Raw genomic sequence first — 144,179 nt, 5'->3', positions numbered from 1 at the left:
TCTGGTCGGCCTTTGGACGGCCAGACTCGGTCCCCATCCAGTTCTCAGTGATCCCAACACTGCTGGCAAAGTCAGCAGCCATGTACAACCCCATCATTTACCAGGTCATTGATTGCAAGTTTGCCTGCTGCCGGCCGGGAGGGCTGAAGGCCAAGAGCTCTTTGAAGAAATCAAGGTAATTTCTTCTTTGGCGAGTGGGGTAGCTTTGAGAACACCACGTTCCAAAAAGTATCAAAATAAGATCCTAGAAGAATCACAGATCATTGAATCTTACTTCTTGTGTTTGACCATGACCATTTTGATTTGGGATTTTTCTTGCCATGAGAATTTGTAAAGTGACTGTAGGTGTATAAGGAGAAGAAAGAAGATAGTCCTTACTTTTAGATCCAGCTGCAACTCCATTGATATAGTTTGGAAAAAAAGTCCTATTGGTTTAATGGGTTTTGGATCAATCCTCTCTTCCTAATCCTTTTCTTTCACACCATCATATGAGTTTCCTCCAGAAGGTGTTAATGACCTCTATTGCCAGTGAAGCAAATGGAAGAGAATTGTGTTAATTCCTTCCACAATTAACCTGTTAATACTATAAATTTCAGCCACAGAATCAATAGGGAGAGACAGTAGTTCTTCAGAGACCCTCCAGGTACCATTCATACCAAAAAAACCCACTGCAAACCAGACAAATCAAAGTGTACTTATCTCATAAGAAAGTCTCAATTTTTTTAACTTACAACCCTCAGGCAAAGTTTGTGCTGCACACCTGTGGAATTCCTGAAAACACTAATTATGCACTTAGGGGAAAAGTATAGTTCTGTATTATGCCAGACAAGTGCCTTACTTTTGTGGTTGAACAAGGAGATAACAATGGATGTTAATCTGACAGTGTAGACTATCACAAACATCATAGCACACATAAGTGACTGTGAAACAATAGAATTCCAGTAATTTACTCCAAAGGTCTAAAACACATGTGCCTTGATAGAAACATGAAGGACAATTTTATCATTCATATTATTCCCCAACAATTCTAGCATTTTTGGTGCATTGCACAGTAAGCTCAGTCAGTCTTGAGCTTCCACAGCTTCTTGTGGAGATCATTCCATAATCTTGCACTGAGATTTATTTCATCTGCAGAACATACAGAGTTTATATATGTTGTAAATGTCTGAGGTGTTGAATTTATAGTTTGCCAAAATCCCTTCTGCAGTGTTAGTCAAATGGGACACATATTCAAAGAGCCTTCTGTGGATTTTTGGTAGCTGGATTTGTGTTTAATACCTGAAGGTCTTACCCAATCTCTCAAGCTGAATGCAAGCTGGCTTCTTTGCAGTGAAAAAATGATCTGGAGGAATCAGTTCCCAGAAGTAAGAACTTAATTTCCACCTCGGTGTGACAAAATGACCATTGTACCCTCTCTGTCCACAGGACTTACACAATATCTGCACACAGGGACTCCACAGCCATGAATGAAACCCAGCTGGAAGCTTGAGGGCTCATCTCACCTACAGCAAATGAAAACCTGGTGACAAACAACCCTACTGGCTCAAGTTCCTCTTTCTGTAAATGAATTAAAACATGGTGACAGGTTTATTTTACTCCCTATTCCTATGTACAATGTACAGTTCTTTTCATGCTGACCAAAATAGTGCATTAGAGTTGAGCAAATATTCTAAGTACTGAAAGGAAGAAGAAACAGAGAAAATTTGTGTTTATTAAAAATTTTCCTTCACTTGAGATGCTTTAAAATGCCCTTTTTTGTTCTTAGCACTAACAGAAATGATAGTCTGGGCAATATTTTCCCTGAGGGGAAGGAAACTATTCAAAAAGACCAGTTTCAGTTTACCAAAGCTAATCTCCCTCAATTCCTGCTGCAGTCACTGGAGACCTGGAGCATGAGAGAAAGGATTCCTTAGAGGAAAAATCTGACTCAGAGCTTCATTTCTCAGGGCTCTGAATTACACAGTGGGGAAACATTAGCTGACTGGATTTCCCTGGTGAGCATCTTCCCAAATCATGAGGCTACAAGCTGTGTTAAACCCACTTTGACTTCAGTCCTTCAGTATTCAGAAATATTTTGATTCTAGTTGTGGCAAAGTCAGAGGTGCCACATTCATACATAGGATCGCTTGATGAGAAACAGAATAACAAATCCTTACTCAATTGTAAATGAGAGGAGAAAGGTGTCTTGCTCAAATTGTAGATTCATTTAGGAGTTATGAATAATTTGTAATAAAAAAGCAGAACTGAAATGAAGTCAGCCCAAGCTAAACTGAGCAAACCAATATTTCACACATTTTTATAATTCTCTGGCCAAAATTACAATGAAATATGATGGCAATAAGCAGAAACATTTCTCACTGTGTATTTTACTCATCACAATTCTTTATCAGATCAGCTACTGAGATATAAAATGGCAAAATGTTCCTCAATCCCAACCATGAAACCAGATTCAAAACTGGTGTGTTTGTGAGAAGTTGTTACAGTACTGGGAACAGAGGAGTCTTTCCAAAGTGCAGCTGCAGATTAATTTTTAAACACTCAGTCCTGGAAGAATGAGGATTAGTGACTACTTGAGAGAACAAAGTTCTGCAAGTTCCTAATGCATTCAACAGAAAACCAATGTGTCTTGAGATGACCTGCAAAGTAAGGCAGCTGAAACAGTTGTGTTGGATAGGAGACATAATTATTCCTCGTGTCTCCTTTTTCTCCATTGGATTTATCTTAAGGTGAAGGTATCACTGTGGATCAAAAATTAGCATTTCAGTAAAAGCAGATTTTTAATGGTTAAAATGATGATTTTGATGTTTATGTGTAATTTCTTCAAGAATGATATAATTCTATGAAAAGTAAATTAATTGCAAATCAAAGAGTCTCCCACAGATTTATGCTGACTGTTAAAAAAACCCAAAGTTACAAGGGCAAAGATTTCTTCTGAGTTGTTCCTTTAAGGAAAGAAAACATTTGAAAGAGTTTCAATTACTTTTCCTGTTTAATATTTTCTGTTTAACATTAATTTATTCTACTGTTATTTCAGAATTGTGTTTAACATGCATTTCCTGCCACCCTGAGCTGAACTCCTTTTGTAGCTGATCTATGGTGATGTTAATATTGCTTTATACAATAATATCATAAAGGTTTAATCTGATGTTTGTTGGCATATCCCAGCACTCCCATTCTGCAGTTGCTGTTTTACCAAATGATATTCAGACCACGTAGCAGAAGTAGAATTCTGTTGGATTTTCCTAAAGTATTGCTTCGTCTTCTGCAATGCTTTAGCAAAAGAAGTTTGAATAAAAACAAAGAGAACTTGCAGAAGTACAAAGAGTTGCCATGTTACCTATCCATGGTTTTGTGTTAATTTTTCCCCAGAAGTTGAGTTCTTTCCTTTCTACAGATCTTTCAGCAAAAAGACCAACCCATTCCTTAACTATGGTTGCAAATTGAGTCCACAAATTGTTCCAGGGCAGAAGGCATCTTTTACAATATCTGCAGACTTGGTTATGAAGATTTTAACAACCTTGCCTGCATTATCCTGCAGCTTTTATTATTTTCTTCATCCAGACAAGATTTTGTTTGTATCTATAGGTGTTTATCATAACTGAAGTGTAAATCACACTTACAGTGGCCCTATAAATGAGATTAGCTGGAGCAGCACTGTTGGTAAAATTGTAGGAATTGCTCAATACTCTGGACAGATTTAGGGGTAGATCAGCTCACAGTTTGTGCATGAGCCCTTCCTCTAATTTAAATTGGGCGGGCTTTTTTCTTTATTTGTTAAAATTATATACTTACCTCAGAATTGCTGCTGGGTCATCCCAAAAGTGGATCCAAACTTGTGGCAGGGCTGAATTTTAAATTTTTAAAGAGTGTAAGATATTTTTGGATTCCACTATAGCAAATGGACTAGATACATGTGCTACCTAAAGAATTCAGAAGTTTAATAAATCTAAATATGAACTTCCAGAATAATGACAAACATTTCATATGACTTAAAGCTATTTATTTTCATATTATTTAATTTTTAAAATTTTATTTAATGCTGTAACTATTCTTGTCTGAAAACTCAGTTTTGCCATGACTGAACAGTATCTTGCTCCAGGAGAGACTTCAGGAGTCCAGCTTGTGCAGGAGTTAGAGATAAGTTTATGCTGAGCTTGTGTTCAAGTGGAAGATGTTCCCCTGAATCAAGCAGGACATGCACATTTCAGCATCCAGTGCTTAATTTAAATGCAGAATCTGAACCTAAGAGCAAATGGATCTCATTGGATTCAATGACAAAAGGGAACTGGAGCACTCTCTTTGTTCACCTGTATATAAAGCAGCTCACACAATTTCTGCTCTGTTTGGGATCACAGTGGTAGAGGAATGAGGGCTCTTATTATGGATTCAAATTTTCAAGGTCAGCTTTGAATTGATTTGAAGGTTGCAGCCAGATGGTTCTAAAGATAATACTTTGCCACAGATGCTCAGGACAGAGTTTCTTCCTCTTCCTGTGTTGAGGCTGATAATTGATTATTATATAAAACTGAGATATGTAAGCTCAGTCTGAGGTCATCAAAAGACAATGAATCTCTCACTCTCCTGTTCTAGAAAACTTCTAAATGTTTTACAAATTTCAAACTTATGCCATTTTGTGATCTGGGCTTTGTCAAAGCACTAACATTATCAAACCTACACAGTATGATGAATGAGTAAGGAATAAGACTCTGAAGGAAGATTTCTTTATTGCATTTTCAATATTTCATCCTCCTAGTTATATTACGAATTTTCCTCTTTTTATGTATAAACATTAAGCTAAATGTTTTTCAATGAAAATAGTGCCATCAAGGATAATAGCTATAAATGAGGATCTTTTATTATGTAATCTCAGTGGGCATTCAGGCCAAGCTGCCAAGAGGCAAAATTCTATTTGAATTCACTGTCCATGACTTGAAGGAAGCAATTGACACAGGCTAAGACTCCACTTAGATAATGAGGTGACCTGGACAGCAAGATTGAGTGTAAGAGAGTAATGAGAGCAATACTGTATTTTGAAGGGAGAGTGAAATTATGCAGAGCATGTGGATATGGAAATTTTTTATTTTTCATTTTCAGTCATAGATGACGAATGACAGTAAACCTTCTTCTGAAGACTTGGAAGTCTGTTGACAATGAAAAAACATCAAGATTTAAAATGCCTGAAGAGACTCTTGAAATAGGAGATTTAAACAAAGTTTTATGATGGAAGTTGAAAAAAATTAAGTATTAAAAATGTAAGTTATGGTTGTGGGACTTTGGAAGAGAGTAGGGACCATTTGTCCATGCAGGTGAATGCAGCTGTAGCAAATTTTATTTCTAGACCTGTAATAAAAATGAAAAGACTCTAACCCAACAAGGGATTTGTTAAAAATATTTATCACCCACAGCACAACACTGCTGATAGCAGAAGATTTTTGGCTTTGTGGCATCGAAAGCAAAAGAGAAAATTGATGTGTTCTCATACAAAGAGAGTATGATTAATGAATGACAGGCACAATGATAGTGAATTGAATTCCTTGGTGGAACTTTTCTCTTGGCTGACAATGTCTTTTAGAGCTTGTCCCACCTCCCCTGTACAGGGTGTTCATGGTCATGAGAATCAACCTGAATAGCTGCTAAATGACCAGGCACTTATTTCCCCTGTAGTTCTACATAATTCATGTTATGTTTGTGTTTCTACCTCTTCTTCCCACCAGGGAACTTTCAGACACATCAAGCTGTATCCCTCAGGAAAGCAGCTTTGGCATCTTTTTAGTCACATTTTCCAGCTCAGGATGTCCCCACATGAGTCTCCCCCTGGGTAAGAAGCTCTTGACAAATGATGTTCACCATAACACCAATTTCTCTTCTTCCCTCCTCTCAAGGAAGGTTTGGTTGGTTCCCTCCACATCTGTATTTCCCCAAGTTTCACAGGCCTTTGCAGGTCTCTGGGCCCAAGGAAGAACATTTAGAACATTCATTTATCTTGAACTAGATTCTCTGGAGAGCTGCTGATGAGCACCACCATTACTATCACCATGTGTACATGTGTTCTGGAGCTCTTGTGCATCCCATAATGACATTTTTCTTATCTACATGCTTTACTTTTCAGGATGGTTCATATTCTTCTTCACTTGGAACATGGTGCACAGGGTGAGGGCTGTTTTTGCAACTGTCTGGAATGATTTTGACTTCCCCAGTTACCCCTGTTTCAATTTGCAGCTGGGGCAAAGAGTCTTGGACATGTAAACCAGAGCAAAACCTTTCAAAATACAAAGTGATGAAGGTTTCCATGAGTCAGTGAGGTGGTCATTGGTCTGTATTTTGAAGACAGCACTTGAAGAGACTTTTGGGAGTAGATCTCCTAATCTTTGTGGAATAGAGCTAATAAATTTGTGAAATAACAAGTGAACATTGCACTGACCAAAACCTGACATTGCAAAGAACTATTTCAGGTATAGATGGTGGATACATGTGTGGTATGCAACATTTAAAATTATAAATGATGTTTACATTGCATCAAGCATAATCTTACATTAGTGAAAATATGAAACATTTAGAAAATAGGTATGTGTAGAAAATAGGTACATCTAAAAAATAGAGATGGGAAGACATTTTTGGTTTCTAAAAGGGGCTAAAGGGGCTACATAGAGGTTCAGCATCCTAAAATCAGAGGCTGGTGTGAAAGTCTTGCTCTTTCTGCACAAATTTTGCAAAATGTGTCAAGGAAGGGATCTTTCCTGAGAGCTTTGCATTCATGGAGGCAGTCTGCCACACCAAAAAGTGTTTCCCTGGAGCACCTGAAGATCCTCATTCCTGAATTATAAACCATTATCTGGGATTTATCACTGGATGGAGAACCTGCCTGTCTGTCTGTAGTTCTGGTCCCCAATGCTAAGGGAAGCTTAGAAAAAGTGTAACAGGGAGGAGAGAAAATTGGTAATGTGTAAGCAACAGAAACTGAGGTGAGGGAGTGACAGGGTTAAGCAAAGTAGTCTAAAAGAGGAAAAGTCAGAGAAAATTATATCAGTCTATAAATAACTTCTAGGAAATAATAATGTAAATGAAAGAAGGGTGTTATATACAGTCTCAGAAGATGATATAAAGAGAAATCAAAGCTGGAAGCTAAGGCAGGCAAAGCTGGAATGGGACTTTCTGAGCTACAGAAACATTCAGGCTTTGGAAGAGTTCTGAAGGGGAGAAGTTGGGACATGATTAACTAGACACTCAAGAATAGATTATTTAATCTACTAACAAAAACTTTTAACAATTGGCAATATTTCTGAACAGTAATTTTTTGTCCTGATATCTGAATTTCTGAGCATTTTCCTAATTTAAACACTAGTAGGAGCTCACCTTAGGAGCTGTCTGTGCTGCTGCAGCAATGAGTTGCTGACCTTGCTGTACAGACAGCTGGATGGTTTACACTGGATCTGGCTTCAAAAGATCCCTCACAACGTGAAACTTCACTTCTGATGAAGTGATTTCAAAATCCAAAGTTGGTGCAATGCAGTGTCATGTGCAGATGCAGAGTTAAACTTTATTATGAAAGAAGAAGCTTTGCTTTCACAGTTATTAGATGAGCTTCTCAGAGGGGTATCATTCTGCAACACTTGCAGTTCAAGCTGAAATAAAGTGCTGTAATTACTGCCATGGACAATTTGTTGGAATAAAATATTTTCAGCTGTGCTATTTAGCTTTTGAGCACATGATAATAAATCTGGAATCCCAGAGTCATTAAATTAAAATACACCAAACAACCACAGGGAAATTACATGAGAAAATTACCTTCAGCAAAACATATATTAGTGGTTTGTGATCTACATTTTCATTCTTAGGAATTATATTTCTAATAGAGTTAAATTTACAAAGATACCAAGAGACTTTTAGTGATACTGACCCAAAAATAACTACAATATGATTGTTATCTCAAAGCTTAGGTGTATTAATTGTATAGAAATATATTTCTGCTATTGAAATATTGAAATGTCCAATTAAGAAATAATTTGAAGTGTAATTTTTGTGTAAGTGTGCTGTATTTATTGTTTCAGTTTGTGGGCAGTAGGATTGTATTCACATTTAATGTCCTGATACTGGTCTATGCTTAATATTGTAGAGCAAGAAATCACAGACATATATTAGATTTCTGTTATGTTTAGGAGATCAGACTCCTTCCTGCTGAAAATACAGGCACACCTGCTTGGAAGTCCATGGTCTGCATCTCTTTCCAGTTTTTAATGTAAAAAATAAAAGATTTTGTGTTTCCTTTGCCTTGCTCATCTCCCACCCCAGCAGCCTCAGCAGCCTTTTTGGAGTTGCACCTGGTTAACAAAACCCACAACAGGGAGTCTGATCCATAGGGAAAAGACAAAGTAGGGAAAATGTGTGCTTCTTTCTCAGTTAAAGATGAGATAAAGCAGGTGCAACTCACCAAAATCAGGGTACTTCTCTGAAATTGTGATAGAAATTAAAGGAGAAAATATATTTTCAGTTTTATGGGGCCCAAGCAATGCTAGACGTACTGACCACTCTCTGGAGCTGGTTCTGCAGCTCTGTTGCAAACAACTAGACCTTGAGCTGAGATGGTCCTTTTTGCTATGAAGACCAGTAGGTCTGCACTAAAAATTTAACTTGGCTGGTAGCACAAAGGTGAGGAAGGCTGAAGGCCACTTTGCACCTGGCTTTGAGTGATTTTGGCTTCCTTCATGCTCTGCTTCATTATAATCCTTAAGAGAGGCACTCGACCTTCCCAATGACCCACTGGAGAACACAGCTGAAGTGTCAGTCATAGCATGCTGGTGTTGTAAGCAACATTCAAAGCTGTATCAAACTAATATAAAACTTCCTAGAATATTTATTATTGAATTTTTTCAGCACACTGGAACTCAAAGTGTAATGGAGGATGTGAGTATGGTAATTAATGAACCTCAGAGGTCAGAGCAGTGGGAGAGTTCATTAGCTACTGTGATTTTGTAACTCATGGTATAAAATTCAATTGTTTGTGTCCATCAATGTTTCCAACACATTGTGTGTCAGTGCAATGTCCTGGAACTGCAATCATCAATGTAAGAGAAAATTTATGGAGCGAGCCTGTAAATAACTGTGTAAGTTCTCAAGTGGTGTTGCTGAGTTAATATGTTATTAATATATAACACTGTGTTATGAAGCAGTAAATAACCTCACTTACTGGCTGCACTTAACATCAGGGGACACTTTACTGTCACTGTGTTGGTATAACAGTGGTGATTTTAATTTTTCTCTGCCTTTTTTATTCCCCTAAACACACAACCAGATGGATGACATCATGGGCAGGCTTTATTTTCTGCACTTTGTTATCTGAATGTGCTTTCAAATAAAGCAAGAGAATGGATCAATGCTGTTACCTGTGGTTTTGTCTTGGGTTTTGATCACAAAATTGTATGTTTTTACATCACGGCTGCTTTTGGTGTCATTTAACTGCAATCCTTAACCTGCACTTGTCTGTAGTAAAATTTTTTGCTCTCACTGTGTGTAGGTTTAGATCAGAGAATAGGAAAAAATCCTTCCCTCTGAGGGTGGTGAGGCCTTGGCACAGGGTGCCCAGAGAAGCTGTGGCTGCCCCATCCCTGGAAGTGTTGAAGGCCAGGTTGGATGGAGCTTGGAGCAACCTGGGATAGTGGAAGGTGTCCCTGCCCAGGGCAGAGGACTTAGAACTGGATGATCTCTAAGATCCCTTCCAACCCAAGCCATTCTATGATTCTATGTCTTGAGTGGCTGCAAAATGTGTGTGAGGACTATTTCAGTCTAATGAGAAACAAGCAAAACATCCACTTGAGAAGCTATTTGCAGATACTCTTATTAAAATGATTATCTAAATTAAGGAAAAAATACTGTCTCCACCTATTTTCTCCCCAACCCCAAAAGACAGTTGGCATCTCTGGCAAAGGGATCCTACAAATCAAAGTTTGGCAGTTGCCATGGTTTGGGCATCCTAACCCAGTGGAGTGCTGCTACCTGGACAGGCTTTTAACACACTCTTGCCTGAGAGGACATCAAGGTGAGATGTTCTCCTTACTGGTAGCTTTGTCCTTTATTCTCTGAGACACCTGAGGAGAGTTGGAAACTGGGGAGAAGGATTCATCATCCTCTTTTCTCTGTTCATCTGACAACAGGTGCACAGTGAACCCTGCCAGGCAGTGCTGGCAGCACGTGCAGAGACACAGGCAGGTGGAGGCTTTTCCTCCAGACTCATCCTGCCTCCCTCAGCAGTGACCTGTCCGTAAATGTGACCAGCCAAGGCTCAGAGACTGCAGATTCCATCAGTGCAAACCTGAGTGCTGGGTGGTATTGACTGGGCTTGGGAGGGTTTCAATCCTATTTTACTCTGCCCACACAGCGAGCTCAGCTAAAGTAAAAAACTTGGTAGGAGGAACTGGGATTGAGCTAGGAAAGAGTGCCAGGAGTCCTGGCACACCACACCTGCACCAGTCATGCACAGCTCCAGCACACTGTCCCAGGAAATAGCAGAAGAGAGAAAGAACTGCTTATGGGCAGCAAAACCAAGTAAAAATCATGGAACAGCTTCTGTACAATGGCAGGTTAAATGGACTCACCTTGAAAGAGGGGGAATCTGATGGGACAAAGTAGGGCCCACAATTAGCATGGAGGAGATGAAAGGATCATATTTACAGATTTTTTTTTTCATGAAGCAGGAGTTGGAAGGCACCAAATAAAACATCCCAGTGTAAAACATCAGGCACGAGGCAAAGGGAAGGATGTGCTTTGTCCTGGCAGCACATCATTAAGAGGTGAGGGAGCATTCATCCAGCAGTGGGATTTGGGCTGCTGGCTGACTGTGCAGAGGCACTTTGTGACCACACAAAGGCACAAAGTGACTTTTCTGCAGGAGCCACAGGAGTTCTGCCTGGCAGGGCCTTGTCCCACAGAGGTGACATAAAGAGTGTTACCTGAAAAAGCAGTCAAGACTGGTTTTAATGACCCCAGGGAGGGATGGTCCTGCCCACATCCTATGGGTCCAGCAAAACACAGCACTTTGATTTCATTGAGGCAGGTTTAGATCCAATGACAGGCACTGAAGAAGGAATTTTGTCTTTCTTTAAAGGTCGTGCTTATAAATGGCTTTAAAATAGCTCTCTGAGTGAATCAGGTGTTATTTCTATTAGCTTTCTTCAAAGCCAGAATAAAAGAACAGATTTTTTCCATTTCTTTAATAGACATTACTCTGATATCCTGAAAAAGAAACTGGTTTTTTAAAATAAATTATGAGCAAATATTTATTTTTAGATCAGTAGGAAAACTATAAGATCAGAGGGAGCACCATAACAGATGCACTCTCCATGGAGATTTGGAGATTAACAAGGAGCTTTCTGCTTGTGGTAAGCTTTTTCTGCAGTTGAAGCTGAAAAGAAAAGAATTAAATGAGGATTAAAAAAAAAGAAGTGGTTCTGGTGCATCTAACACCTACATGTGGATGTTAAGAGTCAAGGTTTGCAGTCAGAAATGAAACAGGGGTTTGAATCTTAATATGAACTACTGGTTTCACTGTTGTATTAAACTAAGACTTGTTCTTTATCTGATTTTGATTTTCAGGTACAAAATACTGTGAATCATGAGTACTTCTATAATGTGATGCTGGAGCAGCCCTCACAGGGTCAGTGGTTTGGCTACCCCTGAGATTTTATGAGCCCAGCCTGGCTATAGCTGCACTCCCTGATGGTGCAGGGCTGTGGTTTGTGGGAATCTGGCTGGGCCAGAAATAGGCTCATAAAATTGCTGTGTAACAAGAAAACAGGTTTGTGTGAACCCATCTTTAGTTTTACTGCTATTTTTCCAGGTGTTCAGCATGTAGAAAGGATGGTGGTGTGGTAATGCAAGTTTTCTCCTAGGGACCTAATATTTAAAGTAGATGGATATTCACCTTGTGGAAGGTAATTCCCTTTTAGGATGTTTCAGGGTGACCAACAACAATTAAGTTTTGTGTTAGTTTTTTTTCCCCTCAATTCTTTCTCTTTAGTTTTAACAGTCAAAAAGAACAAAAACGAAACAAGAAAGTGGAATGACTCAATTGGACAAAGTTTGAAGTTGGTTAGTCACTGATCTGGATTATTATATTTCATATTTTGACTTTTCTAACTTTGATTTTGTGCTGATGGATAGGGACAACTTTTGATTCCAGCAATACTGGTTAAAAATAACTTTTCAGAATTTTTTCCTTCTTAAAATACGACAGCCAGAAGGAAAGCTGTGATGGACTTCAAGGCTGCACACATCCAGTGGGAGTCAAATGTCAGACTTTAGTCTAAATACCTCACCTAAACACCAAGTTTATTAGTGATGTTTCCCCCATTTTCTATTATGACTTTTGAAAGCTTCACTCAGGATCCAGAGTGCTGAGCAGTGTAGGGTGCACACAGAGGAAGGGGATGATGGAGCTCCAAGTGTCTGTTTCCTCCTGTTGGGAAAAGGGATTTTAATCAGGATTTACTGTATTTCAAAGACTCTTGGTCACATGCCTGTGCCATCAGTTTCTCTATTTTTCTCTGGCCCAGTTGCTATTTAACTGCTTGGACAAACTGAGTTGCCTACCTGAAGAGGCTGAGAAGGAGAAATTGAGATGCATATCCATGCCTTTACAATAACTATTCTTTTGCAAGGAGGGTTCTTGTCCAAGGAACTAGATTTGAAATCACTACCCCAAAACCACAGGCAAACTTTTTTCATATAGTTGTGAGGCTCAATTTCTACTTCTCTGAATGCTGTTTTTGCCAAATTCACTTTAATGGTTGGTATCTTGAACTATGAGATGGGTCTTTGCTGGAATTATTTCTAGAGAGTTCTTCCTTATCATGGTGAAAGAAAAGCCTTTTAGCAAGGGATTAATTCATTTAAATAGAGATGAATCTTGCAATACTTAGAATTTCTCCTGGAATAACTGTGTGGGTTTTGAAATCCCCTAGTGGAGTGCCTGGAAAGGTGTTTAGGGCTTTGTATAAATCAATAGCCACAGGATGTAGTTTTGTGTCTATCTCAGGAACCCACATGAAACCACCTACTATATAAAGAAGAAAATCAGCAGAAAAAAAAAAATTAAGAGGAAAAAAAAAAGATGAAAATGACACTCTACTTACAAGCAGTTTGCTGCTCTGTCCACATATCAGCAAGGTAGATTTGGGGATAACAGGAAAAAAATTTAAAGTCTTGATGATTATTGGAAGGAAGTGGAATAAAGGCTAAAGGCACCATGAATGACAGAGATAAAATCACCAGCTTTAAATAAAAGAGTTTGAAGTTTGTAGCTTTGAAGTTTTCTATTCCTGTTCCATTCTCATCCAATTCATAATCTTCCAGAGGTGTGAAATATGCACTGGATTTTAGTCATGTGGAGTTTTGCATAGAAATTGGTAGGCATTAGTGCTCTAATGAATCTCAGTCATCTCTGAGCAGACTGTGAGCCCAGTCTCATGGGAAAAAAGAGTGAGAAAATGATGATGTCCAATCCAATGGTGAGTTGAACTGGACTTGAGGCTTAAAAGAGCAAAATAAAATTCCTTATCTACTGGTCTATCTTTCATGGTCTACCAGTGGGGCATGGGTGCATGTGCAGGAGCTGCACACTCACCACCCCCCTCTTTTCCCTGATGCCCCACTACTGGAGCACTGCACAGAGAAACCTGGATATGCTGTGGCTGAACTCTGATGAGCAGAAATAGAAGCACACCAAGCTGGTTTAGCATCTGTTTATTCTTGCCCTGTGCATAGAAGGGTGGGACAGCTTCCTGCCATTGCAAACTCTCCCAAGGTCACAGTGACTCTCAAAGACAGGCAAGCAAAAATATCTGCAGCACACCAATATTCCAGCTGTACTCCAACACCCCCATTTTTCTTATTGGCTGCCATTTTCTCCATCTCCTCAGGGATCTGCCTTCATTCCAAAGGTTCCTCTCAGTTTCAGTGTCAATTTGACTTGTGTGTACAACTAGACTGGGAGCAGTCCATTGGCTATGTTGTTAGTTAACCGTGCAGATTCCTATCTCTCATTTCTCTTCCATCCATACAAAGAGATTGGGTTAAGATAAACAACTCTCCAGGGATGCTGCTGGGATTGATGCCAGAGAGGGCTTCATGGCACCAAGGTGGGGCATAGCATAATAAAAGTCATGTTGAGTATCAGAAACTTTACCCACTTTTGGTGCCAGAGCCTGCTGCTTCCAGAGATTTTGCTTAAGGACTTGAATGAACAGAATGAAGAAATCAGCCTGTGGTGCAATTTACAGAAAATTTCACTAAGGAATGACAAGAGGAGGGTTTGCACCTGAATGGCTGAATAGAAAGAGACATCATCAAGCAACAGATTTGTTTCCACACAGGTGGGCATATAGGGACCTATATTAAGCACTGTCACTGCTGGGAATATATCCTCATCTGCCACATTTATTGCTGCTAACATCAATGTCAGGGACACTTTCAGGGATGTATTAAGCTCTGCTGTTTGAAACGTGGGTGCAACATTCTGTGGAAATACAGTGGACATGTAACTGTGGTTAAGCCCTTTGAAGTAAAAGGGTTTAGTGGGCAGCTGGCAAATCATTCAGGTTTGTTATGGGGAGTGCTTTCACAGAGGGTGCACTGAGATGAGAAGAGAAGCCATAAATTCTTGCAGTCAAACATGGCCTTTTCAGAAGATTTTGCCTTGCTTTTCTCTAGCTCCATTTTTATTTTTCCCTTCTCTGGAAAATTCTCCCAGTTCTCATTTGTGGCAATATTTCATTCATTTTCCTATTCCCTGATCAGACACAAGCCAGGATAATGTTTTTATTACATTATAGTCTCATTTTTGAAATGTTGCTGTCAACCTGGTTTTTGTAAATAGCTTATATGCTTTACTTAAATATTGCAAGCCTGTTAATGTCAGTAAGTAGCATTTTTCTGGCTTGGATAAATGCTGAAAGATATACCAATGGGGAAAAAATGTTCCAGACAAATAAAAAGTGACAGGAGATATCTTATGAGGAGCTGTTTATTAGAATTTCAGTCTTGAAGACTTACAGGAAGAAAAAATAAAAAGAAGGCACAGTTAATCTTCAAAGATATTGGTTTATTATATTTGTTTGCCTTCATGTGAAGTTCCTTTGCTTATTAAAGGATGGCAACCGGATGAAAAGGAAGTTGTGGGGCAACTAGGGAAGGACAGGGTGTTGTTCTGTCTCCAAATACCCAAATGAGCCTTGTGTTCCTGCAAGGTCAGGTTCAGCTCAAGGTAGGAATGGTGTGACGCCTCTGATAGATTTGAATTATTAAAAGCAAGATACGTGGCAAAACAGTCTTTCTGCAAAGGAAAAATCTATACTTCCAAGCCTATGGAAGTGCTTAAGAATGGAAAGCCATTGTCCAGAGAAAAACCGCTTTGCTAGTCACAGCTAAATTTCCTTTCTCCTCTGCCATTAATGGGGTGCATGTGTATGCCAGCAGCAAAGGAAGCACCAATAAACTTCGAGGAATACCACAGGGAACACTGTGTTCATTCAAGCATTGAAGTTAAAATCCTGCCAACTAGATGGGATCAAAGCTGAGCTTTGATCAGCTGAACTTTGATCATTCCCAAAGATGGGAATACCCATATTTAATGTGCATGTGATTACCAACAGTAGCCCCTTTAGGATTCTAGCTAAAAATTTGGACTAATACCAGATTAAAGTGACACCAGACCCCAGAAGATGTTCTCAAGTCTCCATGAAAATGCTATTTCTGCTTTTGGAGGTTTTGCTGCAATCCTGCTCCTTCCAGGACTGGATCCACCCCTGATAGAGGAGGCCGTGGGCATGTCCTGGGCACACCAACCCTCAGCCAGTCTGAGCTCTGGCCTGGGGAGACACCAGCACACACCAGCAGGTTAAGCAGTGGCAGCTGGCTCCTAACTTTGTACAGGGTGGCAACAACACCTTTTCCAGGAGCAGCTGGGTGTGAGCATTTTTCCTCCACCCCAGAACAGAAAGTCACTGTGTCCAGTTATGGAGTCTGGCAGATGTTTCAGAGGAGACTGAGTTTGCAGATACAAATAGAGAGCATAAATAATAACTATAATAAATAATAAAAAATGGGATAGTCACTGCTTTAGTCACTTGACTATGAGTTGAAACAAATTAGGGTGGGAAGGGGTGGATTCCCCATTCCTTGAGGACCTTAGTTCAAACCTGGAATTTTTATATGGGGAAAGCCACTTTTTGCTATAGAGCATCGAGAAGGGAAATAATGACTTTTAAATCTTTTTGTTAGAAGTAGTAATGAGAAAGCCTCAAGGTTTCAGAGACTGGGGATTATGATTAGGAATAGAGGAGTTCAGTTCAGAGTTAACTGAAAATCAGTTAGATAGGAAAAGCTTCTTAGAAAAAGCAACAATAAAACTAATGATACAAGTAGAACGATGTAATTATCTGGAAAATAGAAATGCATATGGATCAGGCCAACTGAACAGAATATAGCCCAGCATGAAGTAGGAATGAGATAAAGACATTCCCAAGGCCGTGCACATTATTTTAGAAAGACAGAGAAGCAGGGAATTTACCACAAAGCTTAAGAAAAGACAAGGGAACAGCATTTTTCAAGGACTGAATGTGAAGTTGCTTCTGCCTGTAGCAAATGCAACAAAACAAAAATGAAAAATAAACAAGGGCAAGATCTTGGATGCCATTTTCTCTGATGTGAAATACCTGGTTCCTTAAATAGAAGTATTGACAGTGGGAGACCCTTCAAAATGTTGGGGTATTTTTTTTCCAGTTGTTTTCTGCCACAGAATTTAATAAATAATCAGTGTTCATCACTGTTTATTTTGTGCAAAATTCTTGAAATTAACCTGTTGGTGTGACTATTCAACAACCACTGTATCCATACTCCCTTCAGCTCCATGTTTAAGGATGCAGCAGTGACAAATGTGCAGTTTGTATAAAATGTTAAATTGCTGAAAATGCTTATTTTTAGAACATTCTCAAATGTTCTAAGTTTTCTGTCTTAAGCTGAATCCTGGAAAGCAACAACTGATCATGGAGCCCAAGCCTGCAGATGTGATGTTGTAGCTGGCACAGATGTTGGACTGCCTTGCGTGACAAGGTAGACAGGGTAATTTGGGAAAGAGGTTTGGCAGGTCTGAGATAAAAATAGATAATAACTGAGATATGGCAATACTGGCTTGGATGGACTGAAAATTAAGGTTTGAATAAAAAAAGCTCTTTGGTTTTGGTCTATTTTTCAAAAACAATTCTTACAATCTTTTCTAAAATCTGCCCAAGTTCTATTGCCAGGCACTAATTGCATTGTCCAAGGAAGGTGAATGGTTTTCATGATAAACCCCAAATTCTAGACAACATGTGCTTGTCAACCATAATATAATGCTGTATTTAGCATTAAAAAGGAAGACGGCCTCTGACTGAATTATGCTTTTAGTAAGAACTTGGAAAGGCCAACTGAAAAGAAAAAGGAAAGAAAAGAAAAGAATTCTTTCAAGTTGCTGGACATTACTTTGTTTCCTTTCCCTTTGTGTCAGGAGTATTCCCTTCAGAAATTTCCAATGGGCATGTGATTTGAAGATACACTCTGCCTCTTGGCTGCAAGTTAATACATGGGATACACCCAGACTGACCCAGCAATGGGAAAAAAGGAAATTTTCTATTCCATTACCCTTTATCCTGGCTCTTGAAAAGGGAGCACTGTTGACAATGTGCCAGGTGTAGCACATAATGGACCTTATGAATCACAGTCATTGTTCCTAGGGCATAGAGGCACAGCACAGGTTATTGTATATATTAACTACCTCAGGTCTTAATCAGGCAGGAAAAGACTTAAATGGTCACTTGGATGTGTGTCTTTTCATATGAGAGAGTTTACAGATTCTTCAAGCAATGAAGCTGTTGTACACATGGTAGATGATGCAGCTGTGGTAGATCCAGCTGTGGTAGATCCAGCTCCCCCTGGCAAAGCCAATGAGAATTTAACATTGATCTCAATAAGAGCAAAGAGGAAAACAAAAAGGGAGTCAGGACAAGCACTTTACCATGGCCATCTGTACTCAGAACTGAGGAGGCAGCACCTCGAGTACTGTGGCCAGTGCTCGGCCTCTCACTTCAAGAAAAACACTGGGGGGCTGGAGTGGGTCCAGGTAGGGGCAATGGAGCTGGGGAAGGGTCTGAAGTACAAGTGGTCAGGTAGTGTTGCCTTTATGTTGTGGCTGCAGCTCTTTTCACAGACACAACCTTCCCAGGATTTCTCCTGGGGAAGGCAGTGAGAAATCTCAGAGAAAGAAGAGAAAACAATTATTTTCTCTATTTGCTGCTCCTGTTGTTTGGCACACGTGGAATGTGTTATGGAGATTGTTTACCAAAAGTGATTTGTTAATTGGACTCTGGTGATGGTTGTTTTGATTGATTGACCAATTAGGTCAAAGCTGTGTAGTGACTGTCTCTAAGGGGTCATGGGTTTTTCTTTAGTTTGGCATAGTATAGTATAGTATGCAGTGTAACATAGTATAGCTTAATAAAGCAATTGAACAGCCTTCTGAAATCATTGCAGTCACTGCCTGTTATTCCCTGGCTGGGAGCCATCCTACATCAATATTATGTTTTAATACTTTGTTTTAATATCATAGATCTGTTCAGATTGTGCCAGCTGACTTCTGCAGTAGAAAATGGTTCCTAACACTATTTAATCCTTGATGGAGATTTTCTGCTCAAAAAATTAGGCAATGGGTGCCAGAAGACTATTTTTTCCTTCCATGTCTTCTGTGACTTCACAATGCCTTTTAGATGGAACTATATAAATTATAAATCTACATCAACAAGCCTTTGTGTGGGACAGGAAGGGATTTTTACATTATTAGGCAAGGCTCTTTCTATTTTTATTTCCTGCTGAAAACTTTTGGTCACGATTAAAAGGTAAAAGAAAAAACCACAAAGGCTTTCATAAGTGCTGCTTTCTATTTTAGGAAAATTAAAAAGAATGAAAAAACAGAGTCTCACGCTATCATGTTCTTGAATATTCAATGTATGTGACCAACTCTTCATTTAGAAAACATAATGAAAACTCTACCATGTTTCTGCCATTCCAGTTTTAATTGAATCAAGGTCAGCTAATTGGTGTCAATAAATTATGGTCTATCCAACAAATAATATCTCAATGATAATAAACATAGAATCATTCCAAGTTATAACAGAGCTTTCCTATATTCTGTTTCCGTGTTGTACCCAAAGTGCTTTTTGGGACTTGAGTGCTCTGAGATCTCTTGCAGAGCATCCATTGCCTTGCAGGAAAGGTGGTAAAGGAAAGAGAGCTCCAAATCGCTCCCAGAGATGCTCTCTCCCTCACAGCACAAGAGCTGAGGAGAGAAATCCAATAATGTGTCAGTGTAGGTTAATGCACAGCATCTATGTGTGTAGCTATTTATTTTCAACTGAGTCATCTTTGGAGACCACAGATTCACACAGAATCACAGAGTCTTTTAAATCAGAAAAGACCTTCAAGGTCATGTCTGATCACCATCTGTCAACTTAGTGCCACACCCAGTCAGTCATTTCTTGAACACCTCCAGGGTGGTGACTCTGCCACTTCCTTAGGCAGTCTATTTCAATGCTAGACCACCCTTGACATGAAGAAATTCCTCCTGATGTCCATCCTGACACTCGCCTGGCACAGCTTGAGGCCATGTCCTCTCATTCTGTCACTTGTTGCTTTGGAGAGGAGACCAGCCCCAGCTGGCCACACAATCCTTCCAGGGAGCTGTGGAGAGCAGTAAGGTGGAAGTCAGGTAATCCAAACCTCAGATAGGGTTGTCTTCAAGGCCTGTGGGGTTTCACTGGGCAGTTCCATGTCCAGTTGAGCTTGAGTGTTTCCAGAGGTGGTAATTCCATGACTTCCCCGAGCAACCTGATTCTGTATTTAACTATCCTTATGGTGAAACCATTTTTACCTTGTGTCTCATCAATGTTTCCTTTGTAGTGTTTTCTGCCCAGTGTCACTTGTGCTCTCATTTTACTTCTCTGGAAATTCAGACTTTATCTAAATTCCTTAACCCAAATTAGGCTTTGGAAGTCTCCTGTGACACCTGCCATGTAGTTTTCTTTATAATAATCTCAATAAACCCCACTCCCTCAGTTTATCTCTCTATGTCAAATGTATCCCTGGTCCCCTGAACATCTCAGTGACATTCAGCTGGAATCTCCCCAGTTTGGCAATGACCTTATTTTACTAGAATATGATTCTGTGTTACACAATAAAATTTAGACCAAATGCATCACATTTTTATCACTTACTGTGCTGGAAGCCTGAGCCCGCCTTATACCCATTGCTGTGTGCAGCCAGAAAACTCTCGTGGTGCAAATGGTTCAGGCAATGGGCTCTGCTAATACAAAGAGAAAAATATGAAAATATTTTCAGTCAGAGTTTGGGCCAGTGAAGAATGTCAGCTAGTTTAATCCCAGACTATGAAAAGTATACATGATTTTTTCATGGGAACAGAAGAATTGAGAAATTTATCTTGGGGGTGATTTTTTATGAAAAAGAAATAGGTAAATAAATTAATCAATAGGTAAAAAAAAAGTTACAAAAATAAAACAATGGGTAAATAGGTAAAAATTTCTCTGGTTTATCAACTGTGTAGCTCTATATATTGGGGCAGAAGGAAAGGAATGTGTTAGTGAAAAAAAAAAGTCAACAATCTGGAAAGAAGGTTCATCTTCAGAGGTAAAAATATGGAACAAAAAGGAAAATTTGGCAGCTAGATAAACAATAGAAGCAAAGAAATGGTGATGGTAAGATAATTCCTTCTTCTTCTTAAAGTGGAGCTATTTTCAAGGTAGAGTAAAGGATAGTATACTCTCAGGGAGTAGTGGTGTTTTCCATCTTAAATTATTCTTTTTGTAAACACTTAAGATAAAATATTGTTGGTTGATTTATCAGTCACCTTCACACTTCACTACTTGAGAAGGTTTTGTTTGTGCTTCACAAAGGCAAAGAGCACTCTGCTGTTTGGGCTGCCTGCTTTAAATGTAAACATGAAGACACGTGTTTGCTTTTGGTTTTGACCTTCCTTGGTGGCTTCTGCAGCTGATGAATCTGAAATTACAAGAGGCTCTCTTCCCAGCTGATATTTCTGCTAAAACTTTGCCTAATTGTAAAACATGAAGGAAAAGAGAGGAGCTGGCTATAAAATGCTGTTCTCAATAACCTCAGTATGGGCCATTGACGTCAAAATAGGATGATCAATTCCTGGAACAAAGATTTAAAGACCCACTAGAGAAGAATCTCATTTTTTAAGAGAGCAGAAAGTTATTTCTTACTAACTCAGGACTATTCTACATATACCAGGAGGAGAGTGCATATCTTGATTAGAAATTCATATTTATACATTATGCATAGCAGAAAAATGTGGGTTTTAGGGTCCTTTGGAGATCCTAGAGAATTTAGTCATCACACCAAAGCTGTGCTGAGCAGTCTCATTGAACCAGTTTTTCATTTGCAGCCCTTATTACTGGGGCAGTGTGATTTGGTGCGCTGAAAACAAATTCTCTGTATCAATTTTCCCTACATTTACTAATGCTGACACTAATAAATACAGACAGCAGAGAAGAGAATCCCATTTTTGAAGAACATACATTTCCATCTGTGTCTCAGCTGGCAGGGGAGTCTGGGCAGTGGCTGTGTCCCTCTGCTTGTCCCCTTGGCCTCGTGTCCAACGCAGATTACAGATGCAGGGTTGCAACCACTGCAAAATCCTTCCTCACTTACCATGGTGCAAAGTGACTGAGCTAAAAAACCTCAGATGATTCAGATATGACTCTATTTGGGTACTTTCCCCCATCGTTACACAGATGGGAACCAATTCCCTTGATTTAGAGACCATCTTTGGGAATTTGTCACACCAAATTTGTGTGGGGAAAATCATCTCCTTTCAGACACCTGCCTGGGTGTTTATGGAGCTGTGCTGCTTTTACAGAGATAAGAGATAGCAGGTGTTCCAAAGTGGGGTAAATGGACATTTGTGTCTGCAAAGATATGCCTTACACGTGAGGCTGATCCTGTGTGTTTCAAAGATGAAGTAAACAAGAGCAGAGAGATGTAGGAAAAGTGAAACAAAAAATAGAAAATAGGATTAACCTTTCTCTGAAAGGCCAGAAGTGCCAATGTGTCCAGGAGTCTCAAAATAAACAGGTCCTTCTGAAAATTATATTTCTGTCTCAGGAGCCACAGGAGTGAATTTTCTGTCCTTGTGAAAGGAAAGAAAAGAATAGGAGTTTGAGGGGTTTTTTTTGATTAACATGATCCCATTGGAAGGCTGAGTTTCTGACATGGGTTGTCAGTGACTGATTTCGGGGTAGCAAAAGAGAAATCTACAGCACAAGGACAACAAGATTGTCATTGAAATCAAGCAGTGAGAAGTTTCACACCCTGGAATAAGATTTTTTTTTCAGATGATTTATGGTCTGTGGAATTCCTGCTCTCAGCAGTACTATATGGACCACAGTGACCTTCAAAGAGGGAGTGAGTTATTGCAAGGATAACAAGAATGGCAAGAGAAATTCTAATAAATAAGAACAAAACATGCCTTGCCTTTGTCAAGGGTTTTTAACCTTGTCTTCCAGACATTTAATTTGTACCTTCTGGGAATTCACTCTTTTTTGATGGCATTTACAAGTCCTTCCCACAGGAAAAATTTTATGTGGCACGTCTGTTTTCAGTAGGACTTGATAAGGAATTTCACCTCACTCATGGAAATCCTGAACTTGGACTCATCCCATCTCTTATAGAGCAAAATTTGAAGCACAAACCTCATCTCTGGTTTCTCTGGGCAGTTGGTGGAGGGAGATAAGGATGGTATAATCTGCCATGCACCAGTGTAACAGTGGCATAATCCCCTGGCACAGCTCTGCTGCTTTCAGAGCATCAGGCACATGCATCAAAAAATGGGTAGGCTAAATTTGAAATTAATGCCAGGTTAATCATTTGGAGAGGTGGCCCTTTTCTACGTTTTATCCACATGCACTGACCACCAGTTCAGGGCAGTGGGAATGGATGTGCACAGAGCAAGGAAATACATTGTCACAGCACTTTGCAAATGCAACTCGATTTCATTTCGCATGACTTTCCCCCAAAGTCAAAAAATACATGCACACTTATTTCCTTTATTTGACAAATCTTTAATTAGAAAATCAGTCTTTTCTTTATTATAAAATTTCACAGGCTGATAAATCTTGGTAGGTTATAGAGAGAATATTTTTTCACGAACCTAATATAAAAGTTAAAATAAATAACAGCATTCATCAGATTATCTCTCCCCCCTCCCACTATGTTCCCAATTACAAAAAAACTTATAGTCATCAATTTTTATTTAAAAACCATAGATGTATATTGCAGCCTTTTATGACTTGAAGGGATGATATTAATATTTGATGATTTATTAATCGTTTCCTGTGACTAAATGGCAGGAGTGGAAACACAGCAGGCTTGGATCTTAACCCATACATGGAATTTTAATGTTCTAAACTCAGCAAAACAACAACCTGCAGGGGAGCACAAGGCAAACTCGATGATTGCAACATTGTCTTTTTAAAAAGAAAACTCCGAGCGCTAATTAGCATGAAAACATTGAATCAATCACAGAGTCGAGCTTGCAGTTTTATATTACAGATTTGGCACCTGATTTGGGTGCTTCTTATGTGGTGCTGGTGTGCTGGGCTGCCCAGGAGCTGTGGGCATGCCTATGGATCAGGATGCTCCAGGTGAATTCACAAGGGACTGACACAAAGAGACTTTGACTAAAGGTGCAGGACTGTGACCTGGACATTTTTATAGAGCTGCATCAAATGATGTGACCACTGCTGAGCTCACCCATGCACTGACATGCAAGGGCACTTGGAAATGGCCCAAAGTTTCTTTACAGCATGTTTACAAAGCAGCTGCTACCCTGGAAAGAGGAATCCGAGCGGTGGAATGAAATCTCATATGAAAAATGAATATACAGTATCTACATCACCTTATGTTCCTCATTAAAATGATGAACAGTTTATCATTCATATCTAATTAATAGAACAGAGTCTAAATTCTGGGATTTTGTATCTATTTTGCATAGTCCATTTAATACCCGGTATTTTCTCACTTGCATGGTTAGAGTCTAAGAGAAACAGTTAAATAAATACACAGTCATTTACATAATGTCACAGTTTATTTAAAGCATTTTGAAGCTGAAATGATGAAAAGAGGACTGGGTAAATTACTTGGCAAACTGCACATAATTTATTACTACACTGAGCAAGTATATTGCACTGTCTGAAATAGTCACTGCTAAATTACCAACTTTTAGACACTGTCTAGATAATTTTCCATTTTTTTACCCCCCTCCCCCCAGGCTACAAATACACATACAGTTTTAAGTCTGGGTTGTAATGGAAGCCCCACTGAAAATAATTATTTGTTGTCATCCCAAGGTTGGGATCAGCAATGAACGTACCAATAATGCAGCTTTTCTTGGCAGACACCTCATTGCTGATTTCCCTGTATCCAGACCTCTTCTGAGATGCATTTGTCAACATGTTCTCAGACTGTTCTCTCAGCAGGCTTGTTGTAAAGCCCACCAATGGTCATAAAAATACTCTTGTTTCTAGGCTTCAGGCAGGTCTCAGGATGTGCCTTACTTGGTGTTTGTAGTTTTCCTGTTATTCCCTGGAATTAGTTTGCTGATATTTGGCTGTACCTGTTGTTCCCACTGGTGGCTGCCATCAGAGGAGGTTTACTCCAAAAGAAATCCTTTCAGAATTGCACTCACTTCACCTCCCCTCTACATCTGTGCATAACATCTGATTATTCATCTGTGCATGAACTAGTGCTCCCAAGCTTTCTTCCTCTTCAGCAGAAAGAAACAGGCACTTTCAGGGCACAATTCATTTCTCCTGGCTTTTTTTCACCTTTGTCATGACACAATGGATTGTGCCCAGGAAATGCCTGCTTCTGTCTTTGGGCCAAATATGGACTCTAGAAATGTCCCTGTTTTGGCCAGGAAAATCCCGGCTCTCATGTTGGAGTCTTGGCTCATGCTTGTATGCTTGTCTTGGAAGTTTTAAAAGCAGTCCTTATTTACTTGTCAGCACTGATCAAGGTCAGACAAAGTTTAACTGCAGAAGCCATGAGGTTGTTTATCTCAACCATACCGAAAAGTCTGATTTTGACAACTTTACAGGAAACTGACACCTTGAAATTGCACAGAGGTTCCTAACCATGTGTTTTGCTGGAGGATGAATTTGTCTTAGTTAAGAAAACACAGCTGGATCAGAGCTTCTATCAAAAAAATAAAATGGAATTGAGTTATCTTTATTTTTTGTCACAAATCATCATCAAAAGAAACATCATTATGATGTGCAGGTGGTTTGGCTGAACACATGGATGCATTTCAAGCTCTTCCACATGTTTCAAAATGCTGAAGGTTTCATAACTGCAAGTACTGTATACTAAAAAAAAATCTAAAAAAAAATTACATATTCAAACTTCTGGTGTTAATGAGACTGAAGTTTGGACTTCATTGATCTGGTGCTCAATTTCAAACATGAAATTAAGTTCAGAAGGTAACTTTGTGTAACAAGGGCAACACAGTCTCCCTTCCTAATTTATGTCCTGAAATTCAAAAACAACAAGGAAAGGTCAAAATGAAACAGTTTGGAAAGCATGGCATTATCTCCTCTTTGTCCTGAAAATATCATTAATAACTGAATGGATCCTGGGAAAGATTTGGACTAAAAATATAAGATTGATGTTATCCTGGGTGTTATTTTAGCATCTGCTCTTGTATTACTGCCCAGTCCATCTACCTCTCTATAAAAGGCTGCATTCTCTTATGTTTCAGTCAAGTTATACCAACAATTTTGGACACAGCCTTCTCTTGTCACCCTACAAACTGATGCAAAACCCTGCAGAAGACAAAGTGAGCATTGCCAACGGCTCCAGGAGGCTGTGGAACAATCCTCAGTGCAATGAAGTGAAATACAGGATGAGCCCAAGTGGGAACCTCTATCCAAAAGAGTCTCCAAAAGCCTCTATCTCCTTTTTGAGACTCAAGTCTCAAAAGCTGCCAGGGAACAAATCCTTTCTTAAGCTTTTGCAGGACTCAAAACATTTGGTGCTCATCCACTCAGGTGAAGGCCATGGCACACAGCTTGCAAAGAGAGTCTCAAACAGCTCTTCAGCAAACACCAGACACACTGCCCCTAGGAGAGCATAATCTAAATTATTTCACTAAAATTCTGGACAATTTAATGTTCAGTGGTAACTAATATTGGGAAATGCTGGGGCACAGGAACAGAAAATGAGGAATTTTCTGTTTGAAATGTACACAAGACATCACCCTTTGCAATGCATGTGCTGAGAAAGCAGAACCTTTTGCTGATTCATACTGCAAATTTTCATCCTCACAGACCATGAACTAAACTCTGGGTCATGAGCTAGTAAAATTTATCATTTGATTACAACAACTTAAAACAATATGCATATATACACACATATAAATTAATCATTTATTTACATTTGGCAATAAAACATGAGGTTGCTCATCCATTATTTATCCCTGCAGTGGAAAACAAGAGTGGGGATGCAAAATTTCACTGAAACTTTTCTTGCTTGTAGTGTACAGCATTTCGTTCTGAACTAAAATCCCTTGAGTCCCTTCTCCCTTAAATTTGGATCCCGAGCAATAAGCAAAACTTCTGCACAGATGGGGAAACACATGGTACTCCTTGCCCAGGCTTTCAAGCAGAGAAGAAATGGCATCTTGCTCCTTTATTTTTGCTATCTTTTTTGGGTGTTCTTTTTTTTATTTTTGTTGAGAATAATTTAATTTAACCTGTCACAAGAGAAAATCTAAGATAATTCTGAAAGTAATTGGAAGATGTGAGGGCTGAATCCCTGTTTATTTTTGGCACAATAAATCCATTGCTCTTAAATCCAAAACTGATAAATTTTACCAATAGTGGAGCAATATTACATAAGATAGTGTAGGAATTTTCATAGGCAGCTATTATCAGGACTTTCTCATTGGTTTTTGGACCTGCATTTGTGTGTCTCTTCCCACCTCCCCCCCCCCAGCTTTGTCTGCCTTGGTGCAATCTTTGAGTATTTTTTGCTTCAAGAGATCCTAGATATCAGAGCCCTGTGAGTTCTGCCCTGTCCTTGTCCTTGGAAAGTGCTGTTTTATCAACACTTGCTTTTCTTACAAATGGCATGAACAGTTTGGTTTTACTATTGGTTTTGACTATTTAGTAATTATTATCATTTATTATTAATTTTATTCCTAAATCCTGAAAGAGATGGATTTATAAATTATTCATTTTCATGTGTTTGAAATGGAATCAAGTATTTCAATATTTTTCCTGAAAATATTATGTTTTGTTTGTTGAACTAAAATTCCTTCAGTCCTTGTCCTTGGGACATAAAACTATATTTCCCTGTCATTGCTTCACTATCTCCTCTTAAGCATTAGAGTTTCAGCATCCTGGATGGCTCAAAGCTGGGCTACCTCTCTTTCAATGCCAACACAATTCCCATGGGATTCAATGCTCCCACAGCCCCTTTCTTAGGGAGATTTATAGATTCTCCCACCTTGGCAGCCCGCGGGAGGACCTATTTGGCTGTAGAGCCTGACCAACACATGGTGGAGAGATTGAACTTAGTACAACAGCTCCTCAGGGTATTGGAAGTCATCAGCAGCTGGGGTTTAATGAGCTGATGCTGAAGAGTCAGTTTATGGCAGGTAGTTTAGGAAATCCTCCCAGCTCATGGTCAACAGCCTCAAGGAGGCCAGAAACTCCACTGCTGCCTTGAGAACTTGACAACATCTCAACCAAGTTTTCCCAGCTTTGGCGACTCAGTTGCTTGAAATTTTTTTCAAAATTTACATAGAGAAAACTTGATAGGTTTTGTTGCTGAGTGCAATGGGATCCTAGAATAGCTTGGGTTGGAAGGGACATGATAATAAACTTATCATACACAAAAACCTTAGCTCTCAGCACCTCTTTACACAAAGAATTGACTTTGACCATGTGCAAACATACACACACAAAACATTTACATGCCCCTCTCAGGACATGAGATGTCCACACTGCCAGCAGGTAAATAATTGCATCTTTCTGTGCAGGAAAAGAATTTTCAATGGGTGCCAAAGCAAACCTTCTTTGTCCAGGAGAAGCTTGTTTCAGAGTTAGGCAGAGTATTCATGTACTTACAGCCGTGCAAAAGCTTTCGCACAAAGGTAACACCGTGGGCAAGGTGTAAGAGCAGGGGGATGTGCACTCTGAGGAGCACATGAATATCTTTCAGAGACATAATCTCTGACAGGACAAAATATTTTCATGTGCTTTAGCACAATGCCTTACAATGCCTTCAAGAAGCTGCTCATGCAGATTAATGCTTAACAATGACCTCTTATTCTGTTCTTATCTACTGTATCTCCCTTCACCCCCTCAATACACTCTCCACAGTGTTATCTTGCATTTCACACTTTATCTCTCTCTTGTCAAGGAATTATGTTTCTAGGAATATCAGTCTGTCAGCTACTAAGAATAAAAAGAAATTTCTGATATGCTGTTGTCTAAAGCCTCAGATCTGGCTCCTCACACACTCTAGAAATTTTGAAATCTTTTGCTCCTATTGATCTTAGAGAAATTAATGGCATCTGGACATAATATTCCAAGAGTAATACACCACATAGCAAGTTTTCTCCTGCCATTCCTGATGACACCAGGGATGTATTTATTGTGGCATCAAGTTTCTCTGTTCCATGTGGTCTGCACAGACCCTTCATTTTTCAAAGGCTTTCATTTAGGATGTTAATTATACCAGACACACCGGTAAAAACATCTTCTTGACAGTGGCCCTTGCTGTAAAAATATATTGTTTCTTCTGCCTGCTTTATCTAATTAAAAAGTTCCCATTTTGCTTTGCTCTACTTAAAGTTTATTGAGTTTTGGGTCACAGTGAAAAACTTGCTCCATTTCTTGGCTTACTCAGCTAAAAAGAACTCAGTGACTTGACAATCTTTGTTCTGCTCCTATTTATGTGGTTTTTCAGCTCCTGATTAAAAGCGGTCAGGTACAGCTGTTCCCAAACCTCCAAACAGAAGGCAGAAGTACAAACCATATCAGGGCATGGTTTTATATCAAATTCCAAATGCTGTAGGGAGTGAAACCAAATTCCCAGGTCCAGATTGTGTCCACTGGGGAATGACCTAAAATGGCAGTATGTGTACAAATAATTTCTCAGATAAGGAACTCTGTCACTTCAAGGTGTAATCCAAAGATTGTGGCTCATGCTGAATGCTCTCAAGTCAGCAGTGAGATCTCTGGAACAATTCCAGATTACCTGAGACACATCAGGACAGTGCTGGCCACCTGCAGAACAGAAGGGAGGAGGGCAATATGCTGCCTCAATGTTAAAAACCTCATCTGTAAAGGTTCTCTGCTTCATTTAGAGCTGTGCATTGTCCTGCCTCTGCTCCACCTACATTCAATTTCCACAGAAGTGTCCAGCACTTTTCCCAAAGTGTTTTCTTTTTGAGCACTTTAACTGTGACATAATCAGGATTTAATTTTTGCTTGGATTTATCTCCCAGAACACACTTATTGTTTTTGAGGAGCTGATGATGCAAGTAGGTCAGCTTGAGGAGGGCTCTATGCAATGTGACTGATTTCACTGAGTCTCTGTCTGGATCTAGGGAGCAGAATTGAGCTTTTCCTTCCTGTTGATGAAAGTTGAGGGTTGAGACATCAAAGGGATTCTGTCAGGATTTTAGCAAAAGCTGCTTTAAGTTGACTTTACCTGCATGAATAATGGAACCTATACCTTACATTATTAAAAATGAATGACTTTTTAAAAGATTAATACATTTTTAACTGGCTTTGGTTCCCATTTCCTTCTGCAATACACTCTTCAAAAGCAGTGAAATTTATTTGCTCTATTTCAGTTTTATTTCTAGGCAATTTCACATTTTTTGGGTTCTCCCATTAACATTAGGATGGCCAGGATATTTGATCACATCTAAGGATTTTTGAGTCCTTGATTAGATAGCCCTTACTGGGTACGAAAGTGATGAAAGTACAAGCTCAGAAAAATGGGCTTCTGAAAATTCTTCATCTGGGGAGCTCCACTAACAAGGCAACCTCAAAGCTGCTGTACAGCCAGGCTTTTCAAAGCCTTTGCAATGATAAAAGTACATTTCTACCAGATTTTAAAAAACTCCTAAGCACTGAGCCTCAATGGGAGCCAGGCACCAGCTTTAGGAATCTCTTAAAAATTCTACCTTGTTTCCTGACTTTTGTAGACATTGGCCACCGTGGGTCATTAATGCTTTGTGGAGGCTGCTTGTACTTTTGGCAGTGTTTCAAGGGGGTTTCTGTTACATTGGAACTTTTATTTTGGTTCAGCCACATCTATTTTTAGCAAGTCAGCACATGAATCACATTTTCCAGGAACCAGCTGTCAAGGGACTTCTTGTTAGATTTTATGAGCAGGAGATCCCTTACAGTTCTGTGGTCTTAAAAGAGCTATTCCTCTGGGAATTCCTCTGAAGAATTAAAAATAGAAAGTTGTCTGATTGAGAACATAAGTGCAAATTTATGCTGAGGAGCTATTTATAACAGGATGGCCAAAATGATGTGGTAAAACTATTTAGAGAACTTGCTCTATAACGTCACAACGAAGTCTTAGGGAAAAACTCCATTGTTTGAATGTCAGGGATTGAATTAAATACTTGAAAAATGAGAGAATAATAACATACAGAAATACACAAAATTTATATGCTGCCAAGCTGTCAGTTGCTACCAACTACATTTCTTTAAACTTAGGCTTTTCCATTATAGGGATGTCAAAAAAAAGTGATGATGAGATAACCTGATTTGTATTCCATCCAAGTACTAATTCATTTGGGGAAAAGTTTTAATGCTACAGTGCAGAAATGGATACATTTCTATTTAGAAAGGTGTCTGTCATCTCTGTGGCTGAATTTGGATAGGTAATTTGTTCCAGTGTAGCTGCATTTTTATGATCACAGTTATAATTTTAATTTACAGCAAAGACCAGACCATTGCTGATAGCAGGAAAAATTATTTCAGTGAATGACTAATTGTTTTGCTCAGTGAATGTAGCACAATACTTGAACTGCCTGCAAATCCAAAAACGTGAATTTAGCTTCATTTGGAGCTCTCAGAGGTCAAACCCTGCTGTCCATTGATTTAGAAGTCCAGGGCAGTGTGGCATGAGCACCACTGGTGACAGCATTAGAGCTGCTGTCTACCATTAGACATTAGTGACCCCCATATTTCAGAACTGTCATTAGGAAGAAATTCTTGGCAGGGAGGGTGGTGAGGCCCTGGCACAGAGTGCCCAGAGAAGCTGTGGCTGCCCCATCCCTGGAATATTCAAGGCTGGGTTGGATGGGGCTTGGAGCAACCTGGGATGGTGGAAGGTGTCCCTGCCCATGGCAGGGGGCTAGAACTGGATGATCTTTAAGGTCCCTTTCAACCCAAACCATTCTGTGACTCCAGGAGAGTCTTGCCTTGGAGAAAGGGAAAAAGAAGGCTAAGAGAGATAAATGGAATATGCAGCTCACCCCTGGAGGCAGGAGCTTCACCTCTCCATCCATCACAAGCCTGTGATGTTACCCAGAGGGTCTGTGTGGGAATGGGTGACTCAACAAGTTTGGGGTGCTTGAACCTCTGAATCAGAAGAACCCATAAGAAGGCTGTAAAAGACACCAGGAAAGTGGAGATATAAAAATCCACACTACAGCCAGAGTGGGAATTTAGTTCTGAAAACTCCTGTGGGAGACTTTTAGTTTGAATCTGGGAAGAAGAGGGGACTTTGAGCCAGAGAAGCTGCTCCCTCCTGCCTGGAGGCTGTGCCTTTCACATGCTTTGTAGGTGAAAGAGGAGGATACTGAAGAAATAGCTGAATTCTTTATTGATTTCTCCTGCCAACAGAAATGACTGCAACCTCCAAAATATGGATATTTGCCAGGAAGGGAAAGAAAAAAAAATTAAGCTCTAAAAATAGATCTATTCCTATCTCAATTTCTATTAACTTTTTTTTCTTTTTGACTGGTGTTAGACATTATAAATGTAGTAGGGGAGTGAATTTTCCCTTGCCTTCTGCTGCTGCAGATTTACTTATACTCCAAGGGCTGTGGACTCCTTCAGAGATGTTCTCTTTTAAGATGTACTCTGAGAAAATTATTAGGACTGTGAACTTCCAACCATTTGTTAAGAAATATATGCAAGCATCTTTGAACGAAAATTCTGTATATCTCTGAAACTATTCTGATGACACAGAAGCCTGAAGAGGTTTTCTAGAATAGAATTCTGTATTGCCACAGGTGCACAGTTTATTGGGCAGTCCTAAAAAAACAGATGTTTAGCAGTATTTTTCAGGGCTGTGTTTCAAAGCTGTTTCTGCTTACCTCTGCTGACACCATTACCTTTCCAAAATCTCATGGTGCTTTGACCAAGAACTGAAGAAATCAGGTAAAATTTGAAGTGGTCTACACACACTCAAGGGACTATATTTTGTTGCCTACTTAGAAGAGACTGTGATCTGCACAGCACAACAGAATAGAGAGATATGAGGCATATTTACTTTATCTGAAGTCTATATAATCAGTCAAAAATCACAAGCTTCAAATTTGCAGTCATCATGACTCATTAATTATATCTTACATTATTTCTTCAGCAAAAAAACCACCATAAATTCAAGTTTTCAAGTCTATTTGAAATTCTGGTAAAACAGGCTACAGCATCACGTGGCTGAAACGATGGCACTTTAACAAACAGAAACATTTAGTCTTCTAACAAGAAGCCAACAAGAAGCAACAGCATGGTTATGCTATGGCAGCTTCTCTGCACCACCAAATTTAATTTTTAGTTTTGTAGCTTCTTTTCCTCAACCAAGAACAAGAAAATCCCATTTGAACTTGTCTTTATTCCTGCCTTAGAAGGAATTAAACACCCAGCTACTTACAGTTCAATAAAGTCTTCAAATCCTGTGTGAACAAAATGAACAAAGCCCATAAGCACATGTTCTCTCCCACAGGCACCAGTGGGATGGGAGCATGTGCTTGGAAGTTTTGGGTGAAAATGGGAATATCTGTGCTTGTAAAACTACTCCAGGCTATGGATAGCAGGGTTAGCTGTAGAGGACCTGAGCAAGGGTACTGGTGTGATTTTGACAATGGTGTGGTTGTGCTGGTGTGTGTTACTCACAGGACAGCCTTGTTTCAACACAGGAGGGATGAGCTCCAGCCTGAGGCTGTGCTGACACAGCTCTGCCTCTGCTTGCAAACTGCTCTGTCTCCTCACCAGCACCACTCAGCGTAGAAAATCCCTCTGCAAGGCTGTAGGTTGGCACAGATTTGCAATTCAGTAAGTAAATTCCCTTGCACACTATAGGATGAATCCAAGTAAACTATGCTTATGTCAATCAGGAATTTTCTTCTACTTTATGACCTGATTTTTCTATTTACAGCATTTTCAAACTTGAACCAAAAGCCAAGGGACTGCAGCTAGAGTGATAAGGAGCAAAGCCATGGCCATGAAGCAAAGAGGATGTTTTGGGACTTTGCTGTCAAGCCTTGAACTGTTCAGAGTTACTCCAGGGAAGTGTCAGTTCTGGAAAACCCCTGAGAACATCTGCATTAGAGCTTCTGTCCTTCACCTGAGCCTTCACCATCACAAAGTGGTGGGGAAAAGCTGCTGTGGGCTGTGATACAGCACTGCCTACAAGCAGCAATGACTGCTTGATGAGACTGAGCTTTTCTCCTTGCTCCTACAGCTCAAGGGAACCTTGAAAATCTCAAGGGAAGACATCAGTGATTATGCTCTTAAAATGCCATGGATTTGCACAGAGAGGAGCAATGATGTGGTGCCTTGGCTTCTTCCTTCCTGTGCCTCAGTTCTTGCACATCCAGTTCACCCAAATCACACAGAGCAAGGGCATCTATAGGATGAAAGCAAACAGATTTGTGCCCTGGATCCTGAACTCAGTATTTTTGTATTCCTTTGGAATCAGCTGGATGCTGAATGCCTTCAGTTGAAGAGTAGAAGAGATTGCAGTGGTTCTGAATGAAAATGGCCAATGTCAGCACAGTATCACACAGTGGATAACTTCCAGAATAGAGATGACCTCCTTGTCTATCATAGAGCAAGAAGAATTATGGGATTCCAATTTAATGTGATAAAATGTCATCACAAACATGAAATTTTAAAGCCGTCACTCAATAATTATAATTAGCCTATGGCAAACTGCTCTGAATACTAAAGCAACTATAAAAGGTGAAAATTATCTTAATTAGCAAAGTTGCAGAAAATGTGTGAGACTGACTCACGTCAGGGAAGGCTCCAATTAACCTGGCCCAGACTGAGATAATTAAGAGGGCAGCTCCAATTGTGTAAAGAATGAAAAACTTCTGGTGTGGTATGAGGTCTTGTATTTTTCCATCCCTGGGCCTGTTCTTCAGTGATACCTTCAGGCACATCATCTGTTTACATAAAATTGTTTCTTGAGCTGGCTGCTGAAAACCAGACCTACATCCAGCAAGCCCTGAGGATACTCTGCAAACCCTTTTGGTTATTAACTCTTTCAGGGAGTATTATCTGCTCAGCAAGCTTTCTGCCTGGATGCTACACACACCCATTCAAGCTCTTGTTCAATACTATTTTGGGGAAGTCTAGACCAGAAGGATTGGTAAAATTACTACCCCAGACTACTAAAAGGCAAGAAATCATTTCTTTCTATATAGGGGAATCTTGTGGACACACCACCTCACAGTGGGACTCTGCTCATTGTAGCTGAAAAACTGCTCAGCCTGGACTGATCCTACACCTAAAGAATTCTGTGACTGCTTCTCATTGGAAAATTGAATGGTCTTTAAACTGTCAATGGTGTTTAAACTCTCAGTTGTCAAGGGGAGATCATGCAAACTCCTTCAGGTCCAGAACAGAATTTTGTTCTGACCTGTCCTGCTGACCACTGTGTGAACCCAGGGTGCTGCAAAGGGGGCGGGAGCCAAAGGTTCATTTAGTTTTAAGAGCAATAGAAAAGTTACCACTGATAATGAGAGCAACAGGGGTTTCTACACAAGCCATTCACTCAGGCACTTACTCAGCTTCTCATAAATATTTTGTGTGCGTCCCATACTCTAAAACTCAGAAATGTCTGTGTGAGCTGCAGCCATATATCTGAGAAAAAGCACTAAGTAAAGGAGGAACAGAAAAAGCAACCAGCACCACTGCATCATTCCCAAGAGAAATGTAAATTTCAGCTAGAAATCCAAAAGTGGTCATGAATGAAACAGCAGAGTAAAATACGCTCAAACTTTTCCACTCTCTCATATTTCTACAGGTACTGCAATCAGCCAAAATACAGGTCAGTTCTTGGCAGGTGATGGGTTCTTACAGCACCAATAATACCTCTGGAACACTCAGTTTGCTGTGAGAAGCTGTGCCAATCCTTTGAGCTGAGGAACATATAAATCTCTTTTGTTGCACCATGAGCTCACAGAAACTTCAATGCTACCAATGCTTTGTCTGTCTGTGTGCTGCCAGGAAGGTGCCACCTGACTTTCCCACTATTCATGGATTTCAGAGGTGCATGGGAGAGAACCAGGAGCTCAAAACAGAGTTAATTTAAGATCCATCCATCAAAACACCACCAAAATTCAGCACTGAAAGTACTGTTTGCATAATAACAGCAATGAACATGGATTTTTTTTTTCAGAACTAAAACTAAAATGTCAATCTGAATAAAAAATTCTTTAATTGAAACTCTTATTAACTGTGATACTTTAGTAGGTCCAAAGTTATGTATTTGTGTGTTTTTTTCATATTTAAATCCATGCTATTTATTTTATTTCTCATGTTAAATTGATCTAAATTTTCTTTTGGTTTAAAAAATGCTACAAATAAAATTAACTGGAACTACACTATAATTACTTTTAGACAAGAACTTGCTAAAATTCTGGAATGAGAACTGCAGTTTCCAGTGCAAATTGAGCAGACCAGAAATAAAATGCTACAGAAGTCTAGAATACAGGTTGGAACAACTGTCTTTATCACTGGAGGGCAGCATAAGTACCAATATAAGCTAAAATAACAAAACCCCAGTATTTTCAGCTGTTACTTTATATGCCAGAACAGCAATTGCTGCTTCTTTATAGTGGCCAGCTGCAAACAAGAGATGCTGCAGCCAGCAGGTCTGACTTGCCTCTGAAAGACAGATTTGTTGTCATTAATTTTACTTTATTGTTGTAATTTCCCAGACCAAACCCAGGTTGGAGAGGAAGAGAAATGTATTTGCAAAATTTATATTAAAGTTTTCCCCTCACCCCTAATTTTAATAGCAAATGTATTTGCCAAAGCTCTCATCATATTCTGGCTACTACCAAACCTGCATGCAGTCTCAACCCTTTGGGATCTCTCTCTTACAGCCAGACATAAATAACCCTGTTTCTAGGAGCTCAGCAGGTTTAGGGCCTTGCTGGTTGAAATGAGTTTCTAATTGTTTTATTTGCAACATGCACAGAAAACTTGGTCAATGTTTTCTATGTCCTTGGCAATGAAGAGGAAAAATTCATGCCACAGTTCTAAGCTACCTTTTCTTATTCATAACAATTTAGGTTTAGGGAGTTTTTGAACTATTCCTTGGAATACAGTGAAAAACTCTTTTTGTTCTCTCAGGTACTTTTGTAACTTTGGGTCAAATCTGCATCCTCCCTCATGAAAATGAAACTAGCACAGAATCAACACAAACAGAAACAGCAGGACCTAACACAGGTGAGGAGAAATAGAATTATTGAATCATGGAATGGTTTGGGTGGGAGAGATCTTAAAAATCACCTAGTTCCACCCTCCCTGCCATGGGCAGGAACACCTTTCACTAGACCAGGTTGCTTCAAGCCCCATCCAACCTGGCCTTGAGGCATCACTGGCTCTCTGCTTCATTCACCTTGGCAGGTGTCAACACCTTCTCCCAAATAAAGCTGTGTTAGTAGCTATGATGTAATAGAGGAAATTCTTTTTTCCCCTTGAAATCAATCTATTAGAAGAAAAATAGAGATTTTCTACTTTTTACCCACCTAGTTAAATGAAACAGAAGTGGTTCAGGTTGGAAAGGACAACTGGAGGGTATCTAGTCCAACCCCCCTCAATCAGGGTCCCTGAAAGTGCATTACTCACGATTGTGTTCAGATGATTTTGGAGTATCTCCAGACAAAGATATTCCAAAATCTCTCTTGGCAATCTGTTCCAGTGCCCAATCACCCTTACAGCTAATAAGTTCTTCCTCACATTCAGGTGAAAATTGCTGTGCTGTGTTTTCTGCCTGTTTTCATTTGAAAGGAAACCAGGCACATAATCTGAGTCCAGTATGTTGCCTCTAGACAGGGTGCCACAGACCAGGATTTCAGGATGCAGACAGAGACTTGAAGGAAAAGTGCAAATATTCCCATTTGCACTGGATGGGGGAATGTGAATGCGTGAATGATTTCATGTGTCCTTAGAAGCTCGCTGTAAACTGCAGGGTGTGAGGGATGCTCATGCTGGTATCTGCACTACTGCGAGCAAGAGAAGAGGTGACACAGAGGCAGAGACAGATCTCTGAGCCATGGGGCAGCACTGGGTGCAATGTGGGCAGATCTCCTTGCTCTTCCCAGAGATGGTCAAGAAGTCCTGGGAAAGATTACCCCATGCCTTTGACTTGGAAGGGCTTGAAGTGTGGGAAGAGGAGCTGAGAGTTGCTGCGGCTGTGAGAAGAAGGGAGAAGGCTGAATGAGAAACCAGGAGGAAACCTGGGGAGAAACGATCCACAGGCAGGAGTGTTTGGTGAGGAATGGAACTGGCTTGAGTTCTGTGGAGGCCATTGTGTAGCCAGCTCTGTCTGGGAAATTGAAACATTTGGTTGCATTTCACACAGCTTCGGGGCACCTGTAAATTGCCTATCTGCAGATAATCAGTGAGGGACCATATGCCAGCTCAGGGCTGCCAATTCCCTGGCTGTGACCCACTCTTCCCAAGTCCTGAAATGCCCTGTACCTCTTGTGAGGACGGAGGTGCCAGCTCCTGCTGCTGCCCAGCATCTTAGCTCCACGTTTGCTCTTGAAAAAAAGCCTGTTCATTTCCTCTAAATCTAAATGTAAGGCAACAGGCAGCTGACAAAATGGTACTGTAATATGGATTAATACTGAATATCTTTCTATCGAAGAAAGGGGAAATTCTAATATTTACGAGTAACATATTTTATTGAAGATTTCAGTCTTTAAAAGACATAAGTATTTGGTATAGAGTTTCAAGCTCAGTAAAAGGCTTTTATACAAATATGGTCATGGTTGAATCTTGAAAAATGTTAACAGTTTTCGGCAACAAGGGAGCTTTACAAGGGAGCTTTACAAGGGAGGAAAATCAATATTTACTTATGCTATTTATCCATAGCATAGTAAAGTTGCCTACACCTGAGAAATCTCAGTAATTAAAAATCTAATCTACATTCATATAAAAAAAAAAAAGAGTTAAGCAAATTCTGCAACTTAAAGGGAGGTAGAAAATCTGACCATTATGAGCTTAAAAAAAAAAAACCCTAAAAACAAGCATTATGTTGAAAGAAGGGGCAAATGGAAATAAACAATGGAAAAAGTTACCTGTATTTTCCTTACAGAACCTGCTTAATTCAGGCCCTGTTTTAGTAACTCTTGGCTGCTCACAGCTGCCTTGTTTGTGCTGCTCCAGTCACTGAGCTGCCCTCATGGAGCCCTAATGGGGCTGCCCTAACCCCCACCAACCAAAGAGAACAGGCACACTGGTCACTGCTCACCACCCCAGAGCCACTGCTCAGAGTTTTCATTGCAGTTACACTGAACAGAGATGCCCCAGAGGCATCAGCCTGACCCCATTTTATGCATGTGCTCTCAGGTTTATGAACTGCTTATCCCAGACTATTCCCAGCTCTGGCAGCTGCTGCCAGACTTGTGCAAGGGCCCTCATCCTAAAGGATCCATCTGAGCTCAGGAATTGCAGTGCATGTTTCTCTCCTTTGAGTGTAGCCTGGGAGGGGACACCTCTAATATTTTGCTCGGCCCTTTCCACCCATGCTTCCACAAACTATTGTCTCCAGGCATCCCAGGGGAGGAGTTACTCCATGGTTTTCATTACACTCTTAAATGCATATGGAGCCTGTGTACCTACTGAGTTTATGCTTTTAGGCAAAGTTTTTCAAAAAGCTTTGCTCTTGGAAGAGACAGAGATTAGATATGCTGAACCTTTCTGAGGGTTTTGAGGAAATGTCAGGCTTAAGAAATTCTGTTTCCTTTTCAGATTAGAATATCAGTTTACCCCAGTCCTCAGACTGACAAAGACTTATGTGCATATCTTCATATGCATCCTGATGGCTCCACTGAAGCCAATTGGATTATTCACCATGTTTATGGCTTGGCAGTTGCATTTGTTTTTACACAAGTGGGGACTTGATTTCTCTTCTCAGTCTATATATGTTCCTTACTAGATGCAGCCCCAGGACATGTGATTCTCCACTTCTGTCCTATTTATGCCACCATTCATATTTAATTTAATTAAAAAGCAATAGATGATGACATGAAAAATTTTACACTAGGCACAAAGCCTTTAAAAATTTATTTTATTTTATTTTTTTAATGTGGGGTGTTGTTATAGTTTTATTGGCAAAGCTGAATTTAACTTTGAGCAATTCCTGTCTTATTCATAATAAAGACATATCCAGAACTTCTCTAGTGAGTCACTTTAAAGAAATAATGAATTAAATTAAATGAAAAGTTTCATTTTTTCTTTTAGAAATGAGCTTTAATATCACAAGATACAGTATTCTCATTCTGAGTCAAATATCTTGCTATTTTTTCCCCAGAAAAAGTGCTCAGCAAGGCTTTGTTCTTGCCTGAGTGTTGTATGACTGTAACAAATCACTAAAATGTCCCTGAGATGTCTTACATCAGGGAAATTGAAACCCTGAAAAATATATGTGCTTGGCACAGTTTTTCTACATATTGTGAAATTGCTACTATAATTGTAGAATTTAGTATGTTATGGGAATAAAGGCCTTTTTTTTTAAGACTTCTATTTCTGCAAAATTTCTATTTAACTCGAAGCACAGAGATAAGTGCATCTTTATTTAGCTCAGTATTTAAATACATGCTTAAATTTAAAGATGTTCCAGTCCATGAGACTTTAGAATTTGATTAAACTAAATCATTTACTTGAGTATTTTGCCAGATGAAGATCTTCAGATGTAAAACATCACTATGAACATAGGCTGCATTGCTTTCTAAAGTTATCACTTTGAGAATAAATCAAGCAATGTCAGGATTTCTCTGCAGGCCTGAAGGAGGCTGATGTGGTCTGTCAGTGTCCATACTGTAGAACAGCCCTGTAGTCTAAAAATGGGGTGACTGTAACTAAATTGTCTGGTGGGAATTGTCCCTGGACCATGTCAGCACCCAGACTGTGCCAGGGTTGCTGGGGAGAGAGCTGATTTTCTGGAGCAAAGCTGTGCTAGGGACTTCTCTAGATATTTAATGGCTTTGAGGATTAAATTCCAGTACCTGTGTCATTACAAAACCTGGTGTTAAGAAGTTACACCCTAAGTTCTGTACTTAACTTTATCGTACCTAGGACTTAGGACAGGCTCCATGATGCTGTTCAGGAGCAGTGGGGCTCTCTGAGGTAGAGAGCAAAGAACAAATTATTGTTCATGACCTGATGCTGTCCCTGTTTAAGCTTTCACAGCTGGATGAGTCCTCTCTGAAATTCTCACACAGGTACAGTAATAGCAAGGCTGACTCCTTGACCACTCTTTGCTTTTCCACCTATGGTGAATTCAGAACTAGATTTTGCAATGACCCCTTCTTTTTCTGTAGAGGCAAAATCACCCATCCTACTAATCCTACATATTTAGTGTTTGGGTCTGCATGTTGGGAATGAGGGCTTATGCCTGGGGAGGTACATACTAACCACTGCTGTCCAAATCCTGCAAAATCTCCCTTGACATGGAGCTGAAACCAATGGGATTTCCTCCAAGAGAATGTCTGCTTCTGGCAAACAGGATGTTTTTGTAGGTCAGGGATTATCTTCAATGTGGTAAGTGCGAAAAAAGTTCAGTCCTTATTGATGAAAGAAAATAAGATCAGAGAAGTATCAAGTCAGAATTGCAAGATGTTGTGGACTCAGATTTCTCTTTTCATGGGGACTTTTACTCTATTTGATTGACATCCCTTTCAAATTCCCATGTAAAAAATGTCTATCCATGACTAAATCTTAAATATTTCACATCCTATTCTCAAATGGCTTATGGAAAGAAAAGTGATGCTTGTCCTTCAGAGAGCAGCTCAGTGCAAAATCCAACACACAGACGGGAAAGTGAGAAGCACTCTTAGAGTAGAGGGCTGCCACTCTGCCTTACTCTGGGATATTTCCCTTCTCCAGCAAAAGTTAAGCTTATCTGTTCATGATTTTGCTGTGTAAGCAGGGCAGACTCTGATGTGCTGATGTTGTCCACATGGTGAAGGAGATGATTATCAGCCCATGTAAGGAATACTGCCTGGAGTATCCAGCAGGCTGATGCTGAGGGGTTGGAATTAAGCAGGACACTACTGAAGTACCAGTCATTTTTCTGTAGTTAAGGCTGTATCAGCATTTCCACTAGAATACTTATTTCCAGTGATTTGTACAATTAATGTGCTGGAAAATGTGCTCTGGACAGAAATTTGATGAAAAAATTGTTCCATGCGGGGGCAATAATTTCTTTTCGAGGTCATGAAGGAATGTCCACTTATTTTTCTTGCTGAGACAGAAAAGCAGAGAAAAACTAGGCATTTCTATGATAAAAGTGTACTGAAAAATAAATGCCTACAGTAAACTAATCAAAAGTAGAAGTTTATGAGATAAAAACCTCATAAAAATGGAAATTTAGGCTTAATTTTTCCCGAGTTTTCTTACAGACACTTTTCTGTCTGAAGAAAGTATTTTGCTACTTGGGCTTTGTTATAAATTAGTTAGGTCTGTACCACAGGCTGCACTTTGAAGCATAGAAACATCTTCTATTTATTTCAACAGAGTTATGCTCTCAGAATTTTCAAAAATAAATAGGGAAATTTTGAAGAGGTTGAGAGCACCCAGAGAAGAATAAAGTGTGAAATAAGTTGAGCTGCAAAAAGAAGATAGCCTCAGGGAGCAAGAAAAAGAAACTCTGTTTTAATGAGGAAGCAGGAGAAAAGTGAGAATAGTTTTGTGTACACACTGGTATGTCAGAGAGGAAACAAAGAGAGCTAGAAAAGATGAACTACTTCACATTTACTTGTTTTCAGTAGGGTTTTGACTGCCAGTGTGGCAAGAAATCCTGATCCCTGTGTTTGACCTGAACATCCATAACCCACCTCAAATTTGTAGATAATGATGTTTTGTGATGGGTAGGACAAGCATCCAAATTTCACATTGGGACCTTTGCTTTTAAACAATGAAGGAAGTAGAAAGAGATGAAGAAATTGTTGAGGGAAAAAAAATTGAAAAGATTGCATTTGGGAAAAGCCTCTAGGATCAAAAATAAAAGCTTCCAGAAAATTCTTTTACTTGACTGCCATATCAGAAGAAGGATTTACACCACTCCAGTGTTGGGCAGGTGAGGTGTTGTGTGGGGCTCTGTAGTGACAAGTGGAATCTCTCAAAGAACATCTCTAAAAAAAGCCCTTAAACTCTTCTTGGACAGAGGTGAATCAGCTTGTGTCAGCCTGTGAGCTGCTGTGGTCACAAATTCCAAGTTCTGCCTGGGGAAGTTATGAATTCCTGCACTCAGCTTGGGATTGGTACCAAGGGTTGAGGGTATTGCTGCTCTTGAGGAGGCAGAGAGGGAGCAAGTGGGGCATGAAATAACCTGTACTTGCATCTCTCAGTTCTCATCCACACACAGTTCTGTCAGGCAAGGAAGCAGTTCTCAATCTCGTCCCTGGGGGTTTGTGAAAGCAAACATGGAATCCCTTCCTTTGTTTCCATGGAAAACAGGCCACGGGGAGGCCCATGCTGAGGTGGAACAACCAGTACTAACCTGGTGTGTGAGATTGTTTATGCAAGACTACAGTGAAAAGAATCATTTTAGGTGATGGATGAGGGGCTTTCCATATCCAGTTTCCTATCCTTTCCAAATGCCTTTTGCCTGTGTAAGAAGTTATGAAAGAAGAATCAAAGCTTTATCTGTCTATAATAATTTGGTTACACTCCAAACAATGTTTCACTTGGTTTCCACTTCACCTTAATTTTCTCAGATATCCTGAGTATCACTGTTTGTTTGAAGCCTGTTGGAGGAGACGCTGCCTCTTTGTGAAGAATCCAATTTCCCCAACACTACAACACGTCTCTTGCTCACTGACTGCCTAACTTTGCTTCTACACAGTGTTTCCTAGGAGATCAAATGGGAGCTTGAAGTACTCAAAAACCTAGTGTGGCAATGAAAAATAACTTATTAAAGTTTATAATTACTGAAAAATTAATCAGAGACTTAGCATGGTACTTGCATAAAGACAATAAGCCAAGCTCTTGTCATAGTGAAATATGGAATAACTACGTTGAAATAAATCTTAATTATGCTAGAGTTGCTACTCAGTGTGACTTAATTAGGAGTAGAGCAGTGAAAGCCTTTGGGGAAAAAAAGAACGCTGATTACACAACCACTTAACTGCATATTCTTCCTTCCCCCTGGTTCTTTTCCTTCCCATCAGAGAAAATTTCAAAACTAGAGTTGTTCAAGGAACTTGAATAGACATTAACTTGTGGCAGGTTACATCTCAATAGGAATTGTTTGAAGTAAAAAGTTGAGGGTGATAACCCTGAAGATAATCTCTTTAAATTATGCATGCAAGGTGTCATGCATCCATATCTACCTTGACCTTAAATAGTGCTTTGCTTTGTTAGGCAATAAATTTATGAAACATAGAATGGTTTAAGTTGGAAGGGACCTTAAATACCATCTAGTTCCAACCACCTGCAATGGGCAGCACACTTTGCACTGCTCCAAGACCTGTCCATCTTGGCCTGGGACGCAGCCAGGAGTGGGGCAGCCACAGATTCTCTGGGCAAACTGTGCCAGGGCCTCCCTACCCTCACAGTAATGAATTTCTTCCTAAAATCTAATTTAAACCTACATCAAGTACTGGACTACAAAGATGAAGACTTAACTCTAATTAAAAAGAGGGAAAAAAAAGACAGAATATTAGATTTAGATTAAAATAGCCCACAGAACAAAGTGTAAAAAAATAAATCTTCACTGCAGCCCCCCAAGTGCAGCATGCAACTATGGCTATAGAGTATAGACAGATATATTGTTTAACAAGCACACCAACAATGTAAGAGGCTCATTTGTCATGGTATCACTTCTTACCAGGTAGAAGACATGCAAAGTCAAATATATCATGGCAATAAATCTGTTGACTTCAACAGAGTTATCTCAACAATAAATTCAAAGCAATATACTTTGAGGGAATGAAACCAAACCAAGCAGGAGATGCACACAAGGTTCTTGGGAGATTATCTAGACCATATATAAAATCAGACATTAAAGGAATATGCACAGTATTGCAGGGGATTTATGGTAACTGGGGAAAAATGTGTGTAATGAAGATCCAGTATGCAGCATGTTATCAGAGTGTCAAATTGCTTGGCATGAGCTATGTGCTTTCTTCACAGGTGCTCTGCAGCTCCAGTTAGGCTGAAAAGATGCTGTAGAAAAAGATATAGAGTACTGAAAAAAAAAATTCAAGAAAAGTAAACAAAAACAAGTAGAAAGAATTAAAAAAATATGGACTCTGCGTCCCAAAATTATTCCAGTTTTCCTTGTTCCACAGAAACTGATCTATTTGCAGAAGTAAAGGCTGCACTGGTTCTTTTTTGGTGGATGTGGAAATTGGTTGAAAAAAATAACAAAATTACATCCATGAAAGATGTGATTTGTTTTCTGCTTTACTCCTGCATCAACAGAGAAATAAAAACCTTCTAGTCCCAGTGTGTGATCTGTATATTTGGTACCTGTTATACAAGTGCTACTGCACATGCATGACACTGAGAGGAGTTGGTTTGACACCTCATCAAATTCTTGCTCATTTGTGTGAGCCCACCTTTAATATTGACATTTTCCGGTGTCTTGGCTTACTATACTCTGCTATGGGAATTCCACTTTTTTAAACAATTTGTTGTGCATAATACTTCATAAGCAAAACATAACATTTGGGCTGAGTTCTTCCTGGAATTTATGCCTAAAATTGAATCTTGGGAGGCATGTTTATAATCTTTTCTCTTCCTCTTGATATTTTGTTATTTTAAGTAGGGTTAATCTTCCCAAGACTGGATGAGTCAGCATTCCTGATGTCTGTGCTTGAACCAGTTGCTGAGCTTCCTTGATCACTGGTGGACAGAAATCTGAATTTTAAAAAATGTGATTCATTTACTCCTAATATACAGCTGTAAAATGGATCAGAAATGTCTGTCACTCTCTTATGGCCATAAAGGAAGTTCAGATATAAATATCTACATTGCTAATATCTGAAGTTAGATGAGATGAATCCTGGCTTTGATGGCTTTGGAAAGTGCTATTTCCCTCAACACAATGCATGACAGACATCCCCGGGATACATCTGGGCAGTGCAAGAGAAGACCAGGAACTTCCCAGGTCACACCTCCAGAAGTGATAACCAAGGGTCACAGTGCTGCAACAATCCAGGTTTTGTGTGGGCAGTGGAGGAAATCTAAAAAGATTGGGAAGCTTGACATTCACAATGGATTGTTCAAAATAGGATGGATATTGCACAATGTCATCAAGATACAAATCAAGGTCAATAAAAACTTCCCAACTAGAGGCACATCTGACCCATAACCCAACACTAAAATGTCCACTGCTTCTAAACCTTACCTATTTATATCTCAGTTCCATGTCTGGCCCTTGAATATTTTGGGTCAAACCAGTAACCTTGATCTAGCTACCCCTGAATTTTCGATCTAGAGTCAAACTTTGGAAGCTTTGCCTGTCTAGAAAGTTTCTCTCTCTCTAAGACATGTTGCACTCAAAAGTTTTCTCCAACAATCAAGAGCTTTGACCACTCCTACAACACAGAGGTCATTTTTGGCAAATGATAATGGCAAAGTACAGAAAATATAGAGAAGAGGTGAAATTTCATTCCTTGGAAGCAGAAGCAGCTCATGAACATTAGAACTGGCATTCAAATGGCTTTTTTTTTTTTTTTTTTTGTACTGCAGGTGATTTTTTTCTGTCTCTTCCTAACCATAAAACAGTAGGAAGAGGTGAGACATGTCACATAGCTAAGAATTAACATCTTGCAGAGAGCTTTTTAGTAAGACATATGTACACTTCCTCGTCAGCAAACTCTGCAGGTTTGAGACTGAGTTATCAGCCACAAATAGACATGTATACACATTTTGGAAGGCAAACAGCTTCCAGATTATCTTTTAAAGGTACCCACAAGTAATACAAAGTAGACATAGACACTTCATATAGTGATATCTTTACATAGTGTCCTCATGGATACTATAGGTTCAGGAAGACATTGCTCATGGAGGAGATGCTATACCATATTCCAGAAAGTAGAAAGCAAGCCCTTTTAAAATACTGAAAGGAGAGATTGACATGGCAAGCTCCAGTGCAAAACTGGGCCAAGAGCAAACTGAAATGGCTAGGTCTGTTTTCATCCCTTCCCTTGGGCTACCAAGCTGAATAGTTTACAAAGCAGAGAAAGTCTTTCATAGTCCTTTACAGTACAATTTCTAGTGCCACATAGTAACTGAGGATTTACTGCACTCTTCTGTGAAATTTTAACTGCCATAACAAAGCTTTATGTTGCAGATGATCAACACTCAAATATTTAGGAATAATAATAACAACAGTAAAAAAGACATTTTACCCTCCCCTCCCCTTCCCACAGGGGACCAGTCTGTCTTCTTACAACTAGGGGTTGATCTGACCCCATGCAAACATTTACAAGATGTTTTTTTTTTTTTAAATGTGTGGCAAGTTTTTTGTATAATATTTTGCTTAAAGAAGGGGAAAATCCCACTTCCTGCAGCATATTGCAGGGACCAGCAAACATATCCCTTCATCCCTTGGACCAAATATATGATGCTAAGACTGTGCAGGTGTTCCAGAGCTGACTCAGCTGCTACACGGTCACATTGTGCCTGTGAAATGCAATCCATCATTGCGTTTGTAGCTCCTGCTTGATTAATATTCAGTATTTAATGTCAACACCAACAAATTAGGATTCAGAAGTGTTACACTGCAGGAACTGCAAACAGTGCTGCAGTAATGATGGCCTGGATTAGTTTTGTGAGATCTGTTAATTCAAGGGGAAATTCATAATTACCAGAATAGGTGTATGGTATCAACTACCAGCTATGACCTCTTCGGATAACAGTGATATTTAAAGGAACTACATGTTAGATTTCCAAATGGCTATGATTGTTTCTTCTCCTGTATAAATAGTACTTCTGTCCTTTTGCCATCCATATTTGCAATAATGCTCTAATTGTGGTGTTACAGATATACCAGGTATACTGGATTTGGGAAGTACTTTGGCTTAGATAGTTTTAAACATTTACTTCCCAAGTGCATAGGTTTCATCTTAACTAACTTGCTCAAGAAAATAAAAAATTACCATGGCATTTTCAATCTCTCTTGGTCTTGTAACATTTTCTTATTTGAAATATTGTTTAATTCTCTTCCATGGACAATTTTTTCAAGCAAATCTGCCTTTTCCCCTAGTGTTTACTTAATGGCAACTCTTTTTTTCACCTTAGCTTTAGTCCTACATATGACATATTAAGCAATTCCCATTAGAGCTACAGTTTGAGACTCAGGAACACTTAATGGCCAACAGACTCTTCCCTGGTGGAGAATGAGGATTCAAAGGAAACATTTGAGATTATTTCGCTTTCATTATTTTTGTTAAAAAAAGTTTGCACCTTGAGGTGTCATGAATACCCCTTCTTGATCTTCCTTTGCCTTGTCAGACCTGGCCAGCACAAGCAGCTGAGATCTTTGCTCTATTTTCCCTGCATCTCTGTGCAACGCTTTTTTAAAAAGAGAATATACTATTATATTTTTCTAAGCCTTTCAGACTGCTGTAACATGATCAGGATTCTCCTGAATCTCTATGCATTCGATCTCTTCTCGTTCCTTCCTTTTGGCCCGTTTCTTTTTCTTGTGGTGCTTTTTGGAAGGTGGGAAAAAGGTTAGAAAGACGGGCAAAATAACAAAACAGTGCAGAAGTGTGCAACTGCCGGCAAGCAGCAAGCATTTGAACAGTGTGAAGGTCAAGTTTGAAGGCACAAAGAGAAGGGGGACCAACCCGATAAGAAAGGAAGAAACGTTCTGCAAAATGGCTGTCCCATGCTCTTGGAGGGAGTTCTTTATACACTGAGTTCGGGTGTGCTCAGTAGCTAATACAAATGTATAAAGCAGGGGTGCACAGTGATCTATGGCAAAATTCAAAGTGTAGATAAGGCACAGTATAGAAATGCAATCCATGTCTACATTCCATAAGGTCATCAAGCCAAGGACACCCAGCTCTATTGAGGTGACGCTGAGAATTAACCAGAAATTTCCCAGAGGGTGGATAACCAGGAAAAAGGTCAGTATTAACACCAGCAGGATGCCAAAACCAGAAATCAGGACAGGCATAGTTACTGATAAACCATAGTGGTCCATGAAAACAAAAGTAGGGTTGAACACAATGAACTTGATGCTCTGTATAAGAGAAAGTGGCCTCAGCTTCTCCAGCAGTTCCACCGCTTCCCTCTGTGTGTTTTCACTAGTCCTGGCCACAAGGTACAGACGAGAAGCAATTATATTGTTCTCATCTCCAGCTTTGGAGAAAATGATGTCATTTTTGAAGTGCTGGAATTCTGGCTTTTTTAAAAAGGAGCTCTGGAGGATGCTGATAAAGTCACTTTTGTTGGTTGCGCTGATGTTACCCACTCGAAGGTATTGGTAATACTGTTCAATCCAGGACACGGTGTTGAACCCCTGGCTGAGAGTTTTTAGGTCTTCTTGCACAGTACCATTCCAGTACTCCAGAGGTTCATAGATGTAGAAGCCTATCACGGGGCTGTAGTTGCTGAAATACTTTTGCTGTATGAGGGCATAGGAGACGCTCGGGGACTCACTGGCAAGAAGGTTGATGATGTTGGCTCCATCATTAATCTGTAAGCACCCCATAAAGGAGAAAGAGGCATAGATGAGATACAGTATCACCACAAATGGCTTGACGTAGATGTTGGTAATCCACTCGTTGTAGTGCTCTCGGAGGAAATGCTGGATAAAGTGGTGCTGGTACGGGTTGGTCTCGTGGTGGGAAGTGTGCTGATGGCCGTCATTCATCATGGTCTGGAACCACACCGGTTTCCGGTCCAGGTATTCTGCCGAGGGGATTTTACAGCAGAAGATGCTGTGGTACCGGTTCTGCTCCAGCTGGCCAGCAAAGACCAGGCAGGAGCCAAAGAAAGAGAAGATGTAGAAGTAGTTCAACAGGATGGAGACACACATGTTCTGGCAGAAGACTTTTACAGCTTCGATGTTGGTGAAGGGGCTTGCCCCCATGCCAAAGGCTATGAAGTACAAGGAGCTGGTCATGGTGTAGGAGACCATGACATCTGAGTAGGCGTCTGCTACTCGGTCCTTGAAGGGCAGATTCTCCCTGGTCCGACGCCATCCTGAAAGAAGTTCAAACACTCCTTTGGTTCCGTGACCTGAAATGAGAAAACAAAGTTTGAATTCTTGCATAAATATAGAGGGTCCAATCATCCCCCAGGTGTTTCATCCTCCAGCAGTAAAAAAAATTTGTTAGCTAAATTTTGTTATGTTTTTGTCACCGGTTAAACAAATGGAAAAAACTCTCAAGTGTCTGTCTAAAGCTAAATACCACGTTCACCTGCAGGTGCTTAAATTAACAGCCCTGACATTCTAAGACTCTCCATGCTCAGAAAAAAAATGAAGATATTAATTGATTTTAGTGGACATTTAATTACTTCCCAAATGGACTGCAAATACAGGAGAATGTGAAGTTTGGTTTTAAGTCTGGGGTTCATTCTAAAAATTCCTTTTTTCATCCTATTACATTTTTCAAGGTTTAAGGGATTCAACTTGAAAAACTTAAAATACAAGTAACATTTTCTTCCAAAGAGTATAAATTAAAGGGATTATTTGAGAAAGGAGTGGTTGTGACCAAGAATGGGACACCTTGTTTCTTTGTAAATGATAAAGGAAAAATTATGCTGTAAATACAATAACCAGAGTAATTTGTATCATGATTCTCTGCCTACTGAGTGAAATTGGAACTCTCAATGATAGCACACAGTTTGTACACTATGAAAATTGGCATGCTGGTGGTGATGATGGAGAGTAGTGTACTGGCTAAGCCATTGGTCCACATTCTTTGTCTAGAAAATGTATGGGTTTATTTTCTGCGATTATATCTGTGTCTCTTTCTGCTATCCAGAGCTCCTCCTGGTGGTGAGGAGTTCTCTTAGCTCATGTGAGAGGACATTCAGAAAAGTCAGATGTGGTCAGTATTCCATGACAGGTTCTGACTTTGTATTCCATTCCTAAGTGTTTTAGGGGTATGATATTTTAATAAATTAAAATTTAATACAGACTTACTTTAATTTTACTTGTCACAGTCACAGTCTAGGAAGTCTACAGCTAATATATTTTGTGACAGAATGATAAAGCTGAAGCTGATCTTACTGGAAAAGTTTAACAAATAAGTTATGTATCATGTATACATTTTCATATAATGTGTATGTTGAAAAGAATGTATACACACATACACATTCTTTTTTTTTAACCATTAGAGAATTTCAACTTGAGGGAAAATAGAAAAGTCAACATTCAAAAAACCCATTCAAAATGGTTTGGCTTTCAAATAACAATTAAATTTGGCTTTCAAATAATAATTAAAACAATTTAAAATTTTAAACAATTAAAACCAGAAATTTTAATTTCGATTAGAAAGTGAAAAGTTCTCTTCACTTTGGATCTAGCCCCGAGAAAATTCTGGCCAATGTAAGGAGACACACTATGAGCAGAAAAAGGAGTAGATTGCAGAGGTTTCTGCCTCTGTTTGTGGGCCTTCACTCACTGTAGTAGAAGAATTGCATGAAACAAAGCAGGCACAAAGCAAATTTTCTCAGATCAAACCCAGAAATATGACAACAGGAGATTTGCAAATAGCCAAGTGTGTGCAATGAAAGGTCTGTTGAGTTTGTCTTTAGATTTAAATTGTTTGGATTCATACAGCTGCTTATGTTGCCCAAAGCAGACTCCTGACAGCCATTCTAGGCAGGGAAAATAACAGCATAAACTGTCAGGTTCTGTGAATGTTACCTGCTCTACTGCAGATCAGTATCCCCAGTGAAAGATAAACATGCATTGGTACAGAAGTCTTGCAGCTAGCAAAAAGCCTGTGTGGAAATGCTGCTCTCTTAAGAGCCAGCATCTCAGCTCAGGAGGGACCTTGAATTCCCTGGTAAGTTTAGGGTGAGTTGTTTAAATTCTCAAGGCACAGCTGCCTTGCACACTGTCATTTTTGGGCCATCAAGCAGAAAGGATTGTCTCCTTCAGCGGAATAAATCTGCAGAATCAAGTGACTTGAATGCAATGTTTATATGACTGTAGCAAGTGTTTAAGTCTCCTGCAGGTTGTGGACCAGGCTGGTCACCACTTCAAGGGCCCATGTCCTGGCATGGCTTAATTTAATGGTACAGAAACCACAGACCCATTTAGGTTGGAAGTGACCTTTAAAGATCATCGAGTCCAACCATTAACCCAGCACTGCCAAGCCCTGCACTAAACCATGGCCCTCAGTGACACCTCTGCACATCTTCTAAATGCCTTCAGCGACCGTGATTCCACCACTTCCCTGGGCAGTCTGTTCCAATGCTTGACAACACTTTCAGTGAAGAAAATTTTCCCAATATTGAACCTAAACCTCCCCTGGAGCAATTCCAGGCCATTTCCCCTGGTTCTATTGCTTATCACCTGAGAGAAGAGACAAACCCCCCACCTGGTTGTCCCCTCCTGTCAGGGAGCTGTGCAGAGCCAGAAGGTTCCCCCTGAGCCTCCTTTTCTTCAGGCTGAGCACCTTTCCCAGTTCCTTCAGCTCCTCCTCCTCAGACCTGTGCTCCAGACCCTTCCCCAGCTCCGTTCCCTTCCCTGGATGAACTCCAGCACTGGAATGGGTGAAGCAATGTTCTACCGGCTCTATCAGCAATTAATAAAACTCCTGCAAGTTTGTGTTCACAGTTGCATTTTTCCCATGTTTTTATTGTTATCAATTTATAAGTGTTAACATATCACACTCTCAGTGATGAGTACCTGGGTGCATTTAACCTTGGGGTAACTACACAATAAATAATAGAGAGGGGCTTTATTGTCAAACATATGTGTGAAGAGCTATGCAAGAGTATGCACTAATGTGTGTACTCAAACTTGTGATAATGTTTAAAATTAAAACACTCTAATTAAACTCTAGGGGTTTTTTGCAAGTAGAAGAAATATTATCTTAAGGGAAAAAAGTATTGATATTTGTAGCTTTTTTGAGTATCAAAATTGGCAATGATTTTCTTATGATTCTTATTATACAGAAGTTAAATTTCCATTTATTCCTCTTTTACAAGTATCTTCATTTCTATCACACAAACACAGGTATTGGGGAATACAGAACAGTAATTCCCTTGCTGACCCAAAAGGAAATCTTTGCCTGACTGGTTTGCCCATGTCATTAGTCTGATACCAAGTTTTCCAGTCAGCCTCTGTTGGTCTCCCCAGATAAGCAGGTCTATTCCCTTCTCCCAACAAGGATACAAATCCATTTTTCCTGAATGTCTTCTGACAGTTCTCAAGATTCAGACAACATAGTCACTCTATAAAATTCTGTTCCTTCAGCCTCATTCCTAATGCCGCAACAACACTGACAGTGGAGTTGAGTTCACTGAGCAGTTCTAGGAAGGTTCAGAGGGTCTTTGGCTCTGGGTCAAAACTGCCGAGTTTTTCTGGTACTAACATGACATGAATGAAGTACAGCAATTTTTTATTTGCTGGACAGGCAATGGCCTATGACTCCTTTAAAGGAAAGGAGACAAGAAATTTTTAGTCCATTATTTGTGAGGGTAGGAGAACAAGAAAGGGAAGCCACAGAGAAGACAAAAATAAATAATGCATTTTTCTGCCTCAATTTAAGAGCAAAATATTAATTATGAGCAGATAAGTTGGACAAGAATAGGGACAGAAACAAAAAGAGTGAAATGAGAGATTAAAGACAACTTGGTTGAGTTAAATTCAATCAACCTGGAGAAATGAATCAATAAAAGTTAAGCCAAAGCAATCTCTGAACAATTAGAAATTATTTCAGGGGATAAATGTAAATGGGATGGTCCAAGAAGAATGGAAAGAAGAAGCAAAGTATCCATCTTCAAAAAGGAGGACTGGAGCACTGTTTTGAAATGGGGCATGATTTTTTTTTACTGAATCATAGAAAGATTTGTTTTGGAAAGGACCTTTAAAATCACCTAGCTCTAGATCTCTGTTGTGGATGACATTTAAAAAAAGTGGTGCAAAATAGGCTGAATGTCCTGGAGAATAAAACCAGCAAACAATACCCTGTTATTCGTACATGAAAATCAAAGAGAAACTGATTGAGTTGGATTTTTTTCCCCTCATAGACTGGAATGCCAGTGAGGACTCAACAACATTCAACATAAAAAAAAAGTATAATATGGACAACAATCAAATCTTTCTCATTTCTACTTGAGAAGGAGAAGAAGTGATTGGTTTCATTTGGAAAAAAGTCCCCCAAAACCATTAAATTAGATATCAGAGAAAACAAAGCTTTCTTGTTTCCTTTAAGCTTCATTAAACTCTGGAACACACGATCTAGGAGGTGATAAAGTCTTCTTCACTGCAAGTCTAAAGGTCAGATTAATAAATGTTAATGTAGGTGCTGGGTACATCCTGTCTGTGCTGGGAGGCAGATTCTGTTCACATTCCTGAGGTCTCTTTCTTTAGTACCATCATACCTATCTCTGCTTAGAATGCTTAGGATTTTTTAAGCATGAAAAACAATCTGTCTTCAGTGTGTTCTTAACCAAATAATGCCCATTCAGCATTTAGCTGTTGCTTCTGCCACAATCAGTCAGCTTCTTTGGACAGGAGTTTGATCTGCATTTATCACTCCTCATGACAGCCACTGGTGCCCCAGTCTGAGGCCATGAGGCTCTGCTGGAAGGAGAGCTGCTGGCTGCTGCCAGCTTTTGTAAACTTTCTAGGAAGGGAGATCAGGATGACTCTGCACTTTTTTTTGAATCAAGGCATAAAGAAGATTATTTGCTGCAATAGGTGACAGCAGTCAATGTGGTGATAACCTTGGCCTGTACATTATATTTCAAACAAACAAAAAAAGTCTTAGAAGTCCCATAGCACAGATTACTCAGCATTTCTCCATTGAGAAATCCAAGTATTATATTCAGTTTTCATTAACAGCGACACATGTAACTTGTAATGTATACAAATGATGAGGAGGCAGCTTTCTTTTAAATCATAGTAGTGGGCAGGAAATATATTTTTACATTATAATTCTTTGCTGTGATCCAATGGAAATAAACTTTACATTATTTTACCTAGGGGGAAAACACCTTTTTTTTTTTCTTTCTTTTCCACCGGGGATAGGCAATTAATGTCCTAGAAAAACTCTTCTAGTTTTATCTAATCAATGCCCCATAATAGCAGGGGCCATGATCATTAGGAGCATATTGAAGTGCAGAAGAATTGAATCTTTAAATGGCTTGGGTTGAAAAGGACATTAAAGACCATTTAATTCCAACTCTATGCCATGGACAGGGACACCTCCTACTAGACCAGGCTGCTGGCTCTTTGGACTCTTATCCAGGTTTATTGATTAGAAAATACACCCCATTTTAGAGAGTTTAGGTTCACATCATCACTTTTTTTATGGAGGAACAACTTTGCATCTCAACACACTGCAGTGTAGGATGCATTTGTTGTTCTGCTAAATCACTAATAGTGTATCATTAATATTGGTATCCCCACTTACATTTAAAAACTGAAGCACAGAGATTAAAAAAATTAATCACAGTCACCAAGGACTCTCTGGATCTCAGGGAGGGAAGAAGCAATAGAAAAAAAATTATTAAACCACTTCTTTATGAAGAGTCAGTAAATCCTTAGGGATTTTGATGTAGAAGGCAGAGAAAATTTGAAGCTTGGTCATACTTTAGGTAGCAGTAGGAAATGTGTATCTTAATGTAGATCCCATTCCATAAAGGTAAATCTCAGAACAATGCATCCATCTAAGAAGTAGACCCTAACCACAACACTGAGTAAATTCCCAGCTTGATTAAAGAGAAGGAAAAGATAGAGAATATGTTTTCAAACTAATCTAAAATATAGGTAGGAAAAAATGGTTTTAATCTTACATCTCTCTAGGTACTTGTAAAGTGATGGTAATTGAGTTATTCACACACTTGGATTGTTGACAATTTCTTCTTTACTTAGTTTTGCCTTGGCTGTTGTGGTGCTTTAGTGGTAACTGGGAGGGTCTGATGAGGCAGCTGAGGAATTAACCACGCTCATGGTGATTACTGGTTTACCCTTTCTCCAGAATCTCCCACTAGAGGCGAAGTCAGACCTCATCCTGCCAGTAAACCTGAACCTGGAATGGTTCAGACTTTGTGGATAGAGGGTCTAACTGTGGCAGTGATGCACTGATGAGTAGCATTGTCCAAAGGGAGGAGTCTCCTTGAACGATAGGAATTTTCAGTATTTACATCTTCTGAATATCACAGAGCTTACAGCAACTGCAGCAAAAAATGAAGTCCAGTCAAGATCTCCTGCTGAAGCTCCTGCAGAAATTTTGTTTTCACTAAACCTATACTTCTTTATTTCATTTGGTATGTGGCATTTCATGATATTTAAAAACATTAAACAGAGAAATTAAATGCTTTCTAGGTCCATTCTCCTGTGAGGTCACTACATGCACGATTTCTTCTCTAACCAGATTGTGTAGAAATGCTGACAGAGGGGTTTTACACCCTGCTGTGCCTTTCTGTCTTGAAAAGTATTCTGGGTAGAATTCTTCTTTTAAGTAGCAGATGTCTATCATAATAAATTGTCTAATTTTAAAGCTGGTTTTATAGAAAGAATATTTAACCAAGTGCAATAAAACCTCAGCCAGCTGAGCCCTCATCTTTAGTGACAGGGACCTCAGGGAAATCTCCAGTGCTGCACAAGAGATTTCATTATTGCTAGATTTTAGCACTTCTGATAAACACAGAAAATACACTTAAATCCACCACAAATATCAGCAGCAAAGTCAGTTTTATATAATAGATACTTTGATTTTCTTAAAAATATTTCTGCCAGACTATGGCCACTTTGCCATACACCTGAACTTGTCAATTCTTCCAGCTTCCAAACTTTGATGTATCCCCATTACAGTATGAACCTCATTTAAAAAGTAGGAGTGCATCATGGGACACTCCTGTTAAATATACAGACTATTCCTTCATGTGTACTCTGAGTAATTGTATTTATTTCTGCTTGCATGAGCACTTCTGAAAGCCTTTTAAATAATTCTGAGACTTTCCAATGAGACCAAAACATAAAAGCTTTGGTCTCTTGACAGGTATTTTGGGGAAGCCTGGCAGACAGCAGCCCCATGATTGTTTGAGGCTGAGGAGCAGTGAGGAGAGAGGCAAACATTTGATTCTGTCTGCAGTTTGTCGCAGACATCTTTTCATTAAAAATCTTTTCTTAAGATTTTTTTCTTCCTGAGAATCTGAGAGGCTTCAGGAACAAAATGTAAACAATGGTTATCTGCTGCTGTGGAATGCAACAGGTCCGTCTGTGATTGGACTCATCTGCTTGTTTGTAATTAATGGCCAATCACAGCAGAGCTGACTCAGACAGAGAGTCTGATTGTCAGCTGCCTTTGTTATCATTCTTTTCTATTCTATTCTTAGCTTAGCTAGCCTTCTGAGATGAAACTTTTCCTTCTATTCTTTTTAGTATAGTTTTAATGTAATGTATATATCATAAAATAATAAATCAAGCCATCTGAACATGGAGTCAACATTCTCATCGCTTCCCTCAACTGAAGACCCCTGTGAACAGCATCACAGATGGTGACCCCCAAGTGGAGAAGATTCCTCACTTGATGAGACCCCCAGAGGAGCACTGCTACACTGGGTAAATCCTGAGTGTGTGGCATTGATGGTCACCTCACAAGTGACCACAGAAGTGGATTCTAGCCAGGAGCTGAAGAACTGAACATCCTGATTTGGACAGAGTTCACAGCCAAGGCTGACCACACAGAGAACCTTTTGAAAAGCCTCTAGAGAAGATGTCCGGAAAGCTCAGCAGCATCAAGAAGCCGGCCAGATAGTGGTGGACACTGTCACAAGGTACTGTTATCTTTTCCCTTCCTGACGATGCTGCCCTTCGCAGATTGTGGCTGCACATGTGGAGGAGGCATGGCCCGACAGCTGAGTGCGGGCACAGCCCGGCTGCCTACTTTTAAACTCAGCGTTCTTGGTGGGTTGGGGGGTGTTTGGTTGGTGGTTCCCCCTTGGGGGCTGCAATCCCTGCCATCCCTCACATGCCCCAGCAGCAAGGGGGAGGTGGCTCCCGGGGGTTCTGCCTCCATTCCCTGGCCTAGAGAGGGTTGGCGTGGTGCCGTGGGGCAGGAGGCAGGAACATCTTTTGCATTTGCATGGCAGAGGCAGAGGAAACAGCGGAAGGTGACCATTGCTCGCTTGCTGTGGGGACGAACCATCCCCAGATCCGAGATGACGATTCTCAGGAAAGCTTCTCTTCCCCAGGCGCTGGTCTGTACTGGGAGCAGGGGAGGAGGAAGCGTTTGGTCACACGTGCTGCCATTGCACTGGCAGCAGGGTGCTGGTTCATGGCAACACAGGGCCCGCCTCGTGGGCTGGGCCTGGGCTGTTTGGCTCGGATCCCTGGGCCAGGGCCACCTCCCGGCTGCCTGGGGTTGGGCTTGGGGGCTTCGCTTTCCCCTTCAGGTCCTGGGCCACCGTTTTGTGGGCCAGGTCTGGGGTTCCTGATCCTTCCAAGAGGGACAGGGCCTCCCAGGGTCTCTCAGGCTGTCTGCTGCTGCTCTTCCCAAAAAAAAAAATAAAGAAAAAAAAATTAAATAAAAAGGGTTGAAAGAGTTGGCAGCAGCTTGAAAGCATTGAAGAGCAAAACTTAGCCTCAGCCCAAGTGGTCCACTATGGGGCTGTGGCCAAGATATTTCAGAAATGTTCTCAAAATTGTTTGATGACGGTCAATGGATTTTTGATAACTATTGATGGATTTTTCTTTAGCAATTTGTTGTTTCAGGATTCTGTAAGCGTGTTTCAGGAGGAAAAGGGACTTTCAGAGATGTCAAAGAGGAACATCTTCGGTCCATGGACTTTTCCTGAAACTCAGCTGTTTGGACTTGAAATTTCTTTGCATTGTTTTTGCATTTTCTTATATTGTAAGATTGTTTTAGTGATATGATAGAATTATATCTTCAACAGGTGAGGAATTTCCCTGTTCATTCCACATCAGCACTTGATTGAGGATTTGATTGGCAACAGATAACCTGTCAAGTGTTTGTTCTTTCCTCTGCATGGGTACAGCAGATGAAATTACAAACAGTTTTCTTTTTAATTTAACTAAATAAGAAAAGGTGACATGTCGCAGACATCTTTTCATTAAAAATCTTTCCTTAAGATTTTTTCTTCCTGAGAAGCTGAGAGGCTGTTGGCTGTATAATTGCATTTCAGAAACGATCAGCATCAGCCTAACACTGCTCCCATGAAATTCTGCCAACTTCTCAACCACAGCCCAGCTGTAGACACCTGTACAGGAAGGAAAAGGTGTAAGGATGTAGCAGTCACAGCTGTAGTTCCTCCCTTGCCTTCCAACCTCCTAAGAAACACCAAGATATAAATTAGATTAACACCATTCTGTTGGAAACACAGATTACAAGTGGTAGTTCATGCTCTTTTAGTCTCCTTTCTGATACGTTCCCTCTTCAGGTAATTCATTCCACAGACCTTGACAGCCCCCTCATTCTACCCTTTCCAATCCAACTTAAAATAAATGTCCTGGACTACACACAGAAGCTCAAACATAAGTAAGCAACTATGGGAACTGAGCTAAATCACATGGAGATCATTTACTTACACATCACATCCCTCTGGCACATCCTTGATCTTTCATCAGTTTCTGTCTCTCATTTTGGAGGCAAACACTGTTATTCTTGTTTACACAGAGACCACCATAGAGGGACCTTGATCTTGATTTAAATTAAGAATAATTAATGCTAACAAGAATTTGGCATCTCTGATTTTGAATCTTATCCAGTTTTGGATCTTTCTTATTCAAAAGACATTTCCAGAGCTTCTCCCTAAGCATCCCTGGGTAGAAGCCCAGGATGAGCCCTGGAGATAAGCCAAAGAGCTGCTAGTCCAGACACAAAGATGTTTCTAACTAAACTGTAATGACACTTCTTTGTATTCAAGGTTGCTACAGTTCATTTTAAGGTAGAATTTTACAATTTTTCATGCCTAGACTCTTCTTCTTTTTTGAAGGAACAGAAATATTAAATAACACCCCCCTGCACTGAAATAGAGCTGAACATGGGGAATGTTTCAATGGATGTGATTAATAGTTGGTGTGCACACCTCATTAAGGGAGATTTACGTTTGAGCTAATGTATATGGCTTGCAAATTGTACATAAAGTTGGAATCCTGCTTAGTTTTCTGCTGTGCTTAGCAATGAATTAAAATGCTTTTGCTGTTTCTCATTTAAGCCTTTTAATGAACACTGTAAGCAAGAACTGCGCATATGGAAACTGCTATTTATTGATGAGCGTTTAAGTGACATGTAGAAGACAAGGTAATGAATTTAGATCAATCTTAAATGAATTTATTGTACACTTATTTAGGCTAAAAGCATAGGATGAATTTGTGGCACTGATCAGAATATTTTATCACCTGGATTTGATAATCCAGTAACATCCAAAAGAATAAAGTATCAGTGAGACTCAAGAAAGGAAAATGTTTCAATCAAGCGTAGATTCTGGAATCCAGAATCCAGAATCCAGAAAATAATCTGTACTTGAATTATTATAGAAACAATGTTTGGCCATTTTCTGCTTTCTGGCAAAGATGGAGGAATAATAGCTTCTTCAAAGAAAGATGGTAAAATAACTGGAGAAGTAAATAGATGTGAAAAAAGATATGTCCAAAAAATAACCTGTGCCTTTGTAAGTTTGAGCAAATGAAGAGAGTGAAGCACTGCTTGAAGGAGTGGGACAAATTCCTGGAGTTTTATCCATGAGGCAAGTGTATAATGTTATTAGTCGTGGGACCCAGTTGTGAAGGGAGGAAACTTTTACCTTTCAGAGACAAGATCCATTTGTCTGCACAATCTGAAGTCTCTGAATTGCAAGATTCCTGACATAACAAGCAATGAGCAGAAAAAGTTCATTCTTCAACTCTCCCCAGTGAAATTATTCATTGTAACAACCAACATCCCCTTCCTGAAACAGATGGAAAATCACCTGGGAAAAGCTTTGTAGAGATTTATCTCCCTTTGAAAGGGATATAGTCACTCTGATCATGAATATTTTCCATACATCCTCAAAATCTAATGGGGCACCATCTTTTCACTGAGTGTGGAGCTGGTGCTGAGGTTAACTTGGTTTGAAACTCACTAAAGAGGGTGAGTGCTGCATCTTGGCTGAAGTAGCTCGTTTTCAGTTGCTACCCCAGGGACAAGTTCCAGCTGAGTAAAGCAGGGCTAGCCTCTACCTTGATAGTTACCAGGTCAAATCCTGTCAAATTCCTACACTAATGATTCCTACTTGGAAATTACTCCAGCTGGTGACACTGTGGCACAGAGCACATCTCTGTTCCTCCCCTGGACACTGAGATTTCCACCTAGACTGCTTATCTTGATGTAACAGCACACCTTTACTGCAATGAAGAGAGCTTCAGACAAAGGGAATGAACCTGTCTGCTGACAGGGTGATATTTTTAACAGTGTTGTTAGTGCAGGATTTGCTGACATTTGTTTACTTCAGAAAAGGGATGGGAAGGCAGAGGGGGAGGTGACATAGGCCTTTTGCTTCTGTTTGCTGGGAGTGAAGGAAATACAGGGACTGACTCAGCAACTTGAAAAATAGGTATTAAATGTCTCTTTCCCTTCCCAAAAAGCCCCATTCCTACACTGCACAGGAGCATGGGAAAAGGTTGCTCCACTGCTCTTGCCAAGCCTGGGACAGCATTGGGATCACTGCAGCACCAGGGCTCTGGCTCAGGCTCTCCCACCAGTGGGACTGCTCAGGCTGGGAAGCATCCTCACATCCTCACATCCCCACATCCTCACATCATCACATCCTCACATCTGGCTGCTCCAGATCACAGGCAGCTGCCAAGCAGCTGATGCAGCACCGTGGCTGCTGCCCTGCTCTGTGAAACACAAACTGAGCTGCTCACACAGCAATGCTCTGGGGGAGCAGCAGCCCTCTCCCACATTCCCAGTGTGTCCCTATAAATTCAGCCAGGTTGCCAATACAGGATGTGTAAGTTACATATATACTATTTATCAGACAGCAGTGACAGGCAATGCTGTAGATGCAGGAATTCATTCAGACAAGCTACCAAATGGTTATAAAGGTGCTCAGCATTCCTCTTCACAGCCAAAAGCCTTTCCTTGGACCTAAGGATTTCCTCTCATTAGACAAGAGGTTAAAAGCAAAGTGAACCAAAGAGAGAAGAAATGACTTATCTGATGACTGGAATAAAATAATTCTCCTTAAATTTCTTTATGCAGTTTTATTGAAAAATGAAAACTGCAGCACACATTGATGCTCTGCCTGCTGCTCCACAGCTTGCAGCTACTCTTGTATCAAATTGGTTCAAACCCCTGTAACACTAATATGGACCATTCAGCAAGTTAAAAGAACTTGCACACATTCATGGAGGAAAATTGCCCAGAAAGGGTCATTAAAGTCAGAGATAACTTATTTGGACACACAAGTCAATGAGCCAAGAAGCAGCAGGAGCCTTGGGGAGTGTTTTGGGAGAGTGACTTGACGCTTGATCTGTTGAAATCCCCATTTTTAAAGCACTTCCCATTGGTTGCTATCAGAAATAGGATGCTGAGCTAGATAAACCCTTTGGCCCGAGTCAGTCTGAATGATTTTATGTTCTTTTGTATTCATGGGGCTGACTGCATTAAAATCCAAATGCATGAGAAGCATGACTTAAAGTTGTACAGCTCATCAGGCCCTTAGATCTGGTGTTTAAGTTGTTTACTTTACTAATTTTAGTATTGTAGCAATACCATTTAGAAACCTAGCTTTGAATTGATACAAATACCTGCCTCTTTCAATGCCTGGTCTCAAGTCCCATTTACCCTTGCCACCTGTGCACAGCAGTGATTAAAAATTGATTATTTTGCTGTAGGATGATATAGCAGTGCATGCATTGATTCTCTCATGCACTATATATATGAATGAATACCATGACCTCTGTGAGATTGTTGTGGGTATTACACCAATTTTATGGCAGGGAACTTGAGGCAAAAGGAAATCTGGTTTTAATCTATCTAACTTTAAACTGTCTAGTTTTGAACCATTAGAAGGATCCAACAGCAAGCCCACGGCATTGCTTAGCCTTACTGTTCTCATGTAGCACAGGATTTTTATTGCTATTTATATGCTTAAAACCTGATATCTATCAATCAATCAATCAATCAATCAACCAATCAATACATGTATATATCTTACTTTGGAAATTCATACCTTGGGTATTGGACCAAGACAGAGAAGAAGTAAACCATGCAAACTCATAGACATTTATTAAAATATGTTGCTTTCCCAATTTTTAAGATAGCACATGACTGCTGCTTTTCCTGTGAGCCCTTGACTCCTTCCCATGTTGTTTTTTAGCCTTTCCAAGAGTCAGGGCTGTCACCAGTGAAGGACTCCTACTCTACATGGCTCTGATTCATTCCCCAAATCACTGACTAGAGGACTCCATGACGAGATGGAATTAGACCAAAAAGCTCTTTCTCAGTTTTGTAGGGCATGGCCTCACCTTCAAGCCGCTTCTCATAAACTCTGCTGAAATGGTTGTAAATAAAGCACAAGAGGAGCTTTCATTTCATGGCAAAACTCCCATAGCCATCTGATATGCTCAGTGTTGCCATCAAAAACATGAGTGGGTTGGCTAGTGCAGGACTTAAAAAAAAGCCTCTTCCAGTTAGCAGCATTTAGCAGCTCATTAATGTATCTGAAACCTGACCTTTAGCAGTCCATCCCAGCGGGATGATCATTAAGCTTTTCACTTAATTATTATTCTGGCTAAACTCTGAGAATTTAATGCTAAACTTTAGTCCTGGAACAATATATGAGACACCTTTCAGTTTTGGGGAGAGTTTTTGCTTGGAATACTAGAAGCAGTGAGTCAGCTGGCTGCCCTCCCTTTTCCCATTATTATTTTGAATATCCATATTTTCAGATGAGAAAAAATTTGAACATGAGAATAGTTTGAACATGTGTTTCCCTAGCACATCAAGGAGTCTGAAGAAGTAGTGCTTTCATTGATGAATCTTTTGTTGCACTTACATCCCTATGGAGGTCATTGGAGATTCCTAATCTGCATCCATTCTAATGAATTAATTATTTCTAGGGTTAATTTTTGGTCACAGAGGCCAGCTGGTGCAATCTAAGAATGTAAACTATGGTATGTTACTCCTTTAGCCTTTAGAACAGAGTGGCCATGCACAAACCTTAATTTGCACCTGGGAATTATTTGGGAAAGTGCCATGGACAGAGTAAAAGCATGCCAGGGAGCATGCAAAAAATTTAATATTGTATAGAAAGTCCCAGCCCTGGCTCTGTTCTGTTTTCTAGTAAAGGCTGTGGCCAAAAGGTGATGCTGTTCTGCCACTACAAGTGCAAAAAATCACATTGATGTTGAATTTCTGAGTTCTGGTGAGGTACCATGTTTATATCTATAAACTTGGGGAGGGGTCTATAAACTTAAATTTTAGGTTTAACATTGTTATTTCATATGAAATGGTAATGATAAGTATATTTTCATTTTAAATGGGAAGATGAAAGTTTCACATAGCCATGGACATTGCAGAAACACAGTGTGGTAATTCAGTTTATCAGATTTTTACAGCAATGGCTTCAGTGGTTGAAAGCACCCTCAGCTGGTGGTAGGGCCAGGGGCTGCTTTACTTTATAGGGTGACTGACACAACAGGGTGTCCCTACTGCTTTAGGACCAAACCCTCTGCTGTTTTGAGCCCATCACTCCCACTTGCCTTTACTGTGTGCATTCATTAATTTCTCAGACCATTAAAAGTATCATAGCAACAGGAACTGGGGAGATGATCTCTGCCTCTCTTTCCATCTGATACACTGCTCCAGTTGTCCTTCCTCTCTAAAAAGTCTGATTACCCCTTAAAGGAAGCTCAACACTGTGAAAGACAGAGGGGGAATGAGGAAACTGCTGGATCAAACTACTTCAAACCATTACTTTTTAGTGCTTTTGATACATTTTAAAACATTGTATTGTCAGTCATTGCAATGGGAGTAAGGCAGAGAAACCCCAAACCCAGACCACAAATCCCATTTAATAGTTTGGTACATGTAACTGAGAGATGTAAAAAATCTGGAAAGAAGCAGCCTCATAAGTCTGCTACCAAAAGAAGGTTTTGCTTGCAAAGCTCAGAAGAAAGAAAATTATAATCTATGCCAGGAGCAAGGTGCTGGCTGTTCCCAATAAATCACTGATCTTATGGAATGCTTAGTTTTATTAATTTTATGTCAGCAAAGCGTTGTGAGAAGCACTTCACTATGTGCTCTCACTACCCTGAATTTACTCAGAAAGGCAAATAACAATAAATATAAAATGAACTATATTTGTAAATCACTGCAATTTAAGTGAGGGACAGAATGGAAAGTTATGCTTTGTTTTAGAAAGAGATTTTAAGATTGCTTGCCTCCTACAGGAACCTATATATCAGTTTATTTTAGTTGATTGCTTCTGAGAATGTTGCCCATTTATCGCAGCGATGACATAGCAAATTGTTCTTTCCCTTCAGTTTTAAAGAACTAAAAATGATTTTAGATATTGTCATGAGTTATCATTATAAGACTGAGCCAGAAATTTGTACCGTTTCAGTCTATATCTCTCAAGCTGATAAATGGTTCTTATAATGGTGTTTTCATTCATAAGGCTCCAACTGCACAGTACAGGCTTAAAAGATTGCTAAATACAAACCAGAATACTCTGGCAAAATACTAAAATGTTTCAGTAAGGAATATTAAAATTATTTTTCTTAAAACAGTTTTAGCTGTGGTCTGTAAAATATCCCCTGTGTGGAAAGTGGAAGGTGCCCCTGGCCATGGCAGGGGGTTGGAACTAGCTGATCTTTAAGGTCCCTTCCAACCCAAACCATTCTCTGTTTCTATGATTTTGAAATGTATTTTTTCAAGAAAAGCAGTAATGAAAACAGAAAATGTTCCCAGAAAATGTTCCCACTGAAAAAATTGCTGCACAATCTGCATGTTTGCAACATCATTTTAGATTTAAAGTTGTTATTTCATGTGAAATGCTAATGATAAGTATCTTTTCATTTTAAATAGGAAGATGAAAGCTTCACATAGCCATGGACATGGAGTTCTGCTGTTCTAGCACCAGATCACTGCAGTCCTGTGCTGTTTTCTCAGGCAGAAATGCTGCTGAGTTCCTCAGCCTTCTCCTGGCCTGGTGTTACCAGTTTGCCAGCATTTTTTGCCAAGGGATTATGCCTTATTTGACCTTTTTCTGGCCAACATGTCTGTGGAAGCCCTTCCTGTTAGTCTTTGTGTCACTAGCCAAGTTCAGCTCCAGGTGTCCCTTGGTCTTCCTTCCCCCAGCCTTACACAACTGAGTGTGTCCTGTAATCTTTCCAGGAAACCTGGCTCAGCTCCCACTGTCCCACTGCCCATACATTTTCTTCTTGCCTTTAGTTTGACCCCACTCAGCTATGCTGGTCTCTTGCCTTCCTTTCCTAATTTCTTGCTCCTGGGAATTGCCCGGTCTTGTGCTCTGTGGAAGAAATCCTTAAAATCCTCTAGCTCTGTTCTGCTCCCTAAGGACAGTTTCCTGTGGGGTTGTATGGACAAGCTTCTTGAAGAGATGGAAGTTTATTTGCTTAAACTTCAGGGGCTTATCTTGTATCTTCCATGTTTGCTTCCTCCCCTGTGTCTTCTGAACTGCCTTTAGCCACTGATAGCCATGCTCTGGTCATGGGATTCATCCCACCAAGTTTCAGGAATGGCTCCTAGGTCACAGCTTTCTGAGATCATGATGGCTTCCAATTTCTCCATTTTGTTACTCTTGCTGAATGTAAAGGCATTCATGTAGAGGCACTTCAGCTGGGCTTCCTAAAGGAACACCTCTTAATACCTTAGAGATATTTCCCTGATATTTTCCATTTTGCTTCTGTTACCTCAGGAGACTCTGGCTTGTTTCTGTATAATTTCAGATTTTCTGTAAGTGTTCTCCAGTGTACCCAGCTTTTCTCAGAGCAACAAGCTGAGGGTCCTGGATAGCACTGAATCCCTCTAATCCTGGTGTACCATCCCACAGCTTGTCATGTGGAGGGCACATATTATTCCTCTTGCCCTTTAAATCTAGGACAACCTTGGATAGCTTGTCTATCTGGAAATCTACAGGTGTCTGTCTCCTTCCATTGACCCAGAGGAATCTCAAGGAGATGGAGCTTCAGATGTTGACAAGTCATTTATGCCAAGTGGGATCAATCCAGGTGCATGTAAATAAAGTCCACAATTATCTCTGAGGAACTGGCTCCTTTGGTGAGGTAGGGATTTGTACTGGATCCAAGAAAATGGTTGGCAAAGCTGAATTTCCACATCATGAAGTGATCAAGCAGATGGTCACATTTTGGCTGTGGTGTGTTGGGGTTGTCTCCATGGAGTGTTCTGAGACAATATGTGCCCATATAGACAGAAAGATGTTGTGGAATTATTGCTGTTACGAGGTCTGCCTTCTGCATGCCAACAACAGCTACAAGAGATGCCCTTGCACAGTAAAGAGAGCAATATCTGATTAGCAGGGAATAAAACTGTGGCATCAGCAGATCATACAAATGTTATGGTTGCAAACTGCCAAGAAGCCTGCTGTCAATTAATTTTCTCACAAACATTTCTGCAGAAAATTCTCCTTTGCCTTTATCACTAACAGAACAACGATGATGGCAGATTTTATTACTTCTGGAACAGCAAACTGGGAGGTGATGTGTCCAGGCAGACTTGTCAGCAGCCCAGATGTAGGCAGGATGGGTTCATATATCTCCTCTGTCTGTTTCTGAGCTCTCAGGTATGAACTAAGTAGAACAAGACCCAAAATGCTCATTCTCCTATATTGACTTTTTTTCTCTTTTTTTTTTTTTTCTTTTAGCATAGTTGGTTGACAGACCTTTCTCAATTTCTTTTTGCAGATTTGTTTGTTCAGGTGTAATTTTCTTCTTCTCCAGGGTCCAATCCATAGTTGAAGGGTATGCCCTAGCACTTGGTGACTTCCCCTGGTTCTTGCAGCTTGTTAGGAAACTTAATCCAGCCTTGCTGTGAATGACCTCACTTCTGTCACCCCTATTTGTCTCCAAGAGCAAAATAATTAATGCTGATCAGTTAGCCCAGAGCTTGCCTTAAACAGAAGGCAAACTTCTGATGGAAATCACAAGTTTTCATTCAAAGAAAGCAGCACTTTTAAGTTCTTGGAACACAAGAATGAAGAATCTAAACTAAAAAATGAGGGTATAGAAGATACTTAAGCCAAGGTAGCCTATTCTCTCAGGTTACTTAGCCAGGGTCCTTGCTTACACTTTCACACCACAAACGCTATCTCTTGGAAATGGACTTTGGAGAGACTCTAACCTGCACAGATACAATTTGACTTGAATATTGACTAGAAAGAACAGATAATCAAAATTATATAACTGCAAACCTTTTTATTGTAGCTATATGCATCAATTTGTATTGCTGATCTTCATGTCTCCTTCCCACCTACCTCTCTTTTGTATTAAAATTAAAGAATTTCTTTAGCCTTGTTGGTAATTATTCAGCATTAAAAAGAGTGTCTTAGTCTTATTTGAGAGTTGATATAGAACAATGAAAAATCTTGGTGGGATTTTCTTTTATCTTTGTTCTTTCAGGACTGATTTTTTGCCTTTATATCTGACTCTGGAATAACAGAATTGTTGGGGTAGGGAAAGACTTTGCAGATTGTCCAACCATTAAATAAGCACTGCAATGTCTACCATTAAACCATGTCTCTAACACTGTATCCACACATTTCTGTACACTTCTGGGGAACATGACCCCATCATTTCCCTTGGCAGCCTGTTCCGATGCCTGACCATCCTTTCAGTGAAGAAATTTTTCTTAATATCCAATCTAAAATTCCCCTGGTGAAACTTGAAGCTGTTTTCTCTTGTCTTATTGCCAACTCCCACCTGGCTCTACCCTCTTGTCTGGGAGTTGTAGAGGGTGAGAAGGTCCCCCCTGAGCCTCCTTTTCCCCAGGCTGAGCCCCTTTCCCAGCTCCCTCAGCTGCTCCTGCTCAGACCTGTGCTCCAGAGCCTTCCCCAGCTCTGTTCCCTTCCCTGGATGCACTCCAGCCCCTCAGTGTCTTTCTTGTCATGAGAAGCCCAAAACTGAACACAGGATTTGAGGTGTGGCCTCACCAGTGCCCAGCACAGGAGACAGTCACTGCCCTGGTCATGCTGGCCATGCCATTGCTAGTACAAGTTACTGTATTGCTCCATAAAGTTTGGTTTGCAGTAAATTTACAGAGTCCAAATATTTTTTTGTAGAAACACATAACTCTTCCCTTTCATGTTCTTAGGAGTTGGCTTTAAAAGTGCCTTTAAATGTTTAAATCAAGGCAGATGAGACAAGGTAAGAGAGCAGAGAATGTCTCATTTGAGGACTATGTCACTCATCTGGAACTAAATCCAGTGACATCTCAAATCAATCACTGATTTAAGGAATATTTCCAGGACAGAATAAAAGTGCCTGGATAGGCACAGCCTCTCCCAGAATGCTTCTGCTGCTTGGTGATGAAGAGACTGTGCTGGACTGTGAACCAAGTGGGCACTAATTCTCTCAGATAGACAGAGAATTAATGCTGGAACTGGATCTAAGCAAGTGTAGGTGCTCCTTCCATTGATCTACTGACAGGAAGGAGATACTTTTCATCATTTGTTATTGTAGAGCTTTCTTTCATTTCCTTTGCTGTTTTTTCCCCAAGACTCTAAGAAAGGGATTCAGGCCAAATTGAACATTTTATGTCAAAGAAATTCTTTTTTTTTTTTCTTGTCTTTTTCTGGCAAGAAAGGGATGGAGAGTTGGATGTAAGTTTTTCAAAGTTGAGATGCTCCAACTGAGATGCTCCAACTTGAGCCTGAATTTTACAAATGCATGAAGAACTTCTATAGAAAATCCCTGGGTGATTAAATGTAAGTTGGTAGACTTTTCAAAGAAATATTGAGAGTTGTGAGAAGAACCTAGACATTTCTTTGTAAGAAAACAGCCTTAGTAAACCCTTCCAAATGAATTTTAGGTACTTTACTACACACACTCCCACTCCAACATCTGACATGCTCAGCTTGTTCACTTTCATTTTTCAGTCCATAATTAAGTAAAACAGGAAGCACCCAGCTCAATGGTCCCTCAGCTTCGACCCCCAGCTGATTTGTCTGCAAGGATGAACATGTTATGTCCTGATATTTGTTGTTTGGTCTTCAAAGGCACTGAGACAAGGATAGGCACCTGAGCTTCCTCTTTAGACAAAAAAATGATTAATTGGATCTTAAAATAGGTGGGATGAATTCTCTGGGGACACCCACTTCACATCACCAACTGTTGAGGGAGTCTAGAAGTTTAATTTTCAGGCTGATTACTCTAGGTGAGATGACATTTTAGTCACTCTTAACATTAAAGAGGTAATTAAAAATGTATGTAGACATCTGAACCAATGGATAGACATCTAAGTAATTTCTCCGTCTACCTCAAAGACAATTTTGAAAATTCCACTATGTATGCATGTGTAGACATATTGACATTTGACTATTTTCCATCAGAAACTTTTGAAAATTTATTAGACTCAACTTCACAAATGTCACCTTAACAATTTTCTTGAGAATTTCTTTAAACTAAAACTGCTGAAGAAGCACTGACAGGCTATATGCAGAGAAAGATGAATGCATCAAGCTAATTTAATATTTAAGTATCTTTTTATCTGCTTAAAAATTCACTGCAAGCCAACCTATAATTTGCTGCAGGTTTCATGTAACAGAATAAGATTAGAAGGCCATACTGAGAAGTCCACCATGATAATTCTAAGGTGGGAAAAACCACTGAACATTGTAGACATTTATCTTATAGTACATTTAACAGAAAAGCACTAAGAGTGAGGCTTTGGGCTTTCACAAACTCTAGTCAATAACTTTCATATTAAATCCTCAGGATTTTGGTTCTTCATGAGTCATTTTACTGAATAGTTCTTTTTGCTCTAAATGGGGCTTTTGAATGTTGTGGGGTTTTTTTCTGTAAATCAAGAATTTTTGTTTTTTCCTCTGTACCTCTTTGATATCAGTGTAGTTTAATGATCACAGCATTCTGAATACCAGTCTAGGTATTGGGGAAATCTGGCTGATAACATCAATGATTGACTGCAGCAGTTTTTTATTACTTGGGAAATATTACCCATGATAGACACAGGTGTAGAACTGTCATTCAAAAAGGGGGAATGCCTCAAGGATGTGAGCAATTTCTTATGGTGGCAATACTTCCATCACAAGTTCTGATCTGATTGTCTTGTTTTGTTCTTGCCAAGGTACGGCAATTACTGCAGGGTGTCAATTAAAAATATGACATTTTCCTGGGAAATGTGCCACACATTAAACAGCGGCACTTGACACATGCAAGACATAAAAAAACCACATGAAGATGGACTAATGATCTGGCATTCTTTTTTATGGGAAAACGAAAATATATGATGTGATATCACATTCTTCATCAGAGAAGGATATCAAATTTATTGCATGTGACCTGTTCTTGACAAATTCATGTTAACGCTCTCTTATGACTTTATTATCTAGCCAGGGGTTGCAAACTGATTGTTCAACAACCTTCTTCACTGTCTTTGTGGCTTTCACAATTAGGCCGGCCAGTCTACAAGTTTCTGGATCCTTCTGATTATGCTGCTATTTAAAGGTAAGTATTATGTTTTCTTAGTCCCATCCTCTGGGGCCTGCCTCCACAAGTTCTAAGGGAATAATTGCTAATGTTTACAAGATTATTTGGGGTAGTCTCTCAAACCTTTGGAAATTAATTTTCAGCAGGCTCTGCTGTTGGAGACATTTTCTTGCTTGGCAACATATGGTTTACACAAAATCAGTAGGGACTCCATTCACATGCCCAACGATAGGTGTCCAGGACTGGAGTATTTGAGGTACCCAAACATGACTTAGATTCATACTCTTAGAAAATTCATACTCATGGAAAATTGTCCTGAGTCATGGAAGTGGAATGCATTTGTGGAAAAGAGAAATACATTTGATCAACTGAAAAGCTGCATTTGGCTGTGTTTGTTTGTTTAGTGATGAAATCCAGTGGTGGAAATGCAGACGGTCACTAATACTTTAGATACTTTGATACATGTTTCTTCATGTCCTTTTCTTTTGGTAGCTGAAGGCCAGACAAAATATATCCCAGGGCTTCTTAAACTGCACAAGATATATGCAATAAGCAGCTGAATCCCAGCTTTGACATCTGTTGATACAATGGGAACCAAGAAAGCCTTACCTTGAATCAAGCTGTTTAAGAAGCTGAATCAAATTCTGTCACATAAGATATATACACATCTAGAGTTCCAGAGTAAAACTAATTTTTCCTTTTTTTTTTCATTTTCAAATCTAATTTCTACTCTAATGCTATTCCTCTATAAAGAAAGCTTATATTTTGCAATAATCCTACTGTATGATTAAAAATCTTGATGATGTTAGGGAAAGATGGGTGATAACAATCCAGGTCTTGTCCATTTTTCCCCAATCTGGATTTTAATCTCCTTGGCACTTTTCTTGAAGTCTATTTTTCCAGATTGATCAAGATATTTAGTTCATGTTATGGTTGATGACATTCTTATTCAACCTATTTCCAGTGAGGCTGGCCCTGAGTTGTCAGGACACACCCACTGCTAGACTGGACCCCTCACTACTCATCTGCCAATGTGCAATACTGTAGAACTCCAGATTTATCCTCTTCTTGACATAAAAAGGAAACTATAAGTGTAGCTCTGTGTTGTGATTGATTCATGTCTTATATAAAGAGATCAGAAATAAATCATATAGTCATTTTCTGTTCTTCCAGCCTGCTTTGATTTCAGTTTTTTGACAGTGATCACTTTAATGCCCATTTCCCATTGATTGTATCTCCTATATTCATATATACTTGGGTTATCCAGCACATATTCCCCTTTATCAGCACTAGCTGTCAGTCATTCTCACTATATTATCAGCTTCCTTGTAGCTCCCAACTATCTTCTTATATTTTATTGAAAATGGAGACGAGATAGCACAGAGCTGAATCCAACATGCACTGAGGTATTTTTTTGCCACTGTCTCTATTGAAATGTGTTGCAGGTCATTGTAGCCTGGGTTTCCAAAGCTGTGCTATGCAGTCATTTTCAGAGGGTACCTTTATATCATTGCATTAAAAAATGCCCTGGAATGGACGCCCCAAAACTGTTTGCCATATTTCTGATTGGCAGAGAGGTTTCAGCTGGGCCAAGTAACATTCTCATAAATTGTTCCCAGGCACAGTTGAGGATGTATTACAGGCCAGGAGCTGTTCCCAATAGGAAATTTGGATATGGCCCCTCTCTTCTGAAGGCTAGGAGAATTGAAACATATGGATGTTGTCAGATAATGCCAGCTGGCCTCCAGGATAAAGAATAAACAGTGGCACAGTCTTGCTAACTGCTATGGATGCAGCCATTGCTTCCAGAGATAGAAGATAAATAAAACTAAGAGAATGGGAATCCAAGCTACAAATTATTGTTAATTTTTTTTACTTCCTTGCTATGTATAGGTTCTACTTAGGATTGAATTGACTAAATTTTCTTCCCTGGAATTTCATGCATTCACAAAACATGTGGAGTGAGGTGATCTAAACACAGATGAACTGTGAACTGTTTAGACGCTTTTTATCCACAAAAGAGGAATGCTTTCATTTCAGTGCAGTAAGGCTTCTAAATCAGGACAGATGAATTATGATTCAACAGTACATATTTCATCCCATTGACTGCAGAGAGAACCTACAATGACCTGCTGAGGGAACTACCTCAGACTGCTGTACTGTGTACAGCTCATGCTTTATTTCTTCAGGCTTTTGTGAATTTCAGAATTTCAATTTTGCCTTCTAGTTTTTTTATAGAAAGCTTTTGCTGCTCCACAAGAATTAGTTGGCATCATAATACTGAAACTAAGAGACAAAAACAGAATAAAACAAGCTCAGTATAAATCTGCTGTCTTTCAGGTTTTCTGTGATAATAAATTATGCCGTGTCATTATTTTTTAGTCTTCATTAAAAAAAGTTCATTTATCCAGTTACCTTATTTCTTTTCTGTTTTTTCTAGTTTGTACTTTTTATAGGAATTGTGATCAATGTACATCTTATCTATTAGCGCTTGGGAGCTTCCCACTAACTTTTTACTATCATAATGTTTTCATGTTTCAGAGCCTGCACAACAATTCTAAGGCCTTCTCAAATTATTCTTTTCTGTAGATGAGAACCAAATAGCTGTAACATAAACTTCTCCTTGGAGTAGTAAATTCAACCATGTATTAATAAACACTCACTCTCAATTCACTCTTTGCCTTTAAACTCTGGAATATTTCTCCCCTATTAGTCAACAGAGACACCCAAGCTATCTCAATTCAATTGCCTGTTCAGACTGTCAGAATAAATAATTAATGAAGTTCAGTGGTCCTGTGCTTTTTCCTCCCTGTAACTGATTGGTAGAGATGTCTTATGAATAAAAAATGCTCCAATTTTTTCCTGAATCTTCTAAGGTACAGAGAAACTTAACCCTCAACTATCAGTGGGTTGAGATATCCAAATACATTTGAGGTTTTGGATATCTTAACATTGGACGTGTTTTTGTTACGTCCGATGACCTTTCCTGGGCTGAGAATCATTTCCTCTCTGGCTTGAAGGTCTAGAGAAGATGTTTGTTTTATTTGTGGGTTTTGCTTTCATGTTGCTGGATGGGCAAACAGTAAACATCTTTGCTAATACACTACCCCTTTGCAGAATTAAAAAAAAAGACAAAATGAACTCTTCTTCATTGAGGCTGCAATATCCTGCAATGGATGGAGTTGCTTGTTATCCTTTAAAATAGAGGGGAGAGATGCAAATCTCATTTAATACCACACTTTCTCTCTTCTTGTTCATTAATCTGATTTTCTCACCTTTTCCTCCTCCCTTGTCGGTCATGATTCCCTTTCCTTGATTGCAAATGGTCTCTGTCAATTGTTTCATACAGATATCATGGTCTGGCAGTGATGTCCTGTGCAACTCTTGCATGGGGTGCCAGACAACCCCATAGGCCCTCTCCAGTTCCCCATCATAAGGTACTCTTCTGGAGCAGAAGCCCCATATGAAGTTCTCTCCCTGCCAGGTGAAATTTCCAACTTACACTTATGCATTCCAACAATCAGCTTGGCGTTAAAAGTCCTGGAATGTTTTCATTCACAGGCCTGGCACCAGGCTGAATCATTTCAAATTGATGAATTGTTTGAATTGTTCAACCATTGGAAACCATTCACAGAAATAAAGGCTTTCTTCTTGGAAGAGCCAGCTTGGAGTTTGAGCTTCCTTGTCAGGGCCACCATGACAGACTTGCCATAGGAGAGGGACTCAGGTGCTCTCCATGTGTAGATTTACTACTTAGGAAGAGGAAAATATGTAAAATGAATATTTGACAATGACTAGGGAAAGCAGGAGCAGAAGCAGATAAAGTAGATAAGAAGTTAATATTGGCAGCAGCAGTTGTCAAGTAGGAAATACAAGTGTGGTTGGGTTTCCCATTGTGTCATGATTTTTTTTATACAACATTAAAAATTTGTGGAGGCAAGAACTGGATCTTCTGTTCCAGGTGTCTGGAATATCCAAAGGGTCACTGGTTTGTGGGACTATGTGAACATGTTTGGAAATCATTCTTAGCAGTATTAGAAGTCACCAGGTACCAGAAGTGATGTTTCTTTAGCCTATTCACTTATGGGTGATATTCCCCTCTGCTGCCTGCCTCTCTCCACTATTGCAGTTCAGAGAAAATGAACACATTCAGCTTGTTTCCTCAAAAGGCAAGAAGATTCTCCATCTTTTTCCTCCTGCATCTTGCACATCCCATTGCCTAACTGTGACTATGTTCACAGGGGTTCTTGGATGAGGGAAGAGATGAGAATGTTGATTTTATGTTCAGAAGGCTTGATTTATTATTTTAGGATATATATATATATATATTACATTATAACTATACTAAAAAGAAAAAGAAGGACAGGTTTTCTTAGAAGCTTGTTAAGCTAAGAATAGAAAAGAAAAGAAAAGATTGATAACAAAGGCAGCTCTCTCGGACTCTGTCCAAGATAGCCCGGTCTTTGATTGGCTATTAATTATAAACATTTAAGATGGGTTAATCACAGGTGGACCTGTTGCATTCTACAGCAGCAGATAATCATTGTTTACATTTTGTCTTTGAGGCCTCTTAGCTTCTCAGAAGGAAAAATCTTAGAGAAAGGATTTTTAGTGAAAAGATGTCTGCGACACCTAATTAATGTCCTTACTTCCAACACATTTTTAGGAAGAACAACCTGTCATCACAATAGAAAGTTCTTGGTTCAAGGTGCCACTGTCCCAAGGTGAATTTTTTTTCTAAAGTAGTGTATGCCTTATAATAAAAGAAGACTCCATCTTAACTAAAGCGTCTGGAAGTCAAGTTTTCAATCAGTATTCAGCAAAGCATTTCTGTCAGGTCAGCAAACATTGGCAGAATCTTGTATACATCAGGAAGAACAAAAAAAGTAAATATAAATTGAAAAGTTTAATTCAGAAAACTCAGACTTTGCTTGATTTGTAGCTGTGGAAAAGAAGAGATCAAAGAATATTTTTTTTTATCTCCTTTCAATCTTTCCAAAGATGAGGCAGAGATGTGAAGGAACATTATTTTTCATATTTTCTGCAAGTCTTTACTTTGGTCTAAACCTGAATTTCATCTTGGAGACAAATTTACAGCATCTTAGAGTGGTTGTGTGCTTAAGATGAGTTCAAATCATAAAAGGTTGTACATTTACCTGAGGGGTTGGCATCTGAGAGAAGCAGAGGTGACAAAGGGCATCCTGCCAATACCAAGGTACAAATCCTATATGCCTGGTGTCTCATGAGGCAAGAAAACCTTTGGGGCCTCTCTTGTGCTTTTCCCTTTTCCCACTCTCTTGGATCAGATTGCCAATATTTGTTTTTAAAAGAGGAGACAGAGGAATCCCAAAGCTTTTCTCTTTCAGATATAATGCTAGTAAAACACATTGCAAGTTTTAATAAAAATGGGTTTGAGAAACACTCAAATTTAATCAACATTTGTTTCACTGTATGATTCTCCTGCAAACCAGATCAAGCTGTATTGGGCGAGAAGATGGAAAATGGAAACTAAAGCAGGATACCACTCACAGCAATTCATTTTTCTTTCGGATGAGGTTATATTCTTGCATTGTGAAATGTCCTAAATTCAGAAAGAACTCAAATTACCATGAAATACCATTTTTAACAACGGACCATTACCTTTGAAAAGCCATTTGGCAGTAAATATATTTTACTGAAATATTGTCCCAAGACATCTGTCAGGATTAGAGATACATTAGCATAGGTTCTTTATAGCTCAAAGACTATAATATGTGTTTTCTGAAGAGAATCAAATGTGGGGGATCGAGGAGATTCTCTTCTCTGATGTTAAGCTAAACAAAAATCTAATTTGCAAAACTAGCCAGGAGTATTCAGCTGCAGTGTTGTGGTAGTGGCACCAGCAGTGCCATCAGTTTAGAAATGTGAGGGTGTAGAAGAGCCTGAAGCATGAAGAAATATCATCCCACTTTCTTTTCTTACGCAACTTATCTCTGAACTCATGTAGGTGAACCCAGTAGATGTTTTTCCACAAAATCAGCTGCACACCCACAGCAAATCTCATTCAGAATAAAACTGCACAGTATTTCGAGAAGCTGTGCTTAAAAATACCAGCTCTGACTATCAGAGTCAGTGGGAAAAAAAAGGTTATTTTCCATCAGAAAATTCATATTTTGGTTTAAGCTTTTCAAGGGAAACCTTAATTCTTTTATGGTTTCCAGGTTCAGGTAGCTGGAACTTTTATCTAATCTCAGATTGGTTAAGATTTCAGATGTATAGCAATCAAAATGGGGTTTTTGTTTGTTTTTTTGTTTGTCTAAAATAAAGTGTTTGCTGAAAAGCAGAGGAGATTGTTTTCTTTAGTTTTTGTCAAACAAGCATTACTCTTGGGGGGAAAAGCCTGTGCTGTCATATAGAAATTCTTTAGCTTGGAATGTCTTGAACAAATTATTTTCTGACCAGTGAGGCTTTTGAACTAAAAAGTGAGGGAACATAAATGCAAATCCCCCAAACTGCCTTGCATAAGTGCTATAATGAAGCCTGACTTCATGTCACACTTTCTCAGCTGGAAATGGAGATGCCTTTACTGCAGTAATGGATCAGTCTATAGCAAAGGTGACATCAGGGGTTTTGGGTCATCTTCCCTATCTTCAGTCAAGAAAAGAGGAAATCTAGTTCCAAATGATCACCTCTGCTCTCCCTTTGGGCACTGGGGAAAAAAGGAGACCCTCCAAATTGTGGATATAAAGACATCTTTTTATTGAGAAATATTAGGAAGTGATTTTTCGATTATTATGGCTTTGTTACTTCAAAATAATATCCAAAGCCTTAATCATGCTAGACAGTACACAGGGTATAGATTATTTTTCCACATTGTCTTCCCTGTAATGGACAATTTTAAAGAGCTTAATCTCTTAAAAGAGGTTTTGTGGAGACTGATATGTAGGCAAGATCTGAAATCTAAAAGTATCACAAGTCTTATGGTTCAGAGTCTGAGAATAAATAAATTGACATAGTGTGCGTTTCAAGAGAGACCTTTGTAAATGTTTGGATGTGGAACGAAAGTAGCTAGCCTAAAGAGGTAACACTTAGGAACTAGAAATGGAATTCCAACAGAGCTTTGAATTTCCATGTACATTGTTTGCCATGCAGCATCATTTGGGTTGGATGGGATCTTTAAGAGTTGTCTAATCCACCTCCCTGCCATGAGCAGGGACATCTTCAACTCCATCAAGCTGTTCAGAGCCCTGTCCAACCTGACCTTGAATGTTTGCAGGAATGGAGCATCCACCACCTCTCTGTGCAACCAGTTCTAGTGTTTTACCACCCTCAGTGTAAAAAACATCCTCATTATATCTAATCTAAATCTGCCCTCTTTCTGTTCAAAACCATTACTCCTTGTCCAATCATAAAATATCTGCCCCCATCTTTTTTATAGTCCCTGAGTTTCCTCACCATCTTTCATGGTGCTGTTCAGATCTAAGAGTTCAAAACCAATTACCCAATGCTGAAGTAATTGAAGCTGTCTGAGAGAAAATAATGAATATGAATTATATTTTTAGTAGAAAAGTTAAAATGATCTTAATCACGGAGACACAAGTCAAGTCTGCATAATAAACAAAAAAGATGTTTTAAGATATCACTAACCATTTTAAGTTTCCCATTCTAAATGCCTCTGAAGTGTGATATTACTAAAATATACTGCACATCATAAACTGTGCTTCAGAGTCTAGGACGGGATTCAAGAAAGAATCCTGTAGGGAAATATTTAAGCATGTGTTTAAGTGATTGGATTTTAATGCATGTTTAAAGCTAAGCATGAACAGAGATGGAGTTATGTCTGTGCTTAAATACTTTTCTGAATTGTCGTTTCAATTATACTGTCTTAAACCCAAGTACATCTGCTACAATTTCTTAAATTACTTTGGATTCGCTCCTGTGCAAAAGACCTCCATTGGTTCAGCTTCATTTTATTCAAAGTTGGTCTCCAGTCATAGAAGAAGCTGTATGAAGGATGAGTGTGTCCTGATGGGAATTAGGGAAGGGGTGATTTTCTTCTGTCACATCCCTTAGGCAATATAAATACTCTGCCATTTTTAGTAACCTGTACAGAACTCTTTGACTATGGTGGAAACCAGAGGTAAAAACATTGATGAAAAACAACATAGAAGGAGAACAAAAAAGATTTTCAAGCACATTTAAAATGGTTGGGATTTGTTTTGTTTTAAAAACCTCAGAGAATAAGAGCATTTAATATATAGGTTGGCTAGGAGAAAAAGTTCTCCTCTGTTTTTAAGTATATTGAATTTATCTTCCTTATGAAATGTTTGTTGTGTTCTCAGTTCTTCTTTTGAGCCCATGGGGATTTTTCAACCTTGTTAAAATGTGCCACCTGCCAGAGACATCCGTTATAAAATTACAACAGCATAAATTTATGTGCCTGCTTCATTCTTAGGAGAAACATCAACACCTTGAAGTTAAAAGAAAGTAGCAGGATTTTACAGACCAGCTTTCTTAAATTAGGTTTCCTCAATTAGCACAATACAATCAAATGAGGCAAGTTCTCACTTGCACTAAATAGAGAGAAGATAATTTCCCTTGTGAGGCCAGCTAAGGTTATGTGATTACTCCCGTTGCAATTTTCAGCTCAACAAAAGTAAAATTTTTGCCTGGTCCCTCAAAGTATGGCATAAATAAATAAAAAGAAAAAAAGAAAAAAAAGGATATAGATATTACCAGCTCCATAAAGGATTGTACTAATATTGTGCTAATATTGTTATTTGACTACATGGCAGTCAAAAACCAGTTGTTTTGCAAGACCACAGGTGTCCTGAGATATTTTTTAGTCCATTGTATTTACACATTATTCCATGAGAGATAAAGAGCCCCAGATCCCTCACATGGTGTTTGAGAACTGAACCCTACAGAGTTAACTAAAGTATTCCTATTTAAGCTAGTCAAATAAATAATCCACAGATTTTTTTTTTCCTTTTGGCAAAAACTGTCAACAAATAAATAGATTAAAGTGATAAATTTTGGAATATTCCCGGGTAGTGGTGAATGATGCTGAGTGCAATTATCACAGAATTCTACAGAAAAGCTTAGATGAGACTTTTCTCTCATATTGTAGTCTTGTGGGTTCCAGCTTCATTGCTCAGAGTTGTACACAATTCATTAATTCAAAAGTAGAGGAAAAACCATTTTAGAGAGACTAAAGAATAGGAAACCACCTTCAGTTTGCCAGGAGTGGTAGGGGCTCTGTCTCACTGTGAAGATCATCTCTTTTCTGCCTATTTTCTCCTAGCCTGAGCTGACTGTCTCTGAAAAATGCCACCAGCAAAACTCAACAGAATTATTTTCATTGAAAAAGGAAGTCACAGTGGAAATCGTTATGAAAATAGCAATCCAATAGCAAAAAAGAAGACAAGATCCAGACACTTGTTTGACTAGTGATGGAGTAACAAGGGGTGGTTAATGCTGAAAGAGACCAGATCTAACAGGTGATTTTTGTGTTCCATGGTTTCAAAGAAAGGCTCATCCAGTTTAGCACCAGCCCAGAGATGCGGAGGGGGCAATATCTCTACATCCTCTGCATTCAGTTTACGGGCTGCTTCCTGGCTTCACTCCCCACACCATTTTAGGCAATTAAGAGGCACTTATATTAGTATTTTTTTGCACTGGTTCTTCCTTGTAATCACTGGGATTAGTGGTTACTGAGATCAGAAACACCTGCTGGGGATCCCTCTTTGCTTTTGGCTTTAGGGAGCCTTGGGCAAGCAGAAATCTCAGATGAGAGTGTGAAAGTAGGAGAGAACAGGTGGAGCCTCAAGGGTGCACCAGAGGAAGGTGTTAAATACATATGATCCATTTCCATCTCATGGAAACCAGCCATGAGCTGAAAAGGGGCCTGACTTGGAGGCTGTTCCAGCTGAGTTTCTGTCTTCACAACCCAGTGAAGGTGGAAGTTTCTGTATCATGCTCTGAGGAAAATAAAAAATGAGGCAAAGGTAATGCAATATCAAATATCAGAAGAGTATGTGCATCAAGGAAGGAACAGTACTTGGTCACACCAACTTTATCTTTTTTTTTTTTTTCCCATGTGCAGGGATGGAGTACCTAAGAGTTGTATTTCTGTTTGAGTAAGGACTGTGCAATCATTAGAGGAATGGGGTGTAATGCTGTGCAAGTAGGAGTGAATGAGAAATGATCTCAGAGCAGAAAGAAGAAATGCTTTTCCCAGCAATGACAGGGATGTCCTGCAGCCTCAGCCATGCCCTGCAGCCCAAGGTCTGCAGGGGGGTTGGTTGTACCAACAGGTGCTGGAAGTGGAGAAGCATCCAAGCAGTGATGACAACAGTGGGATTCAGGTTTTCAGGATGTGTCTGCTGATTGTCAGTGGTACAGGCTCCGAGGTGGTGAGAAGCCTGGAATGTGTTTTCCTCATTGTCATCACCTCCACCTCTATCTCTTCAAGTATCATAGCCTGCTCTTAAATAAACTCTTCTTTTCCCTTTGGCTTAGTGCTTCTCCTCTTTATGCAAGTTCCTTCTCTATTTTGTTTTGCTTTGGTTTTTTTTTTCCCCTCTTTGCAAGAGGCAAGTTTCCTTTGGAGTGTCATTTCTGACAAACTCCCAGGAACTCTACCTGCTGCCAGGCTTCTCCTTGCTCCCATCCCCTCCTCATGAGTGTGTTTATTCCTCATGGTCACATTTCTTCCCCCACTCTCTGCCTGTTTACTGTTTTCCTTCTCTTGGACCCAATGCAGTGTCCTTGGGGAATAATATGATTGCAGTCTACATTTTCAAATGTTTTCACTTATTTTTGGTACCATCTTGAAAAAAATCTTTGTCTGTGCTTTTGGAAAGGGCTGTGAATTGAGGGTTCACACCAAATTCAATGGAGCTAAGGCAAGAAATGGCACAAGGAAGATGAGAAAATTTTGTGTTTCATTATTTCCTGCTTTATTCACTTGGGTCCAGAAATGCAAGAATTTTTCTGTCCTTGTAGGGAGGTCACATCAGAAAAACACAATGGTGCTTTTGGTATTCTGCCCTACAAAGAGTTTTGCCTGAAAATTGCCACTGTCAGCTGCTTTTTCTCATGGAGGAAGGATCTCTCAGCACACAACAATTCAATGTGGCATTAAAAACCTTCACAAAAAGACCCAGCCTCCAGCAAACCTGAAATAATACTCTTCCACCTCTTGGGAGTGGAGTAAGCACCATTACTGCATCAGGAGACCTTCAGCCCCACTCTGCCAATGCTGTGAAATTAGATGGATTTAATCAGCACAGAGAGCAGGTTCCTACTTTGTCACAGCTCAGATTCAGCTGCAGAAAAAAAAATGCAAAGCTCTCACAAATGAAACAAAACTCCTTAATTCTATCCTCAGAAATATAAACACGTATTTGGATAGTTAGTTCTATTTTAAGATCGTATTTTCCATCTCATTGGATTAAGTAACTAAATTCCAGTCTGAGTAGGGAATTTAAAATTTTGACATCTAGTTACACTAAGGGTGCTGCCCATGGCAATTAAAGATGAATCCCATTGTTTGGCTCTTGATCAGAGCTTAAGCTCTGGAATGCCTGGGTTGTTATTCCTAGAGGTGATTTTTACAGTGATTTCTAAGATACAGAGAAAGATGTTTGGGAAAAAAAATATGGGGAGGGGAGAGGAGAGGAGAGGAGAGGAGAGGAGAGGAGAGGAGAGGAGAGGAGAGGAGAGGAGAGGAGAGGAGAGGAGAGGAGAGGAGAGGAGAGGAGAGGAGAGGAGAGGAGAGGAGAGGAGAGGAGAGGAGAGGAGAGGAGAGGAGAGGAGAGGAGAGGAGAGGAGAGGAGAGGAGAGGAGAGGAGGGGTTTAAGGGATTAATTTCTGTTCTTATTTATCTGTTTCCTGAAAGTAAGTTTCTTAAATCACCAGCTGATTCCTTATTAAATTCTAGAACAGTTTCTCTATGACCTGTTTTTTTCAGTGTAATTTTCCAGCATTGTGGTTAGAAAACTGAGCCCACCATACTTGGTAGTGCTGCTATCCCGGTGCATATATGTGCTGATATATGTGATCAGATCCATTAGCCTGTGCTTTGTGGGGCCATGGGCTCCATCAGAGCATCACCCAGGGCTGAAAATAATGCTCAGGGAAAAATATTTGGGTAAAAATTCATCACAGCAGAGATGAATTCATGGTAAGCTTCATCAAACCAAGAGTGATTGATGTTAACTCCCCTCCCCCCTCCACCCTGTTTCTGTGCTAATTTGAGCTGAAAATTCCAGCCTAATAGAAATGAAAATTTTTGTGTTGCTCCTCAAGACCACTGGAATTTAAAATAAGAAGGACAGTAGGGAAGCATTGCTGCAGAATTTTATGTCTCTATGTTGTGTTATTCATTCTATGTTATTATAATAGTAGTTAAGCTGATAGTGAAATCCTTTGGATTACATTTTCCTTTTTGTCATGATCTAACCCTTCTTCATTGTCTGTCTGGCAACTAGGAAATTTGGATCAAAATATCAAAAGTGCCCACAGGCAATAATTGGACTAAGCTCAGGAAGGCATTTAGAAAATAGAGAAAGTTTGCAATTACTCTTAGAATTGAGTTGAGACTTTTATCATCTTGTATTCTTTCTTTGTTGTCAGCTGGCATTGTCCTCCCTTGCAAAGTGCAAGGGAGACCAAGGCTGGCAGAACATTTTTCAATGCAGCCAAGATCTATTTAAAGCCTGTATTTGGAAGTATCTTTATCTCTTAAAATGTTTACATGGCATGGTATGAGAGGATGGTATCATGAGCGTGAAAGCTTCACAGATCTCACATTATTCTCAGAGAGGTTGCAGAACAACAATCTGGTACAAACCAGGTTATTCAGGCCACACACTGCTGGAGGTAAAACCCAGAAAAATGCTCAGGTAAAAATATTGAGGGAGGATCTCTCCATCCAAACAGGAAAGTGAGGCCAGATGTTTATGATAGGGATGTTGGCACAGACATTTGCTGGTGGAGGTGGCACTCTGTCCTCTCAGGAACTCCTGGGTGAGATGTCCAAGCTGAGGACAGCCTTGATCTTTGCAGCAAAGGAGCAGCAGATGCTCTGTATCCTCTGGAGGCCATAAAGGGATGACTGACCTTTGTAACTGTGTCCTTCTCCCCACTGACTGTAAAAGCAAGTCTCCATGGAGGCATTTCAGGCATATGCTTGGTCTGTTAAATGAGCTCTTTATGAAAATGGTTATTTCATTGTTCTCCGGTTCTCTAGTGTTGTCCAAAACACCTTAATTCAGCACAACCATTAAATGTGTGCTGAGCCCATTCTTCTTCAGGAGACTTTTGTCATATTTAACATGAGTATTAAAGACTTTCATTAAGGGAGGCATTTCACTGAACTATGGGTGTCCTGATGTAAATACTAATTGAAGTTAATAGGTTTTCTGCTTGCTTCCACTGGTATTAAACAACACCATTTGCAAGATTTTTCAAGCAGATGTTATCTTTAAATGATATTTGTGTTTAATATCAACAAGCTAGAAATGTCAATGTCTTGCCAACCTGTGATTTCATAATTCTTCCTCTACAATATTTCAAACAAATCACCCTTCCCTTTCCCCCCTCAGCTTTGGATTGAGTTCTTTAGAATATTGGAGTGAAAATATATTCTTTGCCAGCTCTAAATACAAGGCAGTTTTAAAATTAGGAGCATGTGGAAATGCATCTACTCCATCAGTCTAGGTAGGAATAATTTCACTGATTTTGGAGATCTAAAAGTTGTGCATCTGGTCTAGAGCAGTCTGCACAGTCTAACTACAGTCAGTTGAGAGACAGGCACCTCACCATAACACTAGGTAGGTAAAATACATAAGATTTATCACTTTCTAGGGCAACTGATTGTCACTAGCAATTATAAAAAGCAATAATAAAAAATATTAAGACAATTAATTGGTCTATAAAACTAAGTTTTGAATAGCTAAGATGAACTTTTATGAAGACATTTACCAGTCTCCACTGATCTACATTCTTTCTGTCCTGAATAATAAGGAGCTCAAATTGCTCTTTGAGCTTCAATCCTCATGTTAGTTGTTAAAATTCATCTTAGACACAAAGGTAAAAAAATTTGAATAAAACTCCAAAAGTATTTTTTTAAATTATGGATTAAAATCAAGCAAAATTGCATTGATTCAATCAAAGGCCAATGTAGTTTTATCTTATTCCCAATGATGGCTTTAAAACCAGAAAACGCAGACTTCACCAGTTTTTTTTTAATAGTAAAAACTTCTTTTTCCTCAGCAGTCTAAGTGACTCATCACTCAAATTACCATATTTTGATATATGACCCAGTGTAATTAGGACAATATTTTTTTTAGCTGGTTGTAACTTTTATGCCATAGCTGAGTCTCCAGAATGAGCACTTTATCTCACAGAGCATGGGAGAGTATTTCAGAAGCCCTGAGGATGAAATTATTCTCTCTCAACTTTAGCCATGCAGAGTTTAGTTTGTGCACAAAACTTGTTGTCCTTAACTCCCTCTCTTGTCCAAAACACAGACAAGAGAACATCAATGGGGACTCAAAACTATTTCCAACTCTCACCTGGGTGTGGGAAGAAGCCCCCACTCCCTGGGGGTACTGCTCTGCCTGGCCATGCCAGGCTCAGCCTGGCCAACCAGCTGGTTTAGAACCAAATGCTCTGCTTTTAAATAATGTCAGAGAGGATGCATTCTTGTACAAATCTGCTTTACATGGCAAATCAGACCCTCTGCTGCACAGGGCTTGGGAAGGCCTCAGGGAAAATTGTGTAAGTCTCTTTTTCCTGGAGGCAGCAGTTCCTGACAGACACATGGGATGCAGCAACAGCAAGCGCATGATCGTGGTGGGACAGACAGGTTGAAAAAGAGTAGGGACAGACAAAGGGTGGGGAGAGACACCCCAGAGCATGAAGGTGGGATGTAAAAAGGGTACAAAAGCAACAGCAGACCTGCCACTTACTACCTTGATTTGAGTGACTCTGGCTGGCAGTTTCAGGGTCCTGCCCTGCCTCAGAGCAATGGGGCAGAGGGGCAGGCAGGGAAGAAGGTGAGGGACAGGAATCTACAAGCTGCAATATTCTCCTCACTCAAGGCCATGGGACAAGAATGTGGGACATCAAAGAGGCTCCTGAGATTTACAGATCCAGTGCAGTAACAGGATCTGTGACCTGGAGGAGGAAAGGTCTCTCTTTCTCAGCTCACAAGCTCATTTGATGTGTACCTTGATCACAAATTCTCAGTCCAGCAAAAGGAAACCATCCAGTGATTGGATCTGCAGTGTCAGCCCAGCCAACTTCATTAGCTTATTAAAAATGGATTGATGCAAAACCTCTCCCCAGTGCTCATCCCAGCATATATGTGGATACAAAATATCATGCAAATTAGGTAATTAACTGGGTTTTGCTTCATTAATAGATAAATCAGAGCAATAAGACTCTTCCTAAATACTAGCTATGCATTTTTGCTAAAATAGGACATCTAATGCAATTATTTATATTAGATCTTTTGTATGAGATCATAGAGCATAAAAAGAAATTAGAGTTCCATGTTTCTTGTTATTAAAGGATGCCCCTAGCCTCTTTATTTAATTTGGCTTAAAACAGACAGCAATGTTTCTATTGTAATTCATTAATTATCAGACTCACATTTTAAATCATAAGTCAAAGATTCCTACTTTCAGCTTGTTCCTTTTTATACTGGAGTTAAGGGCATGTTGGAAGGACAGAAAGCTAAAGCTGAAATGATAATAAACCCTCAGATGCGCAAAGCAGCAAGATGCCATAAAATAATCTATATTTTTGAATATTTTATTTAGAATAAATAAGAATTAATGAATTGCAGCTTTTGAGCACAGGCCATGGAGCTGAAATTCCTTCTGAAGGAAGACCCACTAATACTTAAGATATATAGCTTTGGTTTCCCACCAGATCTGCCAGCCTGTGTGACCACTTCATAACCATGATTATTTCAAAAGTTTCCAAATACGCATTCATGGTTGTACACTTCATTATATAAAACTGCTTGTAGAGTGTAATAGCATTTCAATTATGTTGTAATTTTTAAGCTGTTTCCATATACTTCTATTTTAGACTAAAATGCTTTTATTACTTCTTCTATGCCACAAACTGGGCTTATTAAGCAAGAAATAAATAATAAAAAATGTGATAACTCCATCGTGTAGGTGAACTGCCAGTTATGTGAAAAATGGACATGAAAATTGTCTTAAAGTTAACTGCAATGTTATTGTCTCATCATAACTACAGTGTCATCATAGAAGCTGCTTCTGAGAATATATCACTTTTGCCTTTTCTTCTGTCACATAGGAATTTATTTCTATAGAAAGATATTTAAAATATTTCAGCTAACACAAAGAAGAAATTTAAGACATTAAAACTTCATCAGAATAGATAAAAGTTTCAAGTTGTATCTTTTGGGATGATTTGTTGTTCTTTTTCTTTTTTTTTTCGTATCCTGAGCTTCATCTTGAGTATCTTCACCCATTCAAGGACACAATTTCAACTAAACTATTTTTCACCACAATTTCTCCCAATTAGGTAGATGCTTCATTTTCATACAAGGAGGTTTTACTGGCAGAGGAGCATAAAGAACCTTATAGTTTCTTGTCCTGTGTCTCAGGCTCAGTTCTCAGATCAAAAAACCCAGAAGTTTTAACCTCCTTATCTACTCAAAAAACATGCTTAAAGGATCAAATCTGGATTTAATCCATATTAAAGTGGTAACTTTGGAGGTTTTTCTTACTTAAACACATTGCAGTGCTGGAGGATGAAACAGGATAAAGCCTTATCAATAGTCTTGCAATGATGGCTGCTGTTTGTCTGTCCCAGATGTGCTGGCAGCCACTAAGCCAAAAAATGAGAGTCTCTTCATAAAATCACTCCATGAGGCAGGAACAGCTGTGCAAAACTGCCTGCTGGTGTTTCCTGGGGGAGCAGTGCCTTGCCTGGTGTGAAGGCACATGGCAGTGGAACTGTGTATTTTAAGATAAAATACAACAAATCTCTGGTACCTGGATAGACAAAGTTCCATAGTATGTTACTCCCTTGGGGACCTCATTCCACTGGTGACTCTGGATGCACTTTGCACCTATCCCTGAGATGAAAAAGAGAGTTCTCTTACAAAGGCTCAGCCCTTTTATCTCACCTTGAGCATATTCCATTCCTATAAATGCTCGTTTATCTGTGAAATGCCAAATGTCAACTTTCTAGTAAGAAATTGATGTGATTTTCCTGCCCACATATATGACAGTAAATATTCCTTCAGTGCAAGTCTCTTCAGGACATTGCTGATCTTATAACCCAGCCAAGGTCAATTATTCTTTGACTTCAGTTAGAGACTTGAGCAGAAGGATGCTGATATCAGCCAAGGATTTTTAAACTATTTGCAGTTGCTGTTGATGCTTTTCTAGTGAAGCTGGTCCCTCTAGCAGTTCTGCTGGCACCAGGGCTATCTCCTGCTCATTTGTATCTTTTCCTTGAGTAAAAGAATTTTTATCTACTCCCCTTTATCAGCCAATGTTTAGTGTGTCTGAGGTATTTCCAGCAGGACTGACCCTCCCAATATCATTATGGCTCTCCAAAGTGAATATGGTTATTCTTTCTTGCTTGTAGCTCTTTGGGTGAGTGTGTCTGGGTGTAGATGAGCAGATGAGCCAGCTGCTACCCTTCGTTATCCTCTTTAAATGTTAATCTGCCCTTGAATGGAGGTCCCAGAGTGCATAGTACAGACATATATAGCATTAGAGCATCTGTCTCAGTCCTCCTGACAGAGTTTTGGTGGTGGCTCACAGCCAGGCATGAAGGAAACAGCTCTACCTCAGTGGTGCAATGCACCTCCACCTCTGCAGCAACACCTTTGTCAGCCAAGTAACCCATGGCCTCATTACAGCCTAATTCAGCTGCATCTATTACAAACGAACACTGTGTAGTGAGAGAAAATATTTCAACTCACAAGTAAATCAAATTAGGAAGTAGTTTCAGTGGCTTCTTCTCTCATTTTATGCAGTGGTGGCAGGCCCTGGGCACCCTCCCAAGCAGGCATCTGGCCTCCTCCATGGCTGCTCCCACCTGGGCTCTGCAACACTTGGGTGGTGTGGTCCCAATCCAGACCATGCAAGGGAGCCACAAGGGACACATTAAATTTCTAAAGCCTGGTCTCCTCTGTGGCATTGATGAAATCTTTCTGTTTTCCTTTCTCTCAGTCTCTGGAATGATTTTATGTTGCAGGGTCCTCAGAGCCCGGAAAGGATCTCACACAATAGGGCTGTGCTACAAGCACAACATTTATAAAAGCAGAAGCTAACAGCACATCTGTTGCAAGATATCCCAGACAAATTAATTTCTGAGGCAATTCCACTGACTTTGATGGACGTATCTTGTGAACTCAACCATAACAATGAGAAGCCAGAGCAAAAATGGCATGATTTCTGCCATTTCCACACTGATTTATTGAGAAAAGTTTTGGGAAGGTGGAAGATCGATGAAGGGTGAAGTAGAGGAGCCCCTTCTCAGGTACACCATATACATATTTTGCCTGACTACAAAGCCAGCAATATATATTTTTTTCTAACACAAAAAATACAGATACATTTTAATCAAGTATTTTGAAGTCACTTGTACAAGGAGCTCTCCTATTTCATGATGTTCCCATTTCTCTGCTCTTACAAGAACAAACTAGCAAGTCTTTTCTGACACAGCCGTTGTGGAGTTCTTCAGAGCCAGCAGAGTGCCTTCCTTTAGACATTTATTTACCTGTGATCAGAGGAGATGGGGGTCTGAAAGACAGTTAAAACCTTCTAGCTGGACTTTGCCTGAAGGAGCAGGAACAGACTCCACTTGGGCAAACAGGAACACAACTACTGCAGCCCATGGTAGGTTTTCACCCCTCAAGGCCCAAAAATGAAAGTGCAGATGAAAGGCACAGCCAGGCTCATTTGACCAACTAGATCATCTCAAGAGCAATGAGGAAATTTCAAAAGATGTAAGAAAGAGAGTCAGGAAGTTGAGAGCCAAGCACCTTCTGGCCAGTCAGATCCTTCAGTGCTCCTCAACGGTCCTACTCCCACTTCTCCCATGAAACTGAGTTTTCCAGACCCTGGGAGCTGGTGTGGGCAGACACCACAAACCAGCCCCTGGGTGAGCAAGCAGCACATGTGCCAGGATTGCTGGGATAGGGCTAGAAGCAAATTCTCCTTCCAGCCTTACTGACTGCTGGGATCCTCTGCTGCTCCACGCAGATAAGCTGAGGCCTTAGTTGTCACTTGGAAGATTATTGTGTTTGACTATTAAAAGAACAGTGTTTGCAAATAGGAAGAGGCAACAAGGAGACTGTGGATTATGGTTTGACAATGTCACCTCGTGGGGGGATTACCAATGCAGGCAGCAGGCATCTGGCACAGAGGGATTTACAGGGATGCTGCCTGTAAGAACAAGTGGGAGAACACTGTTATCCTGAATTCCTTAGGAACCAAAGAAGAGATTTGCAGAATAGTTTGAGGAGGCTCGTGGCCACATGCCATACACTTGATGCAGATAGGAATCAAATGCTGTAACTGAAAACAGAGAAAAAAGAAAGACCACAGTTTCATTCTGAAGAGCCAAGGGCATTTAAGGTTGTGGGAAGAAAGGATAAAAGAAGAATATTTGATGAACTACATTGATCAGGGGAACCCTGGAGGACAGAAGGCAAAAATAAAGAGTGGAAAAAAGGTATGACTAGAGGAATCTGTGGAAGGAGGAAAATAATGTGACTCTATCTAGGAGGTGATCAGCAGCAAGTAAAATTGCCATAACAGGGATAAAAAGTAAAAAAAAAAAAAAAAAAAAAGCACTATCACTGCTTTATTTCTATTTCCCTTTAAAATTGCTCCCTGCTAGTAGTTCTAAAGATAGACTGCACTATGAAGCAGTTTCTGATTTCCAGAAAGTACTAGGTTCCCAAATGGTTTGGATATTGACTTAATCTGTTATCCTGTAAATCCAGTACCCAGCACTGATCTGAGGAATGGAAGCTACCAAAAGAAAGCCATAAAGGGAGACCTGTGATGAGAGAAAACTTTCAGCAGCCTATTCCTGCCCTGTGTTAGAATCTGAGCCTCTGTATACAGGCTCAAATCTGTTGTGAAATCCAGGTTGTGATGATCATAAAACCAGCAAGTGTGTTAAGAAGCAAGTGCCACAATTCCCATGAAAAAGAGTTTGAGTTTGAACTCTTACTGAGACTTATTCCTTTGCTGTGTTTCATAAATCCAAAATACTCAGCCTTCTCAGGTACCATACCAGTGTGAAGGGAATGTTGTGACCAGCTTCACTGAATCACTGCCAGTTTGTACTGGAAAGACATAAAAAGGATGTCAAAGAACTGAAGATGTGAAGAGCTAATCCTGCTGCTGACCCTAAGAGATAAAGTGCAGCAATTACCAACCACAAAAACCAGCTTTCATGTCTAGGAAAATGCAAATATTGTGGTATTAAAGAGCAATATCATTAGCAAGGTACCAGTTAAGGGAAGTAGCTGAAATTAATCTCTGTGTTGAGAGGCAACACATGGTTTATTAGACACATGAGCACTCACCAGCTCTCTGTTGGGACAGCCACAAGGTAGAAACACTGGAAGGGTTTATGGAAGAGCAAAGGTTTAAGATCAGTGTGTAGCATGAAAACAGAAACCAATGGAAGAGATGGAGTATGCCTTCATTAGAGAAAATCCTTGTGATACAGCCTCTCATGAAGTCCTACTGTTGTATGAGTTCACGTAAAATGTGATCAAAAGCCAGAGAGCATATGAGCAATAACAGCTTTCCAGTAATTTCTGCACATGTTGAATTCCTATGAGCAGAAAATATGTAGGCCTGGAAGAGTTTGTTGTGTGAGTCACAGCTGCTCTGAAGAGCCTAAAAGCTAGAAATTTTGGAGAACAAATGAAGCAAAACACCAAACATTTTTGTATATCAAGTGGCCAGATGACCTTGTACACATATCAAAACTTTCTAAGAAGAAAGGTTTTGGAAGTTATTTTGGATTTTGGTTGTAATGTAACAGTCTTACAAAATACCATTAAATAGCAGAGTGGTTTTTATTATCAGTTTTGCAGAATAATGCATATGCAACAGAGATATGAGCATAAGATTATTCTGAAAGAATATTTGTAGGAGTCTGGTGACTAAAGACAATTATCCAAAGTTCCCTAAAGGCAGGCATAAAATGGGAATAGTGTGATAAAGTTGAGAAGCTGAAAATTTAGGTTGAGCATTAGCAAATCTGATTTGTTACAAAGACAGAAGACAAAATTTATGTTCTTCTGTAACAGAAACTTCATGCATTTTGAGCCTAGGGGAAACTGTTTCCATCACATGCCAAATCACTGCAACAATTCATGTCTGCATCAAAATCACAATCCTGAGGTCTGACCTGTACACTACAAAATGAAGTCTTAGTCTTAATTCTTTTTAATCATAGGGTCCATCAAGCCCTGAAGAACTGGCCCAGTGATGAAATGCTTTCCATGTGAAAGAATTCTGTCTTTAATGTCATATGAAGTGGTTTTCCTGCAGATTCCATATATGGAGGGTCCTGCAATGCCATCTCCACCTGCCCTGCACAGTTGTTGAGTGCTACATGAACATCCCATTCCTCCCAGAGGACTCCAGTTTTCCAGTCTGGTTTGAAATGTGCACTAGGAATAGCTCAGCAGTGCCACAGAGATGCTGCATACATGATAGACATCTGCATTTTATTGGGTGAGTCCCCCCAGTAGGCAAACCAACATCTTCCTGAAGTTGTTCTGCTCACTGATGTCACCTTCCCATTCTTTCCTAACAGACTTTTCCCATTTCTTCCTCCCGTGTTAACAGCAGCAGCACACTGGGAATTCATATTCATTGCATTATCTACTGAGATCTCGTTGTTTTTTGTTCTGGGGATGCAATTGCTCATCTTGCAAATGTGAGTACAGTCTTTGTTTGTAGATGCATAATCCAGCACTTAACTGTGATGGAGCACATGTTGACAAAATGAGCTGCTTAACGATGTGCTTGGGCTGCGTTTTCATTATTTTTTATCTGCCAAACCTTGCATTATCCAAGAAGTTTACTACTATTGATTTCTTTTTCATTCCAGAACATGAGGAAAGATGTTGAATACCATAGAATTTTTTTCCCCAGTTATTTATGTCTTTCCAGCAGGAAGAGTATGCATTTACAATTGAATATTTCATTATTATATTTAATATAAGCTACTATGATTTAATGTAGTACAAATACGTGCATGTATCAAAATGTTGTGCAAGAGTGAGTCAAATTGCCATTATTTAAATAGACTACACCAGCATGGTTTCTTTTCTCCTGTAAGCATGGAGATTAATTTTTAAAAATCTGGTTTATCTAACAGGATGTATTTTCCATAATATCATGCACATTTAAAAATCATTTTATGGCATAAAATGCACTGATTTTTTTTTGATAGATGCTTGATTTATGGTGTTAAAACATCTGTTACCAACATATTTTACATTAGGTTTTTTGAAAATAAAGTTGTTGGAATGTTCTTAAATCTTTTATCTAACAAAATGTGGGGCTTTTTTCTTTGTTTTTACAATTTAAAAAGTGAAAGGAATTACTGGATGTTTCCCTTTATTTATTTCCTGGCAGCCTGATTTTTTTTTGCCATTTTTTCTGGTTTTTTTTTTTTCCTAAGAGGAAAAAAAGGAATCTACTCTAAGGACAAATGAGGTTTTAGATTGGAAAAGAAATAATTTGAAAATTATGAAAACTAGAAAGTTATAGCTTTTTTCCTCAGAAAATAAAAGGCTTCCTGCTCATGAACTACTGACATAATCCTTGACCATTTCTTTCCAATTGAATTTGTGTGAAATAACTGTCTAATTTTGCTGGAACTTGGTGATATTTGAATTGAAAACTTTAAGGTACCTGAATTAATTCAGAGGAGATGGTGGAAAAAGCTCATGGAAAAGATGGAAGGGACCTTTTTTGAGGAGTACCTGGGGCTGAGGAGTTGCCAATAAGAGCAGTATATTCCATTTGCCTGTTTAAGCTAATAGGGGAACAGTTCACTGTGGAGGGAAAAGTGAAAGAACCTGATCTACAGGTTAAAATCAGTCTCTATTTTTCAATAATTTCCATAATGCTTTCACTTTTCCTTAGTCATGTCAGGTAAAACAATCCCCTCTGGGAATTAAAAACCTTGTAATGTGCTCCAGGAAAAGACAATGAAATTGATATTTGTGTCACTGATTGAAGAAATTAAAAGTACATTTGTCTTTTCAAATAAACTTTGAGTGAAGTCCATAGAGACTTTCTCAATAGCTAAAATATAAGATTTCCTAAGGAATGAATTATTTGCTGTGCATTTGGCAATACAGTGGCAGGTCCTAGGAAGTGGAATGCAAAGTAGACAGGGTCAGGTAGAGGAGGTCTCAAAAGACAAGAAAAGGTCTTCCGGATCACTGACAATGTTCTAGAAATTTAAGAGCTGACAATTGTCTTTTTCAGCTTGTGAACAAAACTCCCAAGTGGTTATCAATTTCATTGCTATAAAGCTGAACCACATATACAGTTTTTTACTTTAAAAAATATTAAATAAATTGATTAGCATTTTTGCCTTGTTTTGCTCAGTTTATGCATTTGTTCTTGTTTGTCTATCCTTGACCACCAGTTACTTTAACACCTTCTGACCAATTTTAAAATCATCATAAATTTCTACTTTTTTTTTTTTTTTAAATAGTCCGTAAAGGGATTCTATTACTTTCCCTTCAGAGAAAGAATCAGTATATTAGAGGTCAAAATCCACGTAAGAGAGATCTTTTGAAACTTGCTCCATTAACTGTGTTGTCTGACTCCCAATAACCTAAGAAAGCGTTAGAACATCTCCATCTATGATTATTAAAGCCTGCCCTGCTTCAATGTCCTACCAAGGTTATTCATTTAAACTGCACGATAAAGTTCTTGCTGTTTCTCAGCTCTGATGGGAGAGGCATTGAAAGTCCAAATAAAGGAATACAAAAGGCACTGAGCTGCCCAGAGAGGGACTTTGACAAGGGCATGTAGTGGCAGGACAAGGGGGAATGGCTTTAAACTGGAACAGGGTGGAGTTAGCCTAGATGGTAGAAAGAAATTCTTCCCTGTGAGGGTGGTGAGGGCCTGGAACAGGTTGCCCAGAGAAGCTGGGGATGCCCCATCCCTGCGAGTGTTAAGGGTGGGTTGGACAGGGCTTGAAGCAGCCTGGTCTAGTGGAAGGTGTCCCTGTCCATGGCAGAGGAATTTGAACTGGATAATGCTTAAGATTCCTTCCAATCCAAGCCATTCTGTGATTCTATGATTCTACTTATGCAGTAGAAGATGAGGTGATCCCAGCAGTTACCCCTCCAAAAAATGGCATCTTGAAATTGACTGGAAGAGTGATGGGAGGGATATTTGCACTGGTGGGTTGTTTTCCAAAATACTCAGCTTTTATACAGGTGCAACATGGCACTTTCTGGTAATGCTTTCAACAGAGCAGCCAGCATCTCTCCTTTGAAGCCTCCTCTTTCAGCTGCTCCCATAAGAAGATCGTGCTTTAGATGGGTTTGGGTTTTGCTCATTGCAGTTTCCTTTTCCAGGGATATCTACTCTAAGCACAAACAAGTTTTTGTTCCCAAGTCTCCCAGCCTAGTTTTAGAAGGTTTGAATTGCATTAGCAGAGAGCTTTGTGTTAAAGAGTTTCCAGTTATGGTAGAAGGAGAGAAGGTTCCATTGCCCTGCACTCAGTATGCAGAGCACCTCCCCACCCTCAGCTTCTTGCAATGCTATGTCTTCCCTGCAGGATAATAATTTCTCAAGAGGGACAGCAAAAATATCAGCTAGAAACTTAAGGAAATACAGAATTTTTCACCCTCTAGGTCATCACCAGGTGCATTAATCTGCCACTAGGTCCTCCTTTAAAAAACAGTGCAAGTGCTCCCTCTAGTAGGTTGTGCCTATGGTTTCGGAGTGTCTGCAAAGTTTGGAAAATGCTGTAATACTGAATGGTTTCATGGCAATGCTAGCACAAGAGTTTTCTTTAAAAGCAAGATATCAACAGCAATGGAGTTCAGAACACCAGGAAAAGCTATGATATTTAACATTTCCAGGGCAAATTTGCATTTGAATATAGATTGGGATAAGTGTGTAGGACAGGTCTAAGTTTCATATCAGGCTGTAGAGGAATGCTTTTCTTCCTTGGACTTTAAAAATATAGAGTATGAGCAAAGTGCTGAAATGCCAGGGTTGACTGCAGGAAAATGCAATGACAACATGCTGAGGCACAGTTACGTGTTCTCAGGGAACTCAGAATGATTTTTAGAGACTGCTGAGCCACGTAATGTGGCCATTGCATTCACCAGTGAAATTCAGCCACGTCTGGGTAAAAACCAGCATCTGCTTCCCAGAGCAGCACCTGCACAGTGCTTGGAGCCAGGCAGGGCTCACCAGCGCTGCATCTGACCTGCACAGCAGCAGGGATCAGAGGAAGAGACAAATGCAATTATCCTCACTGAAAACCAGCCAAGACAGTGAGGACAGTGTGCTCACTGTTGCAGAACAAAAACTGAAGAGCATTTTTAGTGATCCACAGCTGCAAAGGCCTGAGGTTTTCACCCTGTTCAGACCTGTGCCTGCATCTTCAGCTGCTGCAGCTCTCCCTGCCACGTTGGGCATCCAAAATAACATCTCCTTCCTCATCTCACCATCACATGACTGTGGATGGAACATGACCTGTTTGTACATATCCAGCAGGACTAACACATGGAAAGTCAGCTGTTACACCTGGGAATACCTTTCCCTGAAGGCCAGGAACACAGGTACATGATGGTGGCATGAGTAACATGGGATGCTGCTTCATTTGTTGCAGCTCATGGAGCAGTGAGCTCTGAGCCAGTGTAGGTCCTGCATGCTGGATGTGACTGCAGGCAGTTATCCCACCAGAGAGGAGAAGTCACTTCATGGGAAGGAAATGGAGTGAAAAAGAATCAGGAATGGAAAGATAAAACTGAATTATTAAAAGCTCAACTAGCTACTGGCTGCACAAAGGACATATAAATGATACAATACTGAGTAAAGTCTTTTTAGTTCGTTTGGTATTTGCAATAGACTCCTTAAGCCTTTGATTCTATGCAAAGTTTTTAACATTGCAGATATAGCAGATAAATATTGATTTAGAACATTTGGCAAGTGGTCTGCTGAATATCCTTTTTCGAACTCTTCAAGGGAAAATCATCAGGCTAAAAGAAGGCAGCTATGGGAAGATTTATTCACAAGTGAAATTTCTTTATACCAATTTTTGGACCATGTTTTTAGCATGGTCATTAATTTTTATGTGTCTTCCTTATGGTTATGGTTTAATGTTGCAATATTATTCAAAATAATGAAGATGTTTTAGCTAGCTGTGTAAAAAATCCAACCTTCATTCCAACCTTCAATTCATGCTGAATTTTGAGCTACAACCATATCTCACAACAGTGAATTCCAGGGATGATTTGCACACTAAATGTGTTACAGGAGAAAAACAAATACATTTGCTGGCTTTAGTTTTTGCTCAAAACCCAGAAGCACAATTTTGGATTTCCCTACAGAGGATCACGGTATCTAAGGCAAGCAGACAGCCTGCTTGATCGAGCCTAGAATATTCACTCTGTGCTGCCTTGAGTAACAGAGCCCACCCTTCCTTCCCAGATCAAAAGAGGCAGCAGGGCAAGGCTGAATATTTCCACAACACACCAAAGAACACAGGACACATCCTGAGCCTACCCCACATCTGTTCCTTCCTGCAAATCCACCGTTCTCCTGCAGAGACCAAAAGCCATCATCAATCTTCCTGTGTGTATGGAGCTCACAGGAAGGTGTGAACTAATAGTAAAATATCTGTGAGAAAAGGACCTGTCAGGAAATTATATCCAAATTGAAATAAGCACAGCCCTCTACATATAAAATATCATAAAGGTATTTGCATATACATAGTTACTGTAAAAAATTACACTCCACAGTTGAGCCAGACAGACCCTGGAGTTTATAGGTGCAAACTGCAGCAGTGGGAATCTTAAGAAATACCTTTATAAATGTATGGCTTTTTGAGCCCTGGAACAAGCTGTTGAGGCAGGCTGTAGAATTGCTATTGGTGCTATTTGAAGCTGGATTTGTCAGTGCTCTATTAAGGATGATATACATGGAGCTAAATAGTTTTTGCCATGAGCAGCTCCTTTCCAGCCCAAATTAGCCAAAGGTAAATGTGATGTGCATTGATACATAATAAGCACAAGGAATGAAACTCCTGCTTTAATGAGATCAACACACAGAAAATGTGCATCTAAAGAACCTGCAATAACCCAGTCACAAGAATGAGCATTGCCATGAAAAAGTAGAAAAAAGAAAGCAAGAACTGTTCAGACAAATGTGCAAAGCATCTGAAGAGGAAATATATTTTTCTATCAGAACTGGTGTATTGATTGAGTACGTAATCATATATTTGAAGTGCAAAAGCAAATAACTCTTTTCAGCCATTGACTTTTTAGCTTAAATCATGGTCTCTTCTTTTATCAATTGACTTTTTACAAAGGATTTTAGAAATGCTTGCAGAAAATTAGAAGCAGTTCAAATGACAGCTACCAGCCTGTTAGCTGCAGGTGGAGAGTGGAGGAAGATGTTTTAATAATATTAACAACAATAACAGACAACTTTTTTGGAGACTTCTCTTGAGTTCCAGCTAGAGACAGAAGAAGCCAGATTTTACCTGCCTTTTCTCAAGCAACAAACACAGAAAATGTATTTTTCATTTGCTCTGTCATTACAGATCTGGCAGTGATGGTCTGTGCTTGGGCTGTGGTCCACAGATGAATGCTTCAACCTGTGCTGAGCCTCAGAAGCACTGACCTGCAGCCCTGCAGTGCCAGCATCCCTGGAGGATGACATTTGGGTTGATAAGAGACCTTTTGAAGAGTCTCTACAGGAAAAAAAAGGGCTAGAATTCCATCTCTAAGGGATTCAAGGCAGTCTGTGCATATCTGCTGTATACGCATCCACATGTCTTTGTGTTAGAACTTATGTATATCACAGAATCACAGAATCAATTGGGCTGGAAAAGACCTAAGAGATTATTTGATATATGAGATTATTTGGTCCATCCTGTGACTCAACACCACCATGTTGAGTAGACCTGAGTGGCTCATCCAGTTATTCCTTAAACACCCCCAGGATGGTGACTCTACCAGCTCCTTGTCCAGCCTGTTCCAAGGGTGTTTCATCACCCTTTCTGTGAAGAAATTTGTTCTCGTGTCCAAACCAAATGTCCAACCTAAATGAGATCAACACACAGAAAAAGTGCATGCAATGAAGAACTTTAAATAACCCAGTCTAGGAATGAGCCTATTTTACCACCCCAAAACCACAAAACCTGAAGTGCTGAAGCCCAAGAAGTCACCCTTTTTCAGAGATGGATAAAACTTTCCAGAGATTAACACAGCTCATCCCAAACATCTACTAAGCAATTTTCCAAATAGCTCCGGGCTTTCCTATTTCTCTTTATTGCCTGCAAAGGAAATTGAGATTAAGGGGGGAACATTTGGGACACCTGGATTGGGTGTCGCAAACTCTTCTGCTGGGACTGAGGCTGGCTGAGCTGCTTTGTGCATCCTTTCTGCTGGCTGTGAGAAGGCCCAAAGGACTGGCTCAGAGATAATCTCCCCTCATGTGTTTGAGGAAAGGACAGTCCCAGTCCAGTTGCCTCTCCCTAACCATCACCACTTCACGACATAGTTGCAGGACAAGGCATGGTGAAAGTCCAGCAAATTATCCCAGAAAGGCTTTATTCTTCTACTCAAATTGCAGGAAAGATTGTTCTTGGATGAAATTTCTTTCCCATAGAAATGAAAAAATCCCACCTGCTGCAACAGGAAATATACCATGTTACAGGGAAATCAACTTTACAAATATACATATATGGCAAATTTTTAAACCCATTCATATGAATTATTTGTGCTAGATGCTCGTCCAAATAAGTAATCTTAAACATTTTTAAATCTTGCAATTTATTTTGACTGTGGTTTTTTGTTTTTGTTTGGTTTGGGGTTTTTTTATCTTTTTTTTTTGTTGTTGTTATTTTTTTTGTTATTCCTATTTTATTCTTTTTTTTGTTATTCCCATTTTTCTCTGTAAAAGTCAGAACCAGAAATTTTATAATTAAGGACGAGGTACTTCCAAGCCCTTAAAGATCTGGTGAATGGGTGGAGACATGAACTGCTGTTACATCTAAAAAGCAGATTCACTGCATTTCTAAGGAATGGAGGGGTGGGGATTTATGTCAGGAGGTCTCTTTTCTCTAAAGGATTGTTCTTTTGCTCCTCATCCAGAGAGGAGGCGATGGTGCAACATGAGATTCGTATGGGATTTACTTTACTGCTGCATCAAAATGACAAACCCATAGTCTGAGTCACTCTTGAAATGTTTCTGTCACATTTGTAATCAGAAAGTCCATTGCTTGAAGCAAAGGTTAGAATACTGTAATACCTCATGTTCAGGTAAACTAGTGACAGCCTGTACTTTGGCTCTCACATTTGTCATCTGAGGTTTGAAAAAAAAATTTGTCATCTGAACTAGGACTTTTTTTCGCAATTTTCCATGACTCTGTTGCTAATATAATACTGTGACATCTCAAATTTACTGAAAGATGATCACCAGTCATTATTTCAACAACTGCCATCTGAAAGAGGTTAGATGGCTTCTATCTGAAATGCTAATAACCGCCTGGAGTCTTGTCTGCTATTGCCTTGATTCCTCCTTCCATTTTAACAACTCTGGGGAATGAATAATGGGAAATTTTAAGAGAATTCTGCACTGAAAGTACAATCACTGCCATCCATCTTGAGCTCATAAAACAGGCATGGGGCTACTGCTGGACACAGGCAGCCTATTGGTTCTTAAAGCTTTTGTATCTCTTTGCTACATCTCTACCAGCAGTGTGGTTACTTGCAGGAGTGGCAGCAATACTGCAATGTGTGGTAGGGCATTCAGGGAGATTAATGTTCTCTAAAGTGTCAGCCACAATCAGCTGTTCCCACAAATATCTTATGGACTCCATTGTCTGGCTTTACAAATGACAGGGAATATTTCTCACATCCACTGTGAGCCCAGACTTCTAGAAACACGCACACTTTACAGTACAAAAAGCATAATTACACTATAATTATATTGTAGGTGGTTTTTTATCATAAGATTTCCACTAATCTATATAATGAAGTACTTCATGGACTGGCCAAAAATAATTGCAATGTAAAATGATGTAACTGGTACACCTGCATTTAAAAATATACAGTCAGGACCTCAGCTGACTTAAATAATTATCTCCCTGATGATATCAGTCTGGTTCCTGTGCATTAAAAAGCAGATCATGGGAGCAATAATATCTCAATTATGTAGTTAACCTTCTGGTTATATTAATTAGTGATGATTAGGCATGGGAAACCATAATTATGTCACGTACATAACACCCCTTTGAAATTGCATATGAATCTAAACACAAAAGGCAGATGTGAACATCTAACCAGGGCTAGAACAAATCTGAAACTTAATTATATGACCCTCTATCTGTGTCTGAAACACAGCCATTCATGACAGCTCTGCTGATGTTAAAGTTGTAGAAGAAACTGCAAGTTTTATCTGTCCCAGAAAAGAAATACAAAGTAGAACATTCTCATATTCTGATTTCACATGCAGGTTATTAAATTCTGACTAAAAAAAGAGAAATAAAACATTTAGGCCCAATTCAGTTAATAAACAAGGAAGCTCTGAATCTAAAGAAGCACCTTTGCATTAACTCACAACATTTATCCATTTACCTGGGGTATGAACAGCTAAAAATCAGTCTCCCTTGCTCCTGTTTGCAGGAGATCCTGGCAGACAGAGAATTATTTTCAGGAGAACTTCCCAAAGATTTTCTCCTGAATGACTGCACAAATACAATGAGAGACACTGTACTGAGAAAACTTCCAAGGCTGTCTGAGGAAACTGTGGTTGGGAAGAAGGAGTCAGAGAAAACAGGATTTTCCACCACTGTCCTCATGTCTAACTTAAGACTGAAATTTTTCACCTTCAAGGATAAAGAAAAGCCAATCTGAGCTAACACTCTTCCCCTAGTAGAGCAGAGATATGCTTTATCCCAGCAGACCATTCCCTCACAGCAGGACTACAATAAATACTTATGGTGGAGGTCACTCAGTCTAAATTTAGGAAAATATTAAACATTCCACTTTTCAATAGGCTTCTGTCACCTACTGAAACCTACAGAAACTCTGCACTGCAAGAGGAATTGTGGATCTAAACATCCAGGCTTATTCAGATGGCAGCATCCTGCCACCCTTGCAGGGAAAAGGACAAGCCCAGAATATCACAAAATTCCATTAAAATTAATCCTTTGAAAAATGAATGCTAGAAGAAACTGCATATTTTTGACCAAACAAATGTGCTTCAAATGGATGGTTTGCAAATGTCAGGTTGAAGTGTTCCAAAGTTGGGAGCTGCCAGAATTAATGCTGCCTGTGTACTCTGCATTGTACTTGCAGGGTCTTTGTCACTGTTATTGCCTGGCTTTTTTTTTTTTTTTTTTAATCTAAGTAACTTGACTTTGAAAGTTTGACTTGCAAATCTGGCATTTGCAGTTCAGGGAAACCCCACCTTGCACACCTTTTGTTCTATATTCACTCAATTAGCATTTGATGTGCTGTTTGCTTTCTGCAGTGCCAGCAGCAAGGGACGCTGGTACAGCGTGGGCCAGGGTGAGTTATTGACCCACAGAATCAACAGTCTTGGGGTCTTCAGATCAGTCCATGACAGCCAGTACAGCAGAAAACCCAGCCCAGTAAGGGCCCAGGTGAGTGAGGTCCTGGGTGTATTCTGGGCAGAGCAAGGTCTCATTAGGTGGCAGTGTCCCTTAAGGGACTAAAGGCACATGGTACTTTGCAGATTATAACCCAGTTAGACTTTGGTACGACATTCTGCCTGTCTTTTCCTCCACTAAACTGTAAAAGTGTTGTCTAATATTTATAACCAGCAGTTCTCAAGCATTGCAAGCTGTTCTGTAATGATATTTTCAATTCGGTCTGAGACTCCTGAATGAAATTTCTGAAGAAGTTACATAAATGCTTTCTTTTTCAACCTGAATTGCATTCAATATAATATTATAGAAACAATCCTTGCAAACATCTCACTTCAAGAGAGGTTGTTTTTTCTTTTCCTTTTGCTCTTGGCAGTGGCTGTGACAAGAATGACAGAGCAAAACACAACAGAAAGTTATAAATGTTACTTTTCCTAAGACAGCAAACAAAGTCATGGACTACCAAGGTGGGAAACTGAGGTGCTCTGCTTTCAGACACTCTGACCTGTGTCTCACCCTGGGGCTGCAGAGAGGGTTTAAATTGAGGAGCTCCTTTGGGAGTGACAAGTCTGGAACCTGTCAAGCAAAGAGAATGTGCTACCCATCTCTCCAACCATATAAAAAGAGACACCGACAGAGAAATACACAATTTAGGGAAGGTGCTTTTCATCACTTCAGGGTTTTTTCACCTTTACTTCAACTTGCTGCACAAGCAAGGCAGTGTCTTTTGGTTCCTCCTTTGGTATGCACTTCCTGACACACAAGGAAAATGTTGCCCAAATCTGATAACAGGCATGACCCCCCCTTCACTTCATCCCTTTCTCCATTCTTTGTTTCCTAAACCCACCCCCTGGCACAGGTCAGGATCCATCCGTCACAATCTGGCACATTCTCTGCTGGCTTTCTTCCATTTCCCCATCTCAGCACTTTCTTTCCATCAACTCCTCTGGCACCACAGAGCCAAGCACAACATCTGAAGAGCTGGCACAGGCAGGGCAGTCCATGTCAGGGGCCACTGCCACAGTGCAGATGACTGAATTAGAGGGTTTGGTACAGCCTTGTTTATCACTATTAATGAAGCTGAACAAAACCTTCAATTCCTTGGGGTCTTTTGCCTCACTCCTCTCTTTCCCTTCTGGAATCTTGACCAGTCCCTCCATTCCACTCCTTCCCACCTCAAGTAGCTGCTCCAAAGATTCTGAGAGCAGGACTGATGAGGCCACAGCTCTGCCCTTTTGTTTAGTGACACAGATGTATTATTAGGGGCTAGATTAAATAGGAGGTTGGGATTGGGGATGCCAATCAACTCACCCATGTGAGTTTTCTTAGGGGAAGATAAGAAAATATGGTCTTTTGGGAGGTTGAGGTTTTAAGGAAAGTATAAGACCCTTTTTCAAACCTTGACTCTGGCTTGTGACTTTGCATATTTAGTTGACTCTTACATAACACAGTACTTGGTTTGAGGACTAGAAGCATGAACAGCACTTAAGAAATTAGCTGTAAGAATGCAGAGCTCTGGCCACAGGGAAGATTCTCTGCCATCTGAAATTGAGCATGTAAATGTTTAGTTATGGGCTGCCACCACTGAGGTTTTGCCCAGAGTCATCACTGGGGTTCAGATTCATGGTATGGCAAAACTCTGACAAACTTGGATGTGAGGGCACCAAACAACGCTGCCTCCATAGCTGAGCTGGGCACCTTCCCTCTGCCTTTCCAATGCAACTTCCCAGCAAGCTCATCAACCACATGGATGCACTGGAAGTGCTTGGAACCAAACAGTACCAGAAAGTAATTGATTGAAAGCAATTCTTCTGCCTAAAGAGCTGGGTATTACATTTGTTCTTGTTCCACACCTTCCCCTGTCAGGGTGCCATGCAGAGGAAATCTGTGCAGCTGATCTGGGATTTCACAAACCAAGGGATTATGTGCCACAGATCCTGACAGGCCTCTGCGCTCACAGCCTGGCAAACACCACAACTGTAATCTCCTCTCTGAGATAAAGTCCATCAATCTTATTCTTACACCAACCTCTCCCACTCTGTCCTTCAGGTATAGCTCGAAGAAAAGCCCTTCTTGGGAGGGATGTTAAAATCTGCCCTTCCTTGGTACCCTCCTGTTTAACTTACTCTTTTGGCTGGCCTCCCATCAAAGTTGGGTCAACACATATCCATTTTGTCTGCTGAGCTGACTAGTTTTCAATAACAATTTCTCCTTCATTCTGTAACAGAGATCAATAGAACTGCCCCTCTCTCATGTTGGCTGAGATTCCAGGAAAGTAATTTGCTTTTTATTGTTGCTACTGTTTTGTTTTGTTTCCATTTTTCTTTCTTTTTTTTTTTCTTTTTTTTTTTTTTTTTTTTTTTTTTGGCAAGGCACAGATCAATTTAGAAAGATGAAAATGACTTAGACTTTCACTCAAAGTAAAATCTGCACTTTATAACCCAGGATGTAATTTACAATTCTGTCATTAAACTCTGTTAATCCTATTATTATGAAGATAAATAATTACCCATAGCGAAGAAAGGGATTCCCAACAGAGTAGAATTATATTTTCCATCAGTAATGAAAAATATCCCTGCCGCAGTGACACTGGAAATACAGATAGTGAGCACTCCCAGGAGTCCCAGGAAAGGTTTGCTACGCAGGCAGTCCTTCATGGAGCTTGAGAGGGTAGCAGTCAGGAGAATCAGCATCAGGCTCACCAAAATCTTGCCCCTGGCCAAGAGACTGGTCTGGTGGAAGTCCTTCCAGAGGCTAAAGGATGCTAGTGAGTAGAGCTGCAGATCCTGGTGATCCAGCTGAATCTTGTGCATCAGTTTACAGAATTCACTCTCCCACTTCTCCCCAATGAGGTCCTGGGTGACAGAGCCATACGTTTGGAGGTAGTAAGTGATTTGGATGGCTCTGGCTGATTTGACTCTCTGGTCCTTGCTGTTTGGCACTTCCATTACCCCTCCAAGCTGGTGGCCAATGAAACTGCTCCTTCCATCCTGGGAGAGAAAGCAGAAAAGATGAGCGTGTGGTTATCGTGCTTGTGATGTGATGCAGAGATAAACTCAGTCTCCTCTCACAGACATGCCAAGAGCTCTGCTCAGACACCACTGCACTCAATGGGAGCCTTGCCATTCACCTCAGTGGGCTTTGGGATCTGTCCCTGCTCCCTGCCACAACTCTGTCTTACTCATTACAGGCTCATTTGCATTTCTGTGCTGCAGTTCAGTGACTGCTCAGATATTCATTGCAGTCTCAGGGATTCCCAGATACCCAGGACCAAAATGTTGCATGCAAGCTCCTCACCCCATGGGAGAGGATGAGCTTCCACATTTAACTGCTGGACAATGACAAATCTCCAATTACTACAAAAAGTTTGAGATGAAGAATAATTTCTGAATGATTTGTGATTTCTTGACACTTCAGAAATTATTTTTAAAAGTTGAAAATGTACAGAAAATGAATCCTGATTCCTCAGGATACAGACATCCACAAAGTTTAATAGCTATTCTGTCTCCAGAAAAATATAATTAAAATTAGACTTTTTGAATTGTTAATTTGAGATTTCATGGATTTATATCAGTGGCACAGAGAAAATAATCAACCTTAAACCTAAATTTAACCAGGATTTGGTTTTTTAATTAATTTCAAGAGTATAAACCTTACTTCGGTCTCACCTATTTCAGTAAATGCTAGGACATATAAAACTCCATGACAATCAGTGAAGGACATATCAAGTCCACTCAACCTCTGCCTGTTAACCAGATCAGGCATTTTTTTTCTGTAAAGTTATCTGGCTCCATTTAAATATTTGGTTTGGGGTTTTTTTTTCTTTTATTGTTGGAAGGATTTAATAAGAAAAGTCCTGTGAGAAAGGTCCTCTCTCTGTAGCCACTGGTTGTAGGAAAATTGTATCTGCCCCTTCCAAGACAGGGGAAGCGTGTGTTGGTTCAGAAGATCAAATCCAGTTGTAAACTGAGGAATAAGACTCAATGATAAAATTTTCCCAGCACAACTAATCTCTTTTATCAAAAATTCTAAATCCAGGGATTGTCTTTTGCACACCAAATATTTTGCTTTCTCCCCAACATAAATTATAAGTTTTCAGATTTATTCCTCTTGTATTTAATAAAAACATAAAATTATCAAGACATTGTTGTCTAAACTATCTTACAGCAGTGTTATCTTATATGAGATAACATCTTTTGCCTAGGCACATACTGGAATGAGCTGAAAGCTTGAATTTGGGAGAGGCTCTGCCCTCCACATGCACACATGGAAGCAGTCATCTGCAAAAGGCCAGAACCATTTGGGGGAGACGCTTTAACATGTATTGCATCCAGCATTACCCATTTCTAGAAGCACCTGTGCTGCATGCAGGTCATCATCTGAAATTGCCAGACCTGCTCATAGCAATGACCCCCAGCCTAAGGAAAAATCAGCAAAATGAGGCTTTATAAAATTTAGATGTCTTCCAGCATGTTGACTCATAGAGCAAATAAATATCAGAAATTGGGAGACTGTTTAAAATGTTTTATGTACTCACTTTGACTTCAATCAGGTATGTAAAGGAGGTAATCCTCCCACTGAGAAATGTCTCCCTATGCCTACTTTCATGGCAGGAGCTCACACTGTTCCCAGCTTTGCCTGCCAGAGCCCAGGGAACATGACAAAGTGCTTTTCAGAAGTTCATTTTTTTCCCTATTCCCAGTTGTTATTCCCACCAAAATAGTGGCTTCTGGCAAGGGTATCCTGGCACGAGCTGACACAAAAGGTGAACTGCAGTCTAGTGCCAGCTTCCCAAATCACCTGGAGCCTCATTGCAAATGTCACATAAGCAGAGACAGCTATCACAGAGGGGCAGCTGCTGCTGTTCAGACTCCAAAAAATCCTCATCCTCAGCATTTAATGCTTGAATCCTGTTTGGATTTTTTATTACTACTCTCTCTAAGGAGAGGTCACACCTAACACTCAAACACTCACAAAAAGTGCATTTCCAAGCTGGTAATTAAGGCTTGAGCAATGCAGTCCTGGCTCACATTGGATGCAACTTTACAGCTAAAAATCCCCACTTGGCACCGCTTTGAAATTTTGGAGAGAAATTTCCCATTTCCTCAGTGTCTGGGCAGAGCTGACATTCAGAGGCTTGCAGGAGCTGCAGGATTCTGTAGCAGCACAGCTCCCAGCCCAGGCAGAGCACTGTAATTCAGGTTTCATTGATTCACTATGCAGCAGGCACGGCAAGGTTATGGGAAACTTTGTGATGACCATCTGCCTTCCCCTGCGAAGGGTGCAGCGAGCGACGGCCACATTTCAAAGGAGGCAGCAGAGCAGGCACAAATAAGTCATGTTCTGCTGTATCTCCTGTGAAACAGCAGATAACAGCTATTTTTACACTGATGTACAATAGGGCACCCAGCTCATATGTCAGCAAAACAGAGAGTAAGCTTTCAGATGGAATCGGGGAAATCACAGGCACCGGATTGCTGTGAGGACATTTTGTCTGTTCCCTTCTTTCTGGAGGCAAATTTTTTCCTATCCAAGCAAGGGTTTTGCCTTTGCTGCAGTTACACATGAATGTGGCACCACAGCACTTGGGAAAATGGGGCTTTTCTCTGACACAGCTCTTGGAGAATAACAAAATCAAAGAACAGCTTGGATTGGAAGGGACCTTAAAAATCATCTTTCCAAGCCCCCTGCCATGGGCAGGGACACCTTCCACTAGTCCAGATTGCTACAGACCCTGTCCAATCTGTCCTTGAGCAGGTCCAGGGTTGGGGCAGCCACAGCTTCTCTGCAGTGGTTACAATCTTAGTGAGGAAAGCAGAAGAAATATGGGGGACAGCAGTCTTTTGTTCATCCCATTTTATGGATGACAACTGATGTGTAGGAAAATAGAGATCCAGTGCTGCTAATGTGAATTTCAGCACCTCCCAGAGTCCAAGACAGGGACCTACCTGTTCTTGGAATCTCATGGGAGCTTCAGAGGAATTATTCACTGCCCCAAGTCCTCTGTTGTCCTCCAGGACCAACTGAGTGAAAGAACAAGGCATGAAGGGCTAAATTCCTGAACTAAGCCTAAGGTCTGGGAAACAAAATGTGCCCAAAATGACTTGTGTAAGTGATGCCTGAAGAGCCAGGCAGGTTTTGAATAAGAATCCACATAGTTCTTCATTAAAAAAGGTGCTTTCTGCTAATTAGTACGTCCTTCCTGGCATATGCCTGCATGCTGCTATTTTTAATTTCATAACATATTTTGATGTTCCAGACTACAAACCCCTCACACTTTTACCTACATCTGTTGCTATTCTTTGATACTATATACAGAAAAACAAACCCCCAAAATAAGTAATAATAATAATTATTGGTCCTAGATGATTTTATACCCATGTATCTACAACAGAAGATGCTAATTGACTTTAGCAAGGTCACTTGCATGGTTGGAATCTTGTTTCAAATTCCCAGGCTGAGCATGTGTCCTTCTCTTTTTCAATTTTTTAAAAATATCTAATGAAGTCTTAACAGTGTCTGTTCTTCCAGATTCTCATGGCAGGTAATTCTCTCCAGACCTGAGCATTTTTAAAGATGCAATGAAATATAGATCACCTGCTGGGGCATGTGATATTTCATCTAAAACAGGGCCAAGCAAAATTCTTTGCTTCAATGGACATTATTAAATTGTTTTTTGTGTTCTTCCTCCTCTTTTTCTAGTTGCCTCAAAGGCATTTGATGTATTTAGGCTCTGAAAGGGAGGAGAATGAGAACTAAGATGACAGGCATAAACAGCTTCACCTTCCTTTCCCCCCAGCATGATGGACTTTGCCACCTGTGTCGATGCAGACCTGACCTTGCTTGTGGTTGAAAATCCAAACTCCTTGTTTTTTCAGCAGCAAGATTCACTAATTGTGAATGAATGGGTACAGAATAAACCCCTGCTATGTTTCAGGATGGAAACTTGTCTGTAAATGATGCTTGAACCCTTAATTTCCTAAGAAGATATGTAAGTGGCATGGGAAGTTTGGCTTGCTCCAGAGCTGAGGGCCTCTCAGGTTAAAGGAAACCAGCTGCTCCTACTGAGCTAAATGTCTTCTGCTAGTGATAATAGTAGTAGGCACAGATCCTCTCAGCACGCAGCCCAGAGGGACACTAGAAATACTCTCTCACTACTAAAATTACCTGTGGCCTTTTTTTTTTTTGTTTCCTTTATATTTTCAGTGCAGCTGCTGCAGGCCCAGCTCCCACTGGGGGGCCTGTGTGGTCACTGCAGCACCAGCCCTCGGCAGGGCCTTGCCCTCTGCTGGGGGGTTTTCTTTGTCCAAAATCACTCTAAGTCAGGAAGAAAGGGGCTGTAGTCAGTGCAGAGAATGGCAGGGAGGGCCAGCTGTGGGTGTTGGCACTGAGGGATGGGGTTTAGTGCTGGGCCTGGCAGTGGCAACTCAATTGTTGGACTTGGTGATCGTAGAGGTCTTTTCGAATATAAAGTATTCCATCATTCATCTCTGCTCCGAATGGCATCAGCCTCCTCTGGCTTTCCTCTCACAGGAAAAAGGGAGGGTTTGAGCTATTTTTGAGAGGACGTGGCTTCTACCTCCTTAGCACCTTGCTCAGCAGAGGTTGGGCTGGTGAGGGTTTTAAAACTCTTTTCAGATCCCTGGCAACAAGGAAAGGAGCCCTTGTTCCCTGATCACTGCTTGATCACTCTCATTCAAGTACACCTACAGGACCTTAGCCAGCAAACTTATCTCTATTTTTATTTTTCTTTAACTGCTTCCTTTCATCAGTGATAGATCATTATCAAGCTACATTATAGAAATGTTAGGATAAAGCATGCCATTCTACTTGCATGCTATTTTATCTTAAAAGCTGAAAGTGTTCGACAGAGGGCAACCAGGAATGTCTGCTGAAATACATTGTGTGATAAACATCCTAATGAAATCAATGCAGTTGTTTCTCCCTCTGATAAGGACATTCCTACTCTACTGTAGGTCACAGAAAGTATTATGCTAAAAAACACAGAAGCTGGGATGAAGCAAGTTGCTTTTCAGCCAGCTGCCAGTTTTCAAGGTAAAAAAAGTAATAAAAGATTTAAATCCCCTTTCATTTAGGGTTTAACATATTGGGCTGCTCATGTCCCTTTCGGCCTCACTGTAAAACTTTGGAGGAAGATTTTTTTTTCTCTTCAATCAGACTGATTTTTCTGTCCCTGTCCCTAGTACAGTTATGCATGGAGACCTTGTACCAGTCGATCCCTGTTGCGCAGCCACCCATTACCAAAAATTCTTGCAGCATTCCTTTCCAGAGCAGAGCACATAATGCTGATTCATGTCAGCATTTTCCCACATGTTTTTATGTAGGACTTTTCCTGCCCTTGCAGCTGTGTAGGTGCTCCTGCACTGTTTGCTGTGCAGCTGTTCTGTAGTGATGAAGGATGGAGGGAGCATCCAGAGCAGGTGAACACTGAGGGCAGCACATTTGAGGTAGAGCTGCACCTTGTCTTGCTGGGAACAGGGACAGAGCATGGCCTAGGGATTTGTTCACACACCAAAAATGAATTGTATGAAAGTGGCATGAGAAGTTATCCAGGAAATAATTGTCTGACTCTCTGCCGCAATAAAGAAGAATTCATTTATTTCTGGCTACTCAGCAATGATGAAGCTCAGCTCACCAGCTGGCCAAGAAAATTTGGTTTATAGTCATTGTGAAGAGTCAGGCACATCTAAAGGATGATCTACTCCATCCTGAGGTACAGGTCAGAAGCAGATTTGTTCTCTGCAGTTGCCTGTCTCTCTCCCCTTAAAGCAGAGGCATAAGATTTCTTGAGACTTGACCCCAGATTTTATTATGCTAAAAAATCCCTGACCTGCCTTGTCATTCCTGGCTCACGCTGGCCCCTTCACAGACGTGTACTGCTGGTTAACAAACCCACAGCCCTTCAGCCCCTTCCCAGGGAAATCATGGGCTTCTAGGGTGATTTTTAAGTGAAAAAGAGAAGTACACAGAGCACCCAAAAGGGAGCCAGAAATATCTGACACCTCTTTCTAATGACTCTGGGCCTGTACCCCTACCCTTAACAGCTTTCTGTTTCTAGTTTTTGATAAAAGAACCAAGAACAGATGAAAAGTGTTTCAAGAGACATATATTGTAGTGTTAATAACAGAGAATAAGAGAATGGCCCTAGAAGTAAATCAAATTGTGGAAGAATTCATAAGGGTGCAATAGCAAAGTGTGACTGCTGTTAGAGAGCTTTTCTCTTTGGAGGAGCTTCTGGCAGTGTACAGGCTGTTTCTGAGTGGTGCTCCTCACTTTGCTCCTTCAGTGTTACCCTGTCAAGTTTTTTGAGAATCATAGTGTGGTCAGGTTTGGAAGGGACCTTTGAAGGTCACCTGGTCCAACCCCCTGCAATGAGCAGGAACATCTTAATCTAGACCAGGTTGCTCAGCCACATCCAACCCGGACATGAATGTTTCCAGGGATGGGGCATCCACCATCTCTTTGGCCAAGCTGTCCCTGTGTCCCATCAGCCTCAATGTCTGTCAAGGCAGGGGAAGGACAGAAGGGAAGGAAAAAAGGCTCTAACTTCACCTTCTGCTTCCCTTGCACATCCCTCTGAAAAGAAAATACAAGATAAGCTTTCTCCCTCCTACACCAGTTTCACTCCACTTCCCTCCTAGACTATATTTCATCCTTACATCCTTTGCAACCCCCCTTCATTCTTTGTCTGTCTTCAAGCTCTTTGTTGCCCAACTGATCCCTTCACCCGCAAGGTCAGATTCCCATTCAGTCCATCTCATATCCCATCCCAGCTCCTTTTGGAAAAGAGGAATAGATTAAGTGCCCAGCAGAGCTTAGTCCCCAGCTGTCCTGAACAGCACCTGTGCACCCAAGGACACAGTGGTGTCCTTGAAGCTGATGAGCAATACCCACGTGGGCTGTGATCTTTCATCTCCCTAGGTGGGAAGGGTGCTGGAAGATGGGGGTGTCACCGACAGCACAAAGAGAACTGCAAGCACTGGGGGATAATTTTGGGCTACATCTCGTCTCTCTGCCTTTTTCTTCTCTGACCTCCATCAGGAGCAGGACACAGGCACAGCAGTGAAACAGCTTTGGCACGGAGTGTTCAGGCAGGTGAGCTGGTCTCAGCATCCCAGCCCCATGAGATGGGTGCAGGGGTGAAGGGCACAGCTTTCTTTGGATGCCCAGCAACCTGGGAATGCTGGCATGGCCCACTCAGGAGGAAGGTGGGTGACTCAGAAAGGTTTGTAAGTGACACAAGTTCACCTTTCACAGGAGATCCGTGTCAGCAGGACCTCTGAAGTTGCAGGTTACCCTGGGTGTGTAAATCTACCAGGTCAGGTATTAAAACATGACTGTCCTCTTGTTTCCAGCAGGCACAGAGCTCCTGCTCCCCCCTCACCATTTACTGACCTTGGAGTTTCTGCCCTGCCCAGGATCACAAGCCCTCAAGGCAGAACCTGGGGACCAGCCTCTGCTTTTCACAGCCTGTTCTTTACCAGGGCAAAGCTAAGGCTGCATCTGGCCCCTAAATCCTTCAGGATGAAGTATGATGATGAAAGTAGCCAGTGCAGATCAGAACTTTTGCAAGGAGATGCCAAGTGGGGGAAATCCAAGCTCCTGCATTGCTTGGTAGAGCTGTGACTGTCCACCTATGCAAACTGAGAAAACATTCAAACCTCTGCCAGTTGTTAAGCCATGAAAACTTCCCAGATACAATTAAAAAAAGAAAAAGGTGCTGCTTTCTGTGGTCTTGCCCACAGCTACTCTTCATCTCAAAAGATTTTGCTTGTGCAAACATAGGAATGAATCATTGACAGCAATGCCTCGAGGGAATTGCATAAAGCACCAATATTTGGATATACACAGTTAACGCTGTATATAAACACTCTCACTGACATATGCAAGAATGTCAGTGAGAATGCATTTACTGTCTCTCATGTTTGGCAGTCTCTATGAATCTATATCATGTGTACTTTTAATCAATAAATACTCTATATTAATTCCAATTTCCTCCACAGCTTAAGTGCAATATTAAAAATGTTCAAAGGAAAGGAAGAAAATTGCAATGAGTGTTAAAAAAATAAGAAGTGTTTTTTCAGTGCAGACCAGTGGTCCATCTAGCCCAATTTTCACTCTCTGTCCATTTCTAAACTATGATGCACCAAGACAGTGTCTTCCACAATACAGATGGAAGATGCATTTGGGAGTCTCAGAGTATTGTTGATTTTCCAGCTTTTCAACAAAAAAGGAAATGAAATTACCTGCTTGGAAGGAAGAGGAAGAATAGAACTGTTCAATTTTTTAAATAGATGAATTCTTCTCATAAATGCAGTGATTTGAATTATATTAGCAACAAAAGGTAAGCAAATGAATTAATGAATTGAAGCTATCTTTGTACCCCAGTGAAATTCAACAATTTTGTTATCTCAAGAGGGTCTTGCATTTCTCCAAATGGAGTAAACAGGACAACCCAAATTATTTCTATCTCTTGGGAATATTTAATCTTAAGATTTCTTGAGGTCCATGGAGATACAGGTTAAACAAGACCCTAATTACTAAATAAAAAGACAGCAGAATACACCAGAAATATAGAAAACCTTCTTTCTTGTCTTCTTTCCATATCAGCAAAAAAAAAAAAAAAGACAAAAACTGCTTGAAAAACTTCGTCCCATACTCCATAAACCCAAGCTAAAGAGATTTGGGGGGATGAGAATGGGATCCAGTGACTGTCCCTGACAGGAGATTCTAAAGAGAGGATACAGATTTTCACTGACAGATTTGTGGGCCCTCTTGCTTTGAGAGCATTCCACTGTGTGCCTCTTCTAATTGCTTTCCTTACACCACTTGCAGTCCAATACGCAGAAGAAATAGGAAGAAAATCTGCCAGAAAGTGAAAGGGATTGGATTTGCCTGGTTTTATTACTTCATTTAAAGGAAATGTTAAAAAACAAACAGCAGAGAATAAAAAGTGAGCAGTAAAGCAGATCCACAGGAATCATTTAAGCTTTTACAATCTGAAGTTTCAATAATGACACAGAAAAGGGTGCTTTTTTTCTTTTTAAATTATGTTTTATGTTGGCAAACATCTCTTTAATTTTATCTGTCTCTGCTCATCCTCTTTTCTCCAGAGACCAGCGGCCAAAGTACTGAAACACTGCAAAAATGTTCTATCAAAGGCAGGAAGAAAAGAAGTAACTGAGAATCAGACAGAGCCAAGTGTGATGTGGCAAGATTTTGAGGCTAGAATAGTTTTGAGGTTAATTTACAGGTAACTGGATTAGCTAAGCCCAGCCTTTGAATACAAGATGCTGCTGTGCTCTTATCCAAGTCCTAGCAGGGACTTCTACTCTCACAATGCTCAGTAAGATATAACAAGGCACTGCACAAAGCAGATACAGTTGAGGACACTTAACACTTCTAGCTGAAAATTCCTCTTTTCTAAGAGATAATTAATCAGTTTCCCCTCTTTTTTTATTATTCTCGAATTTGGCATTGTGCAGCAATTTCTCTACCGTGAAGCATCCCTCCCTTCTCTCCAGCACACACTGGGTTTTAATGAGTTTGGCCATTTGTTAGCTGGAGAGAGCCAAAAAAATGTCTACTTTCAGATGCTTTCCTTTTTTATTCTTTTTTATTCTTTTTTTTTTTCATGGTGCTGGACAAGGATCTGGGAAGGGGAAGTGGGAATGAGGCATTTAAATAGGTCTGTGTTTATGCATTAAAATCTAACTAAAGCTGGGGTTCTGCTAACTCCCACCCAGGGTACTTTTGAATTCAGTACATTCATAGAGGTTTTTGACACCCACATTTGAACATCAGCAGGTAGCTTTTATATTTTTAAATTCTAGCTCAAGATCACCTTGGAATGTGTTCCCTTCTTGGTAAAATCTTGTGTTCTTAGTAGCCCATAGAGATGAAGGTGTTGTCATGTGCAATCCTCTAACAGGTCTTCTTTAATTTTATCCCATTTAAAAAAGGAAAGCCCGTGGCATCATGGCAGGTAATACCACATCATGCCATGGCATCAATGTGAAATTGTTCAAAAACATGTAGATGTGGTGTCTGGGGACATGTAATGGTGGACTTGGCAGTGTTGGGTTAATTGTTGGACCTGATGTTCTTTCCAACCTAAATAATTCTATGATTCTCCACTTTGGGCTTCCCATTGGCTGTCATCACTGCAGAGCTCTTACACTGGAAGTTCACCAACACTAGGAGGGTTGGATTTCTGTATTTTCTCAGTCATACTCTGTGGGAGAGGGTGTCTTGCACTGTCTCAGCACAGGGCACATTGCAGTGGTATACCAGTGTTACACAACAGCGTGAGACAATCAGGAAATTTTACATCATCCCAAACCCTTCACCTAGAGATTGCAGGGGGTGCCACTGAGCAAGGTCTGCATGCCTAGAAAATTATCTCAATGCAGCGTCTGTGCTGTGGAGGACTGGGATGACACAGAGAAAGTCCAGCAGATGCTGAGGTCTCAGTTCAGACCATAATCATTGGTCACCAGTGAGGTTCGGCAGGGCCCAGGACCCTGCTGTGCAAACACAGCTGGAGAAGCTGCCCATGCTCCACAAATCCTCCCATTCTGGTGCTGGACTTTCTTTAGTAGCTGTATTTCTCAGTGAGAGCTGGTGATGCTGGTCCCTTTCCTCTCTGTCCTAAGCTTGCATCTCTTCCCTGCCAAGCATGGGAGCAGCTGCTCATGTGGTGTGTGGTGAAATGGATTGGGGAAATAATCCAGGCTTATGCAAACTGAACAGGAAGGGAAAAAGAAAAAAAACCAAACAAATAAAAAATGAAAAAACAAAGATTTAATCCCCTCATTCCCTCCTTACTGCCATCTGACAAAAGGTTTCTTTAATTTTCTCTGCTCAGACCCCCTGGTCTGGTGGTGATATCAGCTGTGCCATACCTGAAGGTGGCTGTATTTCACAGCCGAGTATTTGTCCTTACTCTGGATACACAATCTCGATTATCTTCAAGGAGAGTTTCTGATTTGGATGTGCCTCTTCAGCCAGAACAAAGCATGAGAAGCCCCAATTGAGGCTCTGAGATCCTGATCCAGGCTGTCTAACCAAGGCACCAGGTTGGGAATGTCAGGACTACTGTGAAAATGTCAGGACTACTTCACTGGCTGCTACAGGAAAACAGGGCACCTCTGGAGGGCAATTTTTATCTTAAATGGACTGATTCTCATTCTTAGGGATTTTAGTCCTCCTAAAGCCTACGATACCCCAAAGCCAAGTTTATGTACCTTCATAAAATGCTTGAAGTTAGGTTATGTCTGTTCCTAGATGTATAAGTTAATGTAGTGCTGCTGAAGAATGAGCACAAGATACAAAGTGAGATTAATATTTAATTACTGTGTATAAGCACTTCTGGAGAAATGCAGAAATTCTCTGTAAATAATATTAGTATTAACAACCATCTTTTCAACTTATTTCAGATGTTTCCTTACAATACATCAAAGCTTTTCTCCCCAAATATATATTTTACAATTACTGTAATGCCATAGGTGTTAAAAAACAAAAAAGGTTTTTCAAAATCACCTGCTGTACAAAGTGATTTTTCAATTTTATATTAGTATAGTCTATTTGGAAAGGTTTTGGTTCTGGCAGAACAGGAAAGATTGGACTTTTAATTATAAAACAAAAATGTTGCAGATGGTGGGACCTTGTGGTATCTAGCCACCTTTGGATTTCAAGCAAATATTTAGGGAAAAATTCTGATAGTGTAAGCCAAAGAGTAATCAGATGGTAAAGCACTTCCAGATGATGGAATTTCAGCATTTGTCTTCTGAGCACTCTGCAAAATCTCTGTCTCCCTGCTGCAATAAACTGCCAATATCTGGCAATCTATTTTGGATGAGGATGGCATTTAATTCCAGTTCCTTCAGTGGGAGCTAATTCCTTATTCAGATTAATGTATTTTAGTTCTTTTGCAACTGTCTAATAATAATTTCCAAAAAGAGTTTTTCAAAGCCCTGCCAGAGATTTGGGGTGAGAAAAAGTTGCAATGGACTTGAGAAGCAGCCTGGATTTTCCCTGTGAAATTATTCTAGTAGGTTTTTTTCTCATGTCAGTGCAAACACTGATTATTCCCTAGGATTTTTGGAAAATCTTCATCTGACATGAGTCTCTTCTGTTAAGATCTCTAGAAGATTTAGCATATCCTCATACTTACAGAAATTTCATGGAATTTTTTTTTTTGGGTGATTTGAAATAAAAGTATAGTGGCATTCATTCACATCACCTAATTTTCACCATCTGAAAGGTTAATGCATAATATGAATATTATTTCTCTGGTCCATAATGTCTTTGAATGGTGAGTTTCTCCTGTCCTAATGTAGATGTTTAGAAAAACTGCAATTAATTACTCCTGCAGATTCACCCTTCTATCCTCTGTTTGCACACTGGGCCCACTTTAGATTAGATGCTGAATAGGAAAGGGCTCATATTAGAGGAAAGAGATGTGTTGTTATCGTGACTCTCTGCATGAGCACCCACAAATTGCTCCACCACAGACCCTCATTGGAAGGGTCCCAGCCTGACTCTGAAGACCAGACCAGGTCCCATCCACTGCAGCAAAGGCCCTGATGTTGTGGACAAAAAGAGGAGAAGAAATGGCCTGACCCCACAATTATTTTCACAAACATCACCAGCCATTTCCTGGACAATCGTTCTGCAATCATGCTCAAGTTGGACAAGAAATAGGATATGATCCAGCTGAATATTTCATAAGTATCCTGTTCAACTAAGTTTTAGGACTGTCTGCTACCATAATTTTCCCCTGGCACAACCAGAATACAATTAAGAAATGACAAAATTCAACAGGGACAAAATGGACCAATTTTATGACATTAGGGGTATGAGGATTTTCAAATTTGAAGTGCTAGGGAACAATCAAACAATGCACAACATGGCAAAAGGACTTTTACAAATCATCCAAATCCAAATCAAATCACCCATCAAAAATCCACAGTCAGCACAAAACTCCAGAAGAGGACTTGTTTCATTCTAGAAAGGAACAGAACAAAAGGAACAAAGAGAAGCAAAATTCCATCAAGGCTTCCCTGACAATTTCACACATCCTCTGCAGCCTCCAAAGCACTGTTCAAGCTCTATACAGGGAGCTGTGTGTGTCCTGCTGAGCTTGATCTGCAAGAAGGTGAAGGAGGAAGGAGAACATCGAGTACTGAAATGTCCCTACTTGCAAAGCAGTGTCAGAGTCAGAGGTAAAAGTAAGTGCCTTTTCTCTGGGGGTTGCAAAACTCCAACTTCAACTTTGTCTTTGACCTTGGTCATGTCATTTAAGTGCTGCACCTTCACTTTGAGATTGGCAGAACTCAGCTAAAATGAATCAGTTCCAAGGGAGGAGTCTATGTTGCCCTTTAGGCACCAGAATGCAAACAGAGCTCTTCAGAAAATTGTATTATTTTCTGCTCAGTTTTCTAACTGCTCTGGATCTGTCTGTGTAAATTCTGTGACTCAGCTGCTGCTGACATGTCCTTCTTGCTTAATATTATCTGTGAACTTCACTTCTGTGCAATTCAATTCCATTTCCTGATAATTAATAGAGATGTTAGATGAGACCAGACCTAACACAAATTCTCCAGATACCCTGCAAGATACCTTCCATAAACTTGTTACATTATCATTTATCATGATTCCTCGTTTACAATCTTTCAGCCAGTTTCCAACCCACATGACTGATTTCCCATCCAAGCCAATATGAATTAATTTCTCTATTAGGGTTTCCTCATAATCCTGCACAGGCCACGGAATGGGTTAGACTGACCTTATAAACCTTTTATGTGTTTGACCTCTTGATGTTACATGGAAGAGTCTCATAAAACTCCAACAGCTCTAAATTTCTCAAGCAGCACCACAGCCCTCCTTTATGATGGGAAAAATCAATGTAAAGGAGAAGTCACAGCAGAATATGAATTCTTGAATGCATAGCCCTGCACCAAAACCACCATCCAACATCCCAAACTGCTCCTTTACCAAACATCTGGAATGTTGTCCTTTGTGTTTGCTGTATCCTCATGGAAGCAGCTGTGGGAAAAGGCAATTCAAATTGTTTAGGTGTGAACCTGAGTTTTTTGAGTTTCATCCTGGGCTATTCCCTATCCTGGTTATCTTTTCTTTAGCTGCTCTAAAGGAAATGAAAACACATCCCATTCTGCCTTATTTTTCTGTTATTTTTACTATTTTAAAATGTAATCGGGTTTTCCACAACGGAAGTATCAGAATAGCTCCTAAAGGAGCTTTGTTCATATCTGTTAAGCAGTGACAAATGATCTGTTTTAACTTGCCTTTTGAGGTGAATGTTGTGATGAAAAAACCATGGATCATATGCAATTACAGCATTTGACGTTTATATGAGACAAATTTCCCTTCAAGGATGTCCTCCTTCTCCCACTTCCAAAATCCGATAATTAAGGCAAGAAGATGGTAAAAGTTGTAAGGATACAGGCTTTATTCTTTTAGGAGTATAAAAAAAAAAAAAAAAAGCCACCCTTTTCTTTAAAATTGAATTCTCAAAACCAAAAGTGAAACGCTTTATGAGACCAGGGGAGCTCTTAAGCTTGTCAAGCTTGTGAAATTTATTTTAGGGTATATACCTAAAGCCTAATGCTTGTGCTAATCTTGAAGCCTGGGGATAGAAAAGAGTGGAGAGACATTTGTAAATCTTCAGAAATGTTCGCATTTCTCTGTGGGTGTCCCAAATTTCTATGCCATTTACAATGACAAATCTGTTGTGCACCAACTGGGTGACCAGTGTTTTCTACATGCAGTTGGGAAATTAGTTATGGACAGGAAAATTAAGGTTAGTTAACAAAGAAACACCACTGTAAGAATATTTATTACCACATATTCCAGGCATTCCTGAAGAGAAGTGGGTTTGTCATGTAGATGCAAAAGTCTACATGGTGAAATCTCTTTTGAGGGATGTTTTGTGCTTATCTGTGAATAAAACCTCACTCAAAGAGTCAAGAACATCAACAAACCTAACTGTAAATTTTAGGGGAAAAATGCACATGAATATTTCCATGTTGCATCTACTTGGCACTGAATTTATTAATGTATTTGTTTAATGTATTAAAATCTGCACTAAGAAATCATCCTGGAAAATGATTATGAAAAAGTTGATTTATATTGAAGTCACAGATTCTGCCAAAGAGATGGAATTGCATAATGAAATACTGCTAACAACATCTTTCTTCTTAATGAACCACACAATTTTTTACAAACTAGACGGGCTTGGAAAACTGGAAGCCAGAATCACTTGTCCCATCAATACAGTGCCTTGGTCTTCAGTGTAAAACTGCACTAACAAGAGCCGGAGCACCCTCCTGGTGGGTAAATTCATGTGCAGGGGCACTGGGCTGTGTCCTCAGCCAGCTGGGTGACTTTATTTTGCTGTGATTTTCCTTCCCTAAAGTTTGAATATAAGACAAAAATTCCCTCTTAAAGTGACATTGTTTTTTTTCCTCCTTTATTTTCTAATCTAAAGTATAATGTGAGTTTTGGAATAATTTTGAAAGACTACCTAGAATGACCCCTTTTAATACAAAAAACCAGGAACATTTTGTTAGGGGCATGTCAAAATGAAACTGTGGGAACCTATCCTTATCCTTCCATCCTTCAAAATGAAATTAGGTGCAGGATGGACATTGTTTCAAAAATGCTTTTGGTTTCAAGAGTACTGTAACTTCAGATAGAAAAAGATGCAGCTGAAGATTTTTGGGCCATCCCAAAAAATGGGGTTATGCAAAATTTAGTCCAGGTAATTCAACATTTAGAACAGAAGCACCAAAACCCTCCATGGCCACTGCTGAATCATAGCACCCTTTAGGAAGATGTTGACTCGTATGTAAAAATGCACCATGCATGTGGCAAGAATAACACCTGCCCATCAGGCTGACAACACTCGTGTGACACTGGTGGAAACAATTACACAAAGTGTAAGGGAAGCTTTTCTTTCTTGTTTCAGTGCCAAACTTGGGCATGATGGCTCAGTGCCCCAGAACCAGCCCTGCAGGTGGTGTTTATCCTTACATGTTGTGAGAGATACATGTCAGGTGTTTGGGCTTCCCTGTGGAAGTATTAACTGGGGTCTCCGAGGCGTCCCATCATTAGCAAGGAAATAACTGTGGCAGGCTGGAGATGGATCTTTAATCCTCTTTGCTTACACTGCATTGCACTAGGAGTCTCAGTGGTGTCTGTTGCCTTCAAAGGTGTGGGGCAGGAAGGCAGGACTGCCCTTTACCTTCTCAGATGCCCTTAGCACAGACAAGCAGGCTTTAGGGTTTGTATAATTTTTAAAAAAGAATTGGTCTGCAAGACACCAAAATACTTGCCATCATACGTACTCAGGAAATGTTACACAGATGTAGTGCCAACTAATTTTTTAGCTATAGATCATTATCAGACCAAAACTTTCTGCAAATTCTCCAGCTAGTGACATGCCAGTCTCACAACTCATGCTCATCCAGCAGTTCCCTGTCTGTGATGCCAGTTTGCTGGCAAGAGTGGACTGGAGGAGGGAGTGTTTGATGGCAAAACATAAAACCAGGGAGAAAAGCTGATCTGGCCAGCTCACAGCTGTGAAGGCTGTCTGGTGTCTTGCAGAGCTGCTGCTGGCATGCAGGAATGTTGTTGTGTAGGAATTGCCCACCAATGTATGAGTGGTGCTAAGGAGAAGAAAAATAACTTCAGCAAAATTTCATACCAGGGCTGCCACCAAAAAAATGATTGCCAGTTTGCCCTTGAGCTGATCCCACAGTAAATCTTTTTAGATGGAAATCTTCCTGCTGCCACCAGCTCACCCTTGCCAGTGTCATCAGAGATCCCCAGCACTTCACCTGAAGCTCCTGCTCTCGAGTGGCCTGACCAGTGTAAAAGTGAGGCCAATTCACACCCAGTGAGTCCAGGGCTAGGGCAGTGACATGTGCCACTGCATGGGATCATCTCTGCAATGCTCAGGAGCTCGGTCACTGCTCTCTCCCTTTGTAGGATGCTTCACAGCCTCACTTCCAAGAACTTCCTTTACTGCCTATTCCCCACATGAGCACCTCACCCCTTGGCAGGTAGGACAACAGAGAACAGGACAAATACAGTGAGAAAAAGAGGTATAAAAGACTTCATAGCTTGCTCCTTCAGCATCTCATTTCCTTCCTCTCTCCTTTCCATCACTCAGAGTGTCTGCTTTCCTGCACTGTTGAAGATTCTCATTTGTGTTTAAAGCTGTTTCACAGCTCAAGTCCCAGCCATGTCTCACTGTTTGCACTGTGAAGGGGCAGTGGATGTGGGGCCTGCATAAATTAAAAGCTTTCAATACAAATGTGAGATCACGGTGTCCCCAACTCAATTCACGTCTCTTGGAAAACCAGTAGGTGGGTTCTCTTGTAATAACCACTGCATAGAGGTTTTTTATCTCAATGCCTGAAGAGATTTGATATGGGTTTTGCTCTTAGATTACTGTTTTACATACACATATCCCAGCCTCATTTTTGCCCACTAAGATATGCCTGTAAATGCATACCCACATGGATGCTAAATAATGTAAGAACTTCTTTTTGGCTATTTTTATCAGTCTAATTTCATCCTTACAAGGTTCCTCTCACTTCTACCTTATATGAGGGTCTCCTCTCCTCTCCTCTCCTCTCCTCTCCTCTCCTCTCCTCTCCTCTCCTCTCCTCTCCTCTCCTCTCCTCTCCTCTCCTCTCCTCTCCTCTCCTCTCCTCTCCTCTCCTCTCCTCTCCTCTCCTCTCCTCTCCTCTCCTCTCCTCTCCTCTCCTCTCCTCTCCTCTCCTCTCCTCTCCTCTCCTCTCCTCTCGGAATATGTCATGCCTTCTTTACTAATGCTAATAAATTTTATTCTCCTGCCTCGCTGGGTGGTACCTGATTTTTTTTTTTTAATTTTTGTTTTAATTCTTGTTACAGATACCAAGAATACCCATCTGTTGTAAAACTGAAGACAGAAGTTCAGAGCCCTCCAAGAGCTCACACAGCCAGTACAGTAGGGGGCTACAAAGACCTTTAGGGAAAACATAGAGATGGCTGTTATAGGAAGACACCACGTCAGTGTAGAAACATTGGCAAGCCTTAACAAAATATTAAGTAAAGGAAATAAATGTTTTTTTATGTCCACAGAGGACTGTCTTTTTAGAAAAATGGCAAAGTTCTGCTGGGCTTTCTCCCTTTGGCAAGCAGATGACATTCATCCCAGATCCCCAGAGATGAGCCATTATCACTAGCAGAAGGGGTTTATAATTGCATCTTGCTCTTCTCTCCTCCTAAACAACCTTCCAATTGCTTCTTTATTATTATTCACATCAAGGCCTGGCACTGCACAAAAGGCCATGTCCCCCTGCAAGTGCTGACAAAAGTAAAAGTGGAATAGCTGGGAGGGAAAGGCAGGAAGCAGACAACCAAGGTCATCCAAAAGGTCAATGGAGAATACTTTCCTTGCAGTCTTCTACATGGCCAGAGCTCTCAGCTATTGGGTGGGAAGGAATGAGCCCCACACCCAAGGAACTTGGTTTCTACACCCCTCATCAGCTGAAGGTGGAATGTCCCTCAGAGACTGACAAGGAACTAAGTTCTGAACTGAAGAACAACAATTGAAAAAGAACACCCAAACACTCATTCTTTCTTTGCTTGGTCTCTGCTGCCTTTCTGCTGCCTTTCTGCTGTTTGTTTACATTGGAGTGGCTTATCCTGGTACATGTTAACCCAGTTTCATGTTCCCAGTGTAGTCAGGGCTCATAGTCTGGCTTTGCTTTACAGGAGGAGAGTGTTACCTTAATGCTTGGTCTATCGGAGCCGAGGCAGAGACCTTTCCTAATGTACTAAGCAAAGGGAGGAGTGGAGAATTCTCCTAAAATGCAAGGAAACACTTATTTTCTTGCCCAAACTGAGCAGACAGGATGCCTGATCACATCCTCAAAAGCTGATATCTGCAGAGCTATCTCCCAGCAAAGGCACAGCTCCACCAGCCCATCCAGGTGAGGAGGGTCAGGAACCCTCCCCAGTGCTGCTGGACAGTATGGAAACACAGTTGGAAGGGTAAAAGTGTCTTTTTTTCCCTAAAGTAGTTTCCCAATCTGTGAGCCAGAAGATGCTCCTAGGCTTCAAACATTTTCCACTTGCTTTCATGATACTGAGCAGTTATTCTGAGCTCAGCCTGCCCCATCCTGTCTTCATCTGCAAGGCTGAGATGAAAACTATCTGCAGCCTCCAGCCTCCCTCTTCTGATCTTCTCCCTGCACATGTTTTATTATTTTGCTTTGACTTGGTAGCTTTTTCCAGACACAGAACACTTCACAAAATCCTGAACCACATGCTTGGACTGGGACAGGTGGTATCACAAATGGGTGCAGAGCCACACTGCTTCTGAGAAGCATCTGCTCGTTGGAGTTAGGGCAATCTTACACTCCAAGTGCTTTTACTGAAGGGATAATCAGTTTGTGGATATTATTGATGCATAGATGCCTACTCTGATGGAGGTTGGCTCTGGTTTCATATCTTCTCTGTCCCATAGAGGTGTCCCCCTCAGGGACATATAAGGAGGGATTAATTTTAGATCAGTCAGAAAGACTCCACAAATGCAAATGGAGCGAGACTCATTTAAAAGTACAGCTGTTAATGTGAGAAAAATTGAGAATCTGGCCAGTAGCAAAACTGCAATTAGAAGTTTCAAGATGTTAAATGAATGCAAGTAATGCTTCAGCTTAAGCAAGAGCAGACTCAATATCCAGCTGATGTGTTTATCACAAATGTGGTAATAGAGATTTCTGGATTATTGGCTGCTATTTTGCCTAGTGTTCATAAATGACTGATACTTAATTAATTGAAGGCAATGTTACAGGAACCAATCTGCTGACAAAGGTTTCTTTAAACCAGCAGTTGTCATATTTATTGTGATCTCAGACAGGCAAGTTCTCAGTTATTATCTTTTCTCAGACAAAGCAGCAAATAAACATGAAAAGCAACAAAGAAACAATAAAGATGAAATACCTGAAAAATGTTTTCATGCTTTTCTTTTTTTCCCTTCCATATAAAAACTGTGTTAAGAAATAACTTTCATTATTTTTGTTTGGGGGTTTTTTTTGGCTTTTTCTGGAATAGGACAGCAAATTTTCTGTGGTTATAGGCGAATCAGGGTCAAAAAGCAATCTCTTCCCTCATATTTCATGGTACACAAGAAGTAATCCTCAGGTAATCAATAATTCTGTTTATACCAACAAATAGACTGTGCCTCAGACCACATTCTGGCCCTGGAGGCAGGGGCACAATGTGCTCACTTCTAAGAACACCACACACTGTTATCAGCAGGATGAAGCGCATTTACCAAGCCAGAGTGGACTCTTTTCCATGCTGTCTCCCAAGTCATGCCCAGTCACTGTTCTGGAAGTCTCAACTAACAAAAACAAAGCTGATATTTGCCAAAACTTGAGATTTAACAGTTTGATGACTGATGCTGAGTGCTCAGTCTGTGCAAGTTAGGGCACAGTCCAGACTCCAAGCACAGGAGCATCTTTTTTATGTCCTGAACTGAGGAAAGCATGAGCAATGTTCTCTAGGAAGTGTCTCAAAAATCTTCATCGAGACTTCATATATCCAGCTTTGTTTTCCTGCTCTGCCACGGTCTATCTGCATGACCTTGGGCAAGTCACTCTCTGGCTGGGCTGCAGACTGCAGTGAGCAGGCTACTGTGTCCCCAAAGCAACAAGAGCTGGCATTTTCCTTCAGCCTGGTTCACCTGCACTTGCCTACAATGACTCCTAAGTAGCCAGAGTGGATTTTAAACCCTTCTCAGGTGTTTGAAACCACCCTGCAGTCTGTGCTCTGAATGTGAATGCTGTGTCTCTGCTCCTTGTCTGGTGAGTGGAGAGACCAAGTTCCTGCCTTACAGAGGGATAGGTAAAGTAGAAGTATTTAGGGCTGTAAGTTCTTCCGACACTACAGCAAGTAATGGTTAAACAGTTGTCCTTCACATCCAGATTTCCTCAGGAAAAGCCAAGCAGTTTCATCAGATTTTGCAGCCCGATAACAGCTGCTTCAAAACTGGAGCAGTTTGCCGAAACCTGCTTGAGTGGTTCCCAGAAAGTCCTGTGGCAAACCTGCCAAGAACTCACCCCCTGTCAGCCTTCAGCCAGCCTCACCTGAGAGGTTTGAACTGATTTGGCCTCCATCAGGAGATGAGAAGAGAGACAAAGTGAAAGCTTCTCACAAGGCTTGAGGGAAATAAAAAACTACAAGACGTTTTTGCTGCTCCCAGATGGAGCAGGAGGGAAACAGCTCAACACTGTCATTGTGTCCCAGACCAGCACAGTTTTACACTTGACCCATGTCAAGTAAACTAAACTGTGCTGTAAACTAAACACATATGGGGCACCTTCATGGTTTGTAAATCCCCATATTGTTTTCAGAAGAATTTTGTTTAATTTGAGGCCATTATTAAAAGAGCAAAACCTACCAGTATTAACCAAGCAACATGACCTTTGAGAAAGTAAGGCAACCTAGAAGATCCTACAGGGTCCTAATGGTGCAGGAAAGTTTAGCTGAGAAGAATCCCAAGGGCATGGACCAGTGAATGCGATGAACACTGGCCCACATTGAATAAGAGCAGGCAGATTTGGGTCTCTTGTTTGCAGTCCCATGAGGTTTAACCACAACTTTTCCTTAATGTCACAGTTCAAGTGTGAAGAAATACAAAACCTCACAGATACAGCCACAGGGGTTCTGTGCCTTTGCTGGACATCCAGAAACTCATCAACCCAAATGCGTGCAGCATCTGAGATGTTTCTGTTTAAACACAATGAGACACCTCAAAACAAGAAATACAGGCCTGAGTTTCCACAGCCTTTGCTCAGAGGTGCAAATAGAGGGAGGTCAGTATACAGCCTGAGAGCCAGGATTAAACCAAGATCTTGCCCATGGTTTGAAGGAGTTCACAAGATGTTGCCCACAACTTCCTAACCCTTGGTAGATGGGACAGCAAAGATGACAGACATAAACTAGTGAATTATTTTATATGAAACAGTAATTTAATCCCAGCAGCTGGAGCCAAAGAGACCAGAGAAGGTGAGTCTCTGCAGACACACCATTGTTGAAGACCAGCCCAGGTTCAGGGCTGACCACAGGTCCATAATAGAGTCCTTAATACATAAGAGGAAGGAAAATAGTGGCAAAGTGTGTTTCTCTTTCTCAGTAAAAGCAGGACCCACAGAAATGAGTTGTAATTGCTGGCTTTTATCTGAAGTGCAGTCACAGCTTTGGTGGCTTTACCTTCTTTCACTGGCAAGAGGACAAAAAGCTCCCCACCCTGCTCTGTCCAGCTTTAAACTGAGTTACTTAAGGGTATTTATTCCCTCACCCAGAAGATGAAACACAACTCCTTGGGAGATTGAAGGTGCTGGGATGGTGTTTGGAAGTGCTCAGAGTTAAACTTCTATGTTTTGGGAAAACCTTTCTCTGTATGAGAATTATCTGGCAATCCAATATGTAGCTAATCCAGACCACATAATCTTTTCCTTTGCTTTTATCTTTAAAAAAAGGAGGAGCTGTAGGCAATCTTCTAATAAAAAAAAACACAGTGCAAGTGACTGCATCCTAGTTTTGATAAGATCAGTTAGGGTTTGTCTAGAGAAGAAAATTAACCTGGATTTAGAGGATAGGATGACTATTTCTGTATAAAGCTGCTTTATACAGAAATAGACTGTTAGTCTAGATTATCAGTGTTCTCCACTGAACTACCTTAATTTTAATTCTAAAAATAAGCAAAATGTAAAGGATTTGCTTTAATTCTGCAGTAACAGCATGAAGATAAAATTTGTTCAGGGATATTTAATCCAGAATAACTTGTTTTTCTGAGCACTCTTTGCACTCAGGACTTTCTAGCAGTAGCAAGGACACCTTTTCATTTCCACACACTCCACTCAGGCAGCCACAACTCTGTACAAAGCAATTACTGTAACATCTACAGCCACGGGACCAAATCCAAGCTGTTCCACCTGGCACTTTTATTGAAGGAAAAAGACAATCAAATAAAATCAATCTATGTCTCTGCTTCAGATTTCGGAACAGGCACTGACTTTATGGGATCTTTTTCTGGTAAATGTACAGTAAGAAACAAATTATAACTTCAGGATCTTAGTGCTGGTACTTGCAAGAGCATGTCCCTTACCCCCAAGGAACTCTTTGAAAAAGGGGGAGAGGTAACCCCAGAGATCTCTGGTTTACAAGGAGGAGCATACCCTCTCCCCTGTGACCTGAGCCACGAGTAAATAGTGTCCTAGGGAGTTTGTTACATTCTGTTAAATAAATCCTGCCTCTGGTGCAATGCCCAGGGGAGCATGCTGATGGACTGTAATCCACAAAAACTTCTTTTACGAGCTAACTGCAAACTTTGTACCTTATTTACTCACAGCAGGTTAGTCCTGGTAAGTGGAATTGCCCCAGATGGGAGGGAAAGCAGATGGGTGCTTGTGTGCCAGGGAAATAGTCCTGAGATAATTTGTGCCAAATTGCTTATTCTTTTAATTGGGAGGACTGAAACTTCTTTCACCTTTCACCTTGTTTCAACTTTGCTGGAAGCCTCTAGCTGGTGGGATCCATCCCAAAACTCCAGCCCATCCATCAGCGACAGAGTTAACAATTTTTACACTGAGAGAGAGAAAAAAAAAAAAATCCCACTTCCCTTCACCTTCTTTGCATGCAGGTAAAGAAGGCAGGACACCTGAAATTGCTTCTGGCCCAACCTTCTGCTGCTCTTACAGCACTGGCAGGGGCAGGGAGACACAGGACCTAACTGTGCCTTTGAGGAAAGCTTTTCTTGGCCACATTAAAGACAAATTATCCCACCACAGCAGTGAGGCTGGAAAAGGTGATAGTGCAAACCAGCTCTCCACCCCCCACCGACCTCCTGTCCCTTTCCCCCCGTGAATTGAACCTTCAAGGCATTGCAAGGTCTGCCGGTGCTCAGGCTCTTCTCCGCTCCCTTCTTCTCCTGCTCTGGCAGCAGCGTCCGGTTCCCCACCCTCCCTCCTCACCCAGAGCAAAGCAAGGCACCAGATTCAGCTGCTTCACGAGGAAAGCCCAGATCACACACATTTCCATAGAGAGAGAGAGATATGATTATATTTCTCTTTGCTGCTTAGGACAAGAAATGAAGTGCTGCCTCTTTAATTGGCAAAAGCATGCAGTAAGAGCATACCTTTAATTTAGTGTTGGGATAGCTCACTTGCACCCTGGCTGTTGTCTTATTGGAGAGGGCAGCCTGCCTCAGATCCTCTAGCACTGAAATAATATCATCCAGCACGCATTTCTTATCCTGATTTCTCAACACACACAGATGGGAAAAAGTATAATTATAGCCTTTGTAGTTCACCTTCATTTCCAGCACGGCTCGGTGGATCTGCAGGATCACATCAGCCTGATGCAAAATATTGCCTCCGGGTTTGGAGAGGAGAATCACCCTGCCATACCTCCCCGGGGTGTGCAAGTCCGAATACAGCTGGCTTTTGGATTGATCGAGGGAGAAAAGGCTGCTGGCTAAGCTCCTCTCGATCTTGGCCAGGCTGTGGCTGGGGGCTACCAGGCTCTCCAGGTCAGTGTCAGGCTGGAAGCGGTTGAGCAGGCTGAAGCCGAAGATGATGGTCAGGACTGCGGGCACAGTGAGGAAAAACACCGGATGCCTGCTCACGAATAAGCCCAGCTTGTAGAAAAACGACTGGAGCCCTCTGTGTATCACCTGCCGCAGCATCCTCCACCAGATCCAGCCTGCAGATGCTCCTGGCCGTCTTAGAAAGCACATGTGACATGTGTAGCTCCTTACCCCTTCCTGCCAGTTTCCCTTTCTCTCTCCCTCTCTCTCTACTACTCCTTTAAAAGACTGCAGCAAGTTGCAGCAAGACAGCCAAATATTGATCAATGGGGTGTGTGTGTGCGTGCGGGTGTGTGTGTGTGTGTGCCGGAGATGGAAGGGACCGGGCAGGGGAGGGAGGAAAGGGGGGGTGGGGGTTCCTTGCCTTTTTTTCCCTCTTTCTCTCCTTTTTTTGCCCCCCCGCTCTCCTCCCTCCCCCAAGCCCAGGCAGCATCGCCGCCCCCCTTCCCGTCCCTCCCCTCCCGCCCGGTGCCCCCCTTTCTCCGGCGAGGCTCGGGCGCTGCACCGGGAGCGCTGCCGGCTCCGCAGTGCCCGCTCCGCTCCGCGCCCCGCGCAGCCCCGCGCCCGGCCCCGCTGCTCCGGGAGCTGCGGGCAGCGCTGCCGCTCACCCCTCCGCCCCTTCACACACACACACATTCACACACACACACACTCACACACACACACACACACACACACACAGAGAATTGGCCGGGGCCGGAGGATGATGCTGCATTTTAACGTCCCCTGACCCCTCCGTGCCCCTCCCTCGCTCCCCCTCCCCATCCCCGCCGGTTGCCGGAGGAGGGAGAGCTCGGCCCGGAGACTTGGCGATCCGCTTCCACAGCAGCAGTAGCAGCAGCAGCAGCAGCAGCAGGAGCAGCAGCCGCCGCGTTCCACTCTCGTCCCGCGGTCCCGCGGCTGCAGCATCCCCGCGCCGCACTCCTCTCTCCATCCCCCGGTCCCGCGGGAGCTCAGCTGCATCTCCTGGCCGCGCTCCGCTCTCATCCCGCTATCCCACTGCATCGCCCCACCGCGCCCCGCTCTCATCCCCCTGTCCCACTGCATCGCCCCACCGCGCCCTGCTCTCATCCCGCTATCCCACTGCATCTCCCCACCGCGCCCTGCTCTCATCCCGCTATCCCACCGCATCCCCCCACCGAGCCCTGCTCTCATCCCGCTATCTCACTGCATCCCCCCACCGAGCCCTGCTCTCATCCCGCTATCCCACTGCATCCCCCCACCGAGCCCTGCTCTCATCCCCCTGTCCCACCGCGTCCCCCCCGCACTCGGCTCTGCCCCATCCGTGCTGTGGCTCTTGGGGGCGTGGGTACACACGGTACACACTGCTCCAGGCAAAGCTCCCAGCCCAAATTTCCCCTTTCCCCCATTTGCTGCCCGGGGTCGCCCAGATGGAGATGCCCCATGCTCCTGAGAGGAACAGGGAGACCCCAGGAAATGCTGGACACAAGGGGAGGAAGGGGAGAGGAGCTGCTCCTTTCTGCTGCCCCACACCCTGGCACATCTCCCTTGGCCAGATGCTCTCTCAGCAGTGACCCAAGAGAGGTAGGACACAGCTCCTGACACCCTCCAGCTGAAAAAGAGGTTTTCCAAGCAAAGACACCAGCAGGCCATTACATAAGAGGAGGAGAATTCTGCAGCTCCTTCGGACCAAAGGAGAGCAGCAGAGAAATGCATTTGCAGCAGGCGAGCTGCCCGCCAACTCTCCAGACAGAATCTCTGCTCCTCTGGGAGCCTAAGCCAGGACTGGCTGGGACAGCAGGTCCAGCCCCTTGCAGGAAAGGCAGGAGGAAAGGCAGGCTGGCTTTGCAGGAGCTTTGTACTTGTAATTCTAAATCACAGACATGTAATTAAAAAGCAAAACCCAAAACCCACAGCTTGGTGTCTCCCCTTCCACCAAATTTCTGCTACCTTTTAGTGAGTTTTGTCCAGCAGAAATTATTTATCCCATCCCCTTGATGGGACCAAGGACACTGCAAAGTCTGAGAGAACAAGGTTCTTCCATAATAAACCCCTACAGAAACAGGAGGGTGAGTGGAAACTGGGGAGCTCAAAAAATGTCAGTTAGCAGCCTCTGTCTCATTCAGTACTAGAAAAAAAGCAGGCTGCACTCAGTTTGAAGTACTTATCAGTGTTTTGGAGAAGAAACAGCATGTTCAGCAATCCCTTTCACACCCCTTCTACACATGCTTCTACTGCTACTAGCAGTTGGACTTGATGACCTTTGAGGTCTTTTCCAACTTAATCATGCTATGGCTCCATGGCTCTGTGTGGATGAACAGGACTGGTGGAGAAGGAGCCAAACTGAGATGGCTTTGGAGGGCCTGTGTTAGGTTGCAGAGGCAGTGATTCAGTTTGGGACCCAGAAGCCTTTCAGAAGTGTGGAAACAACAGCATTGGTAAAGCTGGCTTAATGTTTAGGTATTTGATTGGGTGCTGCAAGCACATCATGGCTTTCAAATTCAGGCTGTTTTTATTTAGTGGCCTAGATATAGTTGATCTGAAAATGTGGATTGGAGTTCTTACAGGCAACAAGGAGAGGTCTAAGGCAGAAAGTTCTGCAGAAAAGACCCTGTCAGCCATCTATCTGCACATCTTAAGGTACTGCCTTCCTCCATAACCCCAGGAAATGCTAAGCTCCATTGGTACATATTACAGCTCTTTGTCTATTTTATGATGTACTTATGCCAGTGGTTAAGTGGTCCCAGAGGATAAAGTCTAAATGCAAAGGCTTTACTGAGCCTTTGTACTTAAAATCAGAAGGGAGACCTTGAGTGGGAAGCCAGAGCCTGTTTCCTAATTTTTGCACGTGCAGGCTTGTAACAGCCCTTGACAAAAGATTGTGACCATGTCTAAGCTGTGGGTGGCAGAGATACCTGGCTGCTGTGGGCCTGGAGCCTTTGGATCCTTGGCACTTGTTGCTGCTGTGACTGAGATGGTGTTGGGAGCTGGTCTGGCAGGGAGAAACCTGGAATCACTTCTCTTGGTTGCTGTGGCCTTGTCCAGTGGGTCCTTCACAGAGCTGAAGAGCTTGGGAGCTCAGGATCTTGGCCAGATCATAAAATGACAGAATGGTTTGGGTTCTAAAGGACCTTAAAGAACATCCAGTTCCAGCCCCTTGCCATGGGCAGGGACACTTTCCTCTAGATCAGGTTGCTCAAAGTCCCATCCAACCTGGCCTTGAACTCCCAGAGATGGGGATCCACAATGTCTCTGAACAACTTGATCCAGTGACTCATCACCCCACAGTAAAGAATTCCTTCCTAATATCTAATCTAAACCTGCACCTTTTTAAGCTTAAAGCCAATCCCCATTGACCTATTAGGTTGCAGACAGTAGCTGAGATGATTCATTACAGGCAGTGACCACAGGAGCAGTTCAGGAACACAGCACAAATTGAACTGGACCACCCTGGGAGAGGCATGTCCCTCTTGTGCCTGAATAAGATATGGCAAAGGATGATTTTTTACTGCAGTTTCTTGAGGTCTTGGACCACACCAGGACAATAATGGCCAGGATGCTGCAGTGGAGCAATCCAGCATGGCATGGCTGAAACACAGAGCAGACAGAGAGGGAGCAAAGAAAGCTGTGCAGTGACAGCTGGGACTGTGCTGCTTCCTTCCTGAGCAGGAAGGTAAAGAATAAAGGGCTCTGCCAGCTGGTCCTGCCTGTCCCTGGGAGTATACAGTAACAATGTGTAATCCAACATTAGTGTCAGTAAAATTGGCCTAATTTTTAGGTACTTGAATGGGTGCTGCAAACACATTGTGCCTTTCAAATTCAGGCTGATTTTAAGCCCAGATACTGCTGATCTGAAGGTGCCTGCAAGTGTTACCCTGCAGGTAACGTGGATGATAAAGTGAACAGTGCATTATATTGGTCATCCCAAATGGCAAAATCCATGGAGGATCTAAAAAGTCAGCTTGAAGTACGTCTCAGAAACAAGCAGGGCATCAGCACCTTTTCTGAGAACAGTACTGGGAAATGCTGATATTTATATCCTCCCTGGTGTCATCCAATGAATCCTGTTTAAAGTGGAATAACAGACATGTCAGGGATGTTAGCTGGGGGAGCTGAGTGATGGTTCACAGAGCCTGGAGCTCAGAGAAATAGCAAATCACAGAGAGAAACTAAAAACACTCCAAAATATTTGAGACTATTCAGCTTGGAAAAAGTGCAGGTCTGTCTGAGGAAAATTATTGAAGTTGCCTATTCCCAGAAAGGAGACAACTTTAGAAACAAATGATTCAGCATTTCAACAAAAGAAAATAATGGGATTACAGCACAAGGCAAAGCAGACATGGTTTTGGAAAAAGCTTTGGAAAAGAGCAGAAAGTCAAAGCAAACCAAATTTACTTGCAGGGTAACCTAAAGCAAGGAGAACTGGAACAGTCCCTCTGATTCTCTGATGGGGCTACACTGCTGGACTGTGTTCAGATCAAAGAGCTACTGGGACACAATAGTTTAAATAAGAATTATGAACAGGCTTGAGGGGTTGGCATAAGTGCACTGATTAGGTACTAAGAAAAGGTATATTGGGTGCCCAGGAGCCAGATTGCCATATGGAGATTCAAAAACAAGTAAAGGCACAAAAGGTCCTATTGACATAGTGATTTTAAGTTGTTATGGTTTAGTAGCTGGGTGGATATAGTAAAAGTTAATGGTATAAAAAGACATTAAATAGTGAAAAAATAATGCAGAGGGATAATTCAGAATAGCAACAGAGGCTGTGAACATTAGATAAGTAAAACAACTTCAGACCAAATAGTTCATGTTCATACACTTTTATGATTTTCTGCCTCGAACTGGGAAAGAAAAACTCTTATGTGCTATACAGTTTAGTTTTAGAAATATGGATTATAAGGAAAAATCCCTTAGGAATCCTTGTTTCAGTTCTGAACTTCATTGAACAGCAGGGCCAGCGCTGCTCAGGGAGAGCAGGGATGGAAAGGGGGAGACAGAGGAGGTTTGTTTATCCTTCTGGGAGGTGAGAGCAGGGGAGAAAGAAAAAAAGAACAGGGGTGACCCTTCAGGGAAAATAATCCAAAGCAAAACCTGTGGTTGAATTGGCTGTCTTGTTTCTGTGCTATGTAGTTGTCTTGAAAATAGCTGAGAACACCCTTCCAGCTGAAGAAGGGGAGAGAATGAAACACTGAGGTGCCTTTTAGGGAGAATGTCAGGCCCTGCAGAAGCAGAAACCTGCACCCATTGGCACTGGAGATGTTATACAGAAACACAGACACTGCTGAAAAGTCTGGACAGCCAGGCTGTCAGAAGAGGCACAGGAGGCTGTAGTGGTAATAGGTAAGAACAAAAGCTAAAGAGCCTTTGAATCTCTGGTATGGGAGGAAACAAGTATTGGATTATGTATTGATATATTTTCAAGTATTTAGATTTATTGTGGAAGTTTTACTCCTGCAGTTGGGTTTTATTTCCTTAAGGAGCTGCAGAGTGATTGGGGAAGTTGCTAAAATACTGCTCACATAAGTAAAGAATGCCAAGACAGGTTTTCAAAGGGTTAATATTTGTTGAATAAACGTGGCCAATTCTTTCACATATGAAAAACATATTTTGAAAAGTATTGTGTGCAAACACAGTGCTTTATTGTACATTGAGAGGATTGTTTTGTCCCTCCTACAAATTTAGTTTTGAAATTAAAAGCTTGTCAGTCCAGCTTTTGGGAAAATACTTTAGGTAATTTTTCCCTCCTGATTAATTCTGAAAATCTTATTAAATTTGAGGGTTTTAATGACAAATTAGAAGATCTCTTGAAAATTTTTTAGGAAGATACAGACAGTTTTTTCTGCTGTTTAGATTTTTTTTAGTTGCAAATCCATCCTTGCCATTTTCTAAGTTTTTACAGCTAATTCGCCCTGTAACCTGATAAAAGCTCCCAGTGTTAGAAAAGAGCTGCAAGATCTGTAACAAGTAAGAGCATCATAAAATGCATAATGTTAATGTTATGATATTTCTTGAGAGGACTGAAAAATTAAAATGCTGCGGGAACACAGCTTGTGAAGATAGCTGGGAGCAGCAGGCAGTTAAGTAATATGTTCTGTGTGGGTGGGAGGTTAAGTTGTGGCTTTGTTTTCTTTTGTTAGAGAGAAAATATTGATTCATCTGGAGAAAATGGAAATGACTGAGGAAGCTCCCTCATAGGAGTGAAAAAAATCAAATGAATGCATTCCCATGTGTGTTCCTTATCACTTCTGCAACAATTAAACCCCATCTCTTCAGCTCTTGCTGCTGTGCTTCCTACTATCATAAAAGGCAAACAATGAATATTCATTTCTTCTGTCACCATATGACTTGATTCTCATGTCTCTGCCTATTTGGAAAAGTACTATGAAGACAAAGGTGTCTGCTACAACCCATCCCTAGATGGAGATCGGTGGCACTGTCAATTACTCCCGCTCCCCACGTCCTCTGTGAGGGCTTTACACAGACACCAAATCTGTGCTGTGAGTTGTCAAACTGGCTGGGGAAAGTACTGCAATGTATTTTTAATGTTCCAGCTCCAGAGGAAGGTGGAAATCCTCTCCTAAGCACAGGAGTCCCAGTAAGAAAATAGATGGATTTAATTCTTGGTCTGACAACATCTTGGATGCTTGCCTTGTGCTATTTCACCTCCTGATGGAGGATGGAAACACTGTTGTCCTTAGCCCAGATCAGAGGGTGATGCCCTGATCACAGCAGTGTTATTTTCTGTTTACAACAGTGGGTTCAGGATTGAAAGACAATACCATAGATCTTGTAGAAGAGATCACCTTCATAAAACATCCTCCTAAGGGGCTTCTTACTTCTCCTTTATTGCAGTTGCCTCTGCTAATTCTGTCCTCCTTAGTCTGCTGTTTTGGAGGTGGCCTGAGGTGGCCTTTGCTGTGAATCCTGTGAGGACAGAGAGGAGTGTGGTGAGAGAAACTGATGGGGAGGAGCAAAGAGCAGCCAGATCCAGGACTTTACTCCTTTAGACTGACATGAAGAGATATGCAATAACTCTCCTTGGGATATTGTTGGCTATTAGACATCATGAGGGCATGGTGGTTTCAATAAGAGGTAAAAAAGAATATAAAAACTAATAAATTTATTACCTAGGAAAGGAGGCTGAAGTTAAAGTACTTTTCACTCCTAAAAACTGCATTGCTTTAAGATATTTATAACAGGGAGCTAGAGAAATTGTTTCATGAATAGCAAACCTATGTGGTCATGAGTCCATGCAAAATGTATCAGCACAGCTTCTTTCTTTCTGTCTTTTACAGAGTAATGCAACATTTGGAAAAAGCCCAGATCAACAAACACATACCAAAACAAAAAATACAAAACCACACCGAAACTAGCAAAAACAAACAAATAAACAATCTGAAAGCAACAACAACAACAAACAAAACCCCAGGAAAACAAACAGGAAAAAAAAATCAAAAAACCAAACCAAACCCAGCATGACTGTGGTTGCAGGACCATGAAGCGTTTGAAAGCTGCCTGCAGGGAATATGGTCTTGTTCCTGCCTTTGCCTGTTCCCATGGAGTGGTACTGAAAAGGCTCTGATCCATTAGGGCACTAAATGTTCTGTCAGCTTTGGACATCAGGACACATTTTTGTGAACCACTGAATGTTCCCAGTCACAGTTGTGATGGGTGTCGAGTTGTGGGCACGACTCCCCTGGTAAACCAAGCAGTGACAGGGTCCAGTTTCTAACTCTGGGTCCAGCTGGCACATCCTGTCAGTGTCTATAGCCATGAAATATCCCTGTCTATGGAATAGGGTAACTGCATCCAAACCAACCACTTGGAATGGTCCCTGGCTGGTGCTGGCTCCTGAGCCACTCTCAGGAATGCATTGGGAAAGTGTTGGTTGTTTCAGGCCAGAATAATTCCAGGCACCATTCTAAAACTGAAGAATTTACATGATTTCATTCCAATGCTTGGGAATGTTCCCTGGCAGTGTTTAATCTACTGACAGAGGTAATTATAGGATGGTATTTGTGTAATCAAATGTAGATGCCAACATCTGGGACAGTAGTCTGGGTCTGCCCCAGACAATGTACAGTCAGTGACAAGAAGCACTTGGCCATAATTTGTCTCATCATATGAGATCTACTTGTCACTAAGTGAATGTCTAACCACAGTCACGAGGATTGCTTCATAAAAGCTGCATGAGATTACACCAGTATATACAACACAGTAATAATATTCCAAAAGCAGGTATTGAGGACAATGCTAGGAGCAAAATGGAGCAAAAATCTGTGACAGAAGAGTGATTCAGTCTTGAACTCATAAACAATCCCTGAATGACCTTTTCCCATATTTTATTAAACTTCTATCCTCTTATGCTTCCTCAGCTTGTATCTTCTGAGGCTTTCACAGATGTGACTAAGCCTGTGCATATCTTAATATATGGGGACCTGATTCTGTTTGCAGGTCCCTTGGCAGCAATGTAAGAGCAATAGTAACAATTTGCATTTATACACTTCCTTCCACCTGATAGCCTCAAAGTGCTTTACAAATACTGATTGGTTATATTTCACATTATTCCTGTGGGATGGCTATAAAATAGAAAAACAGAAGAGCAGATTATGAATGACTGGAGCTAAGACGTAGGCAGAGAGAAAAGAAAAACAGAGTGTTAGAAAAAGGAAAGACTGTTATTTCTTCATAAAACCAGGAACTCGGTGATTTTGTCTCCACTTACACCAGCTTGAAATTCAATTTTCATGCCCTAAATTCCTGGCAAAGCAAGAATTTAATTCAGGTCATATTTTGTCCTTAATGAAAACTCTGGATGCTCTTAACTCTTGACACAGCACATGCACGACAGAGAGTAAAGGTGATTCCTATGCATGGTATCAGGTTTTTGTTGCTCTGGACTAATTTAATGAATTTAAAAGCAAGAAAGGCTGAGTGAATGATACAGACTTCCCTATCAGTTGGGACTGTAAATTTATATAGGCCAAGTGATCCAAGGGGATGTGATCCAGTTTATCTGACTCAGTGTCAAGCTCCTCCCAAAAGAAGAGCTGAAATTCCCGACAGGGTCAATGGAGATAGACAGGATGCTCTGCAGGCCTCCAAGGAGAAATCTTGCCTGCCTAAATTCAATCACCTAAATTAGATAAAGTGGATTGTTACAAGGGTTTCAAGTCACCTGTCATCACTTCTTGCCTGGGAACTTGGGTGCTTGCTGTAGGACTGCTCTGATAGGAGCCAAAAATACAGCTATTGGTTAGAGGGACATCCTGGGAAAACTGGATCCCTCCTAAGGAAAAGATATGTAAGAACAATCAGAGAATCATTAAGACTGAAAAAAACACTAAGATCAGTGAGTCCAACCAATGGCAATTGCAACCAGCCTTCCAGAAACGCAGGAGAGCACCAGACCAAGCAACAGCCTGTGCAGAACCCTAGTAAGTTTCCCATCTTGAAAAATCCTCTTGCAGGTTTCTGCATTACCCTCTTAATCTCCTTCCTATGATTTGCTTTATAAATATGATGTGGAGCCAATTTTTTAATCTAAATGTTATGCAGCAAAAAGTCAAACATCAGACTGAACTCTAAATAGATTATAGCTTTGTTATTACCTTAATTAGCTACCCTTGGAAAATCATCAAAAATTTAAATTGCATTTGTTTTATGGGATGTTTTCTGTAAAATATTGGTGACTAGTATTAATTAATTACATTCCTACTTACTTATTTAGACTTCATTAATTTTGCCTTCCCCCCTGCCCCCCCCCCCCCCCCCCCAATCAGTTCAGTTACTGATGCTGCTGTGGCTTTCCCAGGAGATATCATTTGTTGTTTATTATGGACATATACATTATTGACAAGGCTTCCCACCCTTTGGAACATCCCCTGGATTCTGTTTTTTCTGGAAAACATTCCTCTAGAATCTCTTGGGCACTCAAGATACTCTGGCTTGTATGTAAATTTTCCCATGTTTTACAAAGCCTCTCTTTTTTTGTGATTGTGTTCAGTAACTGTGTCAGAGGTGTAATTTCAGACAACTTTGATGGGAGGAATAGGAGGAATACAGAGGAAAGGAGAGAGATAGCAACTGCAGAATAAAAAAGGCCCAGTCCCAAATGAACCTGTTAATCTTGAAATGTCAGAATTAGTACAGAACAGGGAGATCAACAGGCAATTCTGACCTGACACAAACCTCATTTATTCCTTGAAAGTTTGACACTGTCACTACAGCCTCCCCCATTACACAAATGCATCCCCCTCTGCTTTCCCCCCTCCTTCTCCATTTGCATTTAGTGGTTCTCTAAAACTCTCTCCTTTAAGCAATTTCCTCTGCCTTTGACGGATCCTAACCCCCACCAAAGACCTGAGGTGTGTGATGGTTAAATCATTCCATGAGGGAATGAACACTGTGGTACACCACATTAATTAACATTTTTTTAGACTGGATCCTCTTGACTCTTCATCAGGGTATTATAAATATTTGATAACATTTTTGCTTCTATTTTCAACAAGAGGTTGAGGTGTGATCAAATCACATGGCTAAAAAAGTGATGCCAGAAGCAGAGGAATGCAAATTAAAGCAGAACAAAAGTAGAAGAGGTTCTGAGAACACTTTGATGAATTTAAATTGGATTCCCAGATAACAAATCAAAAATATCTTGGAATTTTTGTCTGATGTCTGTGAACTCCAAGATGTCAGGTAGGTCCCATAAGATAGGATAAAGCAAATAAAGTAGAGGTTTTTAAAAAGAAAAAGGAGGAATAGTATGCCAAAGGCCACTGACCAGTCAACCACAGGTAATGAAACAATAACTATCTGAAAGCTCACAGAAGGAAATGAGCATAAGTGTGGTTTTGTAAAGAAAAAAAGTGTCAGCTGCTTCTGCAGCAGGCTTCAGTATAGCTAAAAGCAGTTGCTAACTATTAGACTGTAGGGTGTCTGCTAATATTGTCTAATGTCATTTTATCACAAATAACAAACTGGAGAAAGATGGTCATGCTAATTCTAAAGTAAGATGGATGGAAAACTGGTTAGAAAATGACTGTCTGAAAGTAATTATCATGCATGGGTTCATTTTCCAAATGGATGTACTCTGGTAGATTAGTGAAGACTCTTTCTTTGGTCTAGTATCACCAAGTAGTTGGAATTATGATTATGATCAAATAGGGAGAATGAGTTTTCACTTCATCACAACCTGAGCATGTTTCAAAAAAACCCAGGGTATTTTCCAAAACAGTCCAACCTCATATGGAATGTGCCTCCAAGTCATGTTACTTAATCCTGCTGCTTACACCTTAAGGCATGATTTGGTTTAACATCAGTGCTGCTGGAAGTTATAAAGAGATGAACCAGAAACAGACTTGATTTGGGCAAATGTGGTCCAGAGTTGAAATTTTAATTCTGAGCGAACAGCTCAAGGATAAGTTGCTGTTTGAAAGATCCTACCTCAATGCTGTGTTATAGTGTACTCTAAACTTTGATTTCTATTTTTGTACTGAAAAGGTCACCTCTGCTTCATTTGCTGAAGCATCATTTCCATTGCTTCTTCATGAGAAGCCATAAGGAGACAAGATAAGTCAGGGTTGGTATAATGTGGCTGTCATCTTCTACTCCCATCCCAAAGGGGGCATAAATCATCACAGCCCCTGCATTTTCCCTGAGTTGTAGAGAACTCTGTCATTGCAGTCCTCTTTCTGTCTCCCTTGCAAAATCATATCTGCATGACAGCAAGTTTCAGGAATCAATGCCTACTTCCCTCATGCCATTTATCCAAGAAACAGCCTCAAAATGCATCAGACAGACTTCACAACAAGCAGGTTCTGTCATGAGATGTCATACCTCAACAAACCATGAACTGATGCCTCAGTAAATAATTTTCCTCTGATGTTCTTTGCTAAGTTTAATTATTGGACTTGACTTCAATATTTCTTTATCATCAGCATGAAAACAATTGCCTGAGCAACTTGTTGCAGCAGAAACCTCATGACTTGCTATCAATGGCTTTTAATTAAATTGCAATAAAAGATAAACAAAACTTTTCAAAAGCAAATTTACCTCTGTTCAAATATTTCTGTTTCTATCTCCCACAAAGTTAAGTTGCCCTGCTGTATTGGTTATGAAACCCATGAAGAACCTCTTTTATCTTTGCTGAGCTGATTTCAGTCACACACTCTCCCATGGGGAGGGATTATGAAGTAGAATTTCAGTAAACTAATTGCACAGAGCTCTGCTATAAGTCAACCTGATTGCCCTGTCTTTTTTGTGAATGGCTCTGTCTTGCCAAGAGGAGATGAATTAATTTGTCTTTGAGGAATGCCATGCCAAGATCATGAAGCACTTTGAATATTAGGACCAAGTTATTGAATATGATGTGATACTCTGAGAATCACAGAATTATCACAGAACCATGAAAAGTTTAGGTTGGAAGTGACCTTAAAGATCATGCAGTTCCACCTTCCTGCCGTGGGCACGGATACCTTCCACTATCCCAGGCTGCTTCAAGCCCTGTTCAGCTTCCCTTGAACACTCCCAGGGATGGGGCATCCCCAGCTTCCCTGGGCAGCCTGTGCAGTGTCTCACCACCAATATCACACTCTTTCCCCTTCCCAAGTGTTTATGAGACTTGTCCCTAATCCAAAACCATCTCCCCTCTGCAAACTTTTCAGTTCTTCATGCTTTACCCGTTTTCTATCTTCTTGGTCCCTCTAAGGATATTCCTTGCAGAATGTGTATGCAAAAGCAAAGAACAAAGGGGACACAATGGTCTTTTTCAAATTTATGGAAAGCAGATATAAAGGAAGAAAGAATTAGTGTGTTTTGCATGACCTTGGTGGCTGGGATAACATGAAACTTCTTTAAGCAGGTTGTTGCACTAAGACCTTCTAACACAGAACAGCCAAATGCTGACACCAACCACGTGGAGAAGGGGCCCAACCTCTGTCATCAGAAGGTTTTAGGAGCCTGCTATGACTTTCCTAATATTCCTTGTCTTGAACTGTGGATGCAAAACTCATCAACTTTGAGCAGATCATACTTCTCCAACCTTACCCTCCTCAGAGATGAAAAAAAGGGAAAACATGGATGGTGAGGGTTTTTTCCCTAAAGCACAAAGAGAAAGGAATAAATACTTTTAACATATCTATCTATCTATCTATCTATCTATCTATCTATCTATCTATCTATCTATCCTTATGTTCAC

General features: G+C 40.6%; 2 protein-coding genes across 3 annotated transcripts in view; one reads left to right on the top strand and one right to left on the bottom strand.

Annotated features, from left to right (window-relative positions):
• Positions 1 to 2,322, top strand: part of LOC129118837 (opsin-5) — a 16,372-nt gene extending 14,050 nt beyond the window's left edge. Inside the window, 2 exon segments of the mRNA XM_054630417.2 lie at positions 1 to 175; positions 1,426 to 2,322. The exon segment at positions 1 to 175 is cut by the window's left edge and continues 61 nt beyond it. Coding sequence (XP_054486392.2) covers positions 1 to 175; positions 1,426 to 1,489 — 239 coding nt within the window. The 3' untranslated portion in view covers positions 1,490 to 2,322.
• A 24,201-nt stretch (positions 2,323 to 26,523) lies between these two features.
• Positions 26,524 to 131,374, bottom strand: PTCHD4 (patched domain containing 4). 2 transcript variants are annotated; one of them, XM_054630293.2, is made up of 3 exons: positions 130,568 to 131,374; positions 105,836 to 106,316; positions 26,524 to 49,817 (listed from the first exon to the last, which is right to left on the bottom strand). In XM_054630293.2, exons 1-3 carry the CDS (start codon positions 131,165 to 131,167, stop codon positions 48,184 to 48,186), a joined length of 2,715 nt encoding a protein of 904 aa, XP_054486268.2. In that variant the 5' UTR covers positions 131,168 to 131,374; the 3' UTR covers positions 26,524 to 48,183. The 2 variants fall into 2 exon arrangements, with proteins under 2 accessions (XP_054486268.2, XP_054486269.2); XM_054630294.2 differs by having other exon boundaries at positions 130,742 to 131,374.
• Between the last annotated feature and the right edge of the window lie 12,805 nt (positions 131,375 to 144,179).

Source organism: Agelaius phoeniceus, chromosome 3 (assembly GCF_051311805.1).
Source record: "Agelaius phoeniceus isolate bAgePho1 chromosome 3, bAgePho1.hap1, whole genome shotgun sequence".
In the NCBI taxonomy this organism is placed as follows: Eukaryota; Metazoa; Chordata; class Aves; order Passeriformes; family Icteridae; genus Agelaius; species Agelaius phoeniceus.
This window is presented reverse-complemented; position numbering and strand designations above follow the sequence as displayed.

What these genes read in the sequence shown, in the direction of transcription:
- PTCHD4 (XM_054630293.2), bottom strand. Translation starts at nt 131,167, where the DNA reads ATGTGCTTTCTAAGACGGCCAGGAGCATCTGCAGGCTGGATCTGGTGG. An exon ending in ATCCCAACACTAAATTAAAG is followed by an intron (nt 106,317 to 130,567) that starts GTATGCTCTTAC and finishes TTTCTCTCCCAG; the next exon opens with GATGGAAGGAGCAGTTTCAT. An exon ending in AATCCCTTTCTTCGCTATGG is followed by an intron (nt 49,818 to 105,835) that starts GTAATTATTTAT and finishes TTCTCATTTCAG; the next exon opens with GTCACGGAACCAAAGGAGTG.